General features: G+C 41.8%; 1 protein-coding gene and 1 non-coding gene across 13 annotated transcripts; one reads left to right on the forward strand and one right to left on the reverse strand.

Moving 5' to 3' along the window:
* The first annotated feature begins 4,113 nt into the window (after positions 1–4,113).
* SEMA6D (semaphorin 6D) lies at positions 4,114–58,586 on the forward strand. Of its 12 annotated transcripts, XM_046654606.1 has the most exons (20): positions 4,114–4,423; positions 5,393–5,590; positions 43,986–44,148; positions 44,551–44,662; positions 45,215–45,275; positions 45,396–45,458; positions 45,567–45,668; positions 45,903–45,993; positions 46,435–46,554; positions 47,245–47,333; positions 48,062–48,279; positions 48,389–48,520; positions 48,822–48,977; positions 49,067–49,240; positions 50,020–50,160; positions 50,255–50,332; positions 50,745–50,845; positions 51,203–51,259; positions 52,754–52,921; positions 54,932–58,586. In XM_046654606.1, the coding sequence occupies exons 3-20, from the start codon at positions 44,040–44,042 to the stop codon at positions 56,218–56,220; spliced, it is 3,261 nt and encodes a 1,086-aa protein (XP_046510562.1). In that variant the 5' UTR covers positions 4,114–4,423; positions 5,393–5,590; positions 43,986–44,039; the 3' UTR covers positions 56,221–58,586. The 12 variants fall into 12 exon arrangements, with proteins under 12 accessions (XP_046510562.1, XP_046510560.1, XP_046510567.1 ...); XM_046654604.1 differs by lacking the exon at positions 5,393–5,590; XM_046654609.1 differs by lacking the exon at positions 5,393–5,590 and having other exon boundaries at positions 4,115–4,423; positions 52,754–52,909.
* A 69,922-nt stretch (positions 58,587–128,508) lies between these two features.
* Positions 128,509–128,580, reverse strand: TRNAE-CUC (transfer RNA glutamic acid (anticodon CUC)). Its single transcript has one exon. It is a non-coding gene; the product is annotated as a tRNA-Glu (tRNA).
* Between the last annotated feature and the right edge of the window lie 15,599 nt (positions 128,581–144,179).

The following is a 144,179-nucleotide window of genomic DNA, read 5'->3' on the forward strand; positions in this document are numbered from 1 at the left end:
TTATGTCAGTAAAATCTTGAGGTGTAAGATTTACCATGATAAATATTTTTCATTAAAGTGAAATATCTTGGCAGAGTCACTTTCATATGCAGACTGTTGACAAAAGGAGGCCAGCTGTGCCAATGCAGATGCCGAGATTTGGGTCTATATTATTAATGATTTATCATGTCATGGAGAGCTTAGATTAGTTTTGAAAGCAATCCCTTGCCACAAAAGCACTTTCTATAATGTGCGAACGCAAGGAATACTATATGTGCATTCCAAATTAATCACAGAAGCTGTAGCTACCTTTGATATTTCAATACCTCTATCTTTTTATTTTGAAACGTGAAATTCTACATCCTAAACTGTATTATTCATTAAAATTCATACCAAATGTTATTTCATATCAGCTGGATAGTGAGTAGTGTGTGTATCTGAATTGATAGACATACAGACAGACGGGGAATGAAGGAGATGGAAGGGAACAAAAAGTTATTGCAAGCCTAGTGTGTGCCATGTGCTCTTGCCCGAAGTCTCACATTTAATGTGAGCTTGGAGTAAGTTTCTAGTCCAATTCTGCAGGATTCCAAGACTGCACTGCCTACAGGGCATGTAGAATAATATTCACTAATATTTATTCAGTGCTTGCTGTGTCCCAGGTAAGACGGTAAACACTTTATATGCATTATCACATTCAATCTTCATAAAATCCATTTGAAGTATTGTTATGACCCCTGTTTCACAGATGAGAACACTGATACACAGTGTGGTTACATAAATGACCCCAAGAGAATAGCAGCCTGGATTAGAATCCAGGTTGTCTCATGTTCCAAAGCCTTTGCTATTAACTACTGTGATTAACTGGGACCTCACTATTAACCAGTATTATAACTAAGTAAGAGGTAGGGTTTGGCTCCTGCTTGTTACTACCAGTGTGGCCTTAGGCAACTCACTTAAACTTTCTAAGCCTCAGTTTCCTCTTCTATAACATGAAGATACTAATAGTCCTTACCTCACAGAATTGTTGCGAGTTATTGTTTGTAAAATGCTTAGAACAGAGTTTGGCACATATAAGGCACTAATGCTTTGCTTAATAACTGTAATAGCTAAGGAGCTGTACTCTCTGATGATTGATAAACTTTTATTGACTATGGCACACAGATTGTCTACAATTTTCAGACAGCTTTTGTTCTTAAAACTAGATTGGAAATGAAGCAAATAAAATTCTGAGCTTTACTGCTAAAGTAAACAAACAAAAAAATAGATTGTAAATTAAGTTACCACTTATCACTGATGGGAGATGTATGCAGATAACACTAAAGCATAATCACTAACCATCTATAGCACTGAGCCCTGTAAGTATTCTTTTTGGGTGTGAAAAGAGCTAAATATCTTCCGTCCTTTCTTCCTGCCTTCCTTTCTTCTTTCCTCTTCCTTCCTTCCTCCCTTCCTTCCTTTCTTCATTATTCACTCAGTCAACAAACATCCTTACATGGGTACTGTGCTTGCCCTGGGGACACAAGTGATAAACCCCTACTCTGGAGGAGCGTACAGTCCAGAGATGACTATACTCTCTGGTTTAGCACATAAAAGAGTGTCAGAAAGGGTGGGTTCCGTCATCAGATCTGTTTAACAAGTTATTGAGTGCCCATGACATGCCAGGCACTGTGAGAGGCACTAGGGCTGTCCAGGTAAATAAGACAAGACCCCTGCAGTTCGGAAGCACCTAGTAGGGAAGACATCCCGAACAGGTATTTTTCCTTCCAGTTGGTAAGTTGCATAAGTGAACTTGCTGGGAGAGCACAGAAGAGAGGTGCATTCTAGGGGCTAGTGGGATGAGGGAAATTTTGACACCTAAACAAAATTTTTGTTAAAAGTCTAGCAAAGCAGAAATTAGAGGACATGAAATTATGGGGAAAGAGTACACCACAAAGCAAAGACATCACAAGTGAAGACGTGGAGACATGAAGCAGTGTGACATAGGGGGGACTGCAAGTTGCGGGTCAATGCTAGATCCTGAAGCACAAGGTGGCGGGCGAGTCAGCCTAGAGAAGTGAACGGGCTCAGTGGGTCAAATCAACTGAAAAGACCAAATGCTAATAAACTGCATACAGAATGAGCAAGCTTCTTAGACTTCTTCCCACTAAAATCCAAATAAAGAGTGTCATTTTCCTGACTATCGAGATTCTGGGAACCAGAGAAATGATGTATCCTTAAGAGGAATATTTTGATCCTGACCAAAAGAGAAAGGGTCCCATTCTTTCCATGTCAGCGGGTTGTCCACTTCTTGGCCTCTCTTCCCCCAGCAGACCAAAGGAAGGGATTGGCCCTGAGGTCTAGAGTGATATTTAGACTGAAAACACGTCTAATCCTTGGCTTGAAATGACCTCCCAGCATATCCTTCTGCAACCTAAAAGAGTTTTTCTTCCTGGATTTAAGAACTCAGTCTAGAGTAAATGGCACTCTCTATGTGGCGCTCTGTAAAGCTGGCCATCCATAGTGGTATTTTTGCAAAGAATTCAGGAATCTAGACAATTGAACTTTTTTTTTCTTTGCTGCTCCTGCAGACACAGGACAACTCAGAAGCTTTCTGCCTCCAAGTGAGTGGCAATTTGATTCCTTCTCAAGCCGTGGTCACCCTCATGCATCTTCATTCAGCACACAGAGCCCTGTGCCTGTGGCGGGGCTTGCTCCCTTGATGGAGAAAATATGGAATGACTGGATGCCACTAAAACAGGCACAGCTTTCTGGGTCAGAAGTTGGCTGGGGAAGGGCCCTGACTGCCAAGTAACTTGCAATGATGTCAGAGCCCTGCACAACCAGAAAACACCAGCCAGGCAGCCAACAAAAGCCTTCACAACAACAGAAAAATCACAGAGCTGTGTTGCCAAAGCTGGTCTTCCCGCCCCCTACCCCTTTCTTCGAATAGGAAGAACAGCGGGAAGAGAGTTTATATTTTAAAAGACTCTCCCTCCTCCTCCCTCCTTCTTCCGTTTGGTAACAGTGTTAACTAGTGAGGAAACAGTTCTCCGGAGGAGTCCTGCCCCAGTTCCTTGGGGTGTCTTTTTTGTTTCTTTTCAAGGCTGTCAGTGGAAGTTTCAGAAACAAGGCGAAACTGGGTATTTTTCCTAAATGTAAACATGTAACTTTGTGCTGGGGAGAAAGCAGAAACCATGGAGGAAAGGAAAATCCTTTCTCTGTCCCCTTCTTCTCTCTTTCACGGTGATCAACCATACTCAAGTGAAAATTAAAAGTTTGGCCAAAAAGCTCTCTTTTTTCTTTTTCTGTAAATAGATGCATCAATGGTTCATTCCAGCCATTTAGAGCCGTCCATGATTTATAACTCAACTGGAAATTAATAAAACCCATCCCGTTCTTGGAAATGAAGTTTGGATTAAAATCCTCTTGTTTTGGAATATATGACTTTTTTCTTTCTTTTGTGACAGTCAATTTTAAATGATGTCACTTCAAGGACATTTTCATTTCTCCCTCAACATATTACGCGAAACACTTGCCTGTAAAACCGGCTCATTAGCCTGCAAAATTATACTGTACTGAATGGCTTTCATTCAAAGCAGAAATGGGATTTTTAGTAGGCAATTTCTGTATTTTATAAAGATAAAGCAATGTTTGATTGCTTCTTCCCAGCTGTTTTGCTTAGTGGTTATAAAGAGAAATTGGGGGGGGGGGGGATGAGAAAGGTAATATGGGGGCGGGTTTGTAAGGATGTGCTTAAAAAAATAAATCTTAGATTAGAAAACTAAGGCTGAAGTTTACAGAGCATCTACGCCTGCAGCTCCTCTGGGCTGCAAAGATTTTGTCCTCTGGATGTCTAGAGGAAAGCTGTGAAAAAGTAAGGGAGCGAGAAAAAGAGGGAAAGAGGGAGGAAAGCGAAAAGGCTGCTGCAGCAGCCACCGCGAGCTGGATGACGGAGGCGCCTGGAGTTGCTGGAAGGAGCAGCTCTTCAGAGGTGGGGAGAGGGCGGGTGCGCAGCACAGCGCCGGGGCGGAGGGACGCGGAGGCCACCAAGGGGTCAGGCGGGCCGCGGCGCCGGGCTGGGGGCCTCCAGGCGGCGCTGGCCGCGGCGCTCGGGCCAGGGCGAGCGCGCCGGGCCGCCCGCGCCTCCTGCCGTCCGCGCCGGGGGGTGGGCCCCGCGGCGCGAGCCGCCAAGCGCGGGGAGGGAACCCGGCTCCCCTGATGGATGGACTTGGAGATGGATCGAATTACACCATTTGCCGTGCCTTGATTTGTTTTGCTCCCGCTCCGTCCCGCTGCCGCTGCCGCTGCTGCAAGGACTGGTGGCGGCGACTTTCAGGATTATATTGAGGAAGCCAAGACCTAAAGAGACAGAGGGATATATATGCATATTTTTAAATTTTTCTCTATTTTCTTTTTTCCTTTCGCGTGACAAGCTTTTTCTTTACCAGCCTCCCCCCATGAGGTAAGACCGTCTTGTAAAAATTGGCTAATGCTCTGGGCGCCTGGTGGGGATCGGATCCAGATCCTCGGAGCCTGAATCGCAGCCCGTGAGTGCGTGTGTGTGTGTGTGGATGCCTGTGTGTGTGGATGCGTGTGTGTCTGTGCGTGTGTGTGTTGTCACTGGAGAGTTGATTTCTTTTCCCAGCAGCTCTCTGCCTGACGTGCGAGGGACGCGCAGGGCTGGAGAGGTTTGGCGGACCCGTCAAAACTGGCAGAGCTGGAGGCTTGGGGGAGGGGCACGTGGGCTCGGAGGCCCCCTCCACGGTGCGCCCACCTCCGGGGAAAAAAGCGGAAGGAGGGGGCAAGGAAAAGTTTCTTGCCAGCCAGCGCCAGCTCCGCGCTCCCCCGCACATTATCAGGGGGTGCCCGGGCTGCTTCGGTGACGGGCACGGCCTCTCCAGCCAGCGCGAGAGCAGAGCCAAGGCCAGAGCAGTAGGCTGCGGGCTCGGCCGCCCCCTTCCGCCCGTCCGCCCGCCCCGGAGCCGATGCGGGGACCGCGGGGGTCGAGCAGCGCGGGGCCCGGCTAGAGCGGACGGGCGAGCACTAGCCCGCGCCGGGAGCAGGGGCGCGGAGCAGCCGCCGAGACGAGAGGCGCTCGACCAGACGCCGGCTACCTGTCAGTGCGCCCCCGGCTGGGACGGCCCCCAGGGAGCGCCTGGTGGCGAGGGGCGAGGGGCGAGGGCGAGGGGGACTCGGCCACCACCACCCTCCAGCCTCCAGCAGCGGCTTCTGCTCGGAGGGCAGCCACTTCCCACCTCTCTCTCCCCCTGCTGGCCGAGCGCGCCGCCAGCGGGCTCTGGGGCCGGGAGCTGCCCAGCGCCCACTCCGCCTCCCACCCGGCGCCCGGGTTTCTGCTCCTGGCCACTCTCCCCCGCAACTTTCCGTGCTTTGTTCTCCGGCTGGAAATGATTTACGGAAGCGTCTTGGACAGGGTCTCCGCCAGGCGGCAAGAGCTCAGCGTGGAGATGTGTTACGTTCTCATCTACCCATGAATTATGGATGGAAACAAATAAGGAAGAGTCAATTTTGCATGAGCCCCTTCTCCGGCGGCGAGACGCGTCCTGCAGCCGGGAGGGAGCCGCCGCCGCTCGCGTCGGCAGCCGCTGGCAGGGGGATGGTGAGGAGGAAGGTAGGGAAACTTTTATTTCCCGTCTTGACAGCGATGATGTTTGTTCCTGGTCTGCAGAAACTGATACAGCGGCCGCCTTGGGTAATTTGGAAGGGCTTAAAAGCTTCCTCTGTCGTGTATAACTCTTGGATTGAAATAAAAGGTCGTAAAAGGACTTGAAGGTGTGGATGAGAACTGGGTTTGCAAAATTTCTGTTCAATCGACTCTGGGGACCACTGTTCTCAGGGGATTGTTTAAATCCCGAACTTGTAAAGAGCTAAATGTCACGGAGCTAGGAGGAATGAAGTAGCGGTGTTAATTACAGCGTTAGAGGAACTCAGGGTAGTCCTGCCCGCTCTGAGGTGACCAGTCAGTAACCCAAGTTCCAGCATCCCGACCCCGCTTGTCTCTCAGCTGGTTGATTTTCACACAGAAGGGACAGAAGATCATTACTATAGATATATAGACTTTGTCAACAGTAATTGGACCTTATTTAGGTACACCGCTACAGGCGTCTGCTTTCCCTTAAAGATGATTGGTAGTATTTCCAGTTACTTGGGAAAAGAAATGTCTAGGGCAATTTTCCCATGAAGTTCTGGCTACTAAGAATTTTAAGTCTTCGTAAAAAGTATAGGTGCTTTCTAAGGATTGTCCTTCCTTCTGCTTGATATTTGGGGCACTAAAGTGGAGTCTTTTGTTTCTTTCAAGGCTGAAGTCCTGGGGAGTGGTTTACCATTTTTCTAAACTGATTTGGTCTCTGCCCCTCTGAATAGGAGAAATACTTGTGTGGAGAAATTTTTCAAGGTTTCTTCCTTGTAGAATTGAGAAATCTGATCTCAGACAGCTCAAGGTGAGGATTTTACTGTCCTTTTGGTGGTTTAAACAGGAGGTTTTGATGCCGGTTTTATTTATGTTATGGAAAAATCCCCTCCCTGTCTTAGGTATCTAACTCAGGAAATTAAGTTCTGTGTCATCATGTTTAATGTAGTGAGTGACAGGCATGTTCTGTCAGGTTGGCAGATATTGCACAAACATTTACCCTGGTGTAGATAAATAGAAAATGCCAAATAAGCTCTGAGATTTGGGCCTGTATTACCATGAACTGCAACATCTTCAGGTAAATAAACTGTAGCTGGCCATAGCTGAGTATTGTTTTTTCATAGTTAGTGTCTTTCCTTTGATCGAGGTCTCTAGAAGGTGCTCTCAGAAAGATGCTTAAACAAGTAACCCTAAGATTTCCAAAATGTTTTGCTTAGCCGACCATTGTCTTCCATTGGCACATTTAGTTAGATTAACAACCAGCTACTGTCTCTTCTTGGAGCCCCACAGAGTATTGCTACCTGTCCTCGTTTCTCTTGGGGCTGCTACATAGATAACCTTTTTGGAGGGGCATTTCTGTGATGTAAGGACAATGTGCCAGGAATATTGTGATTTCCCCATCACCCAACAGCTGGCTAATTTGAGTTTGATTTACATTTGTGGACGTTCTGCCCTCATCCTTTTTTTTTTTCTTTTGGTGCCCTCTAATAGCACCATCTGGTCATGTCTCCCCTGGTTTGATGGATTTGAAAGATGGCTGTGACGTCAATCTATCAGTTCTTAGAGTGAGGGCAACTTAGGTATCCACTGGACTTCAGTTTCCTCACTGTGTGCTGCCCAGAAAGAATCTGGCCAGTAACTGTGCTCTGGGTGAGGGGCCCCTGAATCCTGTGTGGTGGTTTCAGGCAAATAAGCAGGAATCAGGGCTGTGGTTCCCAAAGATCCCATAATTGTTAAGGACTTATTGAAAGCGGAGAAGTTCTTCACTTCTTGCTGCTCCATCATAATAAACCTTGGTAATTAGCTTAGTCATTGTTCTTGCGTGTGAGTTTCACTAAGATACAAAGAGTGAAAAATGCATCTGAAATAGGGTCATTTTTCACCCTTCTGATGCATTTTATGCAGAGTTAAGAGCCTGGCTGAATGCCTAACCATTATCGGTGTAACCGTAGGAGGCGAACTCCTTCCCTAGCATATTGCAGGATAAAATATTACCTTTTATTTCAATTAATAGACTTTAAGCCTGAACATTCTGCATTCATTTCTAGAGGAAGCAGGAGGCACTTGGCGTATGCCAACCAGTCAGTGTTTATTGAGTACCTGTCATTTGCAAGGAGCTGTGCTAGCCAATGTTCCAGCACCAGGTGAGGTAGACATGTGTCTGTGTGTTCAACTTAAGTAAGAATGCAAAGAGGCAGAGAATAGCCAAACGGATCATTTGGCCAAAAAAAAAAAGTAAATATGAGACTTTTTTTGAAGCATGTTATTTTATCCTAAAGATTTTAAGGCAAGATTATCCATACAAAGTATTTACAGTGTTCCTGCCTTTAACACTAATAATTCAACATACTATTAGTGTATTTCATGTATTGAAACTGTCATTAGAGCAGGAGATCTCATTTTCTGTGGCTCATGTGAATGGAGACAGCATTAAAATTTACCAAAGCCAGTGGCTTAGGTTGCTGCTTATTTTGTGAACAGCTGCCAACTTCCAGTTGGGAAAAAAGTGTGTTTTGCCTTATTCCCATGACACAGGGAGAGAATAAAAATCGTATAACTATATTAAGCATATCATAACCCTTTTCGATTGAAGTGGCTGTTGTCAGGTTGACTTTTCTTCAGCCCCTGACAGCAGTGGCAGTGCAGCTGATAATTGAAGCCGCTTCCATTCGTCCCAACAGGAAAACTAGGAAACGCTCTTACTTTGAAAAAGCAACCGTTTATGTAACCAAGGGCAATCAAATCAGTGGTCCCCACAGATACCACATGAGGTGTACTTATTTCTCAAACTTCTCTTTTCTATTAAGCTTTTGTTAACGCACCCAGATTAGCATTTTAACAACCCTGAAGTGAACTTCTGCCATTCTCTCTACTTGGACACAGTATGCAGATCATCCATCATCCTGTCCTTGGCTACAACAGGCTGCTGGCTCCGTCATCATTTGGAGCTACACAGAATCCATCCGACTGTGAACAGCACAGCTGGCTACAGCAATTTTTTCTTCCACACCACTGGCAGCATTGTCTGGCTGTGGTAACTAAAGTTAACACCCAGAACGGAAAGTTTCCATTGTTTGGCAACCTGTGCTGGGCCTCTCATCTGGTTCTGGGGGCACACCTGCAGAAAGACCCTGCCAGTTTGCAATGGCGTGTTCCACTTAAGAAGGGACTTGCCCCAACCTTACACGACCCACAAGAAAGCCTCTTTAGGTTTAATACGATTAAACTACAAGAATTACAGAGTTAGAAGGAGCCATTCAGACACCACTCATCCTAGACCTTCAGAATTCAATCTATTTGAAAAGGGGAAGAAAGGAATGAAGCAGCCTTTAGCCTGAGATCCCAAATGACTGAAAACAGAAAAAGACCTTGTCTAGTTCCTTGGAGAATTGAGCGTGTCATTGCTTCATCCCTTTTCACAAACAATATGAGGGACTGAAATCTGGGACTCATGTCTAATAGGATCCAATGCTTTCTATCACATTTTTTTTGTTTATTTTCTTCTTTTTACTCAATAAGATATCTGTTACAATGGTCATTGCTTGTTAAAGCAAGAATGGCATGAATAAGGTAGACATATTTGTTAGGTTATATTGCCAAACTTAAAAAAAAAAACAGCTTTTATAATTAGAAGTACTGCTTTTGGAGTTTGGTGTGGGAAGGTCAGACTGCCTCATGTTTTAGTGAGAGTTAGTCTTCTCACTTCTTTCCCTAATATTTATCAATGAAATCACCCACAAAACAGCTGGGATGATATGATGATGGTGATGGTGGTGATGGAGGAAGAGGAAGAAGAGAAAACAACAAAAACCAAAACACCCAACACTTATTGTCAGTCTGCTTCCTAAGTTCTAGGCACCATACCAAGATCTTTATCTTAATTATATCGTGTCACCCTCAAACAACTGCATGAGATGGGTTCTGTTATTATGACAGCTTTATCGGAAAAGAAACTCAGGCACCTGAGAAGTCAGGTCCTTTTCCTGAGGTCACACAGCAGGGGTGTATGGGTGTGCTCTTAAATTTTAACCTTTCTCTAAATTAAATCATATGTTGTACTCTTCTTTCACTTTTGTTCCTATTGGCCAAATAGTGATGAGATGCTCTTCTTTTCAAGTGCCCTAGAACAGCATCCTCTCCTACTATTTTTCTCCATGTTAGGCTTTGCTGTCCAATATTACAGTGGCATAGGACAAATGGCGATATTCATCACTCTCCACCAAAAAGTGCGTCTGTGTCGGGTGCGATTGACATTCATTTTCCTGATCTTGGCAGGTGAAGATCCATTAGGTATCCTTGTCTCATTTCCCAGGAGTATTTATGGGCCCCATCAGCAAAGACAGTGAGAACTACAGCTGTTCAAGCATTAGTGGCACCAGGATGGAAAGTGTGTTACTGAAGTTTGTGTGTTCTATTGTAATAGACATTTTTCTTAGTTATAGTTGCGGGAGGATCCTTTTTCCTCCATGAGTAATCAGACACATTGTTGAGAAGTTGTCACCCATGCATCAGCATTTTTTTGTTATTCTGTTTTATTCAAGATTTCTATGGAAGGGAAAAAAACAAATACACATTAACACTATATATAATGCTGAAATTTAAGGTTTTCAACATATGTTTATGGGAAGGAAATACAGGTTTTAAAAAGTACAATATGTTGGTACATGTATAATAAGGCCTCAGGAAGATCTGCAATTACTTAGCCTATTATTGGAGCCTGTATTTAAAAATAAAGTCAGGATTTTCTACTCAGCTGAGGAACTGGCACATTTGAACCAGAGCAGATGAAGCTCTTTGAGAAAATAACACTCACGTTCGCCAGGAGCCGGCTCTCAGCAGACCAGAGACAGACTCCCCAGTGTCTCCATCGGCCTCGGCCTCGGCCTCCCTTGTCACGATAGGGGTCTCTGGGAGCTGTTCTGGTCTGCAGAGTTGTCTACATTAAGCCCTCAAACCTCTTCTGGGTAATTGGTAAATATATTTTTTAAAGTTAGAGAACAAGAAGGAGGAGGAGAGGCAGAAGAAGAAGGCATCAGGAATGGCGCCCCTGTCTCTGTTTCGGTCATTGCTGGGGTAACTACTTGTTCCTTCAGCTAACTTTTACTAGGTGTCCGAAATTTCCATGTAGGTGCCGGGGCGGGGAAGGGGTTCGAAGAGGAACCTGACACAGTTCTAGAGCTCAAGCCCCTGACCCAGTGGTATAGAAAAGACGAGGTAAACACGTAGCCAAAATAAAATGGCGAGTGTTTGAAGTGCCAGACAACATACACACAGACCTATGGAAATTGAGAGGAGTGAGAGGTTATTTCTGGCTAGGGTGCAGGCAAGGCTTTGTGGAACCGCTGATATTTGAGCTGCTCCTTGAACTAGGTAGGATTTAGACAGGTGGACAGTGACAGGCAGTGGGGGAGGTGGTGAGCGGGAGGGCATTCCAGGCATAGAGAACAGCTTAGGCAAAGGCCCTGGGGCGGGGGTGGGGGTCTAGCTCAGTTGTCCAGGTTTGAGCCCTAACCTAGGACAGACTTGCATTTCAGGTGTGAGAGGCAGTTTTCCTGCCACTGACGAATATTGATTCTGTGTCTCTGGTCTACTGTACTTAGCCATTCAGATGGCCCCACTGCTTAAGCCATCAGAATGAATGGGATCAGTCTTGTGGCAAGTAGATTACTCCGTGATCAGAACGAAAACCCCCACATCAACTGCCAACTAGTTCAGTGTTCCACAGGAGCGTTGCATGGGATAACATGATTTGCCTCAAATTACCCAGCAAGATGGTTCCCCCCACAGAGTTGTTGAGCAGAAATAAACTGGAAGGTTGCTATCTCATCGGCTTTACCTTTTTTCTTTTTCTAACTTGAAGAGATTCTAGATATAGATTCTATAATAAATTGCGTGCATGTATGGGGAGTTTTGGAGGTGGGAGAAGGAAATGTGGCTATAGGAGGTGGAAGAGAGAGTAGAAACTTGTTGAAACTAGAATAATGGGTCAGAGTCAGACCCTGTGAGGCTGGACTGCCGGTTCATCCCTGGAAGTCAGCAGAGTGAGTGACACATAGTAAATGTGCAGCAAATGTGTTAGTAAATGTGTTAACTGAGTTTAACTTCTTGTCACATTGCAGTTGTAGCGTATCATGGGTGGTAAACTGTGCAAGGGATGGAGTTGGAGCTACGACGGTCTTTTCCTAATAGAGTGAAAAAGTACCAGGCAACAACTTGGAAAGTTACTCATACTTCCTTTTGGAAACCCCAGCCTTGTGAGTCCCTGGGGATTCAGCACCCCATTCTGCATCTGTGCTTTCAGGATGAACTCACTCCCCATCAGCAGCTCTCGTGACCCCCCTTCGCAACTCCCACACCTTCCCCCTCTCCCCTCATGCCCCTCCCTTCTCCAAGCTGGGCTGGGTGGGTACAAGGGTTTTCAAGCCATCATTAACTCCTTGAGTTAACATAAATTGTAATCCATCCATGGTTAAGTTTAACAGTGGAGGTGATAAGCTTCATGGGAGGAAAGACCGGAAGTTTTGTGTGGTATAAGCGTGCCACACAGGACATAATAAAGGAAAAATAAAATGAAGACAATTACCTTAGGGAATGATTAAGCCAATTGCTTTGACAAGAATTGCTCCAGTGGTTCAATTTTCTTTGTTCTGTTTAAGTCTTTTATAAGTTAATAGTTACATGACAGGCAGTCTGAGAGAAGACTCTTTCGTCGGAGGAATCCCTGCCAATGAAAGATCAATCAGAAATTATAAAATCGGTCAACAGGGGAAAAGGATTAAGCGTAAACAAATTCAGTATTGAGAACTTTTCAGGAGTATTCCAGTGACATAAAGGAGAGAACCTGTTGAGTGTAGTAATGAGTCTGGCTCCCACCCGGTTCCTTTTTGAAGTGAAGGGCATGCTGCCTCCCCCTGCATGGAGCACAGTTGCCTTCCAGACAGGACCCGAAATAAACTGGCCTGGCTCAACTCGACTAATAATAACAGCCAGCACTTACTCTGCCCTTACTGTGTGCCGGGGCACTGTGCCTAGCACTTTAAATACTTTATCTAATTTAATCCTCACACTACCCCGAGAGTGTCGACTAATAGCTAACTAAGAGCTACCATTTATTGAGTGCTTACTAGTTGTGTGACACTCTAAGTGCATATATTAAATTATTTGATCAGCAGTCTTTGAGCTGGGTGCTATTATTAATAATCTCTTCATTTTACACCAGGGGAAACTGAGGGATGGGAGATTTAAGTGGCTTTCCTGGGACTGAACAGCTAATGAGTAGTGGAATCGGGGACTTGGGTCCATGAGAAGCAGTGTATTCGGGTGGTTAAGAACATAAACTCTGGAGCCAGCCTTTCAGGGTGTAAGTCTGGCTGTGTGCCTGGTAAGCTGTGTGACCTTGAGTGAGTTACTTGACCTGTCTGAACCTCAGTTTCTCCACATGAAAGGTGGATGATGGTGATAGTACCCACCTGGTAGGGTTGTTGTGAGACTTAAATGAATTAATATTTGAACAGCACTCAGAATAGTGCTTGGCGTGTAGTGAGGGCTATTTATATCTCAGTGTTTGTAATAAAAGTAAATGCTGTCTGGCTCCAGAACCCATGCATTTAGCCCTTGTACTGGGCCATCCTTTCACCTGTGGTTTTATCATATCTGTTTAACTGATATATAGACATTCAAGCCAGTTTCACAACCAGCCACCCTACACCCCCACCGACCACACTTGCCACAGATTCAGCCAGACTGGAAAGGGGAATTTTGCCTGAGGGGTCCAGTGGCCTGGAGATTTACCCCAGACCTTGACGGCTAGTTGCATATCCCTGACCCAGGTGTCAGCTGTTTCAGATTCATGACGTCAGGAATCTGGCTCCCAGTGCTGGTTGTTTGTGCTGGAGGGTAATTGTGGATGATAGGCATGTGTTCTATGCTGGTTGTCCCCTGGGCTGATGAAAACCTGAAGGACACTATGGAAATTTACACTCCCTCCTAGACCATCCCTGTCATCACCCACATCTTTCATCTTTACCAGTGGTCCTTAAACTTTAAAATTCGTCAGAATCACATAGGGTAAAAATGCAAATTCCCAGGGCCCCAGCACCAGTGGGTCTAGAATGGGGCCCAGGAGTCTGAATTTTTAACAAGCACCCTAAGTGACTCGTGCCCCGTTGTCCCTTGACCTCTAGTCAAGGGAAATGATGCTCTAGGATAGCCAGAGCGCAGCTTCCCATCCAAACAAGGTGTGAGACTTCAAGGCTAGTGTTGGCAAGCCACTAGGTAATAGCTCTGAAACCTTTAGCCTTCAGCACAGGGAGAATGGTGATGAGCCGAAGGCATCCCGGCTAGCTCATGAAAGAGTGAAAAAAGTAATAAAATCTACTCAAAGCTAAAGAGGCTTTTTTTTTTTCTTCCAGTCTGCAAAGATCTCCACAGTGAGCAGAAATTAAGAAAGAAAAAGGGCACTCACTTATTTCTGCTGACTGGCCTATATCATTTCATAAATGGAGTCCTGGGCCAGTATTCATAGCAACAGTTTTTGATTTAATGATAAACTGAGATAAGAGTAATCAAACTTCATGCTTCAGGGCATAAGGTGATTGCCTGCTGCGGTCAGGATGGAATTTTTCCCCTTGTGCTTTGCACAATTGACTAGATGCATTAGAGAGAGTCCTCAGGCTGCGCTTGGAGGGGCGGGCGCTGGAGGCCCTGGCAGAGAACTCTGCTGGCTGAGATCATACGGGAAATGGTCTGGTATGCAATGAACAGCCCCATCATCATTTGGCCTTATCATTTTTGTTTCATATTAGGATTCTGCATACAGTGCTTGTATATTTCTATAAGCCACATGATGAATTTGGGAGCCTACTGTGTCTGGAATCAGGCGACTTGGACTCCAACTTTGGCCAAGAGCACACTCTCTGAGTGGTCTCGGGAAAGCACTGTCCCTTGCAGGCTCAGTGTCCTCATCTGTGGACTCATAGTTATGATGATCATCAAATAAGACAGTAGAGGTGAAAGCGCTTGGTAAAAACCTGATAAGCACTGCTCAAATGTGAGGTATTATTATGACAATGAATTACCCTTTACAGAATCACCATTTATTATAAACTGCAGTATATAAATCCCTACTCTATATGATGAGATCGTATGCAAATTGACAGCTAACATTTATTGAATTCTTAATCTCTGCCAAGCACTGAAATGTTTTATTTGCATCCTTTTATATAATCCTTATATTAGCCCTTTGGGACATGTACTTTGTGTGTGTGTGTGTTTGTGTGTCTGTGTGTGAGAAAGATTGACCCTGAGCAAACGTCTGTTGCCAGTCTTCCTTTTTGCTTGAGGAAGATTGTTGCTGAGCTAACATCTGTACCAATCTCCCTCTGTTTTGTCTGTGGGATGCTGCCACAGCATGGCCCAATGAGTGGTGTGTAGGTCTGTGCCCAGTATTCAAACTGGCGAACCCCAGACCGCTGAAGCCGAGTGTGCGAACTTAACTATTATGCCACTGGGCATGGGGCGCATACTTTTTTTTCTTTCTGTTTTATTGAGGAGGACACAGATGCTCAAGGAGCATCAATCAGTTTCCTATTGCTGTTCTAACAGATTGCCACAAACGTAGAGGCTTAAAACAATACAAATTTATTACCTTTCAGTTCTGGAGGTCAGAAGTTCCAAATGGGTTTCACTCAGCTAAAGTCAAGGTGTCAGCAGGCCGGGGTTCCTTCTGAAAGCTCAAGGGGACAGTCCGTTTCCTTGTCATTTCCAGCTTCTAGAGAGCGCCTGCTTTTCTTTGCTTGTGGTCCTTTCCTCCATCTTCAGAGCCAGCCATCCCGTGATTCCAACTTCTGCTTCCAAAGTCACATCTCCTTCTTGGATTCTTATGCCTCCCTGTTCCATCTTCTGAGGACCCTTGTGGTTACATCAGGCCCCCCCAGATAATCCAGGAAATCTCCCTATTTTAAGATCCTTTACTTAATCACATATGCAAAGTCCCTCTTGCCTTGTAAAGTAGCATGTTCCCAGGTTCCAGGGATGAGGGCATGAACATCTTAGAGGAGGGGTGGGGACATTATTGTGTCTACCGTAGTTAAGTACCTTGCTAGGAGCACACGGTGGCCGAGTCAGAATTCATGCCCAAACCTGTCTGACTTCAAAGCCCATGATCTCAACCACTCACCGTAAAACCTCCTTGATTCAGTCAGTGGAAGAAACAATAAAATCACAGAACAAGTGGTGAGGAGGGCCCTGTTACTTTTAGAGTAATCAACTGAGGGCTTTTAAATATAATCCTTATAGTAGTAACAACACAAAAATTAACCTTACTGATCTTCATGTCCTACTTTGTACTAAGCATATATATATATAGTCATTCATTTATTCTTGTGAGGGTGAATATTTTTTACCTGATTAATTGAATTCACAGGGTCCTTGAATCCAGTTGTCTTTCTTGGGGTGACTGAATAAAGAAGGAGCATTTTGGGGACCAGGGGACCATTTTGGAGGACTATAGGAAGGTATTTTAATGGAGCAACCAGTTGAGCAAAGGTTTGTTGACAAAAGGTGATGGAGATAACCCGATCATCATTTGCTGGCTGTGACGTTGTCTCTTGGCCAGTTGGATAGAGTTCCTCAGGTAAGACTACCCCAGCCCATCCACTGATAGCCAGGACCATCTCCATCTTGTGAGGCTTAATGTCCTCGGAGGTCAATCAGAAAGTGAGGAGACTGTGTCCTCCTAGGTCTCCAAAGACCTGTAGAAGGTTATCAGAGATCTTTCTCTCACTCTCTTACTTCATCTCTCTCTCTTCTTCTCTTTGCTATACACTTAGCTAATCTCTGAAGTTTCATGTAATTTTAAAGTTCAAAATGTGCACCCATCACTGGAAAGGCTGTCAGAGCAGTTTGAAAAAGGAGTTAGAGGACAGAACTGGGAGCCTGGAAACTTAGCCTGGCTCAGCTATTATCCAACCAGATAGTTATGGACGGGGCACTGGCCTTGCTGGCCTTAGTTTTCCCATTAGAACAAAGTGAGGTGGGGATGGGCAGCAGAGAGAGTCTAGATGATCTCCAAGGCTCTTTCTAGTAGTTGGATTCCTTAATGCTATATTTATCTTCATATTTTAATACCTAGGTAGTAATATCAAATCTAATGGTGATTTAAAAAAATATGAATTCACTTCACGAATGCGCATATAGCTATCTGTAAAAAGAGACACACACGCAAATAGTCCAACTTCTCAAATTTATTATTGCCATTTACATTTTACAACACTTTGCCCTTTTCTTTGGGGATCACTTAAACTTCATTGCTGCTAATATAGTTTTTAGACTCAATTTTCAGAAATACATAGATAATGTTTTCAGTTAGCCGTAATTGCACCTCATTCAGCTCTCAGGGGTTGATACGCTACCGTTGCACAATTTCCCTGTAATTTTCAGTTACATCCCTGAAGAGCCATCCCACATTGAACATGTAGGACAGACAGGGCAAATAAGTTTCCAAGTAGAGAGCCAACCTCACTGATTGGTGGTGGCTGCTGCTGCTCATGTTGTGGAAATCTGTGAGGCTCCATCCAAGGTCAGGGAGAAAACGAATGTCTTAACTGGTTAGCAAAGTCTTCTATGAAAAATGGAGAGTGCATGGCAGCCGCTATACAGCAAATTTGCCCTCTTTGATTCGGTGTTTTCTTTAGAGACACGTATCTCCCTTAAAACGCTCATCCTCATTAATGGTCTCTGTACAGGTTGCTAGGTATTTAAGGCAAATGTCATCTGGCACGATGTCTCAGCTACCCTCAAGAACAGAGCTTGGATTATCTGACCTATGAGAAGGAAAATGAGGAAGTCCCAATGAATAAGGAAACTTGGTAATGATTACTTTCCCCAGATCTTCCCATTTGGTTTATTTTGTTTCATATTCCCTCAATTGTGCCCCAGTATTTTTAACATTTTATCAAAGACTCAAAAATGAGATAAATGATTATGCTACTACAGATAAGACCTTTGCCATAGGTATATAAGTGTGGACATATATAAAAACATACCACCACCACACACATACACAAGATTTTAAATAACTTTCAAAGTCAGAAAGACTTAGGTTGGAATCCTGCCCTATCTGCTAACTAAATGTGGGAAATTGGGTATATCACTAGTTTCTCGGAGTCTTAGTTTCCTTTTTTGTTAAATGGAGAAAATATCCCTTATCTTAAAGAGATGTAAAATCAATTAGAGATAATGTGTGCAAACTGGCCAGCATAGCCCTCAGAATACAATAGGTGCTGTCATGTAGGGTTTGGCTACAAGTAACAGTAAACCCAACTCAAAATTGCCAAAACAATGAGGACACATTAAGAAGTCACATAAGAAGAAGTCCTGAGATGGGGTGGCTCCAAGATCGGTTAATTCTTTGGTTCAACAAGGTCATCAAAGACTCAGGTGCTTTCTATCTTCTTCTCTGCTATTCTCAGCCTGTCAGCCTCTGCTTGGCCAGCTCTTTTCGGGTTCCCACTAAGACTGACACATTCCAGGTGAGAATCGAAAAGATCAAGAGACCAAGGCTTCCTAAGAAACCTTTCCTAGTAACAGACTTCCCCTCTGTCTCCGTGAATAGAATCATGACACCTGCTCATGCCTGAAGCCTAAAGCAGTCTTGGGAGGGGGCTGGGACCAACACAACTGTCTTGGATGGAGGAGACTCACTTATCAGTGGATACATGAACAAAGTCAGCATTTTGGTTCAAAGGGTTTGTATTGATCCATTGTTATATATGCATATCCTGTACACACAGTGTACATTACATAAACATATTCATGAGTACGCTCAAGCTGGAAAACTTTGGTGTTTGGCCAGAAATATTTTTCTGCTATTATTCGAAAATTTTGCATACCTAGAGCAGAATTTTCATTTAATTAGGCAATTAAAAAATACAAAAGATATGACATTGGAAGACAATGCTACAAAAAAGTAGACAGAATATATAAAATGAATTTGCTTTCGCTATGCTGCCATGTTTTTTCTTTATTTTTTTTTCCTGTAGCTTGTTTTAAATGAGAAATAAGATGCTTCTGCCAGATTAACACTTTGAAATATCATAATAAATAAAAGCCATAATTATGAAGGCACTTTTATCTCTTGAGAGGTAGAGAAACACTAACTCTATTCTCTTCAACTCTGAGACATTTCGTGATTATAAATTCACATTTTCTCATGGTTCCTACTTCAAAAAAACCATTAATCCCTGAAGCTCTAAAATTAAAGTTTCACGTGTTTTAGTTACTTATTGTGAATCCTGTGTCTACTAAGGAAAGTTACCCACTTTTTTATCTTTCTTGTTCCTTAATGGAATACCTTGCAGACTCCTTGAGTGGAAATCTTAGTCTGACTCTGAGTCTTTCTTTACTCTGGTCTGTTTAACCTCTTTTCCTGGTACAGTAATGCAATAAATCAGTCCTAAGGCCCCATAAAAATGGGTGAGGAGGCTCCGCCTTTGCCTGTCTTTGTGCAAGTGATCTGCCATTGCAGTAAGCTGTAAAATTAACCACCTAGATTTTCAAGATCTGAAATTTCTTACTTTCAGTGGTTTATGGCTGCAGTTTTACTCACCAAAGTGAAACTTCACCCAAGCCTTAGCAAATAGAAGTCTCATTCCTTAAAGGCAAGCAGTAGGTCTTGCTCTGCTGTTCTCTGCATGTCCAGCTTGCACTATTTTCCTTCCAAAGAACTGCTAGTCTCCGGGAGGCCAAATGGTCCTAAGGTCAAATTCTGATTTTGCCGCTCAACCTCTCAGAGCCTGTTTTCCTCACTGGACAATCAGGATAATATGTTTACCTCATAGAGATGTTATAAGGTCTTTCTTCAGGAGGAAATATATGCAAAGCACTTAGCATGCCATCTGACATTAAAAAAACAATAAATTGTAGTAGTTTTGTTATTATTGCTGTTGTTTTCAAATCAAGGGTGCCTGGCAATGTCTGAAATATTCATGTCTGAGGCCTTTAGATGTTGCACATGGATGGGTTCCATAAAACATATCTGTATGGCTCCTTCTAAATGCATAAAGAGACAGAAAACATACAAGAACAGTTCTAGTAAGAAGTTCACATTTCTTGAGCACATAAATCACATTAATGCTACCGCATGTACACATGGCTACTCATGTTTTGGACACGGTTCTGGCAACTTATTTGTGTTGAAGCTGGGAAGGTTAATTATGTTGTGAAGAATTTTCAGGTTATGAATTGTGACACTTAAATAATGGACCAAGTACTCATGGTGACTTACCGTATGAACTCAGCCTGACCCTGGGTCTTAGTAGTCATTTTCTAGGTACATTTCTTCACTCATTCACTTATTCATTCATTCACTTATCCATATGATAGATAATTTTTGAGCATTTTCAGTGTTCAAAGATCCTTTCTTCCCCTTTGCCTTCAAAGAGTCAAAGTCCAGTAAATAATGAAATAATTGCACCCAGGGGCAGGTTCATGGGTGTGTTTCCTGTGCAGTCACACTTGGTCCCATGCCTAGAATGCCCTGCTGTAGCCATCTAAAAATTCCTAATCATTTTTTAATAAGGAGCCCCACATCTTCGTTTTGTACTGACCCCTGTAAATCATGTCGGCTGTCCTAATTGCTCCTTTTCACCGGTGACATTTATTCTGGATTGACCTGCGTAGAAAGCCAGGAGTTGGAAAAAGTCACATTTTCTGAGTCTGAGTTCCCGCTGTATCGCATGCTGAGGGAAGCCGCCTAATTTCCCTGGGCCTTGGTTTTCTCAGTTATAAACTAAGACAGAATAGACACAACACGGTCTCCAGGGCCACGACAGGTAATCTTCACACTTGAAGAGAGTAAGACATAAGTGTAAAATGATGTCAAGCCTGAGTTTGGATTATAACAGTGGTGACCATATTGTCAAAACTTGAAATTCGGACATGCAGGTTATGGGACCAAAAATGACAAAACGTGGAATCAAGACTCTTCTTGAGAAGTTGGGCTGTGTAGCTGGAACCTTTGACCTCTAGACTACGCCTACATACTGTTTGGTGGTTTTACAATGTAAAATCAGTTGATTGAACGTTGGCATCGTTCTGCACATTTCATTTGGATGTGTCCTTTCCTCTCCATAGATTTTATGCTAATATCCCAGAGGAGACCTAATTCGCTCCAGTACTTTTGCCACACTTGGAAAAAATCTATATTGAGAACCTTAAAACTGTAATATGCAAATATTGGCATCCTTGAGAATTCTCTAATTTACAATCCTAGAAGTTTTGTATATTGCAAGATGATAAAATACAGTCCTTAATGTATTAATTACCTTAATGGTAATTATTAATGGTAATACCTAATACCTTAATGGTAGGGATACATTCGGAGAAATGTGTTGTTAGGTGCTTTTGTTGTGTGAGCATCATAGAGTGTACTTACACAAACCTAAATGGTACAACCTATTACACACCTAGGCTATATGGTACTAATCTTATGGGACCACCGTCGTATATGTGGCCTATTGTTGCCCGAAATGTTATATATTTATATAGCCCTCTGGCATGGGCTATGACCAATTAAAACAGACCCCAGAATGTGGTAGCAAGAGAATGCCAGCTCTGGGTGTATCCCATGTAGTCTTACAATTCAGTGTTAACTTTTAGAAAAGCTGCCACGGTACTCATGGTGGCCCAATATTTAGTGCTACAGAAACCCAGGCTTTCCAAGGTTGTAAGAAAGAGGTACCACCATTGAATCTGCATTTAGTCAGCGTGAGAACTAAGATCTTTTCTGGTTCAGTCATTCTGACATCTCTGAGAGCACTGTTACCAATTCCATATTAAAGCTTCTAGCTGTTGGATGGCAAGCATAGATACAGATACGCTCATCGTTTTCTGTCAAGTTGAGGTCACCCGCAAATTGCAAAGAATAAAGATGTTTCAAAGAAAAACAACTCTAAATTAACTGAGATTCAGCAATCACCATTTTTAGATAACACCTTATGTTCTTCCTAAATCCACCTTCTGCTTGAGTAAATTTTAGATCACAAGAGAATTTGACGCTCAAAGTGTCTGTAGTCACCCATCTAAATATTTGCATCATTAAGGAGGCCTCTCCACTTTATAAGCATGCTGGCAGCCTGTTTGAGCAGAGATGGGGAGCCTTTCTGTCATATTAAAAGCCCACAAACAACTCCAGGGTAAGTCACAGTACCAGGAGCCAATTAAGATCAAAACCATGATGCTTAGTGCTAGAATTTCATTGCTTAAATATTAAGCAATTTTTACTTTGACACCGATCAAGAGGTGTTAATGTAGATTCTTTTAAACAACTCACATAATTTAGGGTGTATGTGAGAGAAAAATGATAAATTTTTCTACTTTCAAGAGCTAGAAATATCATGTCTTTGAGCCCCCTAAAAGTTATCCAGTTTAGCAGTTTATTTTTTTACTTATTTTAATTTAGTTTAATCTTATTAAATTTTATTTTATCCTGGTGGAGAACATCTTGACTTCTGCCTGTTTTATTGTGTGCAATAGGATACTTAGCTTAGAAGCCTTGGAACCGAATGAGAGTTTACATTTTAGCTCCCAAGATATTTCTTCAGCCCCTAATAGTTGGCTGACTGATGTGTTTACATTTGTATTGGCATTGAGTGGGCTGATTTGACAAGGGCTACAGAGAAAACTGAAGTCTAACTTCTTGTTGCTGTAACAACTAGAGGCAGAATTATCCTTATCTGCGATGGCATTTATTTTATGACTAAGAAAAATGGCTCGATGTGACCAAATTCTGAAATAGATTGTGTTCTAGCAGCCATTTATCTTTAAGGTAAAATCTAAACAGTTCTGCTTGGAAATTAGTTTATGAAAACATATATTTAATGTTTTGCTACACATTCAAATACAAGTTTACTTAGCGCTTAGATTGTCACTTATTTGGATGGTGGTCAAGTAGGGAGATGACTCCAGCAAAGAGCAAGAAGGCTGGCAGAAAAAGCGTCCTTACTTCCTGCCACTCCACTCACAGGGCTTTAAGAGGAAATTTGGGATTTGAATGAGCCAAGTGTTCCCTCTCCATTTTCCTGTGCATGTTTTTAGAGTAGAGAAAGGAGATCTTAATGCCAATATTTGAACAACTGGGGTAAAAATTGTTTTGGCTTTAAATATCCAAGCACACAATTACAATCGGTTTTTCATTTGCTTTGCTGGTGTACATTTGACCACGGAGAAGCCTAAACCCAGTTCTCTTTCTCCTGTGTGACTGTAATTCCTAATTTTTAATGCAAAAGACAATCATTATATTACTAGCAGCAAGAGAACAGCAGTGATTTTGAATTGGCATGGGTCTTTGTGAAAATCGGATTAAAGTTCATTCTAAAAATAGAAGCTGTTGTTGCTGGTTTTATTTTAGCACTTTATATTTTGGAAGCCTAGGAAGGAAAAAGTAGGAGGTTGGAAGGGAAGAGGAGCAAAGCCAAAATTATAATATGCTAATTTAAGTGCAGTCTCTGACTTACCTCCAGTTTCTCTTACTGAACACCCATAGGATAAATATGACATAGAAAATGATAGAGGACTTATCCTCTAGGAAGTTGCCATCTAAAATAAGTTATATATTTTCAAGAAATATATTCCAGAGAATCCAAGTATTAGTTCTTGGTTTTGTTCAACAGAAGAGCAATAACTGTCTTTACCAAGAAAATGCTTAGTTTGATTGGGTTGGAGTGTGATTTTATTTTTTCGGTGCATCATCTCTCCATCCTTCTTTTTTTAAGTGTTAAAAAAATACAAGGTTTTGTTTTTAAAGGGGAAAAAGCCTAATATATAAACTATTATATAAAATAACTTATTTTGTCTTTATCTGTTCCCTTTTAATATCTGCCTATATTTATCTCTGTTTTTATAAAGTTATAATCAGTGACATACAATTATCTAGTCTGATTTTTTTCCCACTTGGTATACATCATAAGCTGAGGATCAGTGGTCTTCATTATTATCATCTTAATGGTTGCATAATATTCGATGAGGCTGGTGTAATATACTTTTTATTTTTTGAGGAAGATTAGCCCTGAGCTAACATCTGTGCCCGTGTTCCTCTACTTTATATGTGGGACGCCTGCCGTGACATGGCTCCATAAGCAGTGCGCAGGTCCGCGCCTGGGATCCGGACCAGCGAACCCTGGGTCATGGAAGCAGAGTGTGAGAACTTAACTGCTACGCCACCAGGCCGACCCATGATATGCTTTTAATTACTTCTCCATGTTTAGAAATTTACCCTGATTCCATTTTTTCTCACCATAATAAATAAGGCTACAATAAGCATCTTCCTCTAATACGGTTCTTTTTTTTTACTTCTTACTTTAGATTATTGGCTAAGGATAAATTATTAGAAGTAAAATTACTGAGTCAAAAGTTAGTATTGTTAATGTGTGGATGGGAACGGTTGAGCTACACATTGCCAAATTGTTTTCTACATGGTTGTACTAATTTACCCTGCCATGTGCAATATATTGATTTCATCCCAACTTCACCAGCATTAAATATTATTCTTAAAAAAAGAGCTAATTTGATCAGTGTAAAATTATACTTCATGATATAATTTGTATTTCTATGCTCAATAACAAGAAGCCTAATATTTTCAGAAGGCTAGGACAAGACATCTTAGGGACACGTTTTATACTGCTTGACACATAGACAATCTGAAGACTATTACTGGGGAATTGTCATAGCATCTGCATTCTGACCAAAGGCTCCATGTGTTTCTGCAGTATATCTAGCTCTGACAGCTAATTTCAGTCTTCAGGGGAACTAAGAGGAGAGAGCAAAGAAAGCAATATTTCAGAGAGAAATACTGAAAGGTACTCAGGAAGAATACCTGAAAGGATCCAGGCAAGGATTCTTCCCCAAATATGGAGTATATCAATTATCTAGCTGCATTAGAAACCATCCCCAAACTGAGTGTTTAAAACAAAAACAATCGTTTATTTGACTCATGAATCTACAATTTGGGCAGAGCTCGGCAGAGAGACTCATCTCTGCTCCATGTAGTATAAAATGGGTGGCTCAACGAGGGAACACAGGATCCAATTCTAAGATGGCCCATTCACATGGGGGGCCACTGGGTGTTGCCTGTCAACTGGGAGCTCAGCTAGGGCTGAAAGCCAAGGCCTTAGTTCCTCTTCACGTAGGCGTCTTCATGAAGGCTTCTCTACAAGCAGCTTGGGCTTCCTTATACTATGGTGGCTGGGTTCAACAAGTGCCTGAAGAAGTGGGAAGTGGAAGCTGCCCATTTATTAAGTTCTGGGCCCAGAAAGTGACGCATCACTTCCACATTCTCTTATTCAAGCAGTCATATCCCAGATTCAACAGGAGGAGACATACACCCACTTCTAAATGGGAACAATATAAAAATACCTGGGGACCCTGTTTTTAAACTGCCATACGATGTTTCCAGCCCTTTGAGAGGCTGAAAATCTAGATACTTGGAACACCATGGACTGGGAAGTATTGTAGCACTGACCTCCACCCCTGCTTTCTAGAACACTCCAGGAGTGAGTTCTCCATTTACCTAATTCATCTTTCCCACAACAAGGAATTCAGTCCTGTGTCTCTTGGACTGACTTTTCCACTCCTAGGACTATAACAGTGTTCCTTCCACCCCCAGCCTTCCCCAGGAACCTGGGTCTCTGGGCTCTTAATCATCTGGCTCATGGCTCTTTTCTAGTAAGATAGATATTAGAGGTGAACCTGCGTGTGTGATGCATCTCAAGAACAATAATGACATTAAGTATATTTGGTACATTTATACTGGCAAAATGCAAACTTGTGCTGACGGCCGCATTTATGAGAATCTCACCTGACTGCTAAGTGGTTGATTTAGGTGTCTCTATTACTAGTGCCAGGAAAAGGAAATTATTGGAAGGCAGTTTCTTTGTCCAGTCTTCCAAAGAATATTCCAAGAGAGAATTTGGAATGTAGGAGACACTGAAATCACCAGAGGTGGTCTTCAAAAAAGATTAGATTATCCCAGGGCTGGGGGCACAGGGGAGAGAGAGCAGAGTCATGCTAGTAGTCATACTAATAGCAGTAACCATAATAATACCTAATACTTACTGCACTTATTTGCCAGGCACAGTTTTAAAGGTTTTCTGTATATTAAGTCAGTGACCCTCAAAACAACCCTTTAAAATAAGTCCAATTATTTTCTGTTTTCTACAGATGAAAGGTGAAGTAGTTTTTCCAAGGTCACACAGCTAACGGGTGGTGGGGCCAGAATATTCTTAAAGCCTGTTTCCTCACTGGGTTGTATAAGGGCGTTTATTCTCAGGTGTGATGAGAAGACGGACCATCGTCCCATGACTCCTTCCTCAGGGTTTAAATGTGGGCACCCTTTTTCAGCCATTTCATGGAGTTGAGGTGGGGTGTGGATGAGAACTTCACCCGTTACTGTTGAAGATAGAAAGTAACAAAAGTAGACAAGCTTTCCAGAGGTGGAGACTCACCTCCTTAGGTGCTCCCCCTTGCATCCACTCTGCCTGCCCAGCCAGACGCTTAAGGGAAGGGATCCCAGAGGGACCATCCCTTTAACTTGAAGGAACTGGAGCGAAGGGAGCCCGCAGGCCTTCCACCCTCAAGTTGTTTCCTCACAAGAACACCTGAACAAGAAGGTTTCCTGACATTGGGACAGGGTGCCTGCTGCACCCCTGACCTCTCATCCCTGGAAACCACTTACAGGCTTTGATGTTGGGTCAAGGATGGTAGGGAAGAGGCCTCTGACTGCTTCAAAGGTGGACGTGGGAGGAAGAGCAACTTCCTAAGACTTAGGGAAGCAGGATCTTAGCTCACTTCCTGCATGAAACTCTTCTCTTATTATTTTAAAGTTTCATAGAACTTTTATTTATTTATTTGTCTGATACAATTACCTACTAGGTCATTAGCCTAGAAGAAGGAAATTGGGGGAAATAGTGCTGTTCATATCTTAAAATAACAACAATGAAATCAAGCTAAAACTATGATAGTGTCCTTATCTTAATAAATTACAGAGGCCTCTTTCTCCTTTCCTTTTCATCTGCATTACCTTTTTCTGGCACAGTGATTGAGACCACAGACCAAGTTGGAGTCCAACTGACGTCAGCCTTGTTATTTAGTTTTGTGACTGAAGGCAGATTACCTCTTTATTTCCTGGTCTGCAAATGTGGAAGAATAGCACCAACCTCCTAGGGGTGCTTATAGCACAGTGCCTGGTGTTTCCTAACATTTGGCTATGGCTTGTTCTCATCCTTCTCGTCTCTGCCTCTCCAGGCTCCAGCATGTACATATCACATGGAACTCCAGGTGTGTTGCACAAAAACAAAATGAATATATTATCAGGCAAACTCGGCTTTCTTAGTGGACCGGGCACAGGAAATATTTCACGTTCTGGCCCATGAACTTATTTCCACCAATAAGTCATAGATCCTGCCTTCCAGAAACTCACAGTCTGAATCAGAAAGACAAGCAAGTAGATGGCCGGTACTACCCACCATGGTGAATCCAGAGTTGAAATGGATGGAGTATGTGAAAGGACACCAGAGAGGGAGATGGAAAGGGCTCACACTGCTGATGGGTCCTAAGGGACCATTAGGAACTTGCCAGTGAGAGATGCCTTAGAAGGCATTCCAGGTCCAGAGGACAGCAAGAGCCAAGGGCAGGAGGCCCAGCAGGGCTGGAGACTTGCAGAGTATCCAGGAAATAGGAATGTTAATATTTATTTGAGCAAAAGCATAAGCGATGTCAGTCTACTGTGCTGAGGCACACAGCAGCTAAATAAAGCACTGATAAGAATACTACTTCTTCCATGTGGATAGCACCTTTACAATTTACAAAGTATTTTTACTCACATTTTCTCACTTGTCGCTTTAAAAAGCCATGGTGAGGTAGTCAGCAGCAATACTCCCTCATCTCACCTCAGAAGAGGTGACAGGGCTGGCCTGGGCGAGTGGGAGGCCACAGAAGCCCACACAGGCAGTGGTGCCCTTGCAGCGAATCCCGCCCATCCTTCACAGCGGCCTCCATTTCTTCCTCTCCCTTGGGCAGGTTGGATGCGGCAGAAAGACACAGTGAGCAGAGAAGGTGTGAGTAACTCACTGAGATAGAGCTGGGGCCTGGGAACTTTGCTTAGAGCACATCAGAAAGCAGAGCCCCTGCTCCCGCTGGACTGAGGACTGAGCCTGGGTGAATGGCTGCCTCTTGCCTGAGTTCCCTCTTCCCTGAACGCTCTCCGTGACCTTCAGCCTGCACAGCATGAAAGAGGCAGCTCTCCCTGGCTCCCCATCTTGGGATGGACACATCCACTTGGGAAGAAACCCACAAGGCCTTCCTGTCTTTTTTCTCCAAGTCCCGGTAGAGTTCTCTGCTTATTCTGGTGGAACCCCACTAAGTCCCTGTATGCTTTATACAAAAGATCCCAAACCCTCTGCCTTGCCTGGTTTTATAATCCTTTCTTTTTATCAAGGAGCTGCAAGTCTGTAATTAGGGTAGGTGGTGAAAAGGAAAGCCAGCCACACTTTTCCCTCCAAAGGCAATTAGCCTAATTTCTCTCAATCTTTTCAACAAAGTTCAGCCTGTTTGCATGTCTAAAGCAACCCTCTTTTTTCTTAGACCTCCCCAGGATGCTTCCTGTGACTAGGATAGAATTTGGGGCCCCAGGTCATTGTAGGAATTGGGCCAGAGGCTGTCACTGGAGCCTATCTGTCTATACGTCCATCCTAGCGATTGCAAAATCAATGGAAGCCCGTGTCTTAATGTGGTTGGATCAGCAGCTACTGGAGAGAATTCCTTCCCCATGTACTGCAGCATAATGTGTTGGTGCGGGTCTGGGTTCATTACTGGTGACCATGGTGACCTGTGGCTAGCAGTTCACCATCAGTGGAAATAGCACTCTTTGGAGATTTTCCAACTTTTTTTCCTTGATAAAGTACAGGGTTACATGTAGCCATTCAACAAACAACTATTAAAGACCTGTGTACCAACCATTTTTTACGGGATTTATTTGTGGACATAAAGGACACAGTCCCTGTGCTCAAAGAACTCACAGTGTGGGGCTAGGGGAGGGGAGAGGAAGTTGAGAAAACAAGGAAATAGAATATTGTGTGGTATGTGCTCTGATAAAAGTGAGCCCAGATTTTGGTGGCAGAAGGAGGAAAAGAGGGAAACCCAGGCCGGAAGTAGTTTCCGATTAGCAATTGGTCAGATAAAGGAAGTGGAAAGGGCAAGAAGGGCATTGCAGCACATGCAAAGGCAGAGAGGTAGGAGACACAGGTTTGTTTTTGGAATTAGGTGAATCCGTACACCCAGAATACAAGGTGCTAAGAGAAGTGGCATCCAAATGCTGTCCTCTGGTCGCTCTTGGGCCTCCTATTTGTAAGATCACTGCTGAATGTCACTGTGGAACCTAGTTTTTATTTTTGTCTATGCAAATCCATTTTGAGCATCTCTGACATTAGCCTTTGAGGTGACAGAAAGAGCAGTGAACCTGGAGACAGATGATCTAGCAGCCTCTTATTAACAGCCTAACCTCGAGCAGTTCTTGAACTCCTCGTCTGTACAGTGGAGATTCATTTGCTAACTCAGCAAACATTCTCTGAGTAGATAACAGGTACCAGACACCATGACGGGTTATAAAGATAAAGCGTAGAACAGAACAGACGTAACTCTGTCCTCGTGAAGCTGACATGAAGTTCAGTGGAGATAAGTCCTGCCCTAAACCTGTAAGGACCAAAATAGATGAGGAATATTAGTTTTGAAAAGCATAAGACTCTATAAAAGAGAAAACCTCGTTGCACAGCCCTGGTCTAGGAGGAATATCGCTGAGACCTGGGAGTCCCTGATCCCCACCCTCACATACAAAAGAAGTTAATGAAATACCGCCAACAGCTACCAAGTACGTTTAGGATGCAGTGAGGGGCTAAGAAACCTAGAGGTCCTGGGTATATGTGACCTGAGTTTCCCTCAAGCATATCACACAATTTAAAAAGAAATTGGAAGTGATCTGTTGACCTGTGGGAGGGCGGGCACCATCTAACCCTGGGTCTAGGGAAGCTGGAGGCTGTAGTTAAAGGCAGTATTTCCCAAGGCCACGTAATTGTGAGGGAAAACAATGCACCCTCTGCCGTTCCATCTGGGACACCATCAGAATGCCAAATCCACCTTGGTAAGTGTCAGCAGAGACTCGTTCCCGTGTTCAATGCATCAGTCTGTTTGTACTACAAAGCCCATTTGTGGTTTGGCATTACAGATCAGAGGCGGGAGTCACAGCGATGGCCTGTCTCAGGGTTCATGCATTTTGTATCCTAGGCAACGCCAACGCTATAGGAAAAATTTAGAAGTGTGAATTGGAATCGTTTTCCTTTGCTAAAGAGCTTTTTCGACCCAGGCACCAAACTCAGAATCATAAAATATGATGACTTGGAGGGGGCCTTAGGGATCATCTAGGTTCTAACCCAACCTCTCATTATATAGATGAGGAAACTGAAGTCGGAGGAAGTGAACTGGCTTTCTCATGGCCTCTCGGCTCTTTAGAAGCTGAGTCAAAGGTAGAATCCAGATTTCGCAATCCTTATTACCTCCAGGTGTGTTTGATGTCTGGGGTTAAGATTAACATCCCCGAGGTGATTCATAAGGGAGGCGAGAATAAATGTAGATAAGGGTGATATATCGTTTGAAGCATAATTGTCTCCAGCAATCATATGAGACCCACACAGCCCTTCCTCAAGGTTGTGCCTCTAGCCTTGTGCAGGCTTCGTAGTAGTTACCCTTTCGTCATATGACATGCTCCAGGGACTCTGGTAAGCTCTTCCACTAACTCATTCAGTCCTTATAGCAACTCTATGGGATGGCTGCTAGTCTTCTCCCCAACTTACAGGGAAACTGAAGTACAGAGCAGGTAACCAGCTTGCCCAAGGGCAGATGGCTAGTTAAGTGGCACAGCTGGGACTCCTACCTAGGCATTCTGGCTTTGGAGTCCATGTTCACAACCACCGTACTCCACTGCTCAGCAGTTCATCGGGCTCGAACCCCACAGGAGGAAGGGCTCAGCTTTTCTCACCCCTTCCCAGTGCTGAGTCCATTTAGTGAAAATCAGCAATTGGTGCCAATTTACCTAAACTCTCATTTTGCCTCTGTGGACCCAGAAGTTTCAAAAGCTCATAGATTTCGGATACAGAGCCCAGACAAAGGTCCATAGGTGAGTCACAGGTGAACTGATTCAGGCCCAGTCTGGGCCCTTCTAGAGCTTTTCCTGGCCGTGAAATTGGGCTATTTATTGTTCTCACTCTTGATTATGGGTTCATTTTTAGTCCAGGACTATTGGGCTGAACCTAACTCACCAGAGACCTCATTTCCAAATCAGTACAACAAAATACATTTTTTAAAAATTATTTTGAAATGATTATAGACTCACAGGAGTTTGCAATAATAGTAGAGTCCTGTGTACGCTTCGCCCAAGAAGTGCATTTTTAAAAACAAGTCAGAACTGAATTTTCAAATGGAATGCAATAATGGTAATGCTTTAGATCCTTCTGGACAATTACTGATCATTCTCCACATTTGCCATAGACCAGCAACTGTTACTGTGTTTTCAAATACAGAGGACAAAGACAGAGGCCATATTTTTGGCAACTGAAAACCATAGGACTTGGACCAGGAATTCTTGGCTTTTAAAATTTTTAAAAAGACCCCTTTTCTTTCTCTGGGTTGTTAGGATTTAACCTTCTGTGAACCCTGTTTTAAATCATGACATCACCTAGGAAGCTCTGGTAAGGTGGTTTGCAGAAGATAAAACATGAAGACATGAGCCCTTTCTTATAGAGTGAATTCTTGTTGGTGTTGGCAGTGATGATAAACATAGATCACCGGACTCTTGTGACATCTGGATTCTGCACCAGCTTCACCACCCTTGGATCATAAGCCCCTTTTTTATCCACTTGTTCCCTCCCAGGAATAGTAGCAGCAGCCCATCCTCAGTCCCTTCTTGCCTGGGTATTGTTCATGTTCTTTGAAAACCTGAAAAAGGCAGCGTGGAGGACACTGAGAGCTCAGGCTCCATAGTGGCAGCATCAGACAAGTAAGTAGAATGAGAACAAATATGCTCTACCTCTGTCAGCCCAGCCCAGAGGGCAGACCAGGCATGGACCCAGGTCCTATTATCCTGAACAGAATGTCGTGTGCAGGCCATATGGCAGCCCCAGCAGGTCTTCTGGTAGAATAAGCCAATGTTCCAAAGACAGGCTGAGTCCTTCGGCATCTCGGTCATCCCTTGGAACACTGAGCCCTTCCTTTGTTAGAATGGTTCCTTTCCTGGAGGCCAAAGGGGAGCAGCAGGGCCTGGCTGGGGCTACGGTGTGGAGGTCATAACAAAAGGAAAAGGCTTTTAATGTCTCTTGTCACTAGTTAGCCTTGAAAGCCCTGCCATCCTCCCTCAAAAAAAGGACACACCGTTGTGTTCATTTCTGCCACAGCAATCTTCTTCTATTTTTTTTTTTTTTCTTTTTCGATTGTAGAAGGTCCCTATGTTTTATATTTTCACAAAGCGGGTCCTCATCTTGATCTCTCAAGAGGTTGATGTGTTTTGTCATCTTCCTGAATAGCAGATTCTCACTGCTTAGATATAGCCCTCAAGCTCTCATTAGTTTCTTGTGTTATTTTCACTTTAAATGAAGATTATTCTAGAACAATGTAGCTGTAAAATGTTATCCAGTTTCAGTTAGGGTGGACAGGCAAAAACTCGTAGGCAAGTTATCACTAGAATGATGCTCCCCAGAGGGTTCTGACCACAGGTTGGATTCTGGGATCCCTGTTCAGATTTGCTTAGAATTTGGCAAAGACAGGTTAGATCTTGTTTTCTGTCCCTTCCTGCCCAATTCCTTTTAAGTTCAATTCCTTTTTGAATTATTAATATTTGACCAGCAGCATTATGATGGAGATGTTAGCATGCTTTGCTTTGAGGAAATCCAGACTTCAAGTGAAAATCTTGCATAAGAGCTGCTTTAATTTTCAGAAAACTTCTTCAAATAGCCAGGTTTCCTCATGCATGTAAAATATAATTAAAATAAACAAAATGGACCCAACTTTTAGGAAGACGTTGATTATACAAGCAAGGCATTAATAAAGAGCACAACAGGCTTCCTGCCCCGTGGCTGCTCTTTTCTCCCTTCCATGGCATCTACTGCCACCTTTCTTCCTTTTCTCGTCTGTCAGAATCTAGCCCCAAGAAAAGATCTTATAAATATATTCATACTGATTTCTGGCTTATGTTATGCTCTAGCATACATACATAGCACTACTTACATTACAACTGGAAAAAAAAACCATCAGCCAAAGAAAAGAATTTCCCATTGCAGAATCTCAGGCATCGGCCAGCCCTTAGGCAGGCTGATTTTTATTTTATTTCTGTTTGTTGGGTAGTGGGGAGTCAAGTAGACTTCCTCCTCTGCCAGTCCCACTTACCCTGATCTTTAATCTCAGGAACAGCTCTGCTTTCCTTTCCTTTGTTCTGGGAAAGCTGCATGATGAGCAGGAACTTCAGTGGGGGGGTGACAGAAATCACTTACTCTTTGGCTTGTGGTGTGCGTCCCTCCTGGATCAAAGAGCAGTTTGTTAATGATGGGTAGGTGTGAAAAGAGGCATCTGTTGCCGCTTGTAAGAACCTCTTGGTTTTGCAGCACCTGGAAACTCATGGACTGGGGCTAAGGAGGATTGTGTGCCAGCACTGCAGGAGAACAACAGTAGACTCCAGACTCTACGTGTTTGGGGTGATGGTGGGAAGGAGTTCAAGATGTGGGACCTGTGCCAGGGCTGAATCCAGTCACATATATGACCTCCTTCATTTACTTCTTTCTTCCTCTGTTCATTTGAATACCCACTGAAGACCTCCCAAGTGATAGGCCCTGTGCCTGATGCTAGGGATAAGGAGAATGAGTAAGATGTACTCTCTCTCTCGAGCAGCCTGGTTTAATAGAGAAAATGTGAACATAAGTAACATTACGATGAAGCGATAAGTTCTGTAATAGAAGTATTTACGCACTATCATAGGGGAGCAGTGTGGCCAGGGGAGAGGGATTTGGGGTAGAGGTGAGGAATGGGATTGGGGAGAAGGCCAGGGACATTTTGAGCTGGTGAGTAGACAATTTCCAGGAAGGGCATTTGAGAGAGAATAGTGCGTGCAGAAGACACTGCTTTGGAATCAAGGTGGGGAAGCACGGGTAGCTAAAACAGAGAAGCTGGCAAGAATCCGATTGTGGAGGACCTTGTACATCTTGGAAATGAATTTGGACTTTATCATAGAGGCCTTTGGGAGCCATTAAATTGTCTTTAGACAGGGAAGTAACATGATAGTATTTGTGCTTTGGGAAGATCATTCTGGTGGCTTTGTGGAGAATGAACTAGAAGTCTAGGAAAGTAGAAGTCACTTAAGAGTGGATTCTAGAACAGCGAAGAGAAAGAATCAGTAGGATGTACTGACAGATTTTGGAAACAGAGGATGATGGAGAGGGAGAGAGCTAGGATGACTCTGGTTTAAGGCTTAAGTGACTGAGTAGCATATTAAAAACATCAATAACAACAATAACAATAATGGTTGTAATTATTGGGTCCTTACCAGGTGCAAAGGGTTTGGCCATGTGCTTTACATAGATTATTTTATTGAATCATTGTAATACTATTAGTGCTACAGTTATCTTCATTTTAGGCAGGAAAACGTGAGACTTTGAGAGGTGAAGTAACATGTCCAAGGTTACGTGGCTGGTAAGTGATAGTGCATGAATTTGAACCCAGGCACTCTGAGCTCTGAGCTTGCGCTCTTTTGGGAATTTAGCACAAGGACAATTCGAGGAAAACTGTCTGAAGTTCAGGTTTGTACCTTCTGAATTTAATTGCCTATATTTTACTGAAGTCAAAATATCTAGCAGAGAGTTGGACAGCTGGATCTGGGGCTGAGGAATGTGGTTTATGCTTGACATGTGGATTTGGGATTCATCAATTAATTGACGTTAGTGAAAAAGATGGGCGTAATGTGGGTGAATCTCCAAAAAGCCAGTATAAAATCGTGAAGAACCACATGCTAAGGGTGGGCGTGTTCAGATGAGTTTGGGAAGGTTGCTGAAAAGTAGCTGGAGAAGCGAAGAGATAACTTAAAGGCAAAGGTGGAGTTTCAAGATCTGATGGAGGGACCAACGTGATTAATTGCCTCATGGAGATGAAAGAAGATTTAAAATGAGGATTGAGTTGGATTTGACAATGAGGTGGTTGATGGGCAAGAGTTGAAGTTAGACAGAGTGGATTAAAAATGTACTAGAAACTGAGAAGATGGAGACAATGGGCTCAGACTTCTCTTCAAAGAAGTTTGGCTGGAGAAGGAGGTGAGAGACGGGGCGATAACAGAGGCAGCCTCGAGATCAGGGGAAGTACTGTTTGTGATGGGAGCCGCTTGAGGTGCTGGGGTGGGGAGGGGAGAGAAGCTGTGGAGCAGTGGGGATTACAGCAGGATGTTTATCCAAGCAGGTGGGAAGTAGGAATCTCCCCTCCAGCCCTCAGAGGGAGATCATGGACTCTTAGAGAGAAAAGTGTTCCTACACTTTGTTTACACCCCTTTATTACATGAAGAAACTCAAGCCCAAAAAGTGAAGTGACCTGTACATGGTCACACAGCCAGTCCATGACCCCAGAACTCCTGGTACTTGATCCCTTTCTTCTCCTGCTGCCAGTGTCAGTTCCTCGTGGTTCCCAGTCCACAGTCCTCCAGAGTGGCTCGCCCCTGCTCTGTCAGAACGCATACATAACCTTCTAGATTCTGATGTGTCAGCAGGGCTTCAGCTGTGTGGAGGGTGAGTCAGAGCTGCTTTGTCATTTCCTCGAGATGCCGTGGGGCAACGTTTTAGGTGGTTAATTATAAAGTGTTATTAACATAAGAGAGCTGGAAACCTCTTCTTCTCACTTGGGCACCCAAGTGCCCAGAGGGAGGAAGAGTCTCACAGTCAAGGGCGTTTCAGCCACCTCTCCCTGGACCAGAGTAAGGGAGGATATATTTGTTCATACGGGACACCTGATCCCTAAGCATATGTGCAGGAGAGGATTGGGTAGGGGTGGGCTGGCGTAGCAGTAGGCATTCCTTAAATGAAAGAGCTGATGCTCCCAAGAGACCCTGTCAATCAAGAGTTGCCTGGTAAGCCTGGATGCAAGTAGCTACCCATGCTGCTCAGAAGGACCCAGAGTACCCTGCCTCAACTCCACTTGGGGATCTTCTGGAGTCTGTATGTATCTAACGATGATTCATTGTCCCTTCTTATCACCTTCTTATACTCCCAAAGGTTATGCTGTCAGCCTGGTTGTCATACCATTCTGATTAAATACTGATGTTGAGCACTGATTAAAATCCACAGCCCTATGCAGAACACACTGCCTAGAATCTAGACACGTGAATGCTATATAAACATAAACGTCAATTACATGAAGGTCAATTACAACCCTTGGTATCTTGGTAGGCTCTGAGGAATAGTAATTAACTTGCTTCTCTTTGCTCTTTTTCAGCCTTCCTAAACCCATTGCTCCATTTCCATTTTGTCATGTGGGTTGTCAGCAGTAGAGCTGTAATTCCTGTAACTCAAGGGGCCATCATGCTCATGGACTACTTTGTGCACAGTGTGCCCTGGGGTTTCGTTGACTGCAGTGAATGGTGCCCCTTCTGCTGCAGCTCTCGTTCCACCCACTTCTTCCCTGTAGTTCATAGCACTCTCAACTAAAACAATTAATGCTACTGGGGAGTAGAACCTAGGGTGCCCATGCTCCCTGGCTCTGCCGCCCTCTGTTGTTTTAACAGTATTAAATGAATCTAGACAGGCGTCCAAAATGCTACTCTTGCCTGGAGAGATGCAGCAGGGCTTGTGGTGATTCCGGGCACATGATTTGTTCTTTTGTTTACTCCTTCAGTCACAGTTCATTCACAGTTGTCTCAAGTATTGACAACTGTGAGACATGCTTGTCCCAAGAGACTGAGAAGAATTCCTCCCTAGGTTCTGCAAAATTAGGAAGACTTAACTAGGGCAAGGATGGGAGGCAAGAAGGGCCGCCCAGAGGGAAAGTAGGAGAAAAGATTTAGTGGAAGTAGGTGGCATGACCCATTCCAGGGCCAGAAACAGAGCCAGGGACGTGGAAGCACAGTAAAGAGGGAGAGAGGCTCAAGATAAGACTGAAGGGGGAGGCAGGACTCAGAACATGAAAAGCCTTGAAGGCCTCGTTGAAAAGATCTGGGCTTTCCCCTAACAGTAATAGGAAGTTACTGGAGGATTATGAGATTAAATGATGAGGTTTGTATTCTGAAAAGATAATTCTCCTAGCTGCTACTAGAAAATGAATGGGAGACCAACAAGGGGCAGACAGAAGGGTAAGTAAAAGGTCAAGAGAATGTGGTGTAGGGAAGGCAAGGAAGAGCAGTGCTTTAAAAAGCTGTGAACAGTCCACTGTGTCTATAGCTCTTGAGCAATCACAGAGAAGGGACGGGAAGCATCCGTTGCATTTAGCTACCTGGAGGTCATCAGCGTCTTTACTGAAAGGTGTTATTGAGAGAGGAGCTAGACCAGAGGAAGTAGAAGAATGAGTGGGAGGTGAGCACATGACAACAGTGAGAATAAAACCGTTTTTTCAATGTCTGCGAATGGAAGGAAAGAGACAGCTGATGCCTGGAGGAGGATCTGGGGTCAGAGGAGGAGCTTTTTTACCTTTTTTTTTTTGCTTTTTTTGAGATGAGAGAGGCTTGGACAAATTTAGTGCTGATGGATAGTATTTAATCAATACAAAGTTATAGAATATCCAAAGAGAGGAAAACAGAATACGTGTTTTTTTTGTTCCAAGAAAGACAGAAGGGGTTGGATTTAAAGCACATGGAGAGGAGTTGGGGAGTGAAATGTTCTCTTAAAACAGGAGAGGATGAGGACAAACTAGATGAAGATGCAGATAAGTTGATGCATTTGGTAATGGGAAGGAGGAAGGATTGAGGAATTTCCTATCTTATGGCTTTTATTTTCTAGGTGAGGTAGCTGGGGGGCAAGAGGGAAGAATGGAGTAGAGTGAGAAGAGAGAACAGATGAGGGCCTTGAGGAGAAGGGGGAAAGTTTAAACTTATTGATTTTGGGAGTGGGCAAATCTCGTAGAGAAGCATAGGATCCCCGTGGAATTTTATAGTGGTAGTTGCAATTGGTGATCAAGAATGCTGTGATGTTACTACCAAATTGCCCCAGAATGTGGTTGTCCTTACTAGTGCTCGGCTTCTCTGGGGCAGGTGCAGGAGATGAATGACTGAGTTCATCCAAGGCAAGAACTTTGCGAGAAAGTCATACACAGAGACAAAGGATGAGGGAATCTAGAGTACTGGCAAGAGTGTTAATGGAATGATTGGCTGTTGACTATTAACGTGTAAGATGGATAATGTGATATGTCAAGATTGGGGAAGGCTAATGGATTAGAAGAAATGAGAGCAGTTAGTAAGACTGAAGGTCCTGATGAGAAAGAAGAGCAGTCATGATGAAAAATAGTCAGAGAAGCAGGCTGGAAGGACAGGAGATTGGGACCAAAGCATGCAATGCTTGACTTTATGATTTTTGAGGTGAAGAAGCTATAGTTGTCCCAGAGTGGAACCATGGACTGAGACTACTACAGTCTTTGAAATGTCTTTCTTAGAGAAAGTGACTGGGAAGTCATCAGCTAAAAGAGAAGAAGAGGAGCAGAATCTCAAGTAAGCAAAGATTTTTTTGTAAGAACGTGGAGGCCCAAGGTCTGGAAGAATCATTGGGAAACTGGGAGGACCAACTCCCCTTTCAAATCCCGAGGCAGATGGAGTATATGAGTCTAAACAGCTCCTCCTTGAGAAGTGGTATCACCAAAAGGGAAGAAGGGGAGAGCTTTAAAATCAGCATGGTATCTTTCTGGTTTCTTTGGGCTAGGGATCAAGTAGGCCTACTCCATTTATGAATTCTCATTTCCTTTGAACTAGTATAGCTTTCAGGGAGACAAAGACTCTATACCAATTTCTCTAGATGGGATTCATTCATTTCAAATGTGGTCACTGTGCTATAACCATAAAAAGAACTTGTATTAACCGACCCTATAAATTTTCCTGCTTAGTGAACTCCTTTTAGTATTTCTTTTAGTTTGGGTCTGCTAACAACTAATCTATCAATTTTTGTTTGTCTAATTGTCTTTATTTTGCCTTCATTTTTGAATATATTTGCTCGTAATAGAATTCTAGGCTGGAAATTTATTTTCCTTCAGCACTTTAAAAATGTCATTCTATGGCCTACTGGATTCCACTGTTTCATTTAATAAGTCAGTAGTCAATAGTGTTCGTGGTTCTTTGAAGGTAATATATCTTTTAGCTTTTAACATTTTTCTTTTGTCTTTGTGTTCAGCATCTTTACTATGATGTGTTTATGTGTGTTTCTCTTTGTATTTAGAAGTTCTTAGAGTTTCTTGAATGTGTTACTTATAGACTTTTGTCAGTTTTGAAAAGGAATACAGCCATTAGCTTGTCAAATATTGCTTCTGTCCATTTTTCCCTCTCTTTAATCTCAGGGACTCCAATACGTTAGATCTTTTCACAAGATCCTATGCATCTCTTACTCTCTTATCTGTTTTTCCAACCTATTTGTTCTTCATATTTCTGTCTGATATTTTCTATTAACAAATCTTCTAGTTGACTAATCCTCTCTTCAGCTACAAGAAATACGTTGCTAAACACATCTATTAAGAAGCTTTAGTTATTGTGCTTTTTAGTTGTAGAATTTCCGTGTAATTCTTTTTTAGTAGATTCCAGTTCTTTGGTAAAATTCTCCATCTTGTCATCTTTCTTCTTGTACAAAATAAACAGTTACTTTTAAAATCTATGTCTGATAACTCTAATATCTGAATTACTTAGGGGCCTATTTCTATTGTCTTTTTTTCCCTCTTAGTCTTAGTTCTTGGAATGTCTAATAATTGCTGTTTGAATGATAGCATTTTGTGTAAAAATTGTGTAAAAATCTCTGGATGATGTTATTTTCCTCTAGAGAAGATCTACCTTATCTTTTCTGCAAGTAGCTAGGGTGGGAGGAGATTACATCCATCCCACCCAAGACTTAGCTTATCGGGGATCAGCTTAGAGTTTTTGGAAGGTTTGGCCTACCTTGTGTTTGCCTCCTCTCCTTAGGGAATAGATCTTCAGAGGTCCAAATGAGAGAGGCTTTAGGTATTTACTAGGACTCCTCCTTCTCAGTGGGTTCTAAACTTAAGACTGCCACAAATTTGGCTTTTCTTTATAGCTACGCTCTCATCTTCATATAGCTTAAGAATTAGCAAATCCCATAATATGAAATCAAGTACTGAGTGTGTGGATCATTTCTTTGTACCTCCCATCTCTCAAGGATCTTTCCACTCAAGCCCTGGCTGTCTTGGCAGCTCTGAATGCCAAGAGCTTTCCTCATTATATCTAGGCTTTAACTTCATGAAAGTATGGGAGAAGCCCATATATAATACCAAAAAATGACGAAATATACTTACTCAGGGGGGCCAGCCCAGTGGCACAGCAGTTAAGTTCACACGTTCCACTTCAGTGGCCTGGGGTTTGCCGGTTTGGATCCCGGGTGTGGACCTACACACTGCTTATCAAGCTATGCTGTCACAGGCATCCCACACATAAAGTAGAGGAAGGTGGGTGCAGGTGTTAGCTTGGGGCCAATTTTCCTGAGCAAAAAGAGGAGGATTGGTGGCAGATGTTAGCTCAGGGCTAATCTTCCTCAAAAAATAAAAAAAAATATATACTTACTCAGGTACCTCTCTTCTCTGGCTAAAAGGAATACTCTCATGTAGGTGTGTTCTTCACTGTAAGCTTACGCATGAGAAAGGTGGTCCTCTCCTCTTCCTTGAAGGCTTCTATGTCTATAAAGCTGTACCTTAATCCTGTAAGAAAACCCCTACCATGGTTATGATGGCATACATAAATAGTTCTGCAGATAGTTATACAAAATGAAAGAGTAAACATTTCTTTCCATTTTTTTTTAATTTTTGCCAAATAAGATGCAACAATAATAATCATAACAACATTCACTAAAATTTACTGCAGACTTATGGACCACATCCTGTATTAGATGTTTTGTATAGATCATCTCATTTAATCCTCAGCAGAGCCTGTGAGATAGTAAAGGTAATTATTCCTATTTTACACATGAGGAAACTGAGGCTTAAAGACGTTAAGTCAACTTGCACAAGGTCCCAGAACCAAGAACTAAATAGCACAAGTGAGTTTGAACTCAGATTTTTCTAACCTCAAGGTCTATGTTCTTTTCCAACATTTGTCCTGTGTCTTGACTTGCCCTCATAACTAGTCTCATGATGTTACTGAGTCCTGGAATCCTCAGATGCTTCCTTGACTACGATAAGAGCTGAATAGTCTGAGGGGTTTACGTGCAAATAACTCTCCTTTCTGGAACATTTCTCTCAGGTATTTCCAGATCTTTCCTTCCACTACTCAGCCTTACTTTGATATATATTTCACATTAAATACTTCCATTTATAATTTCTATGGCAAATCTGAAAGTATTTTTTTTAATAAAGCTTTATGTGGGGAGAGGAAGCAATTAGTTGTGGGGCTTTATTTTTGGAGGATGAGATGGGTGAGGATGGGGTATGGGGAGAAATTGCTTTCTGCAGTGTCAGATGAATGAGTTATAGGAAATGATGGCTCAGCCGGCAGCTTGGTGCTTGCCAGTGAGTCAGCAGCAATTCCATCCTCGGGCTCAATGCTGGAATCACAGCTGTGAGAGACACTCTTCCTGGTGAGGACCCCTCCCTACCCTGCTGTCTGGGGCATTGAGGCTCGGCCCACATAACATGAACCATTCGGTTACCTGTCCTGGTGGAAGAAGATTCACAGAACTATCTTCTTGTTTTCATGCAGATATTTCTAAGTTTCTTCGGGATTGATTAGTGTTTCTGATTTTTTCCTCCTCATACCCAGCAGAAACATCCAGTGACTTTCCATCCAGAGGATGAATGAAGTTTGGGATTGATAACATGACAGAGTTTAGTTCTTAGGGCAACATTTCGTACTTTTATACTACTTGGTCTTTTGAGGGTCTTCATATATGACAAAACTTTGTATGTGGAAAAGCAAGACAAGAAGACACTGCTTCAGAAGAAGTGGTAGATTGAAAGATGTCATCTTGTCATGATTGAAGCTATGTGTATGTGGCAAGAAGACGAGAACCAAATCATCATGGTTGTTGGGTTGGGATGGTAGGATTATTGGTGATTGCTTTTTACTTTCTTTTTCAGCTTTGATAATTAGGTTCAAGTTGTGAAATTTATTCTAAAAATAATTCTTTAGTATTATTTTAGTAAACCAGCCATCCATTTGTGAAAAAATATGGGCCAAATAGCTTTAATATTTCCAGTCATCTTTTTCCCAGATTCTGCTCACTCTTAAGGTCAACTTGGTCATATGTGTGGTATCCAATAGGAAATGGGTGAGGAGGACTACCTTTGCTTGGAAGCTGCATGTACCAGGCATTTAATTCTTCTTCACCCTGTGGAGAGGGTGGTATTATCCACATATTGTAGATAAAGAAACTAATAGAGAGATTAAAGAACCTTTCCTGGGTCAATCAGCTAGTAATGGCGTTCCATCCAAGCCCAAGTCAGACTGCAGGCAAAGTCCACTCTCTTTCAACTCCAAAATGGTGCTGCCCCAGATCCCTCTAACTTACTGCTGGATTAACCATCCTTTAAGAAAAATTGTATTGCAATATTATTCTCTGTTTTTGCAAAACTAGGATTCTAAAACTCACATATGCTTGGCTTCTACTTTAGTTAGAAAGAGAAATATTGGGGCATTGCATAGCGTACATGTGTGTCTGTGCATTTGACATTAAGAAGATAAAAAAGGCGTAGTAAGTACCTGGCTGAGTAGTTGGACTCCCCCAGAATTTGAAGTGATTATCATCATCTCCCTAAAATTCTTAGATATATGAGACTGAGAATAAGGCTTTATGTTTTACTATTCAGTACAGTAGCTGTAAGTGACAGTTTTGGTCGAGGAAGGGCTTGGTATTGTTGCAAAGTGGAGCATTTACGGTTTTACAAAAGTAACCATCCCATTGGCCCAGTAAGGCCCTAATTTATTTTTTAAATAAATGAATAACGTTTAAAGATTTTTAAGATTTTTTGACAGTTAACATTATACAATTAATGCCATAAGCTTTGTTGAGATATTGACATACAATATACTGCACATATATAAATATACAATTTGATAAAATTTAACAAACACATACACCTGTGAAACATCACTTCAATAAAGATAATGAATATATCCATTACCCCAAAAAGATTTTTTGTAATGCTATATTTTTGCAGGAAAAAAAAACATCACCTAATTTGATGAAAAGAGCCTGGATGGGGACTCAGGCAATTTGGGTCTGGACTCTGATCTTGCCCTAAATAGCTCACTGAAATTCATTGAGTCCCTTAATTTTTCCAGCCCTTAGTTTTCTCATCTGGAAAATGAGCGGGTTGGACTAGATTGTCCCTAAGGCCCCCTATGGCTCTAAAATTCAATAAAGCAAAGAGGACAGGCATACTTAGGGTATTAGTTTGTGTCCAGACGGTTTTATGTAAAAACGTAGACTTCCTCAGTGGTCTGGTGTCAGCTGTGCCGCTTCATCCGTGCCTTGCTTTGCTTGATTGATTGATCATGAAGTCATTTCATTTTCTTTAATGCCCTTTCACCCTGATTCAAGGTCATTTATGTCATTGCTTCCATCTTGGTCTTAGTAAGCTTATAGAACTGTTCTACTTAAGAATTTAGGGCTAAGGCTTGAGAAATGCTGGGAATTTGCCAATGCCCTAAGCAAAGATATGATGAGGGCGACAGGACCATCAGCTCCCTGCATATTTGCAAGGCAGCTTGGCATTTTGTGGAGGGCAGAGACAAGTTATACTGGATATATTTCAGGTCTGGGGGAGGGGAAGCAGATTGGAGTTTAATTAAAATTCAAATCCCCACTTTGCCCATCTTCTTGCCAAGTTAGCAGCCAGCATTTCTGTTTGTGTTCTGGTGATTTTGCTGTGATGACATACACGGTTACCTCAATAACTCTTGCAGATTTGCCTAAAACTTCAAAATGCTCACGGGATGCCATAATCAGGCCTGGCACGCTGCCATCTTCACCTGTGTTTTCAGAGATCCCTCCTGCATTACTGCCAGGGTTCCTGGTGGGAAGGGGACGTTGGGAAGAGCTAGTGGTGAAAATTGAGCTGATTGCAAATGAGAAAAGTTTCGTCACAGTACAGAGGTCTTTCCAAACTGCTTCTGTTTTCCCAGGTAGCTAAGCGGGATTTCTGAGAACGGGCTGCTCTGACTTCATCTTAGCCCACCATGAGGTTCTTCCTGCTTTGTGCCTACATGCTGCTCCTGATGATTTCCCAGTTGAGGGCAGTCAGCTTCCCCGAAGACGATGAACCCCTTAATACTGTTGACTATCACTGTAAGTAATCTAAAGAACGTTCTCCTTTTCTAAGAAGGAAGCCTTTCTGGTTTTGATTTAAAAGTGTATTCATTTTTAGAAAGAAAGAGAGTTAGTTTTCTATGTCTTAAAAATGTTTTGCATATTAATTTACCCATAATCATTTTCTAGTGTTTGGAGAAAATGGGACAGGTTTGTGGGGTGCTTTTCTAAAGCAACTCATGTATAGTTTATATATTTTCAGTTAAAAGAAAAAGACCATCTGCTGACATTCACCATCTTTTATTCATTTATATTCAAGACCTTAAAAGAGGAATTTAGTTAAAACCCCTCTACAACTAGTATATACAGCTAATCAATGCTGTATATTGATTCTTCAGCTCCATAATCCTGACTGATGGTTTAGCCCATTTTTACTTGCAGATTCAAGGCAATATCCGGTTTTTAGAGGACGCCCTTCAGGCAATGAGTCACAGCACAGGCTGGACTTTCAGCTGATGTTGAAAATTCGAGACACACTTTATATTGCTGGCAGGTAATTTTCCTCTCGTTGGTTTATTAGATTAAAATTCGCTTCTCTGTGGTGCTTGCATTAATGTGTCTAGTTCATGAAAAACTAATATGCGATTGTGATCAAAAATTGCAAGTAGCCAAAAATATTCACCGAGAAGAGTCAGTGTTGTGTACCAGGAACGAAACACCGAGCTAAAGCCTTCAGCGGTGCTATTTTATTACTGCCATCAAGAAATCATACACCATTCTTTGTTCCTAAAACAGCAGGGGAAAAAAAAAATCTTTCTTTTTTAACTTGGAATTATTCAAGCAAATATTAGAAGTATGTCTGTGCTAATACCAAGTAGCAGTTTGACCCACGCCTGAAGAGAAGAGCTTTCTTTCTCCCTAACCACCGTGATATATAAAGGCATCTCACTAATGAAAAAGTACTCTTTGTTGACTTTGTTGGAGACAGAGAAAATCCAAATGATCTCCAAAACACAATAAAGGCAAATCTGTAAAAATAAAATAAGAAGCAGCTTAACATTTTTATGCCTTCACATAATATGACTTACTGCCTTGTTTCCAACAGGGATCAAGTTTATACAGTAAATTTAAATGAAATCCCCAAAACAGAAGTCATACCAAGCAAGGTGAGCAAGTGTAGTTGGCAAAGTTATTTGCATTCCTTCCGAACTTGAATAATTTTCCCCCTCCACTCCAAAAAGTTTCACAGTTAAAAATGGAACTTTGGTTTTGCTTGATTAATACAGAAACTGACATGGCGGTCAAGACAACAGGATCGAGAAAACTGTGCCATGAAAGGCAAGCATAAAGTAAGTGGAACAGTCAAGTGCCTGCTAGATGTAGTCTTTATGTGGGCTTGATCCCACAGTGCCAGCATATGGGATGTCTAATATTAATGTGATTATTACTTTCTTTAGGATGAATGCCACAACTTTATTAAAGTATTTGTTCCGAGAAACGATGAGATGGTTTTTGTTTGTGGTACCAATGCGTTTAATCCCATGTGTAGATACTATAGGGTAAGTATATTTCATGTGATGTTCGCTTTTTTAAATCAACTTTTCTTCCTTCACTAGTATGTTGTTACAGCTGAATATTTTCCACTATAACCCAGTAATTTGTTTTATATCTAATGCTATGGAAGAATAAAGACAGAATTCTTCAAATAGAATTTCAGTACAAATAAAGCAGTATTGCCTTCAAACAGGTACATTGAACAGATGTGACACCAGCTATTTATTTTTCTTTTGTAGTTGAATACCTTAGAGTATGATGGGGAAGAAATTAGTGGCCTGGCAAGATGCCCATTTGATGCCAGACAAACCAATGTTGCCCTTTTTGCTGGTAAGCTCCTTTGGTGTAATGAATATAAGTGATTAATGACATTGAAGGTGCAGAAGGAAATTAAAAGAAGAAAAAAAAGCTCATAACTAGGATAGCAACCTTGATATAGGTATTTCAAAGACTGAAAGCTATGAACAAATTTCCAAAAAAGAGGAATTGAAAATGAGCATAAGTATTCTGACACTTGGCTCTGTTATTAACTATGCCAGTGACCCTGATTAAGTTGCTTCACTTTTTGATGCTTAGCTCCCTCATCTGTAAAATTAGGTAATACCATGGGCCAACCTGTCATAGATTGATTATGAGTATCAGGTTTAGATTTATTTGTATATTTAGTGATAACATAGATGAAAGCACTCCAGAGGATATAACACACAGTACAGGAGAACACACTACAGGATAATTACGGTTATTTTACCCAAATTATAACTTCGGTTTCAGATGGGAAGCTGTATTCTGCCACAGTGGCTGACTTCCTGGCCAGTGATGCTGTTATTTATCGAAGCATGGGCGATGGATCTGCCCTTCGTACAATAAAATATGATTCCAAATGGATAAAAGGTACCATTGAAGAGCTGTGTTGTGGGATTGCCAAGGGTCTGGGATGGCCTAGTACGAACAGGAGCCATGGGCCTCAGGAGGTTCAGAGCATGACCTTATATTGTTTATTTAGAGCAAGTACAAGCTGCTTTGGTTGTGAACAGGAGCACTGATGGGGAATGAAGAGACCAGTAGCCATGTCAGGAAAGTAGATCCATCCAGGATTTTATCCTAGGTGGCCTCAAAAACAGAGAGCCCATGTCTGTGTGCAAATTTGCTTAACTCTAAGTGCACATCATAGTCCTTGCTCACTCCCATCTACCCATCCTGGAAAGTTAACAGTGAAAATCAATTAGTTCATATCTGCAGAGTCGTTTTGTTCTTTGGAGTCTAGAAATCAAGATTTTTTATTCTCAACGTTAAGAGGTTTTCTTCCCTAGTTAAATAGGTTAATGAATAAATCTGTTGAAACAAAGACCTTTGCTGTAGTTCAGTTCCCTGTAGGCTTTTTACAGTCCATTAGCTGACATTAAAGACTCTGGGTTCCCTGAAGCTTCAACACACCCATATTGGGACTCCTCAAACTCATATTGGAGTTCTCATTGGCTGGATGTAGCTGTGCCATGTCTGTCAGTCATGCCTAGTTGTCGAGGTCTTATGCTAATTTGAATTATCCTTTGGGAACCAGTTTGTTTTCCATTTTTCTTTCAGAGCCACACTTTCTTCATGCCATAGAATATGGAAACTATGTCTATTTCTTCTTTCGAGAAATTGCTGTAGAGCACAATAATTTGGGCAAGGCAAGTACATGCGCTTGACTTGTATTGTGGACTTGTACTGCATGGAATTGAGCCTAGGGAATTTGACAGTTATGGTCTTTACATGGTTTCTGGCACTCGATGCATTTAGGGCCAAGTGCAGAGAGGTGAGTTGCTCATCATGAGAATAATTGCTGGAAAACACCTGAACAATGGCCGGAGTGGGAACGGCAGCCTTGGGCCTTGGGAGGTTTCATCTTTTTCTGTCACTGCAGAGAGTGCTCTCCAGGCACCCTTGAGCTATGGATGCTTCTTTAACTCTTTAGAAATCTATTGATAGTTTTTTCTTTCTCAGCATCAAAAAGGCAAGATGGCAAGTGTGGGTCCCTGTTCAATGTTGAGTAAAAGCCCATATAATTTTAAAGTATTGCTACCCTTCTATGCCAAGTTTGAGGATGGCAGATTTCATTAACCATATGAGAAGCAAAGTGGGAAGATAAAGTGCAGGAATGGTTTCCATTCAGCCAGGCAGCTTGATAGCTCACTTCTTGGGGCGCTTGTTTGGCAGAACAGGCAAATGGCCCTTTTTCCTCACAGGTAAATCTAGTTTACGTTCTTACCTCTAGAGAGAAGGCCGCTAGATTCTTTTGAACCAGATCTATCCTTAGCAATTTCTGTCCCTCCCTTAAATAGCAGCTTTCGCTTTCCATTCCTCCTCCATGCTCATAACCCTAGTTTGAGCTTTGTGCTTTGCTTTGTCCCTTGGGCAGGCTGTATATTCCCGTGTGGCCCGCATATGTAAAAATGACATGGGTGGCTCCCAGCGGGTCCTGGAGAAACACTGGACTTCATTTCTGAAGGCTCGACTTAACTGTTCTGTCCCCGGAGATTCGTTTTTCTACTTTGATGTCCTGCAGTCCATTACAGACATAATACAAATCAATGGCATCCCCACTGTGGTGGGGGTGTTCACCACCCAGCTCAACAGGTGAGAACAGATTCCCGGCCCTTCCAAAGATGCTCTGTGCCAGCTTGTGGGAACCGAGAGTGGCCCATAGTCGCCTGTTGATTTTCCTGATGGTTTTCCCCTTTTTCAGCATTCCTGGTTCTGCAGTCTGTGCATTTAGCATGGATGACATTGAAAAAGTATTCAAAGGACGGTTTAAAGAACAGAAAACTCCGGATTCTGTGTGGACGGCAGTCCCTGAAGACAAAGTACCAAAGCCAAGGTAAAGAAACGAGACAAAAAGGGTTTTTGTCTTTAACAAAACCCTATGGTCACTGGAGCAGCATCCTCAGCTAGCAGCTGGGCCAGCTTCCCATGCCAGGAGGGGCCTGTGCACCGCTGCAGACAGGAAGTCAGTAAACATAAGCCTGTGAGTGGGAGTGGGGAGAGCCCACAGGATCCAGGGAAATAGCATTGCTCCCCCGGGTTTTGCTCACTCCTTTCTCTCTTGACCTCTTCTTTCAGAATGGACATTTATTCCTTAGATAGAATTTATAAGGGGAAAAAACCACCTTTCCTTTCAGGCCTGGGTGTTGTGCAAAGCATGGCCTCGCTGAAGCATATAAAACCTCCATCGATTTCCCGGATGAAACCCTGTCCTTCATCAAGTCCCACCCCCTGATGGACTCCGCCGTCCCACCCATTGCCGACGAGCCCTGGTTCACAAAGACTCGGATCAGGTAAGTGTGCAGAAACAGCACCCACTCCCATTCAGCAACCTCTCTTCCTGTTGGCCTCCCCTTCTGACCTGGCCCACCTCCTCTGGCAGGTACAGACTGACGGCCATCGCTGTCGACCATTCTGCTGGACCCTACCAGAACTACACAGTCATCTTTGTTGGCTCAGAAGCTGGCATGGTACTTAAAGTTTTGGCAAAGACCAGTCCTTTCTCTTTGAATGACAGCGTGTTACTGGAAGAGATTGAAGCATACAACCATGCAAAGTAGGTATATTTTATGAGCACACTCCTCAGCACTGCTCAGAAATTTCTGGCGTGTGTTTCGTCTAGTCATTTCCTTCCAGCCTTGTAAATTAGCAGTGGTTTGGCATATTAGTCTTTTGGGTTGGTTTTTTTTGCTCACCAAAATACATCCTGGGTTTGTTGTTTTCCTGATCCACTAGGATTGGAGGGTGGGCATTTGGTAAGTTTAAAAATAATTCAGCCTTTGGTTTTTACCTGTGGAAAATGAGAACATTTTAGCACCACCCTTCTTACCTTGCAGGTGCCTCTGACAGTTGGTTGCAAGCACACACGCACACACACAAACAGAATACAATTCTTCTAACCACTGATATAACAGATTTTCTGGACTATTGAAACAAATGAGAAATAGGCAAGAGAAATGGAGCAAAGCAACTAAGGAGAGATGCGGAAACATCTAGCACAGGAAGATTTAAATGCATTAAAACATCCTTTTTCTTCCCTATAGTCTAACATGGTCTTCATGAATGCAATTCCCTTCAACCATGAGAACAGGAAAATAACCTTACAAAAACCCTTTGTCCAACCTGAAGTTTAACCAACCATGCAGAGCAGTAGAAGAAGCAGCACATAATTATTACTTGCCAAACTATGTACTTGCCTGGTTTCCTACGGAGAATATTCCTTAAGACCTCCCCAGCTCTCAGTAATTGCAAAAACCAAACCCCACTTGCCTTGTACAGTTCATGTAGCTTTTGTCTTACTAAACGCATGGCTTCGAAATGTATCCCGTGCTGTAGGTGTAATGCTGAGAATGAGGAGGACAGAAAGGTCATCTCGTTACAGTTGGATAAAGATCATCATGCTTTATATGTGGCATTCTCCAGCTGCGTTATTCGCATCCCCCTCAGTCGCTGTGAGCGTTATGGATCATGTAAAAAGTAAGCTGATGTTTCTTTACTTACCTGGGTCTTGCAGCATCAAGATCTTTGATGACGAGAAAATCCAAGTTACGTTCTGTTTGGTTTTCTGCAGATCTTGTATTGCATCTCGGGACCCGTACTGTGGCTGGTTAAGCCAGGGCATCTGTGGCAGAGTAACCCCAGGGATGCTGTAAGTATACTTTGTCACATTCACCAAGATCTTCTCCAAATCTGCTTCTATCTTCTCCAGGGTCTCTAAAGCTAGAAATCTTAGAAAACTTCCAACAACGCTACTTTTCCTTTTTTTTTTCTTTCTTTTTCTTTCTTTTTTTTTTTTTTTTTGGTGTGGAAGAAGTAAAAGAAAGAAAATCTGGAGATATTAGAGGAAAGGGAGGTTGTAGTTGGTATAATACTTAAGGGAAACAGATGAAGAGGAAAATCAATTCTTTTCTTCTCTCTTAAACATTCTACTTACCAAATGTTTAATAGAATACTCATTTTAGCCAGCTAGGTTGAAATGTCCATCTTTTCTCTCTGCCTATTCTTACTAATCGATCTGTGTTCTTGATTCTGCTCTGGTTGTCACTTGTGTTCCTATGAAGGCTGTTAACCGAAGACTTCTTTGCTTTCCATAACCACAGTGTTGGAGGATATGAACAGGACACAGAATATGGCTACACAGCCCATCTAGGGGACTGCCATGGTAAGACCCAGGCTTCCCTTCCTTCCTGGCACTTCTTTTTGACCACATTTGCACGTGAACATTATTTTACAATCAGCCTTTTAATGACTCAGGACACATACCACCTAGCATTTAACTTCAACTTCGCAAAAGCTGAGCTGTTTGGTCGTGGGGATGCAGTAGAGAAGAATCTGACTTTTGTTTTTTCCTTCACCATTTACAATTTTGTAGGAAAGCTAGAGAAAGGTAGTCTAACCAGGAGGTTAATCTTTTAATTTATAGTCTTTTCTTTGGACTTTTTTAGTTAATTGGAATTCATAAATTTTTGCTTTCTTTTGGTTACTTTTTACTGATTACTTGTTCCTTTAATTCTTTTAGAAATTTTGCCTACTTCAACTACACCAGATTACAAAATATTTGGCGGTCCAACATCTGGTTAGTTTTTTTTAATTTTTTTGAATTAACGACCTTTTCTTTCCTTCAGTTCAGCATTTTCAGCCCCTTCTCCCCTCCTTTTGCGCAGTTTGGCAGCCCTTCATTTTTCCGCTTCGACTCATAATCCCACCGATGGTACCCAAAGACTTTTTCTGACTCAGCACTTCACCCCTGTGTAGCATGTTAACAGTCCATCATTGACCGAGGCACATCCTTTAAGAAAAATCAAACGGATTAACATAGGCTGCATTCCAGCTGCACGCACGTCACCCAAGCTTTCTTCTCTCTCACCCCTGTGCATCGTGAATGTTCCCTCTGGCCATCTATATTTAATGGATGGCAGAATTTCATTATTTTCCCCTTCTCTCCTCACCTTTCCTAAGACCTAGTCAACAAATACACATTTCCCCAAAATGTGTATTTATAAACTTTGGAGATCTTTTTTGAATGGTTTGCGGTAATCCTGGGAATCTTTGAATGCTGTGGTCTCAGTGGTGCACAAAGGGCTTCCATTGAATGAAGCTGGTTCTGATGTATTAAGTTGTTCAATGACTCTCCATACCCCTCTGTCTGTATCTGTCTTGGAGTCTTCGTCTGTGACCGTTGCACCAGTCTGAATTGGGGTCTCTGGAGTTTTAACCTAAAATCATATGCTTACATCTTGAGGGAAAATCTCCTTGGTGGAAATCAGTCATAGACAAGCTAAGAGGTTAAGTTAGTCCCCCCCCCCCAACTACTGCTGCTTCTAAAACTCACCAGCAGTTTCTTTCCTCAGGGGGGAGAAAAGGATGGCAGGTCTTCTGTATCAGAGCATCTTTATTCAGCTTGTAAATGCCATTTCTTTTGCATGAGTTGCTGCTAACTCTCTGGAAGAAACTCCCCAGGCATTTTGGAAGGCACAGGCGAGGTTCGTCCTTGCCTCAGTGCTTCACCACGGACGCCGGGCCCTCACTGCAGTCAGTAATCTCCTGACGGACGGGAGGTCCGTGAGGAAGCCTGACAACCTGCTTGATCAAGTCCAAAATCAAGTGTTCACACGGACTTACCCAGGTGTTTTCCCAGCAAGTTACCCTGTAGGTTCCCCAGGGAAGGATGTACAGTTTCCAACCATCTATGAAAATGCTTTTAAAAATATACACAAAAAGAAATGAAATGATGTTGTCTCACAAAAGGATGAGAAAATAGCATTTCATCTTTGGGGTTTGTATTACCTTTTCCACGAGTGTCATTAATTATCACGGGGGCTTTGGCAGCAGTGTTTTGAGTATCTTTAATTTTGAAGTCTGCTTCATATGTCTTTACTGTTAGTTTTTAGTTTTTAGTTTTCCCTCACGAGAAAGGGATTTGGTGTAGTTTCCTCGGATGTGTTTTTATGAAATCCTAGAACAGGCTTTCTCATAAAATTTACTTAAACTTGACTTAAAAATGCAACAGACCAGTCAGAAAAATCTGCTGACACTACCCACATTAATAAAAATCTGTTTGCCACCACAGACATGGAGGTATCTTCATCTTCTGTTACCACAATGGCAAGTATCCCAGAAATTACACCTAAAGTGATTGATACCTGGAGACCTAAACTGACGAGCTCCCGGAAATTTGTAGTTCAAGATGACCCAAACACTTCTGATTTTACTGATCCTTTATCAGGTATCCCAAAGGGTAAGGCCCACCAGGGAATTCATCTCTCACTGAGTGGAAACCTGATTCCTACTATCGCTGAGGAGCATATGGACTTAGGGTGCTCCGCAGGTGAACAGAAACAGACCTGCTGCTGTTGTTACCGCCTCCGCCGGCTGCAGTCACTTCGATTTTCTGTGGTTATGTGGAGTGCATTCCTTAACAGATGGAAGTGGTAGAAACCCTGTTAAAGAAAGGGTTGGTGAAACAGCCACTCAGACAATCTAATCTGTGTTGGTTTCTATCTGAAAAAGCTGAGAGTCTGCTCAGTATCAGAGAATTTCCAGGGTCACCCCAGCAACATCAAAAAGTAAAACTCAGGGGCCGGCCCCATGGCGTGATGGTGAAGTCTGGCACACTCTGCTTCGGCTGTCCTGCTTCACTGATTTGGATCCCAAGTGCAGGCCTACACCTCTCGTCAAGCCATGCTGTGGCAGCATCCCACATACAAAACAGAGGAAGATTGGCACAGATGTTAGCTCAGGGCTAATCTTCCTCAAGCAAAAAAGAAAAAAAAAAAAGGAAGATGGGCAACAGATGTTAGCTCAGAGTCAATCCTCTTCACCAGAAAAACCAAACTCATTAACTGCAAATATCCTGATATCAGATGTTTTGTCTAGGAGGCTTTCACAGCCTTTTGTTGAGTTGCAATTCCATGTGCAATATGAAAGGAGATGTGGGGTGCTAAGTTGTGTGAATGCCACAAGCAATAAAACATAACAGGGTGTTTGTCCATAACTGTCATTTTCAGCCCATTAGAGAAGCAGTTATAAAACTGCTACCTGGTGAGTTAGCTTATTAGATATGTTACTCTGGAAAAATCTATTCTTTAGCACTGTCGAAACTATGGTATCAGGTTTCCAATCAGTTTTTATTGCAGAGCATTGTCATTTATGGTTTACATCTGTTGATTTTGGTTTTATATGTTTTCATGGTAAACAGTTTTATAATCACTCTTTCTGCTTTGTTTTTTTTTTAGTAATACCATTTCTTTCTACCTTTCTTTCTTTGTCTTTCATGATGCCACTGAATTCCATAACCCCAAACACTGATTAAAAACGACTAATGTTCAAAGGCCTTAGTACTAATCTAAAGCAACAGAATCTTTAAAATCACTCTGACTTACCTTATTCTGGGATAGCTGTGTTTATAGCATGTAACAGACTTGGATACCTCTGAAACTAACATTTCTTTGATTGACTGTTAGATGTCTGTGGTTGCATTAAAAATCCCAATAATTACAAACTAATTTGCTCTTCTAGTCTAATTTAAATATTTCTTAAATATCTCAAGATAATGGGATGACATTACTTAACTAATACATAGTATATTTCCTTAGACTGTCTGGATTTCTTTCATAGGAGGCAATTCAAGAGTGCTTCACCCCAAGATGGAATGAAAAACAAAAAATCAAAGCAAACATGAAAGTCTATATTCGTAGCTAACAGTGACCAAGCAGATGCTTTTAATTTGTGAACAAATTATGTGTTTTTATTCTAGTTAAGATAGCATAATTGTATTAGCATAATTATTTTAGCATAATATGTATTTATGCCAATTCATACATTTCCCTAATCCCAGCAGCTGTCCTTTAATCCCAACTTATGAATTAGGAAAAAATCATGAGACAAAGCATTTCATGAGTTTAAAGTTGGCCATTTAGAAAATATACACTTTCTAACTCTAATTTTCAGGTAGAAACTCTTAAAATTTCAAATAGTTGACTATTCAAATATTCAGCTATTTAAGAGGGATTGGAGAATAGAAGACAGACAGACACAGATCAATGAGAGATTAGAGGTATCCTGGCATTTGCAGCAATCATATATGTCTCTGGGGGTCCTATTGTGATTAAAGAAAAATCTATATCTGGAATTTTAGAGTCTACCTGACCCTCCAAGCTAAGCATATGGACCATGTTCAGGTAGTGCTGGCTTATATTGTCTCAAAGAAGTACCTCACTCAGACTCTTTTCCTGTGCATCTATTGCAGGTGTACGATGGGAAGTCCAGTCTGGAGAGTCCAACCAGATGGTCCACATGAATGTCCTCATCACCTGTGTCTTTGCCGCTTTTGTTTTGGGTGCATTCATTGCAGGTGTGGCAGTATACTGCTATCGTGACATGTTTGTTCGGAAAAACAGAAAGATCCATAAAGATGCAGAATCTGCCCAGTCGTGCACAGATTCCAGTGGCAGTTTTGCCAAACTGAATGGTCTCTTTGACAGCCCGGTGAAGGAATATCAGCAGAATATCGATTCTCCCAAATTGTATAGTAACCTGCTGACCAGTCGGAAAGAGCTGCCACCCAATGGAGATACTAAATCCATGGTAATGGACCATCGAGGCCAACCTCCCGAGCTGGCTGCTCTCCCCACACCTGAGTCTACACCTGTGCTTCACCAGAAGACTCTGCAGGCCATGAAGAGCCACTCAGACAAGGCTCACGGCCATGGAGCTTCAAGGAAAGAAACTCCCCAGTTTTTTCCCTCTAGTCCTCCACCACATTCCCCATTAAGTCATGGGCATATCCCCAGTGCCATTGTTCTTCCTAATGCTACCCATGACTACAACACATCTTTCTCAAACTCCAATGCTCACAAAGCTGAGAAGAAGCTTCAAAACATTGACCACTCTCTTACAAAATCATCCAGTAAAAGAGATCACCGGCGTTCTGTCGATTCCAGAAACACCCTCAATGATCTCCTGAAGCATCTAAATGACCCAAATAGTAACCCCAAAGCCATCATGGGAGATATCCAAATGGCCCACCAGACCCTCATGCTGGATCCTATGGGACCTATGTCAGAGGTCCCACCCAAGGTCCCTAACCGGGAGGCATCACTATACTCTCCTCCTTCAACTCTCCCCAGAAATAGCCCAACCAAGCGAGTGGACGTCCCCACCACTCCTGGAGTCCCAATGACTTCTCTGGAAAGACAACGGGGATATCACAAAAATTCCTCCCAGAGGCACTCCATATCCGCTATGCCTAAAAACTTAAATTCACCAAATGGTGTTTTGTTATCTAGACAGCCTAGTATGAACCGTGGAGGGTACATGCCCACCCCAACAGGGGCGAAGGTGGACTATATTCAGGGAACACCAGTGAGTGTTCATCTGCAGCCTTCTCTCTCCAGACAGAGCAGCTACACCAGTAATGGCACCCTTCCTAGGACGGGACTAAAGAGGACACCGTCTTTAAAACCTGATGTGCCACCAAAGCCTTCATTTGTTCCTCAAACCACATCTGTCAGACCACTGAACAAATACACTTACTAGGCCTCAAGTGTGCTATTCCCCATGTGGCTTTATCCTGTCCTTGTTGTTGAGAGGATGATGTTGCAAGGGTACCTTAAGACAAGAGACTCGCTTGTATTTTAAGAGAACCAAGTGGCCAAAGAAACTCTTTCTAACTTTGGCAACAGAACTTGCCACATGTAGCTACTGCAGCAAGGCTTCTGTGTACTTGTCTGAAACAAAGGAAGGTGCTGGTCATTCCATTTCTTTTGTTTGAAGCTAAAGTGATGTGTAGCTCCAAGGGGCTACCTTACCAGTTTAAAGAGCTGATACAGTACTCAGAAGAATCTGTGAGCAAATACTTGAAAATGGGTTCAACTTAGACTGCCATTATGTGTGGTCTTCCCATTAAATGTGAACATTTTAATATGTATGCATTCACCTTGCCTCTTGCACAAATGTCAAAAAACAATGGTAATGTCTCAAAGAAATGAACTTGTAGATTACCAAACAATTTGCTAAAACTTCAGTCTTTGACCCACACTGTAGCATTTTTTTCATGTGTGGCATTTTTTTCACGCCACCAATGAACTGTGTTATGTGTGTGTGCACGTGTGCGTGGGTGCGTGCGTGTGTGTTCTGTACCCACTAGGATCTGTTTAGGTGCCCATTGCATCTTCTTGTGCTATGGAGTTGTTTACATTGAGCATGACTGAACAAGAGACCATAACTTCTTCCTTCCAGCAGTCCATTGGGTTCAGCTTTGAGAAAGAAAGAAAATCGAGGCTGATTTGACCGTCAGAATGATTAACTTGACTTACGTGGTACCCAATGCCAGAATGTAAAAGTTCTAAGTAATTTTGTGCTGCTATTCATTAAAACTTCTATTACAGTCTTGCCAGCTTCAGGAGATCGAGATGTTAAGAGGTATCTTTGATTAATCCACCAGTATTCGGTAGTAAAATTTACCTGTCCACTGTGAATCCAAGCCTGAATCACTCTATTTAACCTTGGACACATTAATAAGGTTTTCTTTTGATTGTGTTTACTTTCTCCTTTAACTCCTCCTACCCCCAAGATAAAAAAATGAAATAAGACAGAAGACAAAAGAAGGAGACGTGGAAGGAATTGTAATTGGCTTAACAGAAACAGTCTTTGAAAGCCTAACAGTGGTGCAATCATGTTGTCTATGTCGTGTTTTGTGAGAATTCTCTCCTAAGTCATGCAGGTAATGACAATATACTGTAAATATTACATGTGCGTTTACCTGAATCTGTGCATTTTGTGCCTTATTCATGAGAATGATAGAAGTACTAAAATATGTCAAGTGTTTTCAGTATAGCACATCATTTACTGAGTGCCAGTTGTAAATGTTTTTCAACCAGCACCTGAAAAGACTTTTAAAAACTCATAAAACCAACCTAGAACAATTAATCGTAAAACAATCCACCCAAATAGCAGCATTACACCCTTTGCCATGGTAAACATTCCACTCCTGCTTTCCTAAGGATGAAACAGTGATAATGTGAAGTCAAATGAGGTTTCCCGGGCAAGGTGACACCTGTGGAAATCATATAGAGTCATTTATTCGTAGTTTTGCAAAAGCCTCTTACAGTTGATGATGTGCAAACCCAACGACTGTTTCAGTTAATATGCTGCACACCACACCATGGTTCATTGAACCTAATCTAGAAAGTATCAAGGCAGAGGAATACTTCTGACTTAGTCAGACAAATAAGTTCAACTGATTTCTTGTGACAACGCTGATGATATATATTACTTGGGGGAGGATGGGGTGCAGAAGACCAGAGCATTTTTATAGAGAATGTAGAATACTGATACTGTTACTCTTTTCCTTTGAGAATATTGTTTTATAAAGAACGTGATTTCCTGAGATCTCTGGAAGCTCAAAAGCTAGAACTTCTGTTCTTGAAACATTTCAGCTTTGCAACTAAAATATTACAGATTAATAATAAATTAAACCAACCAACGATAAACAGTACTCAGTTCACCGCCGACAAACGTGTTTGAATTCACCTTACCAATATTAATCCCGGCGTGCGGAACGCGGAACAGTAACTCTATGTGAACCCGGATAACATTTTGTAACATTGTGCTGCCTTGTAGTTTGTAATGTGAGTTCCTATCAGTATTTATGTTGAAATTTCTAACATAAAATGTAGTCTCTATCCTGTTAATTTAATTTTTAAATGCTTTATCCATTTGTGCAAAGGTAAACACAGATTGTATCTTTTTTAATGGTACGGCATAAAAAGTAACCCTCAAGTGAAGTGGCTCTATACTGTTTTATAGAGTACTTTAACATGTATAGAGATCTTGTAAACTTGTATTGTGGATGTGTAAATAATATGTACTTTGGGTTTTTAACACCGCATGTAAAGTCAAAATAAAATATACAAATCATTATATCCTGCCCCTTGATATTGAAGAAGTTTATAACATATCATGTTTTAAAAATATTTTTAAGTCAGTCAACACCGGGAAGAGTTTCTGTTAAAATGTACCAAAATATTCTTATCTGGAATATTTGCTAGTCGGTCTGGTACACCACCATTCTCTTCTTGCAAGGCTGATAGTGATGGGCCGAGCCCCTGAAGAACTGAGAAATGATTCAGAAAACCAGATGAACCGTACTGCATCAATAGTCAAATGCTTCCCGCAAATGTACAGTGGCTCATCTTGTCCACATATCTAGTTCAACAGACATTTTTACAATTCATGATTTGTGTTCCTTCATGAATATTTTAATATCATTTTAGTCTGAAATTATAGCTGGCAAACCAAGTTCCTGTGAACATTTCTTGCCATTTGGTATAGGGTATTTTTCAATTCCATTGTTTTAATTGAATAGAATATATTAAGAGATATCTTCCCCAAATATTGAAATGGAAGGTAAAATTACGATTCCTGTTGGTTCTTCCCTTAGCATGGAATGAGATGGTGGCTTATGTCATTGCCTCTTGTGGATGTTAAGGGTTCACGCCACTTCTGGGATAGACAGTAGGAACATTTGTAGCCATCCCTGTGCTCTTGCTTCTAGGGGCTGCTCCTGGCCGAAGCCCACTTGCATCTCCTCTGTGGACGAGAGCCACACGGCATCTCTGCAGAAGCGGAAGTCGCCATATCCCTGTCTTGGGCCTTGTTCTCTTTCATGTTGTCATCTAGTTAGGGGTGCTGCCTTTCAATGTTAGTTCAGTGGTATCAGGTGTCCTTTTTCATTCCTATCATGGCATCCTCTAGTTTATAGATATGAGAAAGAGTTTGCAGAAATCCTTTCATAAGAGAAAAAGATGAGTAGAAGGCCAATTTGCCCCTTTTTACAGCTACCACCACGACAGCTGTGCAGGCAGGAAGGCAGTGCCAGCAGTCACGGAGCCTGACTTTGGCATTATGAACCCTGCCCCACCATTCATGGAAGTCTGTGTCAGCCTGAACCTCCTTGCACTGCTGGAGAAGAGGGTGGAAGTTGTCTCCCATCTTACTGACTTGCAGAAGTCAATTTGTAATTCTTAGGGTTTGGACAAATATATGATGGAAAAGACAATTAAGGGAAATTTATCTTAGACCTTGTTTCTTCCTGGGCTTCTTGAGCATTGCATTCTCTGCCATTTACATTGTCTATTTCTATTACATTGGTTTATTATATTTTATGGCCATTATACCAGTTTTCCTGGGTTCAGTGATTTTCTTTTCCTTCTCACTTTATAGCAGATCATAGCCTTTTTTGATCATGGACATCTTGGATAATTTAATGAATGGTACAGACTAACAGTTGAATCTCATTTTCCTTTTGGGGGGATTTACAGACCCATAAAACCAAGTCTATGAATCCTCAAGATAAATACTTAGACCCCATTTGAAAAAAGTGGGATTAGAGAACTTGAAGCTTGTCATGAGGAGGCCCTTGTAGAGGCACAAAGAAAATGAATTAACCAGGACAGACCACCTGTACTCTGGTTCCAGAAATCCCATTGATTGGCATTTAGGTTACTCTGGGAAATGGCCATTTTGAAACTATGTGAAACACCTGAGATGCTGGTACAGGCTAAGAAAAAATGGCATCTCCTATGTAAGGTAGTAGGCCTCGCATGGCCTAGGTGCTGGCCAGGTACTAGGAAGACTCACCTTCCTGCCATCTGAAAGAAGTCAACTTTCTCCCCTCCCCTTCCCTCCCCTCCCCTTCAGCTCATCTCCTTCATCCTTCTCATCAGAGGAAGGCAAAGAACAAGGTGTTCACAGTAGCCTTGGGTCCAGGTGTGGGAGGTGGGTTCTAATCCCGACTCTGCCACTCACCAAGTGACTTTATGGTACCACACCGCTCTCAACTTCATTTTTCTCATTTTTGAAGAGATGCTTCAACATCCATTTCTCTGACACTTCTATAGTATCTGTCAACTCTATAATTCCATTACCTATTTTATGAATGCTATGCTTAAATATTACTTTTTCAATAGCCTGATTTATAGGCTTTTTATGGTGTGTGAAGCCTGCTCCCTTTTAGATGTGAGATATATGTGAGATTAGCAATAAATTAAGTCATGATAAACAACACACTTTAAGCCATTTAGCTTGGGTCTATAGTTGAAGTTTACCCTTTTTGCATATATAGCATGCCAAAGACTTAAATCTCTACCAGTGTTGCATTCTTTATTAAGTAGACGTGATACCATAAACAAGGAGGAAATGGGCCTGTAATAAAATCAATCCTTAATTCACAGAGGAATTGGGAGGTGAGGGGATGGGGAGCAGTCAAATCTTGGATATTCAGACCATGAATCAACTGGAAGTCACATATAAAGGAAAATAGAATATTTCTAGACCTTGTCCCATAATACAATTCTTTTCAAAATTAGATGTTGAATACTGGTTGATAAATCTCTTTGTAACATGCTCTTTGGTTTATCTCAGCCTCTTAATGCTGCATTTGGGTGAAGGGAAGTATGAAAATGTGGCATTTGTTACACATGCACTGTTACTTGGGACCATTCTTCCTTTGTGTGAGTTGGACCACCTGATGCTACTGTAAAGATTGACTTGAGGCCAGTTAGACAAGTTGTGAGAGAGAAGATTTGTCAGTGTCAAGCAGACATGTCCAGTGGAACTTTCCGTGTGGGTGGAGATGTTCTATATCCATGCTGTCCAATATGGTAGCCACTAGCATATATAGCTTCTGAGCACTTGAAATGCAGCCAGTGCCACTATATTGGTACAGGTACTGGTCAAAAATCCACCACTGCTGCTGCCACAGCTGTCAGAGGTCTAGCTGCTGCTCTGAATGCAGCAATTCCAAGGGGTGTTTGACTCTGATTAAAAGATGAGATACACCTTGTACATTTTGTATATCTACCCTCGTGCCTCAGAGAGAGCTGGGCTCATAATTGATCGCCTGATCAATCACAGATCTGGTTTGAGGGATTTTGTTTTTCCTATTTAGAAGCTGTCATGAGCACATCCATTGGTACCTGAGAGAGGCTCAGCACTGGGCTTGGGTGGACTGGCTTCTCTTAGGTTTTCCTGATACTTTTAAGCCCTATTCACTTAATCCTTGACATGCTCTTTATTACAAAGGGATAAAATTTGTCATTCCAATTTTCAAGATAGGGAAATTGAGGTCAGTGGGGCTGTGACAACTATGGAAATGTAGATGACAGCCAACTCACAAATCAGGGCTAATTCACATATTGTCACATTCGTGCCCTGTGCACAAATCAACACCCTCCACGAAAGAGCTGCAAGGGAATATCGGTGTTCAATCAAAAGAGGATGGCCTCTCTCCAGCTCTTCATGTATAATGAGGAGAAGCAAAAAAGGCAGAATAATTACAGTATCCAGAGGTACGTGCCAAACATCCAGTGAAAAATGAAACACTCAGTGAGTCAGTCGCATGCTGGGCCATTGCAGTGAACACGCCAAATCAATTATTCGAAAAAAAAAATTCATGGATTGAGTTGACGCGGCATGGGCTGAAAGCAACCAAAGAGGATTTATTCAGAGATGTTAAAAGAAGCTAACCTGACATGTCCACATTGTGCCCATCTAAGTTTCTGGGCCTCCTGCCGCATCTAAATCTATGGACTGTCAGCATCTCAGGGGAGAATTCCCGTTATTTCTTATTTTGGAATTTCTTCATATTGAGCTGGGGTTGCATATTGGGAGTTAAACACAGTTGTAGTTTTTCCACTAGTGGGGGAGCTATAGGAGTCAGGCTTTATCTTAAAGGAGAATGTTTCCTGATGGTCTGAGCTTCCTAGGCTTCCCTGCGGCATAGAGGAAGCACACAGAAAATGTCTGTTGAGGGAGCAAATTTGCTGACTGCCCCAGAGTTTGATCCTAAGCCAGGTGGCAGGGGCTGGCCAGACATTTGCAACTACTAATGCTAATAAGCATAGTAGAAGCATGTACCCCTTCTTAGCATTTGTAAATCAGGTTCCCAAATAAAAGGATTGCAGAATTCTTCAAACATTCTGAAAGGTGCATTTCACTGGTTTGGGGGCCAGCTTTAGAAAGTGTAAAAAGGAAAAGAAACTCTTGGAGCACTTTTGCAAACGTGAAAGCCTCGGGCGTTGGTAAGCATTTGGGATTTGAGTCAGGCTTCAAAGTTCAATGATATCTCTGGCTGAGAGACAGGACCATTGGCTGGTCCAGGCAATCTGGATGTTCATTGGTCAATATGTACTTACAGCAACTCACAAAACTCAAATCAAAACTGAAGAGTCAACCTGAGATGACAGGCTCTCTTCAGGCTGCCCAAGTTAAGACTGCCCTGGGAATAAGTCCATCTGATTTTCAGGACTTACTAAACTATTGTTTCTAATTACCTATGCAGCTCACCTCCAGAGAGGTAGAAAGAGTTGAACTCTTGATGTTTGCTTAATTTACATATTTATCATAAATTTATTTAACAAAAACAGCAAAATACTAAATTGAAGTAAGCAATAGAATTCAAATCATTTTAGATGTAAATATTCACATATAGAAAGGAGTCTAGAAAGAAATACAAAAACATTAAAAACTGGTTATAATCATTAAAACTATTGCATAATTTTGAAATATGCTTCATTCAAACATGTATTTTGGAAACGTCTCTTTAAGTTCTATTCTAAAAGAAAAAAATCCTGGAAACAGCCCCTGACTTTACTTAGTTATCTGGTTTCAAGAAAAGATGAAATCTGTTCACCATTGAAAACAAACTCCCAAAAGGCATGATTTAGTTGAAAGGGAGATGTCCATGATTATAATTGACCCCTATGTCCTTTGGTTTCTGAAGTGTCTAAATAGAGCATTTCTTTTTTAGCTGGGGATGCTAGAACTGAACTGATGAAATATGGAAATTGTTAAAATACCAAAAGGCAAAAAAGAGGCTTCCAAAGGACAGAACTATGACTGCGGCCAAGTAGCCGGGCAGGGGCTGAGTCCAGAGCAGGAACACAGCTGGAGCAGCTGCGTCAGTCAGCCTCCGTCTCCGTGTCTCTAGAAGCACGGACCCAGACACCTGTAAAGCCTCGTTTTCTCCTTTGTCTTCTCTTTCCTGGATTTCAGCATAAAAGAAAGCAAGGAAGAAGATGCATAGAGAGAAGGTGGCTCTGAGGACAATGAGATTGTTATGGTAATGACAACTTGTGAACATAGGAAATAATTAGTAGAGCAAAATCCTCTCCTCTGTGACAGCATGCCAGTTGAGGTTTTCAGGAAAGCCACTCCCCTTTCCAAAATTCCTTGCGTTTCCTACCCTCCCCCCACTTTTTAAAAAGTGAATTTTTTCAACGAGTTCTCCGTTTGAAGAAGTGACTTTGCCTCTCCTCTCTGTTGTAGCTGTGAACCACCTTTAGGAGATTAAAGATGCTTTTGGATAATCTTAATCGGTATAGCCAGTCAAAATGGAGCTCAGCCTCTAAGTTGGCATTTAGGGGCTTGGCTTGATGGTGTTTCCACTGTTCTAACTTACATCGAGAGTGTCAATAACCAAGACAATTCCTTAGGAAGTTCTTGTTCTCTGAAAATAAACATAGGATGCAAAAGAGAAAATGGGACCACTCTAGAGAAAATTACCCCCATTGTTGAAAAGATTTAAATTAATCACATAACTAGACTTGTGTCTCTTGGTTTTCGATTGGTTACCGATTTCCGGGGAATGAAGAGATATCTCTGGAGGAAGAGTCCTTTTCCATCCTTCCATATGAAATCACTCCAGTTGAATAATTTTAATTTCTAAATTTCCAGTATTTAAAATGGGCGGCCTGCACACACTGCAAACTCATTGGTTATGACTTTTTGAGACCCTTGCTCTAGGCCTGACTCACGTTTGATTAGAATCTGGTCAGGCTCTGGTCTGACAAAGTTATTACCCTGTGCCTGAGTTGAAGGCAGCCGGGAATCACACTTTTGTTGTAATCCTTTTTAAATGGTTTTATATGTTTTCCAGTGATCAGATCTTTTGCCTCTTTCTTCTCTTCTTTATGCAGATGCCAGTATATTCAGGAAGTTGTTTAGAAGAAATTCGTAAAGGATTCAGGTTCACTACATTTGATAGAAATCAATAAGACAATCCCTGTATAAATTTGTCTAACAATTGTTAGGTTTTGTTCACATCTAATTAAAAAAATAACAGAACAACCATACCTCCTAAGAGTAAACAACACCGTAAGACAAAACAAAAATACTTGGCAGAACAGTTGAATTTTAGAACTTTGTGAAGAAACCCCCCTTTGGTGTGTTGGAATAAACATGGAAAAAGAAGGAAGGGAGTCTGAAAAGAATGAATTCCACTCCAGCCAGCAATAGGAAATTCCTACCATTTGGGTGCAAAAGTCATGGGGAAATGAAGCCTGTTTGGAAATGCAAAACATTATCCCAAGGCCCTACATTCCCCTCGGAGAGAATGCAGCTTCCAGAAGTTTAGGAGGGACAAAAATAATTACAGCTTTCATTGGGGAAGTAGAAAAAGTATGAAGGATTTTAAAAGCTAAATGGGAGTACCAGGAGACCCGGAAAACCTCTCTAAGTGTGAGCAACTGGTTGAAAGATAGAGGAGTGTTTAGAGAACATTTTGCTTCATAACTCTGTTGCCCTGCTATCCTGAACAACAAAGTGTGAGGTACACTAGAGAGCTCTGTACTCAATCTTGATTGGGTCCTGGATAAAAGTTGAAGGAAGTGGAAAGGAGAGTCGAATGAGAGGGAAAACTGAGAAGAGTTGGGCAGTAATAGATAATATTTAGGGATAAATAAGGAAGATACCTAAGTGTTTGTATGTATTTGGCTTGAAAGAACTGCCATAATAGGCTTCATGAACAACACCTCTCCCTCCATCATGTAAGTATATACATTTTTAATGATTTATATAAGCAGTGAGAAAATTACTGAAAGATAAACACTAGGTGTGAACATTTGTTACAGGAGTAAAGTGCAGTGAGTCAAAACTGTAATAACAACAGTAACACAATGTGGGAGGGACAATGACCACAGTAAAGAACATCTATGGGATACAATCCCATTCCTGTGTGCATATCTATATATACATACATACATAAGTGTCTTTATATGAGCATAAGGAGATGAGTGAAAGAATCAACATGGTTGACAGTCTACCCAGTAACCATCTACCCATCTTCCCCTGCTTCTAACTTGCTAGGAGAGCTCACCAACCTCCTGCTATAGAGGTTGAAACGCCAATCACTTCTTTTCCAACCCCTCTTACAGCGAGGACATGGAAATGTAACCCAATTCTGGCCAGTAAAACCTGAGTTAAAGTCTGGGAAGGCTTTGGGGAAGGTTTTCTTCCCTAATAGAAAGAGAATACGTGAGCAGAAATTTCCTCTTTGGCTGATGGGGTGACATATGGTGCATGGATCAGTAGCCACCATCTTGGTACCATGAAGGTAAACTGGGAGAAAAGCCCAGCCCACATGCTGAAGATGGCAGACCACAGAGATGGAAAGCCCTCAAGTCCTTGATGGCTGTTAGAGTCTCTGAACTAAACAACTTTGAAGACCCTCATATCCGGATTTCCTATTAAGGGAGAGGTAATGTTCTTGTTGTCCCATTGCTGATTGGATATTGTTTCTTCTAGCTGAAACCACCCTAACTGAGTCAATACGATGTTGTGACTTATAGTAAGAAGTATATATTTGGTCTTCATCCTGTTCCTGGCACAGAGATCCTAAAACCCTTGTACTAAATATTAAACTGTCTTTTTTTATGTTAATGAGGTGACTTTTGGAAAGCCCCAGTGTAACCGAAGGATGAGGACTGGTTGCAGTGGAGTTAACCATGCTTAGAGGGTTGGAATTTTCAGTCCCACCCCTTGATTTCCGGGGAGGGGAGAGGGGCTGGAGGTTGAATCCATTGCCAATGGCCAATGATTTAATCAATCATGCCTAGACAATGAAGCCTCCACAAAAACCCAAAAGGACGGGGTTCAGAGAGCTTCCAGGTTGGTGAACACGTGGATATTTGGGGAGAGTGGTGCACCTGGAGAGGGCGTGGGAGCGCTGCACCCTTTCCCCATCCCTTGCCTTATGCATGTCTTCCATCTGGCTGTTCCTGAGTTATATCCTTTTATAATAAACTGGTAATCTAGTAAGTAAATTGTTTCTCTGAGTTCTGTGAACTGCTCTAGCAAATTAATCGAGCCCAAGGAGGAGGTCATGGGAACCTCCTATCTATAGCTTCTATCAGAAGCACAAGTAACAACCTGAACTTGCAATTGGCATCTGAAAGGGAAGGGCTGGCTGGCTTGTGGGACTGAGCCCTTAACCTGTGGGGTCTGATGCTATCTCCAGGTAGTGTCAGAATTGATTTGAATTGTAGGATCCAAACTGAAGTCAGAGAATTGCTTGGTGTGTGGAAGAAACCCACACACTGGAAATGCTACTAGGCTACTAGTCACCAACATGCTTTTGAGGGGTTATCTCACAGTGGAGCATGATGGGGGCTGATGGGGTGGAAATCTTCCTTCCTCTCGTCTATCTACCTATCCATATATAATTTGTTCTATACTAGTGGTTTTCAGTTCTAGCTGATATTAGAATCACCTGGCAAGGTTTTCGAACATACCAACGTCTGGACCACATCCCAGAAAAATTAAATCAATTAAATCAGCATCTCTGGGGTGCAACCAGGCATTGGTATTTTTAAAGTGCTTTCCACGATATTCTGATGTGCAGCCAGAATTGAAATCCTCCATTCTATGTTGAGTCTTTTGTATGTGTTGTAAAAATGTGAATGTGCATCGTCCCCATCTGTGGCTATGAAATAAACCACCTGTATTAGTTTTCTATTGCTGTATAATGAATTAGCCCAAACATAGAGGCTTATTAGTGCCCAATTCTGTAGATCAGAGATGTGGGCAGGTTGGACTGGGTGCTCTGCTCAAAGTCTCACAAGGCTGAAATCAAGGTCTTGACTGATCTAGGCTCTTATTTGGAGGCTCTGGGAAAGAATCTGCTTCCAACTCTTTTAGGTTTTTGGTAGGATTCCATTTCTTGTGGTTGTATGACTGAGGTCCCAGCTCTCTTGCTGGTTGTCAGCTGGGGCTACTGTCAGCTTCTAGAGGCTGCCGGTATTCCTTGTCATTTGGCCCCCTCTGTCTTTAAGCCAGCAAGGGTGCAAGAAATCCTTCTCATTCTCTGAATCTTAGTGATTTCCTTTCTGCAATAAGCCAGAGAAAACCTGCTGCTTCTAAAGGGCTCACTGCAGCATTTTCAACGATCCTAGCAGGCCCATATCACAAGGTCACCTGACTTGGGGCTTTAGTTGTACATGAAAAATCCCTTCACAGCAGTACCAATATTAGTATTTGATTGAATAACAAGGGAATGGGAATCTTGGGGAGGTGGGCATCTTTATAATTCTACCACAATACCCTAAAATTTAATGGCTGACAACAATAACCACTTATTTTCTCACACTTCTGTAGGTTGGCACTTTACAGGGCTTCATTGGGACAGCTCACCTTGGCTCCACATAGTGGCTGGGTTTACTCATGGATCTGCAGTCAGTCAGTTGATGGAGCTGGATGTGAGGCTGGCTGGTCCTTGGTGGCCTCACATATCTTGGACCTCAACTAGGATGTCTGGGATGGTTGGACCTCTATCATTACATAGTCTTTCTCTCTCTCTCTCTCTGTCTCTTCACATGCTCTCTCATCCTCAAAGAGGCCAGCCTAGGCTTGCTTTAAGGTGTAGAGTTCCAAGAGAGGGAGAGTGGAAGCTGTTTTTAAGCAGAGGCTTGGAAACCATGTACGGTCACAGCTACCACTTCCTTTTGGTCAAAGCAAGTCACAAGGCCAGCCAAGATTCAGGGAGTAGGGGAAACAGACTCTACTGCTTGATGGAAAGAGCTGTAAAAAATTTATAGCTGTTTATAATATGTCATAGCGAGTAATCAATATTTATGATGATATGTTAACGGATAGGCGTTTGGAAGGTTTTAGAGGTGCAAAAAGCACAAACAGATGAACCTGAGTTATTCTCAGCCATAGCCCAACATATTTCAGTTAGCACTGAGCGAGAAAATCCCAAGCGGTTGACCAAAACAGGATGGTAAGGTATGGCCATTGAGTGTCAACTACTCAGATGGCAGAAACCACCAAAATAATCTGCTTCTGCAAATCTGATCTTTCACATCTCAGAGTGGCCACAACATCCTGCAATTTGATGTCTGGTATTTTAAAGGGCCACAGGAATCAAAGAATTCTCTTTCTCACAAGGATGTTAAAATGTGAGAAGGGGAGCATTTCTTAGTTTGAGGATAGTCTCGTTTGCCATTAAGGATCTAGGAGTTCCTTGTGACTATATACTTTACTGAAATGATAAATAATTGAGCACATTTAGTTTACTCTAGTTTCATGAGGACATGTTGTCTTCCAAAACTATACAACATCCTTGGACTACATAAGGTGGATAAAATGTATTTATTTCCATTTATAGACAATAGAGTTAAGGCAGCTACATCAATGAACTAAGCAGCATTTTGTTTATTGAAGCTTCCATTGTCCCTTTTGAATGCAACAAAAGCTTAGACGTACATCAGATTTTATACCACAGCAATTGATCTTCTACATAACCATCAGAGAGACCTTTCTAAAACAGCCTTGGTCACTAAATTACTCCCTCATTACTTAAGAAGCTTCAAACATTCCCTATAACAAAAAGAATAAGTAATAAAGCCCATTGTCCTTAGTCCTTGTATATAAGGCCCTTCCCAATGTGGCCTCAATGATGGGACCTCATGATCTCCCATCATTTCACTAAATCATGGTTAGAAGATAGGTTTGTTCATTCTGTAATTTAGTTAGTTATTCACTCGAACAAGTATGCGTTGAGGGCCTATTATGGACCATATCTAACCTTCTAGCTCCTGAAGATTCAAAGATGAACAAAGTCTTATTTCTCCCCGCAGTGGAGGCAAGACTTACTGGATGGAGGAAGAAGGATACTAAATGGCAATTGAAGTGCACACAGTGTGATCATTATGATAGTTCCCCAACCCACGTACCCTTTTGCAAACATTCATTCATCAGTGTACATTTAGTGAGTGTCAACTGCTGAGCAGTATGAAAGCAGCTAGAGAAACCAATGGGAATGCACTGAGTTTAAAGATTCCACTTTAACTGAGCTTCCATGGAGAATAAAGAAACAAAACACAGAAACACAGAAAGGTCCACGACAGTTTATCCATCTCTCCTCAAGCAGCGCTGTCCTGTGCAGAGGAAGAGCCTCTAATCTGGGTAATTGTACACATGATGGGAAGGACTGCTTCCCTGTAGCCAATGAGAAAGCACCTGACTCAGGTACAAGCCGGGGTGTGCACATTGTGTCTGTGTGTGTGTTTCGGGGGGTGGGCAGGGTGAAATGAATTTTTTCACAGAGATTGGTAATGGCAGACTGGAGGACAAAGGACAAGCTAACCTTCTCTAAAATCTATCTCCCTCTGTTTTCCCAGGTTTTCTGCTTTTATTTCTTGGAAAATGGGGACAGAAGCAGAAGAAACTGGTGAAAGGGATAAAGTCAACAGCCTTTGCTCTGGGGTCACTTTGTTTCTTTTTACCATCATTTCCCATCCCATCAAGCAATCCCTGGAACACGACTGAGTTAGAGTTTGGGAAATCCAGGCTTCACGTGCTTTTCTGATATTTCAGTCCTGTTTGCCCTTGCACCCAAAACCTCCTCTCATAAAGAGGACAATGGGAAAAGGAAAATGAGAAAGCCAACACGAGAGAGAGAGAAAGTATAGATCAAATGAGGAAAGGAGATAAGCAAGAGGGTGGAGATTGACAGATTCACAGAAATGACAAAATCTAAATCCCCCTCACGTGCCGGGGCCTCCAATGGAACTGAACTTCCTATTTTCTGCACGTGCAGAGTTTGGCCACCGCCATTCACCGCAACATATGTGAAACTCTGGGGCCAACATAGCAACCTATATGGCAATATGGCAATTCCTATATGGCAACTCCTCTGATTTGTTGGCTGGAAGTAATCTGGCCCCTATGAACTCCTTAGTCTTTTTCTGAACTTGTTTTATGGCCTTTATTATTTTCTACACTGTACTCAAACTACATGCTTATGTGTCATTTCCCATTCTTGACTATAAGACTACTGGTGACAGACTCCTTATCTGGCACATCTTTGTAATCCCTGATAGTGCCTAACCTAATCCTGCATGTAATAGGCCTTCAAACATGTCAAGGTCATGAGACGGAAGGTCTCAGCTCAGTCGGGCTGCCTGTTCCACCCAGCTCTCTCCACCTCTAAGTGCCAGTTCTCTTGTTTGGTTCTAGAGATGAGAGTTGCTGTCTGCTCTTACTAGATCCCAGATACTGAACTTTCCTTTCCCATTTCCTTACATCCTGCTCACAGTTTTGTAAATTCTTTCTCTGTTAAACTCTATTTAAATTATCCCAATCTGAGTCTGTTGTCAGTTTCTTGTTCAGACCCTAACTGACACAGTATTTTGTCAATCACAGTAATAATAGCTACTATTTGTTGGACCACTTTAAATACGCTTTCTTCTTTTCTGTCCTTGCAATAAACTGAGAGATGGAAACTTTCAACCAATTTTACCCTGGTGAGATTCACTACGTTTAAGTAATTTATCTAAAGTTGCACAGCTTGTAAATTCTCAGTTTAAATGTTCCCTTCTCACAGGAGGCCTTCTCTGCTTAAAATAACCCATTCCTCCAAGCCCTACATTCACTTCATATCCCCTTCATAGCACTTATCACTAACATATTCTCTTATTTGTGGATGGATTACCTATATGTCTTATCCAACCAGAATGTGTGCTCTGCAGAGGCAGGATTCTGGTTCATTCACAGCTTTACCCTCTAGAACTCACTTGGTGCTCAGGAAATATGTGTTGAATGAAGGAAAGAAATTCTCCTTCTTCAGTTGTATGTTTCTCCCTTTCCCTGATGAGTCTCTCATAACAGCCTGGGATTGTTTCCTTCACATTTGCATCAAGATCTTCAAACCCAGAGTTTAGATCATTAAACTCTATCCATATCAACTCTTTGGATCAAAAATAGGAAGTCTCAAATTGATTTTGATATTTTAAGAGGAAAATTTGAAAAGCCAAGAAGAAGCCAAAGTCGAGAGAGACAGAGACAGAGACAGAGATAGAGACAGAGAGAACGGGAAGAGACAAAGTGAAATTCTCCCATTTGATGTTGCAGTAAGAGCAGCTTTGGGGTGCTAATATAGGAGCAGCTCTCCTGCAGCATATGCAAAGCCCAAGGAATCACTCCCTGGTTCTCCTTGAGGATTGGGATCCTCTGGTAAGTTGGAAAGTAACGCAAACACTTCAAAGACTGTTGACACTTCTGTACCTTAAAGCAAAAACAACGTAAAAACTGTCACAATTTAATAAATAACCCTTGTAAAAGTTTGAAACCCAGTCCACCACCTTGAAAAAAATCAAAGGAGAATACAGTCTGTAGTATCTGTTCTGTAAATACTAATACAATCTATTCTCTTGTGGAAAAAAATTTCCGTGTACTCTACTAAATTCACTGCTTTTAACTATAGTATATGCTCACACAATTTCACATTTAAAATATTTTTAAAATTTCAAATGAAAAGATTTCAAATTCATATGATTCTTCTATATGTATAAATAGTTATTCTCCCCCCAGATCATCCATTTTGAACATAAAAAATTCTTGGCAATTGACAAATAAAAATGGCAAGGAATAGGATATATTGGAGTATATGAGGAAGCCATTTGGTGTAAACCTAATTGGCCTGACCTTGTCTTTCCAAAAGGGCCTGACTGTGGCTGTTGAGCATGCATTGTATATCTGCTTTAGACATTGCCTATGGCAAGAACAAAGGCCCTTGAACTAAAGGTGCAACTTCCCTCCCCCTCCCAACATTGGCATTTCCTTAAGGATTAAGTATCTTTCCTTAGGCTAGAAACTGATTGCTGCGCTCACCTGTGACCACCCAGCTCGGGACAATAGACTTGCCTCCTGCTACACCCACCAAGATAGCAGACCCACTACCTGCTGTGTCCATCAAGCACTGTGCTGACAGGGCAATCTTGTGACTGTTGTGGGAGGGACATTTCAATCCTATGTGAAACATCCTCTTTGGGGGTATATAACCACTGTGTATACCTCACTTCTTTGGTGCCCTTTCTTCCTTCGGGAAGAAAGTCCCCGGGCCATTTTCCTCAGATTTTAGCTCAGAATAAACTCTCCCAAATTTTCATTTACGGATTATTTTCATCAACACAATTCTTTAATTTTGTTCCATAAACCACTCTCTGCATGGAACTGGTCCTTGCTTGTTGGATGTCTATAAGAACACTTGTTCTGGGCTTTTTCTGTTTAGGAAGGACAGGATTAAGGTAAACTCTCATTTCTCCATTGTGTTGTGGGGGACTGGCATTGGCCACACCAAGATATGTCTCTTTGGCATGAGGATTATTTGGGGCTGGTTACTTTTAATAAACTGGGACAGGGAAGGAGGCTCTGAGGAGTGGAACTTGCTTACCCTTTGTTAAGAAACATTTACATTTGTAAGGAAATCTCCATCTGTAAAGTTGTCTCCCTCTCTACCAGGAAGAAGGGGGATGACCTTATCTCCAGAAACTCCCATAACTACAGAATGCAAGGATTTAAATCTGCATAATAATCTTATTCCTGTTTCTGGTAACCTCCTGTAACTGACTCTCCGCACCCCCAACATCCTCCTTTGTCATTAGCTGGATATGATATTTAAGGTGGGGGCTTCAGCCATTTTGGCGAGTTGCTCAGCTTGCCTGAGCCTCTCCCATGTATACATGTTATAAAGCTTTGTTTAATTTTCTCCTGCTATTCTGTCTCAAATGAATTTAATTCATTCTCCGGCCAGATTAACCCAGAGAGAATAGAGGAAATGTCTTCCTCCCCTACAGTTTGGCAACTTGGAAGGGATAAAATTTCACTGGCTGGACACTGCTCACTCCTGGACTGCTGTGGCCGAGAGATCCCGGACCCCTGACGAGAGCCGGCAAGAGGTAAGAGTTCTTACCACGTCAGTCTCCCGGATCTCTGCCTGCAAGGTCCAATGGAAGCAAGAGTGGTGAGTTTTCTTGCTCTTCTAAATTTAGGTTAGCAGGAGAAAATATTGGTGAGGCTAGCTTCTTGGATTCAGCGACTCTAGGATTTGGTTGAGTACTCACTGGTTGTAGATCCTTTTCCTCCCAGAGATAGTACTTTTCCTTGTCTCTGTCTTTTTGTTTGTCATAAGGCACAGGCATCTCTATAAGCCTGTTGTCCAGCCTTTTTGTCTTGTTCTATGTCTTGAGTGAAGGTAAAAGGAATCTTAAATCTCCTGGAATTGGCATGGACCAGCATGGAGGTCTGGAGGAAACAATCACAGTTTAAAATGACAAGAATGCTGCCCTGATGACAACATGGTACAGACACAGACCTGAGCAATTCCCTTTGTGGATGCTCATAACTGGAGCAATGACACCAGTCACTGTTGAGATGAACCAATGGTTAAAAATAAAAACCACACCTGTGTAAGTCATAAAGTGACATTTCAGCAAACTAGATAATTTATCTAAAGTTGTCTTTATACTTGTCAGATAGTTTTTTTGTATCTAAAATCCTTGTAAATTTGGTAGAGACATTGTTCCACCAGAAATCCTTGCAATTGCTGAGGTATCACCTAGCCACATCCTCATTTTTGGAGGAGAAGAAAATCCACACAGTATATGCCCCAAAGCTGGACTTTGGTATCTGTCCTTCACCCTGATTGTAAGGACATGACCTGAGAAGGACCACACCTTGCTGAGGCTAACTTGACTTTCAGTGTGTCTCTGGGCTTAGCACGTCTGTGCCAGCAGCTCTGGACTATGTCAGTTCTCCAGGGGTGGTTTTAAATGGGGCAGCCTCACAAAATCTGTGTAAAAATTGTAAATTGTCAGTGATCTGCAATTCTGTGAATCAAACTCACTTTTGTGTTTGGGCCAATAACATTTAAATTTCTTTTTTAAGAAAATAAACACAGGAGTATGTTTTGGTCTGTCCTCTTGTACATTCATTCAAACAAATTGTATCACCACCTTGAGATGAAGGAGTTTTATGACCCAGATGCTGATCCAAACAAACGTTACCAAAAGGTGGAGGGAGGGGGAGTAACCAAAGGGTAGAGGGTGTATCACACAGAACATCGAAGTCAAGGGGTCTTGTTGTTGTTTTTGTTTTGTAACTATTTTGTTGTTTTTAAACAATGCAGCATGCCTTAGGTCAGAGGGCACAGGACCGGGGCTCAGGATCCAGTCCCTTCTTTGCTGTGTGAGCTCAAAGCTTCGATTTCCTAAGTAACAAGAGCTTATGTTAACTAAGCTCGAACAGTCATTTGAAGTCTTGCTTTTGTGAGTTTATGGAGTGGGAGCCAGTTGACCTGGGGTTGCACCATGATCTCTGCCATTTATTAGCCTATAAGCTGTGCAAATTTGTCCTTCTCCAAAAAGTAAACGATCCTCAGCTTCCCTATTTGTCAAATGGGTACAATAACAGTACACATCCCTCTTAGGTGGTGTGTGGAGATTAAAGGACTTCCTATATGTAAAGTGTTTAGACAGCATTGGCGCTAGGGAGTACCCTATATATACTAGCTATTGATATTTTAATTTTTATCATTATCCTGTCTTCATTGAGGAAAGCTAAACCAAAGCTTCTCATGGAAAGGGGGAAAGGCAGGCCTAATGATCGTGTGAGCATTCCTGTAGGCATGAGCTGGAGTAGCCACGTTTTGTGGAGGGCCTGAAGTTTTATGACATATGAATGATGGAGAAGTGAATGCCCTTGAAACTCTGTAAAAGCTTTCACAAATGTGAAGTCACTTCTTTCTGGATAAACAAGTCAGGCCCCATCCAGTGGAAGCACTCCAAGTGGAGCCCCTTTTTTGTGTGATAGGAGCCTGAAATAAGCATTTCAATTAGATTCATTAAGACAGTTATTACTTGGTAATTGAATAGCAACAGATTGCAAAGGAACACTTATTGAGGTCTAATAAGTATGTAGGAGAGAAATCTTCTCCTTCTGTAATTCCATCAGCTATAAACCAGTGTAATTAGATTCTTACTAACACATTCAAATTGGAGGGAATGTTGAGGCATATAATTGGCACTTAGAAAGCTACCTGTATTACGTTAGGGTGCTTTCATTTACATACTTATTAAGTGTCAGTTTAAGTTGTTAAATAATTGAGACTAGTGGACAGCAGTAAGTCAAGTGGTTAAGCAAGAATTAAATTCTTAAACATATTAATACCTTAGGATTGGATATATTTTAAAATATAAAATGCAACTTTACTGTGTCCATAAATTTGCATCAATACATGTAATGTTTCAGTGCTTCTCATGAACAAATTCAGTACTCTGAATTATTTTCCCAAGGACAATAGATCCATTCATTCATTCCTTTGCAATCATCTTTTGAGCAGCTACTGTATGCAAAAAAGCATGTTATTTGCCATCAATTTGATAACGGAGGTAAGATAATTATATAAGAAAAATCCATAATTTGTGACACCAGCAAAGTATGCTGGAAGAGCAAAAATGGAAGGAAAAAATAAATTCTTTTCACATTCTTTCCTTTTCATGGGACACAATCCTCTTCAGGATTTCAAATTTCTACCAGTGTTGCAACTAGATATTTCTATTTCCCACATCAAAATACAAACTTCAGAGGCAGACCATTATTCTTTATCATTTTTGATGAGAAACACTTACCAGGTGCCATGTGCACAACTGCTTAAATTAAGTCCTTATAAGACCTAAGATGACTTTTTGTAATGAAAATGTATTTAAATTTTGGAGAAATTACATTTAATGCAGTGACATTAATAAGCAACCAAAATTTGGATAATCTAGTTTGTCTTTTGTTGAAACCAACCATATGAAAATATAATTTCTTTTTAGATGCAAGAGGCTAGTCTCTCAGAAAATCCATAGGGAAACACAGGAAAACAAACATTAAAAGGACTGCACATGTGTGGTTGTTGGGAACAGTTCAGACTGCATTTATAAGGCTAAAGGCTCACTTGATGGACAACTGGTGCAAAAAAGCACCACTTTTGTTACCAAAGTCCCTGGGAGGCAAAAAAAAAAAAAGCTAACAACTACCTCTGCCCCCCAACTCCCACACACACCAAAAAGTAGGACTTGAGAATATCCATTTTGGATGTTTTTCTAATGAATAAACCTTGCAGGAATGTGTACAGATTGTTACAAGTTCTCATTTGCAACATTTTCTCCTCGCCTCTCTTTTTTAACTGCCTGCTTATCTAGGAGAGAACAGAGAGGAAGAGAAAATGTCTTCTTTGCTATTCTGGCACCATTTTGATTTTACCAGCAAAGCCCTGGTGATGCCACTACCTTATATTTATAAATCCAGCCCCTTATCTAGTAGATCAACCTCTCCCCCCTCCCTCCCTCTCGCAGATCCCATTGTCTCCCTCATCTTTCATGCTCGCTATCACAAGCCTGCATCTGACACTACCCTTTTCTCCCTGTCACTGAGAAATGGATGTCACTAAGCCTTGTCACTTTTCCTCTGCAGCATCACTAAAGATCCATCTTAGCTCTCCATGTCTGTTAAACCTTTACCCATGTTTTATCCTATGTGAAGACATAAAACGGGCTTATGTGACAACCAGAGGGATTTATCTTGAATATAAGGGAGAATTTCTTGACCATGAAACATTGGAAAAGGATCCTAAGCGAGTCTGTTGTAAGGTGTAAGAATGACAGACTCACCTTGGACAGGAACCATTTTAAATTTTCTGAAACCTGACTTTACTCATCTGCTTATTTGGGGTCATTCTTCTCCTCTCTCCTGTGCAGCCCTCACCCTGCTCCTTCCTCTAGCTCTTATTTCTGCCTTCATTATTTCCCCCTCAACCAAGTAAATGGGTTTCTGTATTGTTGACATGCTAGCATTTCTTTACAAATTTCCGTGTACCTCCCTGCTCAGGAGTCACTTAATGACTTAAATAGAGGCTAATATTTATTAAGCACTTATCATATGCCAGACAATGTCATAAGCACTTTGGATATATTATCTCATTTAATCCCATAACAACCATATAAGGCAGTTACTATTATTATCTCATTTTCCAACCTGGGGAAATGAGATTTAAGTTAAACAGTTTGGCCAAGGTCACATAGCTATTAAGTGCTAAAACCTCCGTTTACACCTAGGAAGTCCTCCTCTTAACTAACACAGCATAAAAGAACTCACTTTATTAAATTTCAAGTTTGTTTCCAATAGAGTAGACTTTTGCTGGTTAACTACCCAGTATTCATCCCCCTCTCTTTTCTTAATCTTACCCAGATTTTAATGAAAAAATTAAAAAGCCGCTCATCCCTAAACTGTCCCAGTTCTTACAAGAAACTGATCCCACTCAAGGCTCCAACAGTGGGCCCTTGTTGGTTGAAACCAATCAAGACATTCTGTTTCCTCAGCCATGTCATTTGCATAGTGGTGGGCATGTGACATAAGTGTCTGAATCTCGAAATTCTCGCTTGGAATGCTGGGGCAGAAGCACTCTCTCCGTTGCTAAATCTGAAAGAAGCAGCATGGAGCTTCAATTGCCACTGGCACCCATCCTATGACTCAAGACGAGCCAGTCTCAGGATAAAGCTTCCATCCAAAGGCAGAGTGGAGACGTTAGAAGAAGCCGGTTGAGCTGCTTCAAAGCCCACTCAGCCTCTGGAGTTCCTGTTATATGGGCCAGCAAATCCCCTTTATTGCTTAAGCCAACTTGAGTTGGAGGATTTTAAGGGTGGAAATATGTCCCGTCAGCCAAGGACAGTCCCAGTTTATACCTACTGTCCTGGAATAATTCTGAGCAGTGCCTTCTTTCACTCTTTGCATTTGGATAATAAATCATATGGCCACCCTAGTTCTTCTATCACTTGAAACAAGTCCTAACTAACCCATTCAATTCTTGCTCAGTCAGATTTTATTTCTTTTACAAATTGATGTGAGATCAGAAAATAATTAAAGATCTCCCGATAAATGGAACATGGTAACTTTGACACATCAAGTTCCTGAATGCTTCTTGCCTTTGGCCAGCTAAGAAAAGACCTCTTCACACCCAGATCTAATGAAAAGCCCATTTGGGGATCTAGGATCCAGTAAGCTCCTGCCTGCAGTAAGCTGCACCTAAACTCAGTTGATCACTGGTTATGAGCATCAGTGCCACAAATCTAGAAGCACCTCGCCCACATTCATTTTGTCAGCAGGTGAAGATTAGGCTGTTTCTTCCTGCTCTGTAAACAGTCAAATGCAGCCCTTAGAACAGAAAGAGCTATGCATCACCACACAGCACACTGATGGCCCAACACGGCACATCAGTGCCAACACCCTGGGAACCAGACTGAAAAGGTGTTCTTGGCATCTGACTCAGAGCTGGAGCAATGTACTAAGTTAACTACGGATCCTAATTAGGAACGCTAATTTTAGCAAGGGAGGAGAAAATAGCTCTATGGAGAACAATAATTGGAAACACTTGGATTTATGTCTTGAAATGCAACACGGACTTTAGGACTTAAAGTTTGGGAAAGAGAAAACATAATGATGACAAAGAAAAAATAAGGAAGGACTGAAGTACCATAATTACTCACACACTTTCCATCCTTGAATATTTCCTTCCACTTAAATTCTAAGAAGAAAAATTTTGAAAGTACTTACTTTTTTCTCCTGCTTATTTTTCATCCCCTAAGCTTTTTTAAAAAACTTTAAAATAGTAATCATGCCAACTAGTTAAATAAGTTTAATGGGATGCCCAGGCTGGGCAGAAAATAGGGCTCCACTATTTTGAGTATGTCTCTTTGCATGTATTAATTGTACCTACTATTTATTGGTTGTAGGAGAAAAGTTGAAATTCATCTAATGAACCTGGTTGGTCCCATGGTGACTATACTTCTGAGGGCCCCAGCAGGTCTGCACCCAGTAGAAAAGGGTCTGGTGAGGAGGGTCAGATAGGGAACAGGGCCTTGATTTTGAAAGGGAATAGAAATTCTGAACACGGCTTGGGGGCCCCTACAGAATTTGTCCTTATCCAGGGCTCCAGGAATCTCTGAGTATATAACGGAGTATTCTCCAACTTAGTAAATTAAAACAATGACCGTTGTACATGAGTCAAGAATTGGCTGATTCCTCTGCATTGTGTGGAGTTGACTGGGGTCACTCTGGGGTATTCAACGGGTGACTGGGTTCATCTGGAGGGGCCAGAAGCTTCACTCACATGCCTGGGGCCTTGGCAGGGGTGGCTGGAAGGCAGGACTCAGCGAGGCCTTCTCCATCTCTGAGTAGTCTCGGGGCCTCTTCACGTTGTTTCTCAAGCAGGGGAGTCAGACTTCTTATAGTAGTCGCCCCCATCTGTGCTTTCACTTTCCAAAGTTCCAGTTACCCACAGTCAACCTCGGCCCAAAAATATTAAATGGAAAATTCCAGAAATAAACAATTCATGGAGTTTAAATTGTGCACCATTCTGAGTAGTGTGATGAAATCCTTTGCCGTCCTGCTCCGTCCCACTCAAGACATGAATCTTCCCTTTGTCCAGTGTATCCACACTGTGCTACCTGCCTATTAATCCCTTAGTAGGCCTCTGGGTTGTCAGATTGACTTTTGTGGTATCGAAGTGCTTCTGTTCAAGTCAACCTTATTTTCCTTCTTAATGGCCACAAAGTGTGAGAGCAGTGATGCTGTGGGGCCAGCCCAGTGGCCTAGTGGTTAAATTCGGCATGCTCCACTTTGGTGGCCTGGGTTCAGTTCCTGGATGCAGACCTACACCACTTGTGGCTGCCATCCTATGGAGGTGAACCATACACAAAATAGAGGAAGATTGGCACCTATGTTAGCTCAGGGCAAATCTTCTTTAGCAGAAACGAAAGAGCAGTAATACCGGAAATTCAGATATGCCACAGAGAAGTCTAAAGTGCTTCCTTTAAGTGAAAAGGTGAAAGTTCTCAACTTAATAAGGAAAGAAAAAAACTCCTATGCTGAGGTTGCTAAGATCTATGGTAACTTTTATTACAGTATATTGTTGTAATTGTTCTATCTTATTATAAGTTATTCTTGATAATCTCTTACTGTGCCTAATTTATAGATTAAACTTTATCCTAGGTATGCATAGATAGAAAAAAACATAGCAAATCCATAAGATTCAGTACTATCTGTGCTTTCAGTATCCACTGGGGGTCTTGGATCGTTTCCCCTGCAGGCAAGGGGGAACTGCTGTGCAGGGCGGTGCAGGGCCCCAGGAGGCCAGGGCAGAGACTGCCAGTCCTCCTAAAGCCCAGACCCAGACGCCGTGTCGATTCACTTCCACTGAGCTCTCCCGCAAACAGGCCAGCCAGATTCACAAGGAGGGCAAACAGGCCCTACTTTCCATGGGAGGTGAGTCCAAGAATTCGCCCCATCTCTAATCTGCCACATCTGACTACACTAGCAGAGTGTGTGTGTGTGTGTGTGTGTGTGTGTGTATGTACGTATGTTGAACATGTCTCTCAATGCTTGGCCGCTCATGTAATCTTACTCTGGGAACCTTACTCTCTTTCCAAGCTAAAAATGAAGCCATTTTCTACCCTTTCCTTCACAAGTGTTGCCCTAAGCAGGTCAGGCACATCACTTTAGGCCTCAGTTGGGTCAAGGCAGTACTCACACTGTAGTGATGAGAGCAGATTTCTACCTCAGAGCCATGTCTGTGAGGAACTGCTAGCCCGTGGCTACCAATCTAACCCCCGCAGAGAGGAAGAAGGAGCTGGATCACTGATTGCTGTGCTATTTTGAGGCCCAAGCTGAAGTTCTGCAGGAAATCCTGTCTTCCACCCTCAGCTTTCCCAGCCCCACCCTCCCCTCCTGACTTTGCCGGAGCGGTGATAAGATCTCTGGCATCCAGGCCAGGTAGTGTTCTGGTTTCCTTGACATGGAGAACAGCTGATTTTCAGTTCCTACGGGATTCAGGCACCAGCAACAGAGACAGGAGCTGCATTCTAGAAGCAGAATGGTCTCTCCCTCAAACCTCAGGTCGGGGCTGCAGAGACTCCATGAAACATGGAGTACAAGCTTAGAAAGCATCACAGATGAGCTGGAACAAGACCAACGGACCCTGTGGATGGGGTGCGGTGGGCATGCAGTTAAATGTGTAAGGGGCTTGCAACTACTGAGATTTGGGTATTCAAACTCAGTCTGTGCTTAGTGGCTGGCAAAGCCCGAGAGGACCACACTACATGGCCAGGATTTGTGTTATTTTTTTATTGAACAGAGTTAAAATAAAACATCAGCTAGCTACAGACACCTGACTTTGCCAAGGAAAGGTGAAGACAATGGAAGATGCAAAATAATCTTTATTCCGCTCCATCTACCTTCCTTCTCCACTTACACAGTTTGTATTTCAGCCCCAGTAGGGAGAGGTAGTAAGTGCTTCTGAGCTCCAGTTACAGGCTTTTGTAGAGGTCCCTGGGGCATCTACAAAATAATCCTGCTTCAGGCTGGAAATTGGGGCTGAGAACCCCTAGGATTCGTTGTTCCTTGAGTTATAAATGCTAAAATTGTAAACCTGAAACTTGAAAGGAATGGAAATTCTTAATGGAAGCATCATTTGTAATCATCTCCTGCTAGTTCCCTCTTTTAGTTTATTTCTCAGAAATATGAATACCGTATTTCACTATAAATGGTACTTTCATGAAGGGGAGACATTAATAAAGAGAAACTATTGAATGATCTTTTTTTTTCTTTCTCCTCATTTTCTTCCTTCTTCTCCTCCTCCTCCTTCTCCTTCATCTTTTTCCTCCAATTTTTCATGCTGGAACTTTTAAGCGTGTAAGAAACTTGGCAGAATTTTACTGTGAAAAATTATATATCCGAGAAGATTATCCCATTAACGGTTTTAATATAGTTGCTTTATCACGTGCCTACTATCTATTGAGATGATCTTGTTTTAAACTTGTTTGAATTGTAATGTAACTCAGTATCCCTTAATGAGGTGAAAACTTTTAACAATAGTTGTGAATTCCAATGTACATGAGGCAATGCTGTGTTTAGTATTTTCTTTCCTTCCTCCTTTTTAAGATGATTTTTTCATAAAGGTAAAAAAAAAAAACCTGTAATGTTTAGATGTACTATTTGAAGACAACAACTATAGCACTGTGAAAAGAATAAGTTGTCAAAATTGAAAATGATCTTATTGATTTAGTGTTCCAGTGTAAATGAGGACATGTTGAGAAACTACAAATATGTGTGTGTACCTGTATACATATGTGTATAAACATATATACGAAAGAAAAATATCATCACCAATTTAACCACTCCTTTAATCAAACTAAATCTCTCGGATAGCATGATAAAAAGTTAATTCATCTTTTGAAGAGAAAATAAGACCTGAGGAAAATAAAAGATCACGTCATTGCATAGATGGAAGTTGAATATACAGAATATCCCTAATCATTAGATAAATTTTTTCCAGCTTTATTGAGATTGAGTTGACATATAATATTGTGTACATTTAAGGGTGTACAACATGATGATTTGATACACATATATATTGTGAAATGATTACCACAATAAAGTTAATTAACACATCCCTTACCTCATATAATTATTATTTTTTGTGTATGGTGAGAACATATAAGGTCTACTCTCTTAGCAACTTTCATGTATGCAATACAGTATTGCTGGCTATTGTCACCATGCTGTGCATTAGATCCCCAGGACTTATTCATCTTATAACTGGAATTTTGTACCCTTTGACTAACATCGCCTCATTTCCTCCAACCCCTTGCCCTGACAACCTCCATTCTACTCTCTGTTTCTAAGAGTTTGGCTTTTTGAGATTCCACATATGACTAATATACAGTGTTTGTCTTTCTCTATCTGACTTGTTTTTGTTTATCATAATGACTTTATGGTCCATCCATGTTACCACAAATGGCAGAAGTTCCTTCTTTTTATGAATGAATAATATTCCATTGTGTATATATATGTATATATATATACATATATATACACACACCATATCTTCTTTATCCATTCACCTGTTGACAGACACAGGTTTTTTCCACATCTTGGTTATTGTGAACAATGCTGCAATGAACATAGGCATGCAGATACTGCTTCAAAATAATGATTTCATTTCCTTTGGATACCTACCCAGAAGTGGGATTGATGGATTGTAAGGTATTTCTATTTTTAATTTTTTGAGGAGCCTCCATTCTGTTTTCTATAGTGGCTGCACCAATTTACATTTCCACCAATAGTGTACAAGGATTCCCTCTTCTCTACATCCTCGTCCCTTGTCTTTTTTATATTTCAGCCATTCTAACAGGTATGACGTGATATCTCATTGTGGTTTTGATTTGCATTTCCCTGATGATTAGTGATATTGAGCATCTTTTCGTGCACCTGTTGGCCATTTGTGTGTCTTTTGGAAAAATGTCTATTCAAGTCCTCTGCTTATTGTTTGGGATTTTTTGCTATTGAGTTGTATGAATGTGTCATTTTATGAAGATAAAATGATAGATGCAATAATAGGAGCACCTACCAGGTGTGTCTTTTATAGAATATAGATGTGATACTGAAGAGTGTGGTAAATCCAATGGAAGGTGACAGTTTCTTTGACTGGCAAGAAAAGTGGGAAGACATCAGAGAGCTGAATAGAGTCTTAAAGTATAGCAAACAGATGAGGTACAGAAGAAGAGAGCAGAGTGCAGGAGACTGCAATGATTCAGGTATGATGTAATGATGTCCTAAACTAAGGAAGTACACCTTTTAGAATGGCTAAAACTGAGAAGATTGACCTTACAAAGTCTTGGCAAGGATGTGGAACAACTGGAACTCTTATACACTGCTGGTGGAAATGTAAGTTGGTACACCATTTTGGAAAGCAACTTTAGAGTTTCTTAAAAAGTTACACATTCCACACCTAGGTATTTATCCAAGAGAAATTAAACTACACAAAAATCTTCACAGCAGCTTGGTTTGTAATAGCCATAAACTAGAAACAACCCAAATGTCCACCAACAGGTGAATAGATAAACTGTGGTGTATCCATACAGTGGAACTACGCGGAAATAAAAAGGAGTGAATTACTGATACACACAACAATATGGATGAATCTCAAAATAATTACACTGAGTGAAGGAAGTCAGACAGCAAAGAGTATATATGAATGATTCTCTATATAAATTCTAGAATATACAAAGTTATCTATAGTGAAAGCAGATGAGTGTTTTCCTGGAGATGGGAAGGAGGAGTAGAAGAAATTACAAAGAGGCACAAGGAAACTTTTACAGGTGATGGATATGTTCGTTATCTTGATTGTGGTAATTTTACAGTTGTATATGTATGTCAAATGTATCAAATATATGTAGTTTATTGTATGCCAGTTCTGCCTCAATAAGGCTGTTAATTTTTTTTTTTTTTAACATCCATCTGGCAGATGGAGATAAAAGTCAGGAAAGATGAAAGCTCAGGAAAGAGATCTTAGTTGGAGACAGGAATCAATATGTTTCTCATCCTTAAAACCATGGGTGTGGATGATGTAGATAGAGGAGGGAAAGGAAAATAATATCCTTTGTTTCCAACATTGGCAAAGGGAGAAGACTCATGAAGAAGATAGGAAGATACTGTCACCAAAGTCTGCATTTCTTAGGTTGTTGTCTGTTTTTTGGTAATACTTGAGTAGTTGGCAACCCATGGTGTAGTTTTAAGACATGTTCTCCAATCGTTTTGCCCTTACGTTAGGAATTTAGACTTCCAATATGGGTCAGTCCATGGGACATTAGCTGTAAAATTTCATGAACCATCCCCAAATAAAAGATGAAACCAGGAAGAAAAAATTTCCTTTCTTGGGCAAATCAGTGATTTAAGTGACTCAACCTCATTTCCTTTTTTCATGTGATACTACTGACTCATTCGTTATCAGTAGGCATTCCATGCAATCCTATGACGGGAGAGAGTTCTGGATGGAGACAAGAGGCAACCAGGAGTCCCACAGATGGGAGGAGCCCATGGGGCTGGAACAGAGGGAGTAAGGTGAATGCATACTAAGAAATGGAGTCCGAGATGGAGACAGAGGCCAAAGTTCACAATGCTCTATTCAAATTTTATCTAAAAGCCATTTGAATATTTTGAAATGGGAGGAAGGGCTGTGCTAATAATCTGAGAAATGTTAGGAAAAGATCACTCTGCTTCTGTGTGAAGTGCTAGTGTGGGAGCAGACAGACCAGTCAGGAGACAGTTGTAGCCTAGAGATAATGGATTAGGGTCATGGATAGGCTCCCAGGGAATCCTGATGCTGCTGGCCTGAGGACCACGCTTTGACCAAACTTGGCTGCACATCAGAATCACTTAGGGAGTTTAAGAATTCCAATGCCCAATCTGTGCCCCCTACCAATAACATCAGAATTTAGGGGGGGTGGACCAAAGCATCAGAGTTTCCTAAAACTTTCCAGGTGATTCAAATGCACGGGCAAGTTTGAAGACCTGGGGCTAAAGGTACTGACATGGTGAGCCAATCAGCCGTTTAGCTGTGGAACGGACAGGCAAGAGCATTTTGGGAATGCCAATGGATTGTTGTTCTTAAAGTCATGGTACAGGGATGGGGAGAGGAACTGTTTTCCTGGGGGGCTACTTGGATGGAGAAACTCTTTCAAAATCCACATATGGAAAGTTCAATAAGAAAAATTTCCACCTGCCATGTTTTCCGTTTCCTATTTCATTTCAAAGAAAACCAGTAGTCTGCTTACTCTCTCCAGCCTCTGTGAGTCCCTTCTTTAACTCCTCTCCTGCTTTTAGGGCTGGAGCCTATGATTTAGAAGAAATAGAATGCAAATCAAGCCCAACCTGCAGTCTACAGCTGTAAACTAAAAGTGAGCAAACTTGATTATTGCTCATACTGTGCAGTGCAGCATAGCAACACCCCGAACTTTGTGGTATATTTAAAATCATAAATACATGTTATGCTTTTTTCCCCTAGTCCCCCAAGCCTCATTGCTACACCATTTCCCTGCTTTTTCACTTATGTATTGGAAGCTTCTGGGTTCTTAATTTTTAATAAATGAGATATTGATTTGTTTTGCAAAATGCTTCAGCAGGTAAACCTTAATTGACTGTTCCTAAAGACCCAGCTTATAAAAAAGCCATCAGACCCTACAATTACAGTCTGAGTGTTTTTTCTTCTAACTTCAGGAGACATGAAAACGCATTCCCGCCTCTGTGGCATCCTTCTGAACTGCTCAGCCCCCTTGACAGAAGCTTTGCTCATCCCACAGGAGCTGTCTGATGAAACTCTGACCTCTCGCATCTCCATCATCCCCAGAGTGAATTTCCGTCTCAGATGCTTCAGCTTGGCTGGGGAGTCTCAGCTACATTCAGCAGCACACACTGAGGAGGGCAAAAGCAGTGGTCTTCTAGGAAATCTGGGAGGCCAGTGCCTCATGCTGATCAAGGCGAGGGGCGAACTTTCGGAATGTAAAGAGATTCCTAGTGCCTTGTGGCCAGTCCCCCTGAGCAGTGGTCTCTCTGAGATAACTGTGGAACCATATCCACACTCTGCAGCTTGTTGAAATGGCTTGCTCATTGACAGCACAGAAGGGAGATGGAGGGGAGGTGGCAAGGTTGGAGGGTAGGAAGGATCATCTGAGCATTATGTTCCAGAGTATGCAACTGCATCTTTCCGTCAGATAATTAAACATTAACCTATGACACTACAATTTAAACACATGTTATTAAACTAATGCCTGAGGCCATCGGGCTAAACAGAAAAGCCAGTTTGTAGTTGCATTCTTGGTCATGGGGCTATACCTTTGGGTTTTGAGGCATAGACCAAAATGTTCATTTTTCAAAATATGGCAAAAATCAGGATTCAGTGCTCCAATAAGGCTTGAATAGCTTATGAATAACAACCTTCAGGAGGTCTCACGTTCACACTGCAGTAATGTTCTAAGTGGTCCTCCAGCCATTCTCAACCAAATGCTCTCTAGATACCCAGAATAGATTAGTGCCAGCATCGGTGGTGGGGTAAACGTAATTGTGTAGCTCCTGCTTCCTTAATTTGATTACAGTTTTCCTCCAGTTTGGCCTACCTGCTGTAATTGTGGTTGTCCTGTCAAAAGGAATTATTTCATACTGTGCAAAGATGTAGTCAAGGCAGCATATGGCGCTATGCAAATCAGCAAGAATGATGCAAATCACTTCAAGTGGAATCTAAACGAGATGACTTAGGCTGATATCATCAAGCCAGGGAACCCCAATTCAACAGATCACCAAATAACTACTGTTCCCTTGGAGGTGAAGCTGAAATGATTGTCTTTGTTTTCTCTAAACTCACATATACACATGCACTTCTATTTTTTCGGGAAAATGATAGCTGTTGCTAGAAAAAATTCAAGCAACACAGAGTACAAAGAGCAAAGTATGAAAACCACGAGAAGGGTCTCCAGCAGAAATAGCCCCTAACAGAGGCATCAGGGAACTTCAGGGAATGTCACTCCAGAGATCTATACACAGACAGAAGAAAGGAGATTGGAAGCAATTCCACATAAATGAAGTTACTATGGAGCTATTTTTATTAAAATGTTTTGAGTTTAATCTGCACATACGTTAACAGGATAGAAGCAGATAAAACAAAGCCTATTGATCTTTAGATAAAAATTTTTAAAGTTTCTGGAAGATGCCTAAAATTTGAAAGTGAAGATCATTAAGAGATTGAGAATAATTTAAAAAGAGGAAAACTCCCAACTTTGACATTAGACAGCGTTTATTGGTTCCTTATTATAAATTACAAGGAAATTAGCATCCTACTGTTCTCTCTATCTCATGGTTATTATTATTTATCCTATTCAGTCTGGCCCTACCATTTGCAAGACCTGTGGCAATAGTAAAATGAAAAGTCACTGGCTCTGTGCCTAAACATTGAAGTGTCACACGTGCTAACTTTTACATGAAGTTTCTTTCATCTTTCTGCTTTGACAAATACACCCTCATAATGACAAAATTGAAAAATGTGTAAAACTATAGATTTTTTATATGGCTAAAAGTTGGGAAATATCACAGACAAATGAACATAATTATTTTTGTTCCTACTGATAAGTTTCAATGTTTAAATAAGTAATAAAATAAATGCATACGTAATTTACAAAGTATTATGTATTTAGTTTTCGTACTTTAGACAAATCACATGTTTTTATAATTGAGATTTTTCACGTAATTTGTATTCTACTGACAGTAGTGAACCAAAGGATTCCAGATAAAATGGAATTTTCATATAATATGTGAATATGTTTGGACCAAAAGTGTAAATTAACATAAAGATGAAAACAAAAAAATCAAAACTGTTTTTCATATGGATTTTTTCACATGAATGGTCAGTTGTAGTTTCTTATTAAATGTTTCCATGAAGAAGTCTGAGGTCACTCAGATACATTTTTTATACTTATGATTTGCTTGGATGCCATAAGATTCTTTTTTTATCCTTTATCGTGAGTTACTTTGATGGAGATCGTTTTGGACCAGTTTTTCTGCTGACGTATTTTGTAGAGCCTGACACAGTAAATGCCACATAATATTTACTATTACTACTAACATTTCAATAAAATTTTCTTTTATTATATCTCTGAATATTTTAAGACTCCATTTGTTTTGCACCACATCTGAGAAGCTGTACAGCATAACAATTTAGTACGTGGACCCTGGAGCTGGCCTGCAGGTTTCAAATCTCAACTCTGCTGCCTACCTTCTAAGTGACCTCGGATGAGTTACTTCGCCTCCCTGTGCCCTGTTTTCCTCATCTAGTGTGTTAATCTGCTTGGACTGCCATAACAGAATACCATAGACGAGGTGGCTTAAACTACAGAAATTTATCTTCTCCCGGTTCTGGAGACTAAAAGTCTGAGATCAGGGTTCCAGCGCGGTTGGGTTCTGGTGAGCGCCCTCTTCCTGGCTTGCAGATGACTGTCTTCTCAGTGTGTGCTCACATGGTGGAGAGACAGAGAGACAGAGGGGAGTGAGCTCCCTGGGGTCTCTGCTTACAAGGGCACTAAATCTACTGGCTCAGGGTACCCTTATGACGTCATTTAACCTTAATTACTCTCTTAGAGGCCTCCTCTCCTAACACAGCCACCCTGGAGATTAGGGCTTCAACACGGGAATTTGGGGGGACATTAAAGTTCAGTCCATAACACCCATGAACTGGAGACCTGCTTTCATACAGCTCTTATAAAGAGTAAATGAGTTAACAAAGGCTTTAGGAAATGCCTGACATGTAGTAAGCACCATGTAAATATTAGCTATTATAATTATTCATAAACACCAGCTGTGTATATGCATATATATATAGTATATAACATAACTTACATACAGTCTTGCACCACATAATGGTGTTTCAGTCAGCTACAGACTGTATATACAACAGGGGTCCCATAACATGAGTGCCATATAGCCTAGGCGTGTAGAAGGCTATACCATCTAGGTCTGTGTAAGTCCACTCTGTGAAGTTTGCACAATGACAAAATCTGCTAACGATGCATTTCTCAGAACATGTCCCCATCCTTAAGTGACACATGACTGTATATGCATGTATATGTGTACATACATATGTGATTGCCTTTGTCTGCCTTCCATGTGTAGGGACCTGAAATTGGCCACCCCAAGATATGTCTCTTTGGCATCAGGATTATTTGAGGCTGATTGCTTTTGATAAACTGGGACAGGGAAGGAGGCTCTGAGGAATGGAACTTACCCTTTGTTAGGACACATTTACATTTGTAAGGTAAATCTCTATCTGTAAAAGGTGCCTCCCTCGCTGTACCAGGAAGAAGAAAGGAGATGACCTTCTCTCTAGAAACTCTTAATCAATACCAAAGGCAAGGACTTAAATCTGCATTTTATTGTGTTTGTCTGGTAACCTCCTGTAACTGACTTTCCTCTCCCTCCCAACTTTGGCATTTCTTTAAGGATTAAGCATCTTTCCTTAGGCTAGGAACTGATTGCTGCGCTCACCTGTGACCGCCCAGCTCCAGACAATAGACTTGCCTCCTGCTACGCCCACCGAGATAGCAGACCACTACCTGCTGAGTCCATCAAGCGCTGTGCCGACAGGGCAATCTTGTGACTATTGTGGGAGGGACATTTCAATCACATGTGAAACACCCTGTTTGGGGGTATATAACCACTCTGTGCACCCCACTTCTTCGGTGCCCTTTCTTCCTTCAGGAAGAAAGGCCCTGGACCATGGTTCCTCATAAAGCTTTGTTTAATTTTCTCTTGCTATTCTGTCTCATGTGAATTTAATTCGTTCTCCAGCCAGACGAACCCACATTTGGGAAGAGGAAATGTCTTCCTCCCCTGCACATGCTTTTCATTTAATTGCTATCACTTTATTTTTAAAAATTATATCTTGTGATTATAAAATAATAATTCCCTCAAGCCTGTTATCCATGTCTCTAACAATGTTTACATCCAATTTCTTTTTACCTTTTATATTTTCTTTACGTGGCTTTCTTCTTTGCAATAGTTTGATTTTCTCTTCTGTTTCTTTTCCATGTTTTGCCAGCTTGCTTTTCAACTTTTCCGCTCACCATCTTTTCTTTCATCTTCCTTATTTCTTTTTGAGGTGGTTTTTTTTTTCTTCCAAATAGTCTGTGCCATCTTTCAATTCTCTAAGACTCTAAGGGACTATTTTGTGAACTTTTCTGTTTTGTAATAATGAATTGATCTGTACTTACTTGGTTGCAAATGATAGACACTCAACTCAAACTAGCTTAGTGTAAAAGTGAATTTATTTGTTCATATCACTGAAAAGTCCAAGGGCAATGCAGTTTTAGGAACATCTAGGATCTCAACTGATGTCTTCAGCTCTCCATCTACTGGTTAAGCTCTCTACAAGTGGTTGCCATGATAGCCGCTGCCAACTCAAGACTCATATTCTAATGCTTAGCAACACTGTTAAGAAAAGAGCATCTTTGGCCAGAGCACTGACAGAGACATTCCAGGGAAGACTCTGATTGATCCACATTCAATCACATGCTTATCCTTGAAGCTACCAGTTTGGCTTCATAAATGGTTATTCTTATTGGCCAGATTTGGATCACATACCTCTGACAGCAAAAGTGGGAGAGAATGATTGGTTATCACACCAGAGCCACATGAAATGAGAGTGAGTAAGGCCCCCCACACACAAAAAATTGGGGCCTATTACCAAATTTAGGAGAAGGAATGCTGACCATCTGCCTTTTCTTGTGTTCCTTCCTCCCTTTCCCACCATGAGAATCAATGCATAAGGTCTATATGGTTCTCTTCTGTTTAATGATAATCTTTGAATGGAACTGTCTCTATTGAGGTCAGCTGGAATATGACCTAGTGGGGCAGGAGGACTGGGTTGACCAAGTTCATGGTTTTAGTTAGGATGTGCTATCTTCATGATCTCACTAAATCTGCCGAACCTCCCTAGGGATAAGTCACCCCTCCCCCTTCAGTTTTTATTTCATTTCCCATTTTCTGGGAAAGCAAGACGTCAGTGAGGTTCGAAGCAATGCTATCTAAGTCTGTAAACTCTAGATGCGATTGCTGTTTCCCTTCCCTTTTCATCAGGGCATACCTCCAATAGTCTCCCTTGCATATCAGAACTACAGGGCACATCTGAGCAGGTTTTCCTGTATACCCGTCTATCATTTTGTTGAATAAATCTGTATAGAGACATCCCTCTATTATTTTGGTGGCCCATTCAGGCCCCTGGATCATTGGATAGACCTTTTAGGATTGTGACGTGTTTAAAGAAATCCATATACTTTCTATAGTCTGAAGTAATATGTTCTCAGCATTCTCCTACACGTTACCCCGAATTTCATCATATTAGGCAATATATTAGATGACCTGCTGCTGTATAACAAATTACCCTTAAACTTAGAGGCTTAAAACAATAAAAATTTTTTGTCCATAGTATTTTGGGGACAGGAATTTGGGAGTGGCTGAGGGTCTCTCACGATGTTGCAGTCACGATATGTGCTGGGAGTGGAGTCATTTGAAGGGTTTTCGGAGTCAGAGGATCCACTTCCAAGATGACTCCCTCACATGGCTGTTGGCAAGAGGCCTTAGGTCTTGACCACACTGGTCCATCCATAGGCTGCATAAGTCCTCACGACATGACAGCAGGCTTCCCACAGTGCCAGTGGTCCAAGAACACAAGCTGGAAACACATCGTCTTTTATGCCCAGCCTCAGAAATCACTCTCCATCCTTTCTGCAATATCCTGTTGGTTACACAGTCAGCCCTATCCCGTGCAGGAGGAGACACTAACAAGGGCATGAATACCGGGACCATCTTGGGGGCTGGCTACCACTGGCAGATATAACTCATGGCTTAATAACAGAAATGGCTTCAGAGCTTTGCTCAGGCACTTAGTAGCTCTGTGATATTTTTGTTATTATAGAATAGGCAGGCAATTTCACTCAAATTTGGAGATAAGTGTAATGCACCTCCTGGAGATGATTGAAGCAAGTTTAATGTAAAACCTGTACCAGTTTCCAGTACGTACAAGCAGATTCCCAACAGAGTCTAAGAATATCCAAATTTGGAGTTACGTTCGTCATGTTTCCCTACCCGAGGAAGAGAAACTAGAGTTTTATATGAGCCAACACTTCCTCTTTCTCCCCTTCAAACCAAATAAGGTGGACAGATTTGGAGTCTGCACTCTCATTCCCTGAGGCCACTTGCAGAAGGGACAATTCTCTGTCTGCATGTATTGTGTTCCCCATCAGAACGGAGGGCCTGGGCAACCACCATTAGTCTCTAGGCCACATAAAGTTCCTTTTGACCCCATACCTGGCCTGCACATACAGTTCTCAGGCAGGGCCAACCACAGGCACAATTTCAAAACCTCCCCTCTCAGCACCTTCCCCTCTCTTTTGGCACCTAACACCCTCCCCCACGTGTCTCCTCTGTTTCCTTTCCGCCAGATCTTGTTTTCAGCTAGCTGTCATCTAGTTGTCAACAAATTTCTGGAGGCATTACCTGATGGATTATGCTAATCTCACTCAGAGGCATTACATTTTAATAGGGTTTACTTAAGGCAAAGACATCTTCAACGCCCAAAGGAATAAATCCTAAACAGTGAATTTTAAGCATCATGGCTGAAAAAGGTGCTGGATAGGGTCAGGTAGAGATTTTGTAGTTAAGAGGCCATAATCTTGGCTCTTCAAATCACTGCTCAAAGGTCAAATCTGCTTTGCGAGTTCAATCTTCTTCATTTCCTTCTCTCCTACCTCTCCTGCCAGGCTTAGTTCCCAGACTCATGGTTCACACAGCATTTCTCCTCTGGAGCTCTCCTGAGCAGCTATTCAGATTCACTTGCACCTTCCCCTGAAAAATCCCATTCCTTCCCATTTCTCTGCCATCATTCAGGCTGTGCCTTTTGTGGGGGTGCCTTCTTTACACTTCTTTCTCTCTTTCCTGAATCTGAAAATCTGATTCATCTTCTAAGTTTCAACATAAATATCTCCTCCTCTGCAAAGACTTCCCCAAAATTCCCCAGGCCAATCCCATTCTATCTGCCACCCAGCATCCCCCATACCCTATAAGGACTTCAAATGGAGCACATGCTAGAAAGTGTTTAGTTGGCCATTCATGGTGCATTGTGCCTTCCTGGAGGGCAGCCGCTGGATCTTAGTCAATGTGGTGTGTTTGGCTCCCAGAACAAGCTTTGGCACTTTGGCACCCAATAGAAACTTCCTAGGTTTTTGTTTGTTTGTTTTTAAAGAATGATCCTTACAATTTCTGCCATTAACTAGCTCTGTGCTCTTAGCTAAATCATTCTCATTTCTCTGGGCCTCAGTTTCTCCACTTTAAAATGAGGAAACTGGACAAGAATTGTCCTAAAGCCTTTCCCAACAATAAAATGTCATGCTACAGCATCGTGACCTAATCTCTGCAAAGTGAAGAATTAATATTTTATTCACAGTATGATAAGAATGCATTTGTTTTTTTAGAGAACTGCTGACACGTTTTTGTGCAAATAAATGTAGCATTGCCATCTCTGCTGACTCATTTGGCCTGGAACGTCAAGTTCACATACCACAGAGAACTGAGAAAGGGCATGAGAGAGATATTTCCAAATTTATCAAGGTGGGAGAGTACCACACCCCATTTTTATTCCATGAGTATATGGTGGGAAGCCATGGTTGCCATCTCACTGTGAAAAGAGAAAGTTCTGGAAGGCTTCTCTGGGCAGTGTGAGCATCAAAGATGGCTGCCAAGGCATCAAGAGATGTCATCACACCTCTCCCTCTCCTTGTTGTCTTTGCTTAGATTATTACAATTAAAGTGCAAGACAAAGCCTGAAGGAAATGTGAAACTGAGAGGGACGAAGTTCTCTGAGCATGACCACAGAGAGAAACAAAGACAAGCACGATGGTCTGATGGTTTCACTTGGTTGCCTGTTCTGTCCAGCCTTGATGGGTCTGAGCAAATGCCCACTTCCAAGGGAATGACAGTGGGTCTGTTTCTGTTAAACCTTGTTCCCGCTCCTGCACCCACACTCTGCTCCTGTGCTAGATGCTGTGGGGGCTGGGCCCAGATCCCCTTAACCAGCAGACGCCCTGACTTTGCCTGTTGTGACAGGTGGCTGCTAATGACTCACAGCTGTCCCCTTCTCTGGAGAACCACCCTTGGAGGACAGGAGCTGTCTTGCCTGGGAAGATAAGCACCCATCCCAGAGACATACAGCCAATGCCTGACATACATGGGCATATAGAAAGTTGAGCTTCTTGTCTAAAAAGGGACAACTACTCTGTCTGATATGTGCTCCAGAATCTTCCTTCCATGGATCAGACCAAAGCAAGGCCTTACCCAAGGCCACATCCTTGCTAGGCTTCTCCCTCTGCCCTACCCTGACTCTGCTTCTAAGGAACCCAACCTGATTCAGCTCGTCTGTCCTCAGTCTGTCATTCCATATAACCTCCTCTAGAAAAGCCGTTTTAACTGGAGAGCAGGCTGCTTTGCAACATGGCCACCCTTTGGTGATTTTATGTAATCCTAGCAAATTTCCTCTTTGGTTCACTTATATTTAAGGGTCTAGTGGGTCTCTAATAGTAACATTTTCAAATCATTGGAGAGGAGGAAATGAGGCCATGTGGTGTAGTGGAAGAGTACTGGCTCAGAATGATGGAGAACCGAGTCCAGCTCCACTCCCAACAGTTCTTTTGAGCAGGGATAAGTTGGTGTAGTTCTCGGGTCTCAGTTTACTCCTCTGTCAAGTAGAGAGGGGGAAAAGATGAGCCCGAGAGTCCCTTCCTGTTCTGTTATTGTAGGAGTTGATGATTCACACTCTTCTTTCCATTTTTACCCAGAAGGAACATGCTGGAAGAGATACACATATGCAGGAAGAGATATGTGGATGGGGTGGAACTCTGAAGTCAATTATTCATTTCCTCTCTCTCAAGTAGAGAAGCCACACACATATTTTAGCAATATTTATTCAGCACTTAGTGCCTTCAAAGAGCTGGTTTGGAATAAAATGGTCTAAACACCTATGTTTTGGTGGGAAGCTGGCAGCAGGGCTTCCTCATTTGGCTCTGGCAACCACTCAACATCGCTCTTCCTGGCTCTCTGCATTCTCAGAACTACCTAAGAGCCTGTCAAAAAGGCAAAACCTGCTCAGATCAGCACAGGACTCATTTGTAAAGATGAGAGTGCTTATTGGATCAATCATAGACCACAACATTCACTTGAAGAGCAGAGTTCACTCGTTTTTCATTTCCTTTTAATTTTCCAAAATGCTTCACATCCATTCCTTCATCTGGTCTTCCTCGTGACCATATAAAATACTACCTTGTTACCACATGTTATTTGGAAAACAAAGAAACTAAGGCAGGATGTGGTTATGCCACTTGATTTTAAAGTCACAGAGGGTTAATATCCAAAGCAGTCCTAGAGCACAGTTCTCGCGCTCTCAACTACCTGAATTCCTACAAAATCACACCACTTTTCTCGACAGTCTAGATTTTCCCTGAGTTTTCTCTAAGGATTTACAGTCCCTCGGAAGGCTGATAATTGTCATGCAAAAGAGAAGGACCTATGATGAAAAAAGTTTGGGAAATGCTAGGATAAACAGGCTGTTTAACAATAGGATATCTTGGAGCCTTCATTCTATTTAAGCATCCCAAGACAAGGCAATGCACATAGCAATTCCAAACACACTTGGCCAAACAGACCTTTACTTCCAGCTCATCTTGCATCTTGGAAGATGCTCTAGTGAATCATACTCACTTGTGTGTGATACTCACAGTTTGGATATTTGGATGATTTCTGGTACCAAGTAGGCATAACTGACTCTCCAAATTATTTCAGTGGCCCATAACCTAACGCCTTGGTTTTGTTTGTTTATTTGAGTGTGTGCAAGTACACCTGCTGGCAAGCCCTACTTGGGTGCAATAGGATAAGTGTCATCTCTAGCCCTTTGTCTTTGAAAAGTTTGCCACAAAGGACTTCCTGACCACTCTTGTAGAACTGACTCAGATCTCCCCCTCTCTAAGTTTCCAGGAGGCTAACCGGGTCTCGTGATTCCCAACAATCTGGGCATTTGAGGTTACCAGTTCTGACACAGTTTGTAATATCTTAATCTTAAACCATATCCAAGCTGCTTTCTTCTGAGAAGCTCCACAGCCCTTTGAAGCAGGCTGACAACTATCTATAATTATAAGCATTTAATTGCCCACATAAAAAAATTTTTAAAGACTCATTATTGTCTCCACATAGAAATATCATACTTCTTTCAATTAAATACCAAGTACTTTGTGTACCTCCCCAGATCACTCTGCCCCACATGTCCCTAGACCTTGGATTTTGCTCAAGAGAACAGTAGCTGCTGCCACCCTATTTCCTATCACCACTGGCAGCAACTCAGGTGCCCTATACAGACCTTATTAGACCCATAAAGGCTCAGGTCCTCTTCATCTTGGGTCATGGATTAAACACTAGGGCATGAGGCTGGGGATTGGCCCTATCCCAGAGTGGCTGAGAACACAACCTGCAGTGCATGTGTGTGGGGGGGCAGAGATTAACCCCCAGTGAAGCAACACCTGACTAGTGAGAGGCAGGAGGGAGAAAGAAGCCAGCAAGAAAACACCGCTCCTGTCCTTCCCTTGACAGATTGTTCTGAGGTACAGTGGTTCCTCATAACGTCTCCAGAGCCCTTGAAGCAACCAGCTGTTTTTTCTTTGGAGGTGTGGCAGGTTCGGAAACCACCACCTTTGACTTGCTTTACCTGCTTCCCTTGCCTTACTCTCTAAACTCTGAAATTGCATCCCCTAATGAAGCATAAGCATTAGCATTTAAGCCCTGTCTTAAGCTCTGTTCTAGGGAACCCAAGCTACAATTCCATAACCATTCAAGGGTTTCCTCTATTTTAAAAATAATCATAATCATAATCATAGCTCATGTATACTGAATGTTACTATACAGATACTTCACACACATACTTCCTACTGCCGGTTTGATGAGAATAAAATTGTGACAGGCCACTGTTTATAACCCTATGCTTACTCTTAAGGATCCTAAAGCAAATCTTTTCCAAAACCTCTCCTACAGAGGACAGATGTAAGAGTTCATTAAGAAAACAATTATGCCCTAGACAAGAACGCTGCCAGGTTTCATCACTGTTGAAGCATGATTAGCTCATGATCTTCCACCCCAGTCCTGTTGAAGGAACAAAATGCATTCAGATAAAGAGTGGAAATGGCATATGCACATAGGCTGTAGAGGCTGCAGGTTGCACACAGGCCTAGGAAGAAAGACAGGTTAGTTTAATCATAAACTGTAACAAAGCAATTGAAAGAATTTGGTTAATTATCTATCCTTCCACAGCAAAATTATATACAGCTAACTTTTTATGGAAACTTGGTTCTCTCCTGTGGCCCAGATAGTATGTATTTCCCTGGACTGGAAGTAAGAAGGACTTTTTCAAACTGTCATCTAGAGAGGTGTTTCTATGAACTGTGAACATAGATTCTTCCCACAAAATATGCTCCCACTGGCAGCTAGAAACCCCCTCTTCCCAGTGGGGATTAGGAGAGTCAGGTAGAACAGGCTAGGCTATGCTGCAGTAACAAATAAGGCAACTATCTTCGTGACATATAACAGTAAAAGCTTATTTCTCTCTCTCCTTACATGTCCATCAAGAGTTGGTGGGGACTCTGCTCCAAGTCGTCCTCACTTCGAAAGCAGCCATCACTGGACCATTGCCAGTTTACCTGGACAGATCAAAGAAGAGGTGGTGAATTATGTAGCAACTCTTAAAGTTTCAACAGGAAGTGGCACCATTATTTCTACCCATGTTTTAGTTAACAAAGCAAGTCAGGTGGCCACAGCTCATTTCAAAGCAGGTAGATGAAAACAGTTCTACCAAAGGTCCTAAAGAAAGAGTGTAAGAATATTTGCTTTCAGCCATAATGACTGTGGCTTTATGCACTGTCATCAAAGGAAGAAATTTCGTACTGGGAAAGGAAGGTCAGTAAAGCATCGGCTCCAAGTGCAGCTTGCCCTCTCTGAGGTCATAGTAGATATCCAGGTGTTTGCAGATCCTGGAAGGTGGTACTCTCACACAGGCACGACCTACTGCCACACACACATGTGCTCGCTTCCTCAGTCTGCCTAGTGTACATGTTTGCTTAAACACCCCATATAAGAGGGAGCAGAATTGGACTCCTCCTCTCTGTGCTGAGCAACTTGGATGAAGGTGAAGTAGAAGCTTGCCAGTCCCGTTCTGGGGCAGAATGGCATTCAGAGATCATACCCTGACTGTCCTCCACTGTACCAACGGCTTCCTTCTCCTTTTTCTGCAGACTTGGCCCTGGCAGTAGAATGAAGTCCTTAATGATTTCATACCCAGAGTACATAGCATCCAGATGCATCAGTCAGCTCTGGAAGCCTTTGCAAATGCAATGCCCACGTTCTCTGCAGACGGCATCCTGTCAACATGCGAGTTGGCTTGTTTTCTGAGCAAAAAGCCATTTACCAGAGGGTTTCTGTGAATCATTCCTATAAACTGGAGTTGAAAGACATCATGGCCAGAGGCCTTTTAAAGAAATGTCTGTTCTTTCTTCTCTAGGCTTTTAAAAGACCATATCTTCAGAAACCATTTTCTTTATCTATCTAGGGCTAAGTAGAGAATTCTATAGGGCAGAGACAGATGGAGAATTTTCTTTATATATAAAAAAGAAAGAAAAAAACTAATCATAAAGAGTTTTTTAGGTACAGGAACCTAGAAGCTTTGATACTGGACATATTTGTATCACTCTATAAAAGGGCCTTTGTTTCTTCTTCAACCCCATTAAATGGGGCAAAAAAGAAAAGTGCATTGCTCATTTTCTCCTCTGAGGTTATTCCCCATTGTCACTGCCCAGGTGCCCAGAGGTTAGCACATTCGCATCACCAAGCCCCTCGAAGGTCTTGCCTCCCTGCTTACCACCTCTAAGATCCTCTCTAGCTGCTTGGAAAGCAGGCAGCAGTTTAATGAGCCAAGTTCCCCTTGGAGACTCCTGTTCCCTCTAGGAATTCAGTAAGTGCTTTATATAAAACAGTAATAGGATGGTTCAGCCAGACTCTCTGGCTCACAGACACTAACTGGTGCTCCCTTTGGGAAGGAGGAGCAGGTAGCCGAGTGATAAGGCCATTAGGACTGACTGCGCTGTGCGAGCTGGTAGTCCCTGAAGCTGCTTTTCTTGCCTGTTGTAAGCATGAAAGGAGGTCGGTGAATGGCTGATCAGAACAGACTTCCTGGTGGGATATAAAGATGTCCATGGGCAGACTCTGGATAACAATGGGCAGAGAGTGATTTAGTACCATGGTTATTGCTCACTGGAGGCTGAAAGCATGGAGCCCAGGAAGCTCAGAGGAGCTGCCTAGGAGTGATGAGTGAGAAATCAGATCTGCTGGCCCCACATAGGTGAGATTGCTTGCTCCTGTCATTAGAAGGAACCAAGGGAGTCCTCTGGGAAGCCTTGGCAATGCCTCCCAGAACTCTAGGAGACATCAGTAAAAAAGGATCACATCTGCAGAGAATTTCTCTCTTTACATATCACCTCACTTTTGTCCTCTAAATTCATAGACTTTTGTCTTTCTTGTGACTCCAGGCTTCAGGGCTACCTGGGCCTCTGCGTGGATTGGATTCTTTTTCCTAAGAAGTTATGAATATTGCAAGATCTCAGCAATTGTAAGACCAATGATTGGAGTTATGGAGAAGTTATTCAAAACCACAAGCAGTTTCATAATCAGAAGGGGATGGGAATGAGGTGTGGGACAGAAGTTAGTGGAGTAGGATAAAGAGTGACATGAATAGAGTTGCACTTTCCTTTTTCTTTCTTTTCTTCTTCTTCTTCATTGTAATGCATGGTATTTATTGATATCTCCCTATCAACGGCACAAATTAGAAATTCTTCCCAACCAGTGAGATGATTTTAAGATATGTCCACAAATCCTGTGATACTCTCTTGTTTCAGAGATGGAGGCTAATCCCCCGCCCCTTGAGTGTGGGCTAGACTTAGCGACTTGTGTCTAACAAACAGAACAAAGCCCACACTGTGTGACTTGGGAGACCAGATCATTGAAAGCCCTGTGGCTTCGTGCTTGTTCTCTGTCATTCTCTCACTTGGATCATTCATTCTGGTGGAAGCCAGCTGCCATGTCATGAGGACTCTTCGGCAGTCTATGGAAACGTCCACACAGGAAGAAACCGAGGCCTCCTGCCAACAGCCGTCTGAGTGCACCATCTCGGAAGCAGATCCTCCAGCCCCCGTCAAATCTTCATTGCCTGCAGCCCTAGTCAACATCCTGACTGCAATCTCACAAGAGATCCTGAGCCAGACCACCCAGCCAAGTGACTCCCAAACTCCAGACCAACAGAAATTGTGAGATAATATGTCTGTTGTTTTAAGCCACTATGTTTTGGGGCGATTTGTTATGCAGCAATAAATAAATATGACAGCTGGGATTGGAGTCACTGTGACATGGTGATCCAACGTAACAGATGACCAATATGAAGTCTGCCCCAGTGTTCCTCTATTTAATGCCACAGTTCCTTAGCCCCTCGGAAATCTGAAGAGGAAGGAAAGGAAAATGGGCCAAAGGCTGTCCATGCAGAGCTTGTCCTTGGCAAAAAGAATTTGTTATTTGAAAGCATCTCAAGGTTTGTTCCTGTGTACCTTCCTTGGGCTGAGCACAAAAGTCCTAAAGTTGAAGCTGTATTCAAAACTGTGGGAAGATATTCATCCTTTTCAAGTAATGAGAAGCTACATTTTCCTTTTCTGGGTTTAGAGATTCTTAAATTGGCAAAACTGAAGCAGAAAGAAAGGAGAGAAGGAGAAGAGGAGGAGGAGAGAGAAATGAGTAAAAGTGAGATCTATAGTTTATATTAGCTTGTCTGTGAAGTATCAAAAAATAAGGAAATTTCATATTCCAGCAGCTAGAAAACAAGCGTCCTCCTGCAGTTCAAGGTTTTATGAATTTTGTCCCTAAGCTTTTCATACCTATCTTGATTTATTAGCCTTCTCAGCATTATATCTTGTAGACCTGCCAGAAGAACACAGTAGAATGAAACATCTGGCAAATTTTCCCAGATCATATTATGAAATACCTTCAATTTTCAATTCCGTGAAAAGTAAACACGTCGTTGTCTTCCCCAGAAGTAATTCACTTTGGTTTCAGAACCCATGGGCCGTAGGTGGTAGAGGCTTCTGAGTGTCCCCTCAGGCTAATGGGCACGTGGGGCCCTGTCTTCTGCAATCTGGGTGAGCTACAAGCGTCAGACAACTCCTCGATGCTTCAGCTAAACAAATACATCTGTTTGCTCAGTGAGGTGATTATTTTTTAATTTCCAGGTGATGTGCTATGATGCTGTTAAGGGTTCACTTACGAATTGACATTACATCAGCAAATAGTAATTGCTTAATTTCTGCAAAAATGTCTAGTTTCATTTCCATTCCAACTTTCTAACCCCACCACACACACACACACACACACACACACACACACACACACACTGCTAGCTTAAAAAAGACAATGTAGATAACATGCCACCTACAGCTGCTTGGAGTATCACATGGCCAGATTCTTTTTCAAAGGAAAGAATTCCAGCAGCTCTTTCTGACATCAGTCTGTCCTGAACTTGAATTAAAATGTGCAATATTTCTGAAATCTTTGTATTCATTAGACAGAAAACAATGCCAAATAACTGGAAAAGAGACTATTATGCTGGTGAGTATTTCTGGGATTATTATTTTTTTAATCAGGCATCTTTATAGCTATAACATAAAGAGATGCTAAGTAGATACACTTGACTGACAGACAGGGAAGGCTGAATCACAAGGACTTGAAATAAGCACGTACTAGCTTTCAAGTGCACCAAGCCTCTGCCAAGAGACTCGGAATGACTTGAAACCAGATGTGTCTATAACAGCACATATGGAGAAACTGAGGTCGAATGTGGGAAAGAAATTTGGTTAGTATTTCTCATAAGTGATGTCAGTGTGGTGCAAACAATTCAGAAGTAGGATGTCGGGAAAAAGGCAAAGATAAACAGCTCCAAAATTAGAATGGGTTAGTTTGATCCTAAAGTCAGTGCAGCAACCCCACTGCAGAGACTCAGAAATGACCCACAACAGGACACTTGAACTGTTGCTAGCGTCTGATCCATTTGAATCCTTCAAGGCTGTCGCAGTAGTCCAGAAAGCGTAATGCCTTCTTTCACAAAGATGAGCTTCCATTTATCTCTGGAGAGCTTAAATTATAAAGATTTTAAGAATAGAATCTATAATTAAATCTTTTTAATATTTCTTGTATCAAGCACGGTACTGGGCACATAATACTCATTCAATAAATATTTGTTGAAATAAAAAGATGGACTGTTTTCCATCGTTTTGAATCACACCCTGTATATTAGCTGTGTACTTCTTGGCCTTTCCTCTTCCTTTTGAAGCTGAATGAAGAGGCTCCAGCACTCCTTAAGCCTCTTTCCTTGAAACAAATGAGCCAGCTGGAAACGCTCAAACCTTTGGTCTCTGGTAATATTGTTCATGCAATTTCTCTGTCTTTCTTTCATTTTGATTTCATCTTAATAAGCACTAAGCCTATTAGTGCTTCTACCCGGGGAAGCTAGCAAGGGAGAGAAGAAGGAACACAGATTGCATTTTGCCTTTTCTTTTCTTAGGGAGCCAAATTATGTTGTTTTTGTGAAAGCATCTCTCCTCTTTTCCTGTCGTCAGCCCCAGTCATCTCCTGTATCTGATAGTGGTGCACCTCAGCGTGGGGGCTGCTTATCTTGGTGGGGATCTGGTGGTGGGCTTTTAAGGTTGCCCCAAGCTGAGCTGGATGTCTGCAATTCTTAGTGCTATTAACTTAAAAAAAAAAAAAAAAAAAAAGGAAAGAAGAGCCATTGCTGTCTCCTCTGGTGCACTGGTGTTGAAAATGCTAGCGAACGTTTTCATTTTCAGCTCCAGTTCCTTAATTCTTTGCAGTGGAAGAAAGACAGTAGCTTAGTAAACTTGGAGCTTTGCTGGAGCCATGCTATTGCTTGGCTTTTTGTAAATATCGTAAGACAGCACCAGGAATGGTGGACAAAAGCCTGGGAGAATACCTAAAGGCAGTCTCAGAGTGCTCCAATCACTAGAATTTTCATCTATCACAAATACTTATCCTTTTTGTTAAGTCTGTCTGAAAATGCTAATCCAGGTTTGTTTACAGCTCGCCTCAGCCTGCAAGCTTGCAGGGCCGCCAAGTGGCAGCCATGAGCGACCCTGTTCCCTGTTCCAGCCTCATCTATGGGTCAGAAGTCTTGTGGAGGAAGAGTTGGCCACAAAGTAAAACCGAGGGCAGTTGATGCTGAAGCTAAGAGCAAATGGCCTTAGTGTTTTGTTATTTTACATGAAAGAATTTGGCAAAGCTTGTTCCGAAACTGCTGTGGGGGACCAGGGCTCAGAACACAGTGGTCAGGAAGCATTAGATGAGGCTAAACTTAGCAGTAAGGAGAGCCTTGAGTCCTCCACCAAACCCCTCACATAGCTCCAGAGAGGAGAGCTGGTGTGAAAGCAACTGACCGGCTGCAAAACACTTAACGCAAATGTGTGGGCTCACGATGCCATGCCCAGTAGTTGCGTCTCAGTGGCCCAGGGCCTCTGCCCCTCGGTTGAGTTCATATGCATGGGCCACGCTGGCATGGAGGAAAGACTCAGACACTAGCTCATCTATCAAAAAGTGGCTCCACAGCCAGGCAAGAGGAAATGCAGGTGGGGCACGGGTCAGCCATGCGCTTTCCTCCCCGTCCATCTAACCCTAGGTGATACTGTATTCTGCAGGATGCTGAGCTTCCACAAACATCTAGCTTAAATAGCACCAGCATTAGAAAGACCGATTCAAAGTTTATAATAAATGAATTCAAGGGGAGGAAAAAATACTATTTTATGAAACTGAAGGCAGCTTTTCAGCCTAACGGGTAGGGTGTCAATGTGTGCAGAAACCATGAGCCAGTGCAAGCAGGACTACTCCTTTATGTCAAGGGGTTTTGGTTAGGAAGGCAAGGACATGGCCTGGAATTGGGTCGTCAAGACAAAAGAACCTAACTTATTGTGCGCAATAAGGTGATCATGAGGCTGAGAGCTTCCTCTCCCACGAAATGGGGTTTCCGTTTCCTCTGTGCCAGCCTCAGTAACAGAGGGAGGAAAGAAGAGGGGGAAAGGGATTCAGCAAGGCGAGCGTAGGTCCCAGCAGTCAGATGAGGAAGCCAGGCCTGAGGACAGAGCTTCCACAAAAGGATTCCCAATGATGGGGAGGCCAACGCCTAGAGTTCAGCAACTCTGATGTTCCACAGCCAATATAAGTCTGTTTCCAGATTGTGCTGCGTGCAATCTCTCTCCACATTTCTCTGTGCCTTTGAGAACCATTAAGTTTAGGGCTCACCCGGTGACAGTGCCGCTTTGGGTGGGCTGTGCTCACATTGCAGGTCCCAGGGTCCCAGAAGCCAAAAGGGACTGAGAAAGCGAGTTACGTTCAGAGATAGTGCTCACAGGTGACACCAGGACACATGGGGACCACGCAGGAATTCTCAGAAATGTCCAGGAGGTTACTAAAGGGGTGACGGTCAAAATGAGGTGTGGGCTGGAGCTATCTTACTTTGATAGTAAAACCTAAACTAATCCAGAAGTCCAGGACTGGGGATTAGCATGTCCCATGACCTTTGAGCGATGCTCGTAGCAATGGGAGACGCACACTATTTCTTTCTGTGAGCGCAGTGCTACCCCACTTGCACAGCAGGATGGACTAATCATGTCTAGTTTCAGAAATGCTGAGTTAGCTGCCTCTACTGTCTGTTTAATTCCTAGGCAGACTTCTTCAACTCCCTAACTCCTCTCCTCTAATCTTCTCAAATCTCCATGGCCGTGCAGCAATTAGCAGGCCTGGTAGTGCAGGACCTGCCCAGCCTGGTGGCTATACCATCAGTCAGCAGCTTAACGCTGGCCAAGGAGCGTGGGAGGCTGCGATGATTTATTGGATTTGTTATTTTCACCAATATGAGTAAACAGGCGAAACTACCTTTTTTTTTTAAAAGGCCAGGAATGAAACTACTACTCTTGAGGTACCATTAAACTGAAATAAAATGATTGGTGGAGAGCTTTAGTATAAAATCATGCTAAATGAATAATGGTATGAGGTTAAATTGCTTTCTGCTCTCTGCTCTTTTTGTCTTATGGTCTGACACTGTGATATCATCTGATGATATATGTTTTCCAACATCAAACCAGATGAAATGTTACTTCTTCATTCTCCTGAGAATTGATGAAATTACTTCTTTTGGTTGTGTTCTTTAAGTTACTATTTTGTGGGCAGATTTTTTTTCTATTCTTTTTATTTATTATTATTGAACTGAATTTACATACAGATACTGAGTTTTGATCCAGGTATACACCCTTGTAACCACTTCCTTAATCAAGACATAGAGTACCTCCATCATCCCAGAAAGTTGCCTTGTGTCCTGTGACTCCCAACCACTTCCATCCCTGGCAAGGTAACCATTGTTCTGATTTCACATATGATTACATATATCACTGTATCACCATTTGTATATACTTTCTCCTGTTGACGGACATTTGGATAGTTTCCAGTTTGGAGCTTCTGTGAATAAAGATGATATAAAGAATCTTGTGCAAGTCTTTTCACGGGTATGTTTTCGTTTCTCTTGGGTAGGAGTAGAATTGCAAGATCAAAGGGAAGATGCATATTTAACGTTACAAGGAACTGCCAAACAGTTTTTCAAAGTGGTTACAACATTGCTCATCTCCACCAACAGAGTATGGAGCTCTGACTGTTCCACATCCTGGACACCTTCTTTGATTTCAGCCATTCCAGTAGAAATGAAAAGGCATCTCATTGTGGTTTTAATTTTCATTTAGCTGATGATAGTGAATGTTGAGCCTTTTTTCATGCGATTAACTGGCCATTTGTATATCTTCGTTTGAGATGTGCCTATTAAATATTTTTCCCATTTTGTTATTGAGTTGTCCTTTTATTATTTATTTGTAAAATTTTTACATGTTCTAGATATAAGTTTTTTGCCATATTGTGAAAATGTTCTCTAGTCAGTGGCTTACCTTGTCATTTTAACTGTCTTTTTTAATAAGAAGTTTTAAATTTTGGTAAAGTCCAGTTTATCAACTCTTTTCTTTTATGTTTAGCATTTTTTGTTTCTTCTAGAAAATTTTTGTTTCCCTATTTGGGTGACTTTTTGATTGAAAGTTTTTTCAAATTTTTTTTTTTTTTTTGAGTAAGATTATCCCTGAGCTAACATCTGCCACCAATCCTCCTCTTTTTGCTGAGGAAGACTGGCCCTGAGCTAACATCCGTGCCCATCTTCCTCTACTTTATATGCGGGATGCCTGCCACAGCATGGCTTAATAAGTGGTGCCTAGGTTCAAACCCAGGATCTGAACCGGTGAACCCCAAGCTGCCAAAGCAGAGCATGTGAGATTAACCACTACGCCATCAGGCCTGCCCCTGACTGAAACTTTTTAAAGAACGTTTTCTGATAATGTTCTCAATAAGAAAAATTTCCTGATTATCCATGTTCACAAAAATATTTCTTTATTTTCATCATAATTACTCACGTGTAGTGGTATGCTGGTAAACGGGCTTTCTGGGGTCAGGGGAAGCCCTGATTTATAGTATTTGCCAATTTCCATGGTGTAAATACTCCCCTCATGACGGATTTCAAGCTACTAATGGTTTAACCACTGGCTTGCGAAGTTCCTGAATAACAATCAGCTCTCACTAGCTATTATAATTCCCTCCAGCATGTCACTACAAATGTCACATGAAAACAAGTGGCAAGAGGTAAACCCTTGGGGAAGAGCTGTTCCCAGGGACATTGGAAAGAAGCCATGTTCTGAGGGACACTTGGCCACCCAAACTGGAAAGTCAGTGAGCATGACTGACAGCAAAGCCTGACTCAACTTCCAAATGTGGCTAATGGAAACCGAAGTGCAGATACGAGTGACGCGAGAGTTAAAATAATAAACACTTAAAATGAGGAACCCACTGTCCTGGAAAATTAGTATAAAAACAGAGGCTCTGTTGATATTCCAATTATTGGGCAGACGGAGGCAACTTCCTCTTGAAAATACTGAAAGGAGACTGGATACGAGGCTGGAGAACTTCACAGGGCTGGAGGATGGACATTAAGACTCTAAACAAAGGGAGCAGAATAGAAACCAACAGGGAGAGGTTCGTGGGCAGACTCAGAATCTATGGACCCTTCTTGCCAGTGAGTTCACTAGGAGTCGGAATTAAACATTGAACATTAAATGTTAAACGGCAAAAGTGAGATGGTAAATGAACGTTTCACCCGCAGCTACTGAGGCCAGGTGGTATGCTTGATATTGTGACACAGCAAATGACCGTGGAATCAAGACCTTTGAGTCATAAGAAAGAGTCTCACAGATGGCTTTCTTTTCATCAAACAAATAAGGAAATTTATAGGAGTGTCCTACCACAGCAGTGAGCAGAAGGAGGCATTTCATAGCAATCATTCCACAAAGAATTTTCATATTAGAGTAGAAAAGTCCTGGAGATTGGCAGCCGTGCATGGTTTTTCTGGAGCAGCAAGAACAGAAAGAGTGTGAGAGAAACCTTTTAAACTTTTATTCTCTCAAAATTAAGCTTTGGCCAATTATGAACTGAGATTTAGAAGTATTTCCAGTTAACATATATTAAAATACTTTTATTTATTACTTTAAATATATCATGTATGCAAACATACATATTTAACTTATTTTAAATAATAATAATAAAATGAATTCACTTGTCCTTACCACCAAGCTGGTATAATAAGACATCACCAACACCAATACTTGGTGTCCACCCTTGGTCCATTTCCCTCACTCCCCCCATTCATAGAGGAAACTTTTCTTCATTTCAGGCCCCAGTGGCTTTCTTAACTTTACTGCCTGCTCAGTCATGAACTAAAAAGACATTGACATTGTTTTTTCATAAATTATCCTGCAGTTCTTTGTGCCCTGTATTAGGAGAAGTTTCTCTGTAGATATGCCACATTTCCAGACACAGAAAGTCCTCCATATCATTTATAACATCGCTAAATAATAGGCTTATGTGGACATGCTAGTCAAGGAGCTGGCCCTTCTGTGCTCTTTCTCGAGAACCTGCCCCATCCCCTCCAGCTGAGTAAGCAGCAGAGCACGTGACCTTGTCTATGCCCCGCTCCTGCTAACAACTGATCGCATGACATTTAGACGGTTGAAATGAGTGAGGCTTGATAAGAAATGGACAAACAGAAATCTAGTTCATGTTGACCGCTGGGTTTAGGAAGTTATGTAGAACTGGGGCTGTGGGTACCACTTTCTCTCATGTTTACCCTGCTCTATAGGGAAGAAGGATGAAGAGGGGGCAGTTTTAAATTTTATTCTTTTGTGATTCCCAGCCGTGCTTTTTGCCTATTGGTAATGTGGGCTGCTCATCTATCCTTCCAGCGGTTCCTTCTTTTGTTTGTTTGTTTGTTTGTTTGTTTGTTTGAACTAGTTTTAATGAGTTTGTTTCTTGAACTAAATATTCCTGATAAAGACAAGCCAGGGTTGGGGTGAGAGACAACGTGGTAGAAACTGTAATGGCCCAACGTTTAAATAAATGAGAGTCTGGCCAGGAAAACAGAAACCTCTTCAAGTATTTCCAACAAAGAGAATTTAACACAGAGACTTGCTAACCCAAGTGATGGAGGAACTGAGCACCAATCGGGAGATAATGAGATAACCCAGAGACTGGCAACAGCAGGAAACCACTATCATATGAAGGCAAGAGGGACAAGAGGAGGAGGAGCATTACTGGAGCCCAGGGCTTGCGTCATGTGGGGAGATCCTATCTGGTGAGAGCTCTGGCCAAGGAGAAGTCATGGCCACTTCCAGAGAAACCATCCAAGACAGAGCAGAAAGGGAGAAACAGGTGGGCTTCTTCCTTCCCCCGTCCTGCAGTCTCTGCTAGTGCTTTCCACTAAGCCAATCCAGCCAACAGCCAGCTGACCCTGGGACCTGTGATGTGGAGTAGGGTAGAGGAAAGATGAGGAATGAGTATGAGGCCCAGGACTGGTACAGTGTAGAAGCAAGAAATTCCTCTCTCATCTTCAGCAGAGTTAAAGAACCATGAATATCACGTATTTGAAAACAACCTAAATGCCCAGTGATGGATAAATGTTTAATCAGTTATAAAACATTATGTGGGCTTTGAAAAACAATATTTAAGAGAATTTGTAATTGTATGAGAAAACATTTAAAGTTTAAGGTTAAGTAAAAATATTGTATATAATTTCAAATTACAGTTTGAAAATTAATGCAAAAACTATTGTGTATAATTTCAACTACTTAAACTCTATATAGAAAAAGACCCTGGAAGGATGCATATTGGAAGGTAAACATTATTCTATTTTGCAATAATGGCTTTTGTGTTTTCTTACTTATGTGTTTTTATACTGGGCAAATGATCAACACTGAACATCTATTACTTTTATAATCAGAAAAAAAGATTGTCCTCATCATCGCCTGGAATATGGAATCCACCGGGTTTCACAGCTCTCAGGAAGATTATCTGCCATTTGGAAACATTACTGTTAGAAACGGTAGTTATAATGCTGTCGCGATTCTTATGGTATTTGCATTTTGTAAAGAAGTTTTACTGTTTTTCTTTTCATAATAACCACATGAACTAGGTTTTCCTGCCTGGCAGATAAAGAAATAGAAACAACACAAGATTGGACTGTTAATAAAAGGCAAAGCCAAAGTCAGAGAATCGGCCTTGACGCCCCCTGTCAGAGGACACTGTGAGAGTCATTAGTGCTCTTCTCTGACTCTTTCCCACTTTCCTTTTTTAAGACATATGGAAGGAATGCACTTTTCCACTTCCTGGGAAGCAAGGTCATGTGACTTGCTTTGGCCAATGAAATATGAGCAGAAATGATGTGTTTCTCTTCCTGGTAGACACTTTAAAGGCCAATGTGCAACTAGTCACCATGTCTTCCTATAACTATGGAACTACTTGGAACACAGTGAGAAATGAAGTCTCCATAAGTCTAGGTCTCTGAGATCCCCATTTTTTCACCTGCTTTGGATATGCAGTGTGCTCAAGAACTAAGCTTTTGTTGTGTTACATCACTGACATTTTGGGGATGTTTGTACAGCCTAACTTAACCCATTTTGATTAAAACAGAAATTATTCTCTTCACAACAGTAAACTTGGTATCCCATATTCCTATCCATCCTCAAAGACAATTGAGTAGTGACTCCTTGTAGAAACACACTTTTAACAATATAAAAACTCAAGAGTTGGGGGCTAGGCCCATGGCCTAGTGGTTAAGTTTGGCTTGTTCCACTTCAGTGGTCCCAGTTTGGTTCCTGGACATGGACATACACCACTTGTTGGCAGTCATGCTATGGCAGTGACCCACATACAAAATAGAGGAAGATTGGCATAGACGTTAGCTCAGGGAAAGTCTTCCTTAGCAAAAAAAAAAGAAAAAAGAAAAATAGAACGATATATCAAAAATACATGTTTTAATTATTTAGAATAATTTAATAAATGATAAAGAAGTAATTGTCTAAATTCAAAGAAAGAAATAACAAATGCAGTTTGGGTAAAAACTCTTAGCACTGTTCTTTTGCTCTTCCTCTTCCATTCTCTAAAAAATATTTATTGGTTTCTTTCCTTCATGAAAAAGTCATTAAGGCAGAACCAAATATGTATGTGATCTGATGGAGGCAGGCCCAAGCAGTGGCTGCGCCTGCAACAAGGAGGCCAGCAGCCAGCGGGGATCAGGAGATTGGTTACATTCAGGGAGATGGAGATGTTGGGAGCCAAGTTTCTCACTGTCAGAAACGAGAAGCACAAATATACAAAGGGGTAGTGTTGGATTGGAATTGGAAGTATTAGTGAACACTTGCGGTTTTCAATACAGTTAGAAAGACAGAGAATAAATACAGGTTATATGTGTGTGTCTAAACATGTGAATGTGTACATATATACACACACACACACAAGTATGTTTACACACGCACACGTATATATACATTCACATGCATACATGTAAATAAATGACTGATTCTCCAGGGCTGGGTCAGGCAAAGAACAAGGTGAGTCTGGAACACCTTTTTGTGACAGAAAGTAAGGAAATGGTCAAAGAATGATGGGAACATGCCAAAAGTTTACATATGTAGGGGCTTCCATTGGCCAAATTTGAACAACTTTAAATAATAATGTGAGAATGGATTACAATATGTTGCATAAAATAGGAAACCACAAGTACACACTGATATAAATAAACAGATAAATTGATTGATTAATGAGTGGAGAGAGAAAGCCCTTTTTTAGAATAGGAAACCAACTAATAAATGTAGAAAGAATGGTGGTATTGGAAAACCACCATTTCTATCACAGTAATAATTAATTCAGGCAAGAAACATCAAAGTGTGCTAAAACTTGTGGGTAAAAATTGGATGAGGAATACAGTGTTACATAGTTTCAAAACATCACCCCACAATATATTTATTAATTAGAAGGAAAAAAAAGAGTGATGGCAGACACCATCACAGTCAAATGATCAAAGTTACCACCACCAGTTACAGGACAAACCAACATCGTGTGCCTCTGGATAGGACACATTGGAAAGAATACAGCATCTGTGACCTTCCCTCCACAAAATATGTAATTGGAGCTGAGTCATGAGGAAGGACTGGAAAATCCAAATTGAGAAATATTCCACAAAATGACTGGTCTACAATGTTCACAAATATCAAGGTCATAGAGGTTAGAGAAGACTGAGGAGCTATTCCAGGTTGAAAGGCTAGAAAGACCGACAACAGGTTTAGTGGGTGATCCTGGTGTGAACCTTCTGCTATAAGGGATGTTGCCTAAACATTTAGCAAGGATTAAATAGAGCTCTGGGTCAACAGTATACAGGCATACCTCAGAGATATAGCAGGATCAGTATGCAATAAGTCAAATCACATGAATTTTCTGGTTTCCCAGTGCATTTAAAAGTTATGTTTACACTATATTGTAGTCTATTAGGTGGACAATAACATTATTTCTGGAAAAACAATGTACTTACCTTCATTAAAAAGTACTTCGTTGCTTAAAAAATGCTAACCATCATCTGAGCCTTCAGCAAGTCATGATCTTTTTGCTGGTGGAGGGTCTGGCCTCAGTGTTGATGGCTGCTGACTGATCAGGGTGGTGGGTGCTGAAGGTTGCGGTGGCTGTGGCAATTTCTTAAAATAAGATGACAATGAAGTTTGCTGCCTTGATTGACTCTTCCTTTCATGAATGATTTCTCTGTAGCATGCAATGCTGTTTGATAGCATTTTACCCAGAGTAGAATTTTCAAAAATTGGAGTCAATCCTCTCAAACCCTGCCACCGCTTTATCAACCAAGTTCATGTAATATTCTAAATCCTTTGTTGTCATTTCCAAAATCTTCACCAGGAATAGATTCCATCTCAAGAAATCATTCTCTTTGCTCATTCATAAGCAACTCCTCATCCATGCAAGTTTTATCATGAGATTACAGCAATCCGGTCACATCTTCAGGCTCCACTTCTACTTCTAGTCTCTTGCTATTTCCACCGCATCTGCCTTTACTTCCTCTGCTGAAGTCTTGAGTCCCTCAAAGTCATCCATGAGGGTTGGAATTAGCTTCTTCCAAACTCTTGTTAATGTAGATATTTTGACCTCTCCCTATGAATTGCAAATCTTCTTAATGACTTCTAAAAAGGTGAAAACCTTCCTTTCCAGAAGCTTTTCAATTCTCTTTGGCCAGATCCATTAGAGGAATCACTGTCTATGTCAGTTATAGCCTTATGAAATGTATTGATTAAATAATAAGACTTGAAATTCAAAATTACTCCTTGATCCATGGGGTTCAGGATGGATGTTGTGTTAGGAGGCATGAAAACAACATTAATCTCATTCTATACCTCCATCAGAGCTCTTGGGCGACCAGGCGCGTTGTCAAAGAGCAGTAATAATTTTGAAGGGAATCTTTTCTGAGCAGTAGGTCTCAACAGTGGGCTTAAAATATTCAGTAAACCATGTCACAAACATATGTGTTGTCAACCAGGCTTTGCTGTTCCATGTATAGAACACAGGCAAAGTAGATTTAGCATAATTCTTAAGGGCCCTGGGACTTTTGGAATGGCAAATGGGCATTGACTTCAACTTAAAGTCATCAGCTACATTAGCCCATAACAAAATAGTCAGCCTGTCCTTTGAAGCTTTGAAGCCAGGCATTGACTTCTCTCTAGCTATGAAAGTCCTAGATGGCATCTTTTTCCAATATAAGGCTATTTCGTCTACATTGAAAATCTGTTGTCTAGTGTAGCCACCTTCACTAAGGATCTGAGCTGGATCTTCTGGAGAACTTGCTGCAGCTTCTACACCGGCACTTGCTGCTTCACCTGCACTTTTACGTTATAGAGACAGCTTCTTTCCTTAAACCTCATGAACCAAACCCTCTGCTAACTTCAGTTTTTTCTTCTGCAACTTCCTTTCCTCTTTCAGCTTCATAGAATTGAAGAGAGTTAGGGCCTTGCTCGGGATTAGAGTTTGGCTTAAGGGAATGCCAAGGCTGGTTTGGTCTTCTATCCAGACCACTAAATTGACTTTCTCCATATCAGCAATGGCTGCTTTGCTTTCTCATCACTTGTGTGTTCATTGGAGTAGCATTTTTAATTTCCTTCAAGAACTTTTCCTTTGCATTCACAACTTGGATAACTGTTTGGTGCAAGAGGCCTAGTTTTTGGCCAATTATAGCTTTCGACATGCTTTCCTTACTAAGCTTAATCATTTCCAGCTTTTGATTTAAAACGACAGATGTGTGACTCTCCCTTTCACTTGAACACTTAGAGGCCATTGTAGTGTTATTAATTGGCCTAATTTCAATATTGTTGTGTCTCAGGGAATAGAGAGACCTGAGGAGAGGGAGAGACACAGGACTGCTGGTGGGTCGGGTAGTCAGAACACACACAACATTTACCCAGTAGGTTTGCGGTCTTATACAGGTGTGGTTTGCGGTGCCCCAAGACGGTTACAATAGTGACATCAAATATCATGATCACAGATCACCATAAAAAATATAATAATAACAAAAAAGTTTGAAATATTGTGAGAATTACCAAAATGTGACGCAGAGATGCAAAGTGAGCAACTAGTGTTGGAAAAATGGCACTGATAGACTTGCTCGACGCAGGGTCACCACAAACCTTTAATTTGTAAAAAATGCAAAATCTCAGAAACACAATAAAGCAAAGCACAATAAAATGAAGTATGCCTGTATGAGAGGTTTCTCTACTATTCTTGCAACTTTTCCGTAAGTTTGAAGCTGTCAAAATAAAATGTTAAACAAATCTCTTTGCGTGGCACAATAGGTGCCAAGTAGCCAATAAAGAGAAGGTAGGGAGCGGAGAAAGGAATGGAGAGGGGCACTGCCTGGGAGAGACCATAAGGCATCGCCAGTATTTCTCACAGTTTCCTCCAACATAATCAACCTCTTGCCAACTCCCACTTCCACTGCAATGAGTGGGTGGTGGGGACTGATGACGGGGTGGGGTGAATAAGCAGGCTTTCCAATTTCTGGAAATTCTGCTTTGCACAGTCAGAGAAGAGAAGTAGAGTTCAGTGAGCACAGACAAGAGAAGGCAGAGGATCAGGGCTCAGAGGCAAATGACCAGAGTCCATGAGAAGCTGTGACCCCAGAAGCTGAGCACCCAGCGGACCCCTATGAGCAAGGCAGGAGAATGCAACAGAGAACAAGAGCCTGAGTGTAGATTGGGAGGGGGTATCTCAGAAGCCAAGATTAGCTGGCCTGGGTATAAAGCTGGGCAAAAAGAAGCCAGACTAGACAACTGAAGGAAAAACGTAAAAACTAAAGACAAAAAAATAAAAGTATGTCAAGTTGATAAGAAAGAAAGAAAGATCAACAAGGCCTCATAGAGACAGGTGAATTATTTATTAGTATTAGAAAGTGAGATTATAGAAAATTGAAATAAATTCTGTGCCTGAGAGTTCATGGGAAAGGCTGGCAGATGGGAGACAAATATAAATTTTGGGAGGGGAGAAAGCACAGCCAGAAAAAGTAAGGGAGCATGTGTAGTTGTTGGTATAAAGACTATACTACCTAGAAGGTGATAAAGCATAAAGTTTGGAACAACCACAGCCTACTATTCAAAAGTGACAGAGGAAAAAAAAAGAGAGATTTCCCTTTAAACTGCACCCTAATGACAAGAAAGAAACCCATTCAATATCTTACTTAGTAACTAGATGAACATCCAGCGCTCAAAACATCATTCTGGAATCAGAGGGAGAGAGAAGAAAGAGAGAAAGGCTCACCCAGCATTCCTTGTCAGGAACCTCAGGCTCGTGATATGACTGGCAGGAAGACACAAAACATTCCTTGCACAGACTGAGGGCATTCATCTTTGCATCCTCAGTACCCAATACAAGCACCAGTCACCTAGCAATTTCTCAATAAGTTGTCTTAACTATATGAAGAATAAAAGTTTCTCTCGAAGGATAAAAGCAAATAAAGAAAAATGGAGAAGTCTGTATTACTAGGTGAAATCTCTGGGAAATTATCAGGAATAAATAATTATAGAGTAAAAACTTACATTAAGGCTAACTTTTAGATTTCATTTTAAAGCATTTTGAAATAAACCTTTGCAAAGCTTTTAGCCAGTAATTCATCGCTCTAAATTGCGGGCCTGGTAACCATTTCCAGCCAGTCTTAAGAGAGTAGTTAAGAGAGAAATATAAAATTTCAAATAGATCCTGACTATGGAAAAGAAACGATTTTGGAGAGGGAGAAATTTTTCTTTTTTAAAAGACAAAGCAGAAAGCTACCATCTTCTGATAGGAAAGACTAAGTTTCAAGGAAAACTTGAATTCAGGAAAGATAGAAGCTTGAAAGTCGTAGAGAATAGTAGACCATCCTGAAAGGTAAGAAGGCAGAAGGGCTATCAATTTAATTACTTATGTTGACCTCTGTTGATGAAGAAATGCTGACAATTGAGGATATATGGCCAGAAGGGACCAGACATCAGATTGTCCGAAAGTCACAAAGCTGTAGTCATATCATGATAAGGGACTGTATTAGTGCGGGTTCTCCAGAGAAACAGAACCAACTGGGTGTATAAAAAGAGATTTATTATAAGGAATTGGCTCACACAATTATGGAGGCTGGGAAGTCCCACCATCTGCCATCTGCAAACTGGAGACATAGGAAAGCCGGTGGTGTGAATTCCAGGCTGAGTCCAAAAGCTTGACGAACAAGAAAGAGCATCAAGGGTGTAAGGCCCAGTCTGAGGGCTGAAGGCCAAGGCTCAGTTCAAGCAGTCAGGTGCAGAGAGAGAGAAAGTGAATTCTCCTCTCCCCTGCTTTTTTGTTCTATTCAGGCCCTCAATGGAATGGATGGCGTCCATCCACTCGGAGGAGGGGAATCTGCTTGACTCAGTCTACAGACTCAAATGCTAATCTCATCTGGAAATGCTCTCTCACACACACCCAGAAATAATCTTTAGCCAAAGATCTGGGCAACCTGTGATCCAGTCAGGCTGACGTACAAAATTAGCCATTAGAGAGACTGATTCAAAGAAACTGATTCTGAGAGAATCTGAAAGATACGCTCTGCTGTAAACCAAGGTTAAAGACGTACTGACCCATATCTAACAATAAAGGGCACAGATTTATAGATTAAATAAGGCTTTCTTTAAAAACTGTTCTCTGAGTGAAAGAAAATACAGGCTCTTCTTTCTCAGTGATCTGGCTGGAGAATTAAGCCAAACCGGGAGAACTGAGAGGGCATATACTGATTATAAAAGACCTTCTCTGGTACTGAATTCTGCAAACCTAGAACTTGAATGAATGGTGACAGGAAAAGTCACGGCAAGAACAAGTTTCATTAAAAACCTGAAATATTAATTGAATTCTGTTCTTCAGAGTGGAGAGCTCTCGAGATAAATGAATCAATATAGAACTCGATCTTCTCTTTTTCTTCAGAGCGGAATTCACCCCAGCCCCTCGATAACACACACACACACACACACACACACACACACACACACGTGCACATATTGGATGGGCTTTGTCTTCTCAAATACAGCTCTGGCAAAAGGCTGGGTGCAAATGGCAAGTGGATGGGGAGTCAGGGTGCTCTGACGGTCTGAGGTAGACTGACTCCCTTGGGAGCCATGCTTCAGGAAGGAAGACAGGAAAGATGCCAGAGAAGCCAGAATTACCTGCAGGATTGTATGGTAGGTCTCACAGAACACCCTCGATTAGACGGGACCAAGAGACACTAAGGTGGAAGGAATCTCCTGCATCTATGTGTTCAACAAGCAGTTACCGAGCACCTACTGTATGTAAAGCCCTATTCTTGGTACTTGGGCTCTGTCCCAAACTTAGAATGCTAAGCAGATGTCATTGTCACCAATGAAGTGTAGTTGAGTTACAGTGAGAAGAAGAAGGCAGACAGTGAAGGCTAAGATGAAAATGAGAAAATGACTGCTCTCTGTCTGCTAAGAAATTGGAAAATTAAAGCTGGAGTGTTAGGGTGCGTGGACAAATCTTTGCATGGATGGGTGGTGCATAGTTTGCAACAGGCATTTGACTTGAGGAAAGGGACTTCTCTGCATTTTGACACAATTTTTTAAATTAGCTTTCTAATGTACTACTACAAGACAGGATGATAGAGTAAACTTCTCAGGTCATCCAAGATTTAAAATTTTCTATGCTTCTGTTTTCTATCTTGCCTTATTTGTAGACTATTTCTATTCTTAAATATGCCTAACACTTAAAAGGGGCAAGTCATCAAATTAAGCAACTTGAGGCTCAAAGAATGAATAAGACAAGGCCTCTGCCTTCAAGGGGCTCATAACGGAAGATAAAGTACCCAAATAATGTTCTATTTTTAAGTTGCTATCAAAACAATAAAAATAAACCACAACCAAAAACTACTTCAAACCAGGCAATCAGAAAAGTTGTGGTGGATTGATTGCAAAAATTTTCCCAACTCTTCATTCTTCTACCCACACTCATTGAAAGGTGATTTCGCAGTTCCTTCCCTCAAGGCGTAGAGTCTAGTTACCTTCCCCTTGAACCTGACTTGACCTTGTGACATGTTTCAGCCAATAGAAAGTGGCAGAAGTGATGATGCGCCAGCCCTGAGCTTAAGCTTCAAGGGGCCTTGCACATTTCCTCTTTCTCTAAGATCCCTGTCACAACCCTGAGCCCAAGCTCAAACTAATCTGCTGGAGGATGAGAGACTGTGTGGAGGAAAGCTGAAGGCTATCCTAGGCTGCCTCACAGTCAGCCAACACCCTTACATGTGGAAGAGCCCAGCCAAGATTGGCACACCTTTCTGCCATCACACAGCTGTCTGCAGGTACATGGATGAGCCCAACTGAGATCATAAGAACCATGCAGCTGACCTGGAAACTTGTGAGGACAAATAAATGTTTACTGTAGTATGCTACTAAAGTTTGGTTATTTGTTACTCAGCTTTATTGTGACAATTGATAACTGACACCAAAGCTTTCATGAGGTAATAATCTTTCCACAAAGCCCTGAAGAATGAGGAAAAAGAAATGGGCAGTATAAATAGGGAGGGTTTCAGGGCAAAGGAACTGCATGAATAAAAGCATAAGTGAGAAAGTCCGAGGTATGTTCAGAGAATGGCAACAATCCAGTTTAAAGAAAAGGGCTCAGAATTTCAACTATCATGATATTAAAAGAACTGATTCAGAGAGGTGGCCGTCCTCTAGACAAGTAGCCCTATTGAAAGAGGGTTCATTGTGACACAAGACCCCTCAGATGCCAGGGTTATGGAGTACAGCTTGCACTCCTCACTGGACTGGATAGAGCTGGTGCCAGACATGGAAAGAGTCAAACCTCATAGCTGGACCTCATTTAACACATGCATCTGAGCAGGCCACGGAATCAAACACTTCCTTGAAAGGAAGACAACCTGACTCGATGGTGGAACAGAGAACTGGAACAAGTGAATACGGATATTTTCACCAAGAGAAATTTTTTATTTCACTGGAACTTAGAAGCACTCAACTCAGACTTTTGAAATTGGCTTGTTGTTTTTCTTTGCCAAGAAAGTAAATTTAGGAGCATGCAGGTGTTACTGAGATGCTATGACATTGGACTGCCTCAAAAATCTTTGGGGAAGTAAGTGGCATATGAATAACCAATAACTAACTAATCCCTTTCTAGAGAAGCTGGAAGAAAAACAAAAACACAGTGTTGACTTCTTCATATTAATTGTTTGCCTTTGCTTCATGTTCCCCCTCCACCTCCCACAATTGCCAGGATGCTAGGTGACATTTTTGTGTTTAATTACCCAAAAGAAACATGCAAGAAATGAATGCCAGAGGAAGAGGGAGGTCCCTATTCCTGAGTGTCTTGTCAAAATAACCACCCTCAAGATCTTTCCTCTTCCTGTGGGATATGTGATGCTTGTTTGAAATGAACAGAAAATGAGATGGAGAAAGCATATGGCTGTGAGGGCAGAGAAGGTGGAACAAGGTGATATGGCTAAGCAGAAATGTGTCTCTGCAGTAAGAGTCTCGGTGTCATTCTTTGGAATACAGTGGTTCCTAAAGGGTACATTCCTGGGAATTCTTCAAACAGAATTCTCAACCCACACACTTCCATCCAGGAGCTCCAGGTAATTAGACCCAGTTATCCTACCCAATCACATGGCCATTTCCAACCTGGTTATTGCATAGACAGAACTTCTTGCATAAACAGTGCTAAAGAGAATAAGGAAGATGTTTCAAAGATATTGCTACTCAGTCAAGTGTCATACACCACTTTCTCCAATGATCACAGAGAGAATAATATTAATTTTCTCTCGCATTACCTTATTTGCATCTGATGCCTTAGGTGTCTAATAAAAGCTACTTTACTGCCCTGGATTATTTCCCGATTTAGTGACTATTTTGTTTCACTATTATGGGGCTTGATAAGAGGTGCAGGGAGGGACACAGGAGAACTTCAATTGAATTATAAGAGTTCTCATTTGCAGTTTGGGCACCGAGACAGAACAGCTGGGCTCCGTTTCATAGCCCTGTAGCCAGTGTCCATGCTGGCAGGGAGACGATGCAGGCCTTGAACATGTGTATGCCAGGGGGTATTGTCTAAATGTATAGAGAAGCAACTCATAAATTAAGAACCTTTAGTGGGAGTTAAGAGAACAAAGAGTGTGGGAAGAAGGTGAAGGGGACAAAGAAAGGAATTATGTCTGTTAAGGAATTCACACTTGTTTGTGCAGACTACAGAGTCCAGCTTTGCTTAGTATCCACTCAAAGATTGCCAGAGCTAGATGGGTATTAGGGATTATATCCTCCAAACTCCTTATTCCACCAAGGGGAAACTGAGGCCAATAAAGGAAAACTTGTTTGCTATACATAGATCCCCACCTCCCAGTTTAGGACATCACTATACCATGAGCTTTATTTAGAGTCATCCATGCTTTAGGCCAAGGACCTGAAGAGCTGTCCTTCACCATCTACCTACCCCAAAATACACACACAAGCTCCCACCAGCCTCAGATTTCTGAGCCCTGAGATATTCGTCTTTATCGTGTCATCTGCAAAGCCAACCACCCAGAAGGGCACACATCAGTGTGTATGGATTTGCCACCTCAGTGTCTAATCCAGATTGATGAGCTCCACCAAATGGATGCTCATCATGGCCTGGCTCCCCAGACCATGTTTTGTTAAACTCAGACTTGGTTAAACTACTTCTAATTACTTTCCCTTTATCTCAGCAGATTGTCTGTTGATTGAAAGGAAATGAGCATCCTCTGCCTTCCTGCATTGGACACTTTCTCTGGGCTATCAGCCACTCAATGGATGATGGCCATAGAGTTTCTCAATGAGAATCATAATCCCAGCTGTCTGATTACAAGGCCTGGAAGTCCAGTCTTCAGGAGCTAGCTTGGAAAAGTACCACATGTCATGATTGCTGATGGAATGTGACTTTCTTCTCTTGCTCACAAAAAGGGCAATGTTGTTAAAGCAGGTCAACAATATAGATTTCAAGGACTGAGATGGTGACTTTTCCCCATCTTTTTTGCAAATAGTCATTTGACACTGCCTATGGAGGACAGATTCATCAGCATACTAGCAACCTTCCTTGGACACGTTAGAAGTAGTGTTGGGGTTAGACTTCATAGTATCTACCTTCTTGTCATCACCTCTTTGACAAATGCCTCCTCGTCTCCAATTTCCATGTGCAAGAATATTGGTTTTCGTGTGTCGGCTTGAGATCCTTGATTTAAATCCCTGATTTATTTTTACTCCTGCCCCTAATTCCAGTGCAGGAGAGTTCAGACATGTTTTCATTTGCACAGAGATGTCAGAGAAATTAAAAGAGAGGCAGATTTTTTGTGTCAGTCAGTTAAAGACTAATTACAACTGTGCTTTCCAGCAAACCAGTGATTGTAGGCTAATTTTCAGTTATGAAACAGAAACTGAGGTTAATGAGGCTAATTGTATTTACTAGCATTTTTGAACAAAAGAAAAGAAGCCAACTCAATTTTGAAGAGAGTTCTTTGTCAGGAACAAATTGGGGAAAATTGCTACCGTTGTATCAGCATTTCCTAAAACTGCTTAGTGCCATGCTTGGGAAACGAACATCCTTGAACACAAGCCAGCAGTCCAGAAAATCAAGTCCTTAGACAGTGAGGCTTTCCTGATCCAGAGGGCATTACTGCATGACGGTGATAGCTGAAATCTTGAAAGGAATGTGATGAGGAGACATTAAGTGGCCAGCCCTCCATTCTGTCCAGTTGTTCACAAGGGAGAGGCAGAAGGAATCATCATATGCTGGTGTCTGATAAACCAAGATCTTGCTTTGGTGACTCCTAAAGGTTGAAGAAGGTGCCACAGGCAAGGAGCCACCTGAGAAGAAGACTGCATCCAACCAGAGACTAATGTGGCCCTGACACGCGATGTGAGGTGACTCCAGTACTGACTGTCTCCTGTCTGGGACTGCCCATGAATGGTTCATCCATCCTTTCCAACAATTCCATCAAGCAAGGAGATTGGCTATAACAACTCCTACCAAATATCATCAGTCAAGAAGCCAGAGTTTCCTGAGGCCAAGAACAGCTTAGCATGTAACAGAACAAGCATCAACTGAATACCAAGTTGATGAAGGAAAGAAAAATGTCTCTGTGATAATGTATTGCTTCAAGGTGGAATGGGAGGCAGCAGGGACTGCCCATATTTCCCACATAGGCTTTGCCCACTTGCTGTGAAGTCTCCTCCCCGTTGATCATACTAGACCACCGGGCAGAGTTAGCTGGTCTCTGGAAGAGGTTGATATGCGGCCACCAACATTGGTTACTCTGGTTCTAAATTTAGATTCCAAGATCTCATTGTCTCTAAAGAGGCCTCTACAGAGAGTCCTTTGGGGGCATCAGGCAGACTCCAGTGGCACAATGGCTTAAAGAGGACAGTAGTATTTTGAAATGCATCACATTGCCTATTATGATTCTAAGCAACATGTCCTGTTTTAAAGAAAGCCTTGGGTTCTTCAACTTTAGATTGTTTGAATAATCAAGTCTACTGATACTCTCACGATGATGATGATGTGTCCATGATGCAGCCAGGGTTGACTGAGCACGTGCTGTGTGCCTGAGGAATACGAGAGAAGAAGATGACAGGGCCTGAGCCAAAGGAGTTCACTCTCTGCCAGGGAGACCAGACCCACCCACAGTTGACAAAATTGGGCCTGAAAACAAATTGCATATTTTAAAAAGCTGTCACTTTGTGTTTAATTAAATGCTGCAGTGCAAGATACAGCAAGTGCTGAAAACAATCAGAAATCGAAGATCATTCACGTTCCCTAAGGCTCAGTTCACATGCAAACTCTTTGGTCTCTCTCATCTCTCTAGTAATTGTCAGCCCCACTTTCCTTAGGGTTCCCAAAGCACAGGATTTCAACCCTGATTTAGCACTATTTCACCATGCCTTACTGGTTTACTTGTCTACTTCACTAATTTTTCTTTAAATTGTAAGCTCTTTAGGACAGGGACCCTAACCTGCTTTCATATTCTTCACAGCACATAATGCTGGCATAAACTAGGCACTCAATAAATAATCACTAAAATGAAAATGAAAGAAGGGGAGTTATTTTCATTTGCGTTTTCTAGAGATTATTGGGGAAAAACTTTGAGGTAATATGAAAAATAAGTCAGAGCCGCAACAGCTAGAGGAATAAGGATTTAGGTAAAGAGGTTGACTTTTTTAAGAAAGGAGGCAAATAGAAAAAAAGTGACAAACTTTGTGGATGAGTGGTGGGGGCAGAGTAGGGATCAATAATGGGAGATCTGATGATAGATTATAGATAAAAGAGAAAAACTGAGACAGATTTTAGAGAAACCAGTTTAAGTATAAGAAGCTTAAGTTTGCCAAAATTCAGTTCATTGATTTCCTACATCCCTCTCTTAAATGCATGAAGGTGTTTCTGGGATGGGTTATGTGACCTCAGAAAAATGTTTGTGGTTGTGAGCTTGCAAGTCTGGATCCCTGTTATTCTGGTCCTCTAAAGGCTGGAAGAGTAGGGTGCCCAGGTTTAGAATTAGCAGCAAAGATTTAGAATTAACCCTATGTACAAGGAAGGGCTTTATCAAAAGTAAGGCCAAGAGATTATTTATTGTGAGGATCCAGGCTGTATCTGTGTGCACGAAACAGCTTAGCCACTCTGAGTAGTCTAGTCTGACCAGCATACTAATGTGTTCTTGGCTCTTAAGATCTGAGTACCAGCTCACCAGAGTCAACAGGATTAATCAGTCATTTTCCATTGTGGTGGCTTTTCAGATATCACAACCCATGCAGAGCACAGATTTCACATTAGATTTTCTTACTTTCCCATGGGATCTCCAACCTCAGTTCAGGAGAAAACAAGCCTATGACCACGCTGGTTTGCAAAGACTGAATAATCGTCTGGGGATAGTTGGTCAGCTCCTTTTGCTGTGATGACAAGCCTGAGTGTGAACATCCCCATTCATACTAAGGGCCACTTGGTCACAATAGGGCTTTGAAGTCACTTGAATTCTGACATTCTACTCAACAATCTCCAGAGCTCCCCATGGCAGAGCTGGCCTATGGGTGGTTCCCAGTGGGCACAGAGGCTCAGCTCATTAACATTTTATATCTATGAGATAACAGCATTTTGTTTTTGAATAGAAAACTCGTACAGAGTGGCACCCGAATTTCCCCATGTCTGGGCATTCTATGCACTATTGTTGGCAAAATTATTACAAAAAGTAGCATTCTTGCCATTTTATAGAGGGAGGAGAAGGGGGTGGGAGAGGAAGAAATCACCACTGCTGCTACCGCCGCTGAAATGTAGCCTGATTGTTTCTCAATCTTCCAATCCATTATTCTAGAAGTTTCTCTAGTCTCCATCTTTAGTTCCCAGGGCGGATTCAGCCTTTATGCTCTTCACAACCTGCCCACTCTTGGCTTTCGCAACCTTGACTCCAACTACCCAGACACTTCACACCACCTGTCGCTCCCCACACATGCCCTGTGCTTTCCTGCTTTGCTCACTTTGCCTGGGCTGCAGCCCCCTGCCTCTGCCAAGTGCCTGAAGTGCACAGCATTCTTGAGGGCTTGGCTCAAATACCATCTCTTCTGGGAGGCGGACAGAGCTTGTCACTCCCTCCCCAGCACGCCCATGGCATGACACTTTGCACACTTGTCCATTACCTAATTTGTCATGTTGTAGTAAAGTTAGTGTTTTGATGAATGTGTCCCTACTTACTTGTGAACTAAGTAAAGGGATGGAACAGGTTTACTCTCCTCATACGATGGCTGGCATGAAGTAGGTGTTCAGAAATAATGTTTACTAAATGAATGAATGAATAGATATGTCAATTACAGAGTAAGGGTGAAAAAGGAAAGAGCTCTCCATTTTCACTTGAGTGAAATTGTTTAATAAGACAAGGATACCACTTAGCACTCTGCCAATTCTTCCACAGCCTAAACTACTCTTCCAGCAGAGAACTGAAGGTTTTGAATGTAGTCTTGGAGGAATCTGGTAACTGATAGGACAAAGAGCGTAGGAAGAGATAAAGAGAACCAAAAGCACTCTGTTACCTCACCTGGGAGCATGGAGAGGAAATTTACTGCCTTAGAGTGGACTCCGCCACTGCTGTGCATTTGTGTGTGAGTGTGTGTGTGTGTGTGCATGCACACATGCACACATGAGGCCACACATGCATATGTAAGGGTGACGTGCTCATATGAGTAGGAGGCAGGGTGTGAATGAGGGGGCTAGAGCACATGGAGAATGGATTTGAGCAGACAGAGTTAATAACAGACCATCCACAATTATAGAAAGCACTTTCACATTGAAAATGATTTTAATAAAAATACCAAAATTAAGGAAAATTTGGAGATTTCCATAAACGACTTTAACCTTAGTCATTTAAAAAGCAAATAAAAACAAGGAGTGCTTAAAATTGCAAAATACAACATTGTGTCCCTCTTCTCCATATTATCAACTTTCTTTATATTCTTCCATTTTCAAAAAAATGTTAATTTTTTTGTCTGCCAGGTTAAAAGCAAGGAGAATCCCCAGCAGTCTGGCTGGGCAGGGGGATCTCTTCCCAGCCTTAGAGAGGTGAGCGTTCAGCCCCAACCCGGCTCAGACTTGACTAAGGCCATTCCTGGCAACCAACATAATGTATTGATGTAACATTTTGGGAGAAATGTCTATAATAAGTCAACATTTCCCAGGTTTCCCAAGTTCCATAGTACAGAAAATGTATCTCTATTTGCAAGTATTATCTAATTTCATATACAAATGTGTAGTTAGAATTTCGTTTATAAAATGAGTTGCCATCATCAGCATGCATCATTCAGTCAAATAAGATTGTAGATGAGTCCAATATGCCTTGGAGGGTAAAAGTTCATTGAGACCTAGTTTACACTAACAAAGTTGAAGTCAAGAAACAAGAGTAAAGAGGTGATTTCTTCTTTACCTCCTCAAAAAATGTTTCCGTTCTTTTTTCTCTAAAATTATTTGATAGTTGCCTAAATTCTCAAATTCTCTTGGGATGTGTAGCTATATTCAAAAACTTGTTTTCTCCAAAAATAAAATACTTTCAAAAAACATTTTCTAATGCCTTCTAAATGAAGGCCAAAAAAGAAAATAAAACCCAAAACACTATGTTTTGTTGGAGGAATGTTTCAAGTTTAATTCAATTACAGAATCTCATGATTTACAGCAACTTGGGGCTCATCTGATAGAAGCCTCTTTGAGTTACTGAATCCTAGCCCAGTGGGGATCAGCCCTTACTTGGCTCTTCTAATGACAAGAAGTATAAGACAGGGCATCTCATTTGTTTCCTGAAAGTTCTCATTGTTTAAAGTTCTGAGTATCATCTGCCTCCTTGAAATTCAGTTTTAGCTTTATATACTGGAGCTATACAAAATTTTCCTTTTTTACATGTCAGCTCTACCCACCACCTTCTACCTTGAGAGGAATTAAAGTTGTCAGGAGTGTGCCTCTCAAGGAGTCATGAGCTATCTGACTGATAATATCCTATTGTGACAAAAAATAGGACAAGGTCATAGTCAGCACCAATAAGGCTTTGAGAAACCCTAAGTCTCCTCTGTTCCATATAATAGTGACTAGCCATATGTGATTATTGAGTATTTGAAATATGGCTGTTCTGAATGAGATGTGATGTATGTATAAAGTACACAGCCAATTTTGAAGACTTGCATAAAAACAAGAATGCAAAATACGTCATTAATGTTCCATCTTGATTACACATTGAAAAGTAATATTTTGTATATATTGGATAAAAAGATACCTGCATTAAAATTAATATCACCCTTTTAAAAAATCTTTTTAAATGTAGTTACTTGGTTTTAGTGACATTAAGTTGATTCCAACCCCCAATGACCCTGTGTACAGCAGAGCAGAACCTGCCCGGTCTTTTTGTACCATCCTCTCATCTTCCAGCACTATATCACACAATGCTTCGCTGCTATTCATAGAGTTTTCATGGCCAATTTTCTTGGAAGTGGGTGAGCGGGTCCTTCTTCCTAGTCTGTCTTAGTCTGGAAACTCTGCTGAAACCTGTCCACCATGGGTGACCCTGCTGGTATTTGAAATACTGGTGACATAGCTTTCAGCATCACAGCAACATGGTAGCCACAGCTGTATAACAAGTGAGAGATGGTGGTGTGGTACCCTGACCAGGAAATGAACCTGGGCCCCAGCAGTGAGAGTGCCGAATCTTAACCACTAGACCACCAGGGCTGACTAACGTAGTTACTAGAGAATCTAAAATCATAGATCCTCTAGTCATACCACTTTCACCCAGAATTGATCACAACTCTTACCAATATGTTGTTGTATGTGCACGTGTGTGTGTCTAACACCTGTCTCTCCAATCAAGTATGAACTCCATGCAGGAGGGAAATTCACCTCACTCATTGTTCTAGTCCCCATACTTAGCACAGTACCTAGCATGTAGTAGCTACAAAAAAGAAATATTGTTGAATATTGAATGAATGGAGCTTAACATATCTATGGCCAATTTCCATTTTCTTAGAGAGTCCTCAAACATGGCTTTTGAGTTCTGTGTATTCAACTGAAGAGCCACATAAGAACTTCAGATTTGCTTGGACATGAGTGAGGACAAGGCCAAGACATGCTACAAAATGCAGAGAGCAAGGGATGCTGGCTGGTGGGATTAGGGAAGGCAGAAGTTGGCAGGGATAAAGCAGGGGCCAGGTTAGCCTTGCATTTGTCACATCTATAAGTAGCTATTCGCTCTTAGAGCCATGCTGTCCTATAAAAATAGAACATTAGCCGTATATGTGAGTTTATAGAAAGAGTCCCAGAGAGTATCTTTAAAGAAGTGGCATTAAAAGGAAGATCTGTAAGACTGGAAGGATTCATCAAGATAAAGACTGGGAGAAAGAATCTTTCAGCTGTGTTAAGGCATCAAAGTGAGAAAGAGTTTGACCACATTCAGCTAAATGAAAAAAAGACCAATGTAATCAAAATGTGGGAATCAGGAGAAGAATGGATCAAGATGAGGTTGGAGAAGGAGTTAGGGGCCACATTAAAGAGTCCCATAAATCAAGTTAAGAAATTTGGATTTTAAGTAGACTGACTATCTATGGAAGGATTTTTAAGTTCGACAGTGACATGATGAAATCTATGGCTTTTGTTTTCTGTTTATCATCATTCTAACAGCCATGTGCAGAATGGGCATCCAGGGTCCAAGAAAGGAAGCAGGGAGACTGATGAGGCTCTTGTTGTCCAGGAAAGAAATGTAGGTATTTAGATTTGAGGTTAATGGGGCTGTAGACAGTGGATGAACTCAAAACAAAATCTATAGAACTTGGAATAGACAGGCTAGACTATGTGGTGAAAAACTAGAGATCAAGGATTGTTCCCTGGTTTCTGGCTTCAGCTCTTAGAAAGATGAAGATATACTCCCTGAGTGGAAGAAGGTAGATGAAGGAACAGCGGAGAGAAAGATCAAGAGTTACATTTAGAAAGTCCAAGAACTCTGTTCTTAGCAAGTTGTGCTCACTATGAGGAAAAGGTGTCAGGGGAGGAGGTAGATGTCAAGGCCATGTGAGAAGTAGCTACTAATAGTCATGACCCTCCTCACAGATGACAATGAGCAATCCTCTGTCCCTCTACTGCATTAGTAACAGGAACTAAGGAGGCTGCTTCATCAAGGGTAGCAAACAGGATCTTAAAAAACATCACGGAGACTCCTTTGATGACCAAGGTTCTGCCCAGGAGTCAACCTGATTGGTTCTGAGGGCCTGCCTAACTTTATGAGCAAGGGAACATGTGCTCACCTGAATGTATCAAGACTAAACCTGGAGACCATCCAACGAGCTTTGTATTTACCTTCACAGCTCCTTCACAGATATTTATAAAAATGGTTGTGAATTCTGAATTTAACGCTGAAGAGGAAGCATGAAGTAAAAGTGGGAATACTGGAAATCGTCTTACTCCTAAGCATGAGCCTCCTGGGACTTTAGAAAAACTAGAATATTTCGTGATTTCTCGTTGGTAGGAAGAGTCAATTCCTGTTCAGGCGTCCCTCGGATCCTTCCTAAATCTCCCACACCGTAGCACAGAAAGGAGACTCGATGTAAAGAGGACAAGTCTACTAACTGCCCAGGAAATCAAGTATGTCTAAGCCTGTTGTGTCTTTCTTAGAGCCACAAAGAATGATCCATGGGAAGAAGGAAGCTGTACAAGAACCCAACCAGATGGTGGTCCACAGAAGACCTTTGATGATTAAAATGGCAAGTACCACCCTGTACGCATAAGGAAATCCTCTTTGTGGGCCCATTGTTTAGTCTGCCAAATCTGGGCGTAAAGGCACCCCAACATATCTCTTTGGTTCCTCTCTGCTTTTGTCCTTCCTCAAATTCTTTAGTGAGATGCCAACCCCCAATCCAGATTGTCTTGTCTTCTGGACACAGAATGCTGCCTCTTCCCCCATACTTTCAGAAGACCTGCTCTCCCCCCGACACCCTCCTTCCACCTTACCTCACATTCTAGCCATAGGTATTACTCTAAAATCTCAGAATACTTATGCTATTGTGTTTACCGCATGCTGTTAAAACTCCAGGTTATCTATGCTATCCATGTCCTGTACATTCGCATCTCTTAAGTAAATTTCTTTTTTTATAAATGAAGAATCCAAATTGCCTATGAACAATTACAAAATATGTCAAGCACACCAAAAGGACTAGTCAAGTATGAAATAGTACAGAGGAAAAGTGTTTCAAAGGAGACAAACCGACCTAAATTCAGTTGCTTGTTCTGTATTGTTCGGATTTCACTAATGATTGTATTTGTTCCAACTTGTCAAGGTTGATTTGCCATTTATACAATCCATTGATCTGCAGACAAGAATTAATTGGGGAACCAACAACTTCTGTCAGAGTAAGGTGCTTAGGTGGAAAATACAGTTTTCTATTGCAGATCTTTGCTTTTCTAAAATAGAAATTCAGGAGGTAACAACACCAAAAAAGAAATAAAAGAAAAAGAAAATAACTCCATGCAAATCTAGGCTTGGGGGCCAGCCTGGTGGTGTAGTGGTTAAGTTTACATGCTCCAATTCGCAGTCCGGTGTTTGCTGGTTTGGATCCTGGACAAAGACCTACACACCACTCATCAAGCCATGCTGTGGCAGCACCCCACATAGAAGAATTAGAAGGACTTACAACTAGGACACACAAATATGTACTGGGGCCATGAGAGAGAAAAAAATATCTAAGCTTGACAAAAGGAATTCGAAAACTTATGCTTTCTTTACATTCCACCTTGAGCTCACATACATTACACATGTAAAATGCTTTTTAAACATCTTTATTGGAATAATTTTCAGTAAAATTAAAATAAATCATTGCTCTTTAGTTGTGTACATGGCAAAAATAAAGAAGGGAAGATACTATAAACTATTTTAAAAATAGCCAGCCCTAGTGGTCTAGCGGTTAAGATTCAGCGCTCTCACTGCAACAGCACAGGTTCGTTTCCCGGTCAGGGAACCACAGGACTCATCTGTCAGTTGTCATACCGTGGTGGCTGCATATTGCTGCAATGCCACCAGTATTTCAAATACCGGTAGGGTCACTGTGGACAGGTTTCAACGAAGTTTCCAGACTAAGACAGACTAGGAAGAAGGACCTGGCCACCCACTTCTGAAAAACTTGGCCATGAAAACCCCATCAATAGCAGTGGAGCATTGTCTGACGTAATGCCGGCAGATGAGAGGGTGGCACAAAAACACTGGGCAGGACTCTGCTCTGCTGTGCACAGGGTCACTACCAGGCTGAATCCACTCCAAGACACTAACAACAAGTGTTTAAAATAATCCTGGTTTCTAATCTGTTTTTAATAGCATAAGTCCATTTTTTCTACTACTCAGAGGCCAAAGGAAATAAATAAATGCCATTTTTCAGACGCTTATTTATTTACTTTTAATTTAACGCTTATCCAAGTTATATATACACGTAATAACAACTCAAGAGATAATGATTGAAAGCAGGACTTATCTTTCGTCTCTTTACTTCAGTCCCCTTCCCAAAGAGCAATCTCGATGCTAGTCAGGTTTCAGTCATTCCAAGGTTCACACCATACCTCTAGAGAGAGCTTACAACACATCTTGAGTTGTTCCATTTGGAAACTTTTTATTGACTTCCAAATATGAAAGATGAAGATCGGGGGTCACCTAGGCTTCCTCTTTCTCCTCTCTTACTCCCAGCATTTGATGGTCAAATTTCTTCTAAAAATGTTTCTAATGTTTCTCTTTGTAGCTTTAAATGCTATTCTATTTCTTGTCCCACAGACTTGCCATGTATGTCTTGAGACCCTCTTTGTAAGATGAAGATATTTTTCTCCTATCTTTTCATCCACCTTTTCTCCTTCTCTCTATATCCCTCCTTCAGTCACCTACATGGTGGCATTGCTGAGGTTGTTTACATTTGCATTCTGTCCTGAAACCACAAGTAAATATACTTTGTTCACAAATTGATAAGAAACATTGAAAATAACAGCAAGAAAAATCTGTTTACATTACTATGATATGTGTATTTTGCTCCTTGCCGTATTGAACAGCGTGCGTGGATTATGTTTCTTTCTTTGCAGGTCTCACCTCATGATCCCTGAGTAACTGGTAGGAAAAGTTCTAGCATCAAAGTTAAAAGCATTTTATTCCATTACAATCAATCAATTGCATAAAATCAAGCAACATTCTCCTTTGCTTTGTAGTGGGAACATTATGCTCCTTCTCTTTTGTGTCTTTATTTTTCTTGGAGTTTCTAGTTTTATTTTTTATTTTAGTTTGCATTTTGGCCCTTAAGACATCACTAAGTAAGTCCAAGTTAACTTGTGAAGACATTTGTAAATTTTTGTACTCAGAATCTAAAGTCTCTTTTTATGTGTGGGGAATTTTCTACTGGATGAGTCTTTAGAGGTCAGAGCCCACGTTCCTCTATTGGAAGCTCAAAATGCCTACAACCCACTCTCCTCATCTCCTCTGCATCTAGGCTATGAGCAAGTTACCTGGGATTTGCCTATCAGATTTCCCTACTCAGGACTTTGAACTGAGAACTGGTGACTCAAACAAATGGAGACCATGGAGTATTTGCTCTGAGTGGGATGGCGGTGATGGCTTTAGCAGTTGGAGTATTGAGTTTCTGTGGATTGCAAGACAGTAGTGTGAGGGTCTAGCATCCAAGGCCAGGAGCAGCACTGAGACAAGCTGCCCTATGGCATTGGGAGTAGAGTCCCACCAGACTAAGTTGTGATCTAATTTTGGCTGCTTTCTGGTTGCTGTTTAGCGACCCCTTCTCCTCCACTTTTCTCAGTCTGATACTTCAACCTTGCCAATCATGAGATGTATATTTTCTGAGTCTTTGATATAGAAGAAGGCTTCTGTTCTGACATCCCACTTGAGTGGGCATGAAATTCTAGATTGAGCACCATTTTCCTCAAAACTTGAAGTTACTTCTCCATTGTTTTCTAGCATCCAAAGTTGCTTTTGAGAAGATTGATGTCAGTCATGTTCTTTTTCCTTTGTAGGTTTAAAAAATAATAATTTTGGAGGCTGGTCCTGTGGTGCAGTGGTTAAATTCAGTATGCTCCACTTTGGTGGCCCAGGTTCATGGGTTCAGATCTCAGGCACAGACCTACACCACTCGTCAGCCATACTGTGGTGGCAGCCCACATATCAAATAGAGAAGATTGGCAACAGATGTTAGCTCAGGGCTAATCTTCCTAAGCAATAATAATAATAACAATTTCTGAAAGGTTTGGCAGTCTTCTCTTCATCCCTGGTTTTCTGAATTCACAAAGCTATGTCTAGATAAGGGTTTCTATACAAGCACTTAGCGTTCCCTTCCAATGGGAAGATTCCAGTGTTTTGGCTTTGGGAAAATCTTTTTTCTTACTGATTATTTATTTCCCTTTGTTTTCTTAATCCTTTCTTTCTAGGAAGTTTATTAATCAAATATGAACTCCCTGGATGTTTCCTTTCCCTGTGTCTCTTATCTTTTCTTCAAATTATTTTCCATCTCTGCCTGTTTTCCTCTATTTTCTGAGAAATTTCTTAGATTTAATCCTTTCATTGACTTTTTTTTACCTTGGCAATTGTTTTAATTAGCAGGAGGCTTTTCTCTTTTCTTATCTCTGAGTGTTTCTTTTTCATAGCATGCAAATACTTTCTTAAAAGTATATTTTATAAGCTCTCTGAGTTTGTTACTTTGGAAGGTTTGAAGCAATTTTCTTTCCTTTTATGAATTATTTCTTTTCTCCATAGCCTTTTGTTGGATTACATGGGTCCTGGTGGTTCCTCACTTGTTTTGAGCTTTTTAGCTGTCCATTACTACTTACACAGAGTTAACAGGAATGGCGTTCCTTTGATATAGTGAAAGAAAAAACATCTTGCCAGGATAAAACACAATTTAGATTTGCAAGTCTTTCCTATTTGCTGGCCATGAGAAGTCTGTGAAATTACAGTTTATGTGTGATGAAACAGATGCTTCTCTGGACAAATGTTTTTTCATAAGAAACTCAACACAGTATGGTGGGATGAAGTCTATTGTGAAGCAGAACACAGAACACAGGAATACAAAATACATCCCGAGCCAGGTCCCAGGCCCATGATTATAATGCTCATGCTTTCGAAGGGTTGAGAATCACCTTCTCTTGCTGCCGACAGATCCTCCCCTACTGCTTCTCTCTCTAGTTGTAAATGACCTTTAATCTCTATCACTCACATATCAGCTACCAGAGGTAAGGAAACATTGTCTAGACCAGTGGTTTTTATTACCTTGTAGGTCACTGAATGCTTTGAGAATCTGGTAAGAACATCAGCTCTTTCCCCCAGAAAAATGCACATATCTAAAATTGCTTGCATCTAGTTATAAGGATTTCAACCTATTCATAGACCTTGTGACCCAGAAGCTAAACACTCTTTTGAAAGTTCTGTAAAGCCCAAGTTTTATAAATTGGGAGCCTATCCAATGGGCAACACAAATATTTAACTGTCAGAAAAGGTCCTGCTGCCAGCATTACTCTGAGAAGAGTGAGCAAAGAAGTCTGATAACAGCACTGTATCCAAAGATCTACTGATAGAGTTAAAAACAAACCAAATGTCTAGGGCACAAGAGGTAGAAATTCCAGTCTCCTCCCCTGACTGGAACTCCAAGCTATGTGGCGACGTGCTTCAAGATTAGTTCCTGGCCTGATTTTGGGCCTCTGGCCTGAGAATAAACCAGTTTTCCTGTCCAGTGACACAAGGGACATCTCTCTGGAAATGTGAACTCAGGGCTGGATTTGGTTCAAAGAAGAAACCATGCAGGTGGGAAGCCAATTGCACAGAATTGCTGGGAGTCTGACCCAGCTCACTGTTCTCTCTGAACTCTTGTCCCTCTGAAGAGAATGTTCAACCTGGTCTATCTCCTACTCTTTGGATGCTGGGAGATGGAGTCTTGTCGTTCACAAAGATGGAGCTTCACCATAGGGAATTGTATCCTGGTCAAGAGCCACTATTATCCTTACAGGTAACGTCAGGGGATGCGATTTCTCTTATTGGACAGAGCAGCAAGATGAGAACTTGATACTGAGTGTCTTTGCCCACTTTCCCTCCTACCTGGAGGAATGAGTTCTCTAAAAGCTACCTAATATTTACGTAATTAATACATCTTAACTTTGGTATGGAGAAGTACATCACCTTTGGAATTAACTCATTTAGGAGCAACCACTAACAAGCTATCAAAACATGTTTTGAATTGCTAATAAAATAGCCCATAAAACTTGTATGAAGATGTAAGTCCTAATTTTCCAGCACATACCTTGCATGTCGGAGCAACTTAAATACCGTGTTACAAAGGTGTTGGATAGCCCTGGTCAGCGCACAATGGCAGAGGCTGGGGGTCTCCAGGGAGTTATTTGGCTATGTTTTACCACCCTGCTTAGGGCTTGTGTGTGCCAGAACCAGGAGATTTTGACCTTTTATAATTGAGGTAGTCTCCCCAAAGGTCAGCCCTGACAGAAAATGCTGTAATTGCTGTGGCTGGAATCGCTGAATCCCAGGGCTACGTCAACTCAGAGGAGTGTTTGCTGCTTCCTCTCACTGCTCTGTGGACGGTAACTCTACTCAGGCCACCTGGGTTTTTTTTGTGCCTGTGAGGAAGATTGGCCCTGAGCTAACATCTCTTGCCAATCCTCCTCTTTTTGCTAGAGGAAGACTGTCACTGACTAACATCCGTGTCCATCTTCCCCTACTTTATGTGGGATGCCGCCACAGTGTGGCTTGACTGGCAATGTTGGTCTGCACCTGGGATCTGAACCTGTGAACCCTGGGCTGCTGAAGCAGATTGTGCAAACTTAACCACTGCACCACGGGGCCGGCCCCATCTGGGGTTTTTTTTTTTTTTTTTTTAAAGATTTTTATTTTTTCCTTTTTCTCCCCAAAGCCCCCCGGTACATAGTTGTGTATTCTTCGTTGTGGGTTCTTCTAGTTGTGGCATGTGGGACGCTGCCTCAGCGTGGTCTGATGAGCAGTGCCATGTCCGCGCCCAGGATTCGAACTAACGAAACACTGGGCCGCCTGCTGCGGAGCGCGCGAACTTAACCACTCGGCCACGGGGCCAGCCCCCCCATCTGGGGTTTTTATGTCACCAAATAGAAAAAAAAAATTGGCCAAACACAACAGCCACCACTCCCTGAGGTCAGGGATCGCACCCTGTTCCATCATGGTGTCTGAAGTACTTAGCCCAGTACCTAAAGTGTACTCAATATTTGTTCTCTCACTGACTCAATAAACAAATGAACACATGTTGTTATAATAAATAGCCATGAAATTCCAACATTTTCCAGGAGTTTTCCTAGAGAGGTATCAAATTTTACCATTTCCTGAAAACACCAATGGCTCCAAGATGCCAGCACCTGAAAGCAAAACAGGGAGGTAAGACCCCCACAGCTGTATCCTGTGCTCCCCTTTGCGACGGAGAGCCTGTTCTGTGCCTTTATAACCAGCCCTCTCAATGCATGTCATGATTCTAATTTTACAGTTGGGGAAACTGAGTCTCAGAAAGATTAAAGAACTCTCCAAAAACCTACGCATAAGTTCGAATGGATCTGCGATTTGAGATCCCAAACTGTCTGAATCTGACATCTAAACATTTCTCCGCCACACAGCACTGAGACAGCTTTTTGAGTGATTTTTCCTTTCCCCAAATGCCTCTCCCTTCATCCACAGTTCCCATCACCTACAAAGATGGGAATGATGCCTCCATTAGGCTCCAGTCCAGACACAGCACAACATTTATCTAAATGTGGGCCCATATCCCTTTACTGCTAGCTCTTTGTTGAGTCAAATTTCCGCTAGGATGAACTTGTGTGACATGCTCTGGATTAGAACTAAGGCTAAGGGTGTAGAGCACAAAATAAATGCCTAAATTCACAGACAGCTTAAGTGTACAACACCACAGAGAATCTTGCGTTGCTAGGGCAATGGGAGAGCCCAATCCGGTGCATCTTCCAACAGCCTAATCCTAAATGTACCCAGTATCCTTCACAGGTGGAAGTCCTGTGTCATGGGGAACACTCCTGACTCTACCTGCGGAATTCCACAAATGCCCTTGAACAAGGTCAGAAGCCAAGATCAATAAAATGCCAAGGGGCAGGTACCCGATTCAGCCACTCATCCAGGAGGTTGCACAGCTCCAAGTGGAAGTGGGGTCCCCAGGTCGACTGTGGGTCCTGAAGGCTGCTGAGTGGCCCCAAGACTCAGTGAACCATCTCTCTCCAGAGGTGTGGGGTGCAGGTGTCTTACTCACAGGAAGATCTTCCCTCTGCCAGCATTCAGCAAAGTATAACAGGAAGTCGGGTGCTCCTGGGATGATGACTTATTAGCTCTCTTCCTCCCAGACTGGGATGATTTGGTGTGGTTCCAGTTCAACCCAAATGCACTTCACTAAACAGCATTTTTTTTCTGAAGATTGCCTATTCCTGTCTTTCACCTCCCTCACATGTGGCAGGGAGAAATAAGACAATATACGTGCAATGCTTTGAGCTTCTTGGGAAAGCAGCGCTCTCTAAGTGCATGATATTAATAATAGCAATATTTCTGTTACCACGAAGACAGGCTGAGTCCATCTTTCACGTGTCCTTTTAAGTCATGTTCCCTGTGGCTGCCTCTTCTGGTAAAATGGTTCTGAATGAGCCAGACAAATCCCTAGTTTTAAAGTACTCATTGTGGGAAACACTAGTTAGGATTCATATTATTTGGAAGGAGAATATTCCGACGTTTGTTTCTTGAAATGATAGGGCTCTAGTAGGTCAGGAATGAGACAGCAATCAACCGCCAGGTAATAGAGCTGTGAAAGAGGCAATTGGTGTGAAAAATAGAAATCCACAGAAGCCCTGCCCACCATGGTCAGAATTCCAGGTCCACTCCTTGCGAAGCAATGTGGCCGAGTGACAAGAAACGCCTTTCTTGGGAATCACGAAACACAAGTGTTCCTGCCTTAAGAAAGCTGACCAAAGTTCCCGAGCCAAGCAGCCAAGAAAACTCTGTTAGAAACAGACCTAAAACTACTATCCCCAACATTGGCAAAATACTGTGATGATGATGCTGCTGATGGCCACCATTTATCAAAAGCCTGCCCCATCCAGAGATGGAGCTAAACTCTTTATATTGCTTGTCTCATTTTATTTAATCCTCTAAACAAATCTACTTGGTTGATAGTATTATCTTTAAAATTCAGAGATGTTTAGTGCCTTGCCCAAAGTCACACAGCAACAATTTAAAATTTGAAATTCAAGCTGAAAATAATATGCTATGGCTATTTAAGAGAAAAAGAAAGAAAAAAGTGAGACCTGCTCCTTTGCTGTGTCCCCAGCCACTCATCTCCAGTCATTCAAATGCATTTGGTGCTTTTTGTGCATATGTTAGGCACTATGAGGTTCTGGGAACACAGTGATAAATGTCTCCATCCTGCAGGAACAGGAACCTGTCCCAAATGATAATGTTAATGATAACGATAATGGCCAGGGGTGCAGAAGTGAGGTCTGTTTCCTGGTTTGTTGCTGGGACAACTAAGGAAGGGTAATCTGTGAGCCTGTGGTTTCCAAGCCTTTAGACCCTGTGTCTGGGCTTCCTCTCTCTCCCTCCAGCTCCTTCCTTCCCTGGGAGGCTGCAAACATGTCAGAAATAAAATCAAAGAGTTGGGTGGAGCCTTGGGTTGTAAAGAGCACAACCCCCAGGTAACAGAGCTTCAGAGTACATTAAAGCTGGATTTAACTCTGGATCTACCACCTACTTGCTGTGTGACCACGAACAAGTCACAACGTCTCTCTGAGCCTTAGGTGTTCATATTTTAAATGGAGCTAATACTACACATTGCAGAGGGTGATTGAAAGCATTAAATGAACTATTGTATTTAAAGGACCCGATATAAGGCTTGGCAGCTACAGGACTCTCAATTACGATAAATGCTCTTATGTCGTAAAAGCCAAGAGGAATGCTCAAAAACAACCAGTCTTTAAGAGTAAAACCTATTGGAGACTGGTGAAGTGCCAGCAGGACCATTCTAAGCCTGTGAAATCTGTAATGTAACCTCCTTCCAGCATCCATACTGGTCCAAAACTCCTCTGCACAGGGAGATTGCTAGTAAAATGGAAACAAAAGAAATCATGAGGAAACCATCCATTCAGCGACCACATAAAGCCAATGTAAAACCACCCACTGTCCCCTACCACAACAGACTGGAGGGAACAGGGCAGGGGGCCGAGGGCAGCTGGAGGGCCCCTTATTAAACAGAGCTCTGATGAGAGGGTAGTCATTCACAGGCTTCCCCCAGGGGTGCTCAGGGTTGTCCATCCTTTTCTATCAAATACTCACGTCATCAGTAGAGGATTGACACAGCATTCAGCATAATTAACCGCCTTCTAATTCATCCCAGGGCTGGGCCTTGTTCTTAGGAAACTGAAGATGAATTTGGTATTTTGCCTTAATGAGGGAAAACAAGTCTAAGTGTGAAAAAAACCTCTGACTTTCTTGTACAACTGGCAAGTGTATCTGGTTTTACTCTTTCACACCAACCACAGACCCTATTTTTCTTTCCTTGCTGAAGAATATCATTGTGAGGCAGACCAAATATGACAATTTAAATGGGTACTCCAGGGCGTAAGTAGCACAATGCCAAAAATTCTAGTGATCCTGGTTAATACAGACAGTCTGACCCCCAGCTGCAGGCCTTGGAAAGGGAAGCGTGCTGCCTAAACACAAAACCAATAAGACCTTTGTTATAAAGGATTCTGTCAAGTGTCTTTTTTTTGCCTTTTGTTACACTCAATCAGAAGTCTAAATATGAAAATTCTTTCCTGCTGTTCCCAGTCTGTTTTCCTTTTCATATGAAAAATTTGTCTCACTTCGTTTTTAAAAACAAGATACATAAACAAATAAAGTTAGTTATTTTAAGGTAGAGCTTTAAAATAACAACTGATGAAAAAGAAATGGAGCATACGGAAATAAGCATTGGCATAAATGGTAGCAATCTTAGGAAGTTCCACAAATACAACAAAGATGCTGCAGCTGATCGCTGGGTATCAACGGCCCTTCTTCCTTGCTGGCAAGGACCTGATTTGATCTTGTCGTCCACACCTTCCTCTCATGATCTCGGTACATCCTAAATTGCCCAAGCCAGTGATAGAGATTTCACTTTCCTTCGCAGAGACAGGTTTAGAGGTGGGCATGGATGCCGCTCCTGGCCAATGAAATGTGAAGGGAGGCCCACTGGGAGCCTTCAAAGAAAGGTTTTAAAAATAATTAACAAGCCCAAGGGGTACCCTACTTTGTAACAATTTGTTATGTAAGATCTTTTTTTTTTCCCCTTATTTTTAAGGCTGTTGAGTTAGAGCTTTCTTATTTGTCACTGAAAACATTCAAATTGATAAATGATAACTGCTCAACTCTTTTCTAATCTCCTCCACGGAAAATGCTGTCAGAATCAATTAAACACTATCACAAGGAAATTTGTGTAGCAGTCACCTGTTACAACTGCTCAGCATCCATTCCTCTTTCTTAGTAAGAGTAAGCAGTGCTTCTTGAACTTGAACACGCAGATAAGTCATCTGGGGGTCTTGTGGAAACACACATTCTGATTCAGTAGGTCCGGGGTGGGACCTCAGATTCTGCATTTCTCCTTGGCGATGCTTATTATGATGCTCCATGGACCACTCTTTGCATATCAAGGGTCTACATCTCCCTTGGGAAAATCAGTTTTGATCCATACTCTGTAATATTTAGGTGAAATTAGCTTAAATAGTCAAGAAATTCCATTCCTGGGCTATAGTTATGGGTTTATAGATGGGCAGGTCACCCAATATGAGCCAATGAGATGTGAAATGTTTGCTGGGAGCTATTGAAAAAGAAGCTTCTTTACTCTCCAAGAAAGCTACTGAAAGAGGTTTTGTTCTTTGTTTTTTGTTTTGGATGATGTGGTACAAGGAAGTGGTGGTTGGAATTGTGCATTTCTGCTACAATGAGTGGAGCCACATGGGGATAAAGCTCACCCACTGAAGAGGGCAGAACTGAGAGAAACACAGAGACATGGAGCCCTTGGGGATGAAATTGTAAACCTCTGGGTCAAACGCATCTACTATTAGAAATACTCCTGGATTTTCCAGTGATATGATCCAGTAAAGTCGTTTTCCCCCTTGCTTAGGACATTTGGTCTGGGTTTTCTATGACTTGCCATTAAAATAGTCTTAAGTGGTGAAATTAGAGTCAATGGTTTAGACTAGAGCAGGGGTTGGCAAGCTATAGCCAGAAATCTGTGTTTGTATGATTCTGGAGCTAAGAATTTACCTTTTTCAAAGAAGGAAGGGAAAGAAAGAAGGAAGGAGGGGAGAAAGAAAGAAAGAAAAGGAGAAAGAGGAACATAGACAAAAAGTGGCTCCAAGGAAGGGATCAGTAAGTTTTGTCTGCAAAGACCCAGATAGTAAATATTTCAGGCTCTATAGGCCATACATTCACTGTTCCAACTACTCAACTCTGCTGTAGTGGCTGAAAGCTGCCACAGACAATACATAAGTGAATGAACATGGCTGTGTACCAATAAAACTTTATTTATAAAAACAGGAAGCAGGCCAAACTTTGCCCATGGGCCATAGTTGCCTAATCCTGCTTTTGGGCCACACTTCCTTTTGATCCAAAAATTAAAAAAAGGAAAAGAAAAAGAACCTGATCAAATGCCTCATTCAGTAAACTTGTTTATGAAAGATTTTTGGATGTTTTAAATTAAATCAGTTTCTTTCTCAAGGCCTGGTGAACATTTATGATCAATGGTGATATTATAAAAGGATGAGTCAAAGATCTTTAAGAAGCTCAAGAAGGAGTGACCAAGCTTTTAAGCAGTGACTGCATCTGTAATCAGTGCAGTCTTTCAGATATCTCCTTTGAGCTTCTCTATAGACAGATGAGCTCTGGCAGGTTTGTATAACCCAGGTTTCCCAGGCCCACCAGTCTGTAGATATGAATGGCTAACAGTTAGAAACTCAACACAGGATTTTTCAGGCTTCACCTCACCCTACCTATTCTGTGGGAAATTTGTCTCCCTTCAAATCCTCAAATGATTCTTATAGCTGTCACCTCTGCAGGCACTGAATGTCAGTCTTCATGGCTATATTTCCAAAAGTTCTTATCTTTTCAGCTCCAGATTGCTGTGGTAATAACAAAGGTGGCAGCTAGGCCAAGCCAAGGGACCACTAAGAAAACACATGGTTCTCCTACTGTCTTCTAAGCTCAGAAAGTCTGAGGCCAAGGGGATTGATAATTGAGCCAACAGAGCTTAGACTGTGGGCCTCAGTGGCTCCAGTGACTGACACTGAGGCCCCAGTATTGCTGCTGCCCTACCTTTGGTCATGGTTGTTTATGCTAGTCTACTGCTGTCTATATGTGGATGAAATAATTTTTTCAGGGCATATTCCCTTGACAGTCTTATCACAGCTTCCTTGATCTAAGATTTAGGCATGAGTTCTTTGCAGCTGGGCCTTGTGGTAGGCCAAATGATGACCCCTCAAAGATATCCAGGCCTCAATCCCAAGCGCCTGTGAATGTTACCTTGTATGGCAAAAGAAACCTTGCAGGTATGATTAAGTTAAGGACTTTGAGACAGGGAAATTATTCTGGATTATTTTGCCAGGCCCTAAATGTAATCACAGGTGTCCTTATAAGAGGGGAACAGAAGGAGATCTGATTCCAGAAGAAGAGAAGGTGATATGACAATGGAAGCAGAGATTGGAGTGATGTGGCCACAAAACAAGGAATGCTGGTGGCCACAAAAGCTGGAAGAGGCAAAGGATGAAATTTTCCCTGGAGCTCTAGAAGGAACCAGCCTTGCCTACATCTTGATTTTATCCCAGTAAGACTCATTTAAACTTCTAGCCTCTACAAATGTAAGAGTACATTATTGTTTTAAGCCCCTCAGTTTGTGGTAATTTGCTACAGTGGCCAAAAGAAATGAATACAGTTCTGGAGATGATTATCCTTACAGTCAGAATCTTCCATTCCTTCCAACATCCTCAAATCTACTATGTTTACTTAGGGTCCTCTTATTAAAATACCCCTGGCATGCGCACCCCACAGTCCTTGAGTCCTCTGAACATAGACAGATATGTCTAATTTCTAGCTTAGGCTAAAACAAGGAATCCTGATACTTTTTTCTTCATAAGTAAGTCACATTACTTTTGTAAATGACCCTGGGATGGTTGCATTTTGAAATTTTCCCATCACTACTTTTCTGCTCACTTTACTCACTTTCAGGTTAAATTATATTAATTAGAGTGGGAAAAGAGAATATGGC

Source organism: Equus quagga, chromosome 2 (assembly GCF_021613505.1).
Source record: "Equus quagga isolate Etosha38 chromosome 2, UCLA_HA_Equagga_1.0, whole genome shotgun sequence".
In the NCBI taxonomy this organism is placed as follows: Eukaryota; Metazoa; Chordata; class Mammalia; order Perissodactyla; family Equidae; genus Equus; species Equus quagga.

Excerpts from the sequence above, each read along its gene's own strand:
- SEMA6D (XM_046654606.1), top strand. The coding sequence starts at position 44,040 with ATGAGGTTCTTCCTGCTTTGTGCCTACATGCTGCTCCTGATGATTTCC. Across the intron at positions 50,846-51,202 it reads CCATCTAGGGGACTGCCATG|AAATTTTGCCTACTTCAACT; the intron begins GTAAGACCCAGG and ends TAATTCTTTTAG. Across the intron at positions 52,922-54,931 it reads TTTATCAGGTATCCCAAAGG|GTGTACGATGGGAAGTCCAG; the intron begins GTAAGGCCCACC and ends CATCTATTGCAG.